Genomic DNA, 136420 nt, shown 5'->3' on the forward strand with positions numbered 1-136420 from the left:
GAATGTAACTAATGCCACTGAATTGTATACTTGAAAAGAGTTAAAATGATAAAGTTTATGTTATCTGTGTGTATGTATGTGCTTAGTCACACAGACATATCCAACTCTTTGTGACCCCATGGACTGTAGCCTACCAGGCTCCTCTGTCCATGGGGATTCTCCAGGCAAGAATACTGGAGTGGGTTGCCATTCCTTTCTCCAGGGGATCCTCCCAAGCTAGGAATCAAACTGGGATCTCCTGAATTGCAGGCATATTCTTTACCATCTGAGCCACTAGGGAAGCCCTTATGTTATCTATATTTCACCACAAGTTTTTAAAATGCTGGAGACCTTAAAATATCTATCACTCTGGCTGAGGTATGAAAAATAGATTGGAGGAGAACAATGGAAATGGAAAGACCAATTGGAAGACTGTAGTAGCAGCTGTTGGCATGAAAGAAAATGGTGGCTTGAAACAGCGAGGGCATGTGCTCCCTTCCAATTGGTAAGGCCATTTAATAACTGATTTTGTAATAGTAACATGGGCTTCCCACATGGCTCAGATGGTAAAGAATGTGCTTGCAATGCAGGAGATCCAGGTTCAATGCCTGGGTTGGAAAGATCTCCTGGAGAAGGAAATGGCAACCCACTCCAGTATTCTTGCCTAGAGAATTCCATGGAGAGAGGAGCCTGGTGGGCTACAGTCCGTGGGGTCAAAAAGAGTAAGACATGACTGAACAACTAACACTCACTCATTTGTAACAGTAATTTGAAACAAACATCTTCTATTTCCACTACCACCAGTAGATTGAGCAAGGGACTTAGGTCCCTGTACCAGCTGGTTCCACTTGGAGTAAATTGAACTTTTTTTAAAAGCGCTAATGCTCCTCAGTGTTGTGGATGTGGGATGGATAGGGGTACATGCATCTTTGCAGAGAAGAGGCAGGGGCATGAGTTCATGCATGCAAAGTCAGTTCAGTCATGTCAAGTCAATTCATTCTTTGTGACCCCATGGACCATAGCCGACCAGGCTCTTCTGTCCATGGAACCATACTCCAAACAGTAGGAAAATCCTCATGTAAGTCCATGTGACTATTTGCTCAGATTTCTACCTATATTTTGATACAAATAATACTTTAACATCACAAACATACTGGGTAAAAACAGAGGAACTATCAATTTTAAACTTTATATGACAGACATTAGAATATTCCTAAAGACCTGTGTTTTTTTTCTTTTACTTCAATAAATAATAATACTAACAGATCTGTGTGAATTTTATCCAATGAATGGATAGACCTGTTATTCAACCTGCATGTCATATACATACAGGAAAAAAAAATAAGTTGTGACCATCTTAAATATCATTTGTGCAAGATGTCCTTTCTCTGTGTTGAACATTTGGAAATATGCTAATCTCTTTCCAGATATATTTCTTGTTTAATGTCAGGTTAAGTTCCTTTGATTTCTGCAGTAGGAACTGTTCCTGGACATCTTATAAAGATGTGAAAGCAGCTTGCATACCAACCTTCAGGTCTATATTTCACAGTGACACATGACAAATAACCTAAAAAGATTATGCTTGGCAGACTGAGGCCAAAGTATGAAATGACTATTTTTTCTGATAGTAAGTGCATTATTTGAATATCCTTATGATCTGAATAGGAGTGATTTCTTTGTTCTGAAAGAATACTTGACTTAGAAATACTTTTTAGTCTTTACTCTGGCTTTTCTCTCTTCTCTTTACAACTTGTGAAAACTTGTAACTGCATTTTACATGGTGAAAAATTTCAGAATGTATTATTTAATTCTGTTCTGAAAGGAACATTATAAAACAATTCCCACTGGTGCAGAAACAAATAGCTTCCATTTGTGAAACAATGCCCTTCTGGTTTTTAGCTCTCTGACTTCCTGAAAATTATTCCCAAGGAAACATCATCGTAGCTGCGGCATTCTGTTTATTCGGATTGAATTGCTACTTCCTAATGAATGAATGTTCAGAAATTTTTACATCTTGCTCAGCAGCCAAAGTTCTGCAAATGGTCTATGGAACTGCAGCAGAAAATGAGAAGACAGAGGGAAAAGGCTCTACAAATCCCTGAAGGACCACTGTGTAACCTTGGACCAAGCATGGGGAAAATCTTGCTTGTAATTGGAAGCATACACACACTTAATGCTTTTGCCAGCTGGGAAACTGAAGCTTTTCAACTATGAATAGAAAAATGTGCTAGATAGCTTTTCATTGGAGGTGTTTTAAAAACCAAGATTTTCACATGGCTACTCCAGCACAGCAAGTAGCTTACTCATTCAATTAATGTTTTCTAAAAGCTCTAAAATGAAATAAATCATATGTTGTTGTGAAGTATGCTTATTTGTTTGCAAGGGAATAGCAGTATACTTCATTGTAATCTTCTGCAACATGAAAACCAAGAGTGATTTTTTTTTAACTTGGGTTTTCGAATTAGACCATTTCACAATTTTCAACTGCATTGACCTGACCCAATAAGTATATTCCACCCTTACTATGAGTTATGGTAGTCCCTCTTTAAAGAGTTCATACTCAAGTAACTATGTTCTCAATGAATCAAAGCAAAAGGTACTTAAGTCTAAAATATGAGTATTTTAAAACTGATTTAAAAACTGCCTGTATAGAATTTTACATTTGGAAGGTTAGAGATAATTTTCTATTAATTTAAAAACCACTAAGTTGCTGTTTTAATTTTCTGTAAAAATGTAATGTGAAAATCACAGACTCTACAATTCCCTTTAGAGAGTTAAAGGAAAGCTGTTGAAGACATTGCATTCTAAGAAACTGTTTTGAATTTTGGCAACAATGTCATATTTAATAAGTAAAGCTAGCTGTGTCAAAGCACAAATTAAACAGCCATCTGAATGTCCAGACTTGTCTTTTAGACAAGTTTTCCAGTTTTCCAAGTTTTCTTCATAGATTTTCAAATGAAGAAAAAAATAAGAATTGCTTTTTGCTCTTATTAAAGTCATATAAATATTGTTCTACAGTGTGTCTCCAACTTTTATGTGCCCGTGAATAGGCACATAATAGGGATCAAAATATAGTTATGAGTGGATTTGGTTTGGCATAGAGACTGAGAATATCCATTGGTAACAACCTCCCAGGGTTTATCTTCAACCATGGCTGCTTTACTCAATGCAAAAGATATTCACATCAATCATTAAGTACACAAGCAGGTTTCTAACCAGTATATAAATACTGTATGATCCCATATAGGGTGGGATAAGGGGCAGGGAGGCATTTCTGCATGCCAAGAAGGGGGCAAGGGGAATCCTTGCTAGTGAGAACTAGTTCTGCCTACCCATGGTCTCTCACCAGCCTAAAATACCCATTGTTTGGAAAAGATGTCTGAATAGGCTTGAGGGTAGAAGAATGAGACCTTTCATAAACGGGTCTGGAAAGAACCATCAAAACATACAGAGCACTGATTTGCTCCCTATAAGGAAAGCCCTGGATGTGGGGCAGCTGGAAGACTGTGTGCAGAGGGGCACGGGTTGAGAGAGAGACTGAACCGGTCGGCAGTGCGGCCTGCACTTACCCACTCAGGTAGGGGAGCACTTTCAGGCTGAAGTAGCAAAAGAATTTTTGAAAATGGAGATGTGTTAAGCATGTGCTCTTCTGTAAGGCTTTCTAGTTCTCCCCAGAGCCCCCCAGGAAGGAGAACCCTAGAATCAAGCATAAGAGGCTATGTTTCATATTTGAGTCTACACAAGAGACTAGACACCAGGGAGATGAAGACAACAGCAGAAGCTGGAAATCGAAACAAGATGTAAGCAGAAGGAACTTTTCCCAACCCATGAATCCCTGGAGAGATTGAGAAGGATAATAGGTTTTGCAAAGTGAAAGAGTAGTCCTAGTGTGAATTACATGTGAAATTCATGGGACAGAATGGCTTTCACCAATTACAGGACTTGGCACCATCTTGAGCTTTCCTGGTGGCTCAGACAGTAAAGAATCTGCCTGCAATGCAGGAGACCTGAGTGTGATCCTGGATCAGGAAGATCCCCTGGAGGAGGGCATGGCAACCCACTCCAGTATTCTTGCCTGGAGAATCCCCACAGACAGAGGAGCCTGGTGGGTGACAGTTCATGGGGTTGCAAAGAGTCGGACACAACTGAGCAACTAACCAAAGCACACACAAGTAACTTATATGCTATGTAGACAAAGGTCTGGAAAAATACACACCAAAATGTTAACTATATTTATCTTTGAGCAGTGGGATTGTCAGGTTTTTGTTTTTGTTTTGCTTACCTACATTTTATAAATTAAAAAATTAAAATATATCACTTCAGAATTTAAAAAAGTAATTTTTAAATTCCACCTACACACACAGGCATGCAAATTGATGCCACATTCCAGTAGAAGTGATACTTAGATGAGATCTACAGAACAAGTAAGTGTTGGGCAGTGGGATTGGGGTGGAGTAGGGGTGCTCTCCAGGTGCCAAGGATGTGGGACAGGGCAGAGCCTGCTGCAGTGGCTGAGCCCAGAAACAGTGTGGCCAGAGCAGATGATCTAGGCTGAGACCAGACCAATAGTCGTGAGACAGAGCACACTGAGTCTTGGAGGTGGGAGAAACCAGCGTTGCTTTATTCCAAGTACAGTGATAAGTCATAAAAGGTTTTAAGCAGGCAATGCCATGATCTGACTTATAGTTTTAAAATATCTGAGTTGGAGAATGGATGAGGTTGAGAGAGGTGAGAAGAGTGAAGCCAGAGCAAGTTCTGAGCCCTTTGCAGCTCTCTGGTAAAAGAAGTAGTGGCTTTGACTACAGAAATGAGGTGAGAATTGACAAGTCTCAGAGAGAGATGGGGTGAGGAATAAAGAACAACAACAAGGTCTCTAGAGTTTGGAGCTTGGGCAATTAAATGGCAGTGCCAATTTCTGAGACAGAGACTGGGGAGAAATGAGTTTTGAATGGAAAAGCAAGAGTCTAGTTTTAGAAATGTTAACTTTAAAGTGCCTATCAAATATCCCAGGAAAGATGGTAGCAGAAGATTCAATGAAGCATGGGTAAAATGGGAGTCACTGGAATTGAGGTAGGGAGAACATGTATTCTGTCATTCAAACTGGGATACTTTTGAGAGTTAAAGGGGATACTATTATAAATTTTGCTAGGCATAAATAGCCACCCCCCCTCCCCGCCCCCACCATGGGAGAGTACAGAGTGAGGAGAGGAAGAGACAGAGAACTAACCTCTGATGAATTATAATATTTATCCTGAGTAGTAAATGGAGAAGAAAGAACCAAATACCAAACGATAGCTAGAAAGAAGAAATCCAGGGAAATGTGACATGGAAGCTAAAAGAAGAAAGTATCTTAAGGACAGAATGTTCAACAGAATCAAATATGCTAACAGCTCTAATAAGACTCTGGGGAAATACTCATTGGATTTTGCAATGTGAAAGTCATTGATAACCTTTAGCAAAAGCAGTTTGGGTGGAGTAGTGGGTACAGAAGAGATTGTGCTGAAGAGTGAATAAACATTGAGGAAGTAGAAAGAATGTGTATACAACTTTTATAAGAGTCTTGACTGGAAAGGCAAACACAGAGATATAACAGCAATTGCAAGAAAATGTGGAAGAAGGGTAGGGACAGATGAATTTAGCATCAAAGACACTGAAGCCTGTTTGATTGATTATGAAAGCATTGCAGGAGAAATTCTTTTGGCAGAGTAAATCTACTAGAATGTTCATTATAATATTCCACACCAACAAAAATCTGGAAATAACCCAAATATCCATCAATAGGAGAAAGGGTGACTACAACATGGTATAGTCACACAATGGAATATTATACAGTGAAGTGAAGTGAAAGTCGCTCAGTCATGTCCAACTCTTTGTGACCCCATGGACTATACAATCCATGGAATTCTCCAGCCAGAATACTGGAGTGGGTAACCTATCCCTTTCTCCAGGGGCTTTTCTTGACCCAGGAATCGAACCAGGGTCTCCTGCATTGCAGGAGGATAGCAGTAGCAAAAACAAATGAACTTTGATAACTCACAAAGATATGGATCATCTCAGAAATAGAAGTGAAAAAAACAAATCCCCCAAAATTAACATGTACTATGATACTCTTTATAATGTTAAAAATATACATACTCTTTCAAATTCTAAATAGCTGTAATAAAACTATGTAAAACATGTGGAAAAAGGGAAAAATAATGAATGTGGTATTTTAGATGATGGTCCTCTCAGGTCAAGGAGGCAGAGTGATAAGAAGATGAAGTGGAACCTGGGGTTAAAATGGAGATTATTGCAATTTCCTGGCTTGTGTTTCAAGTGGTGGGTTTACAAATGTTTATTACCCTGTAAAAATATAAAATAACTAAATACTAAAAAAAGCTGTAATCGATCTATGTTGGGAATATGTTCTGAATCACATTTATGATTAATTCTAAATCTGTGTACCTGACATCCAAAGTCCAGGGTGAGAGTAGAGGGGAGAATTCACTTGATCAGTTCAACTATAGTCTTAAGATAGTCACAGAATTCTTCTCTTGGTTACATAGCTGTCTACAGCACAAGAGTTGAGTCAGAGGAAAGGAGATTGTGGCAGTGATAGAAGCCAAATCCAAACAGAAAAGTATTTCTATCTTTACAAATAAGGCAGTTCAGGCATTTTCTGTACATGGTAGAGATGCTGTGTCATTCATACTATTGCTATTTCCTCTTACTTCTTTGGACATCAGGGAATATTCAGTCCACAAACAGGAGTTGTGTGGGGCCTCTTTTATTTTCTAAATCTACTATTCTTGCTTCAGTGACAACAGCTACTTAATTGTCTCATGTATGGTGAAATCGTGTTTCTAAAGTAATTTTGTTATATTCCAGTTGATGTAAAACAATACATTTACTGTCATTTTAACACACTCACATGATTTATAATCATTTCATTAATAGACAAATTACCAAAAGCCTATTTGGCAGTATTACTGAGGCTAGATTTTGCCCAGTTGAATCCTCTATTTTCATTTCTCCCTATGTGAGTTACTTTATTAAATTTTCTTTTACAGATTTCAGTCCATGTCTTTCATTTATCAAGATAAAATTGCATTTTAAGAATACCTCCTAAACTATTTATAATTTCTCCCAAGTTTTTATCACCCGTAGACTCATCCCATTGGAGTGCTTTCCCCTTTCACTTCTGAATGCTTCAGAATCATACCGGGGAAAACTGAAACAGAGATTCCAGGGTAAATAAGTCAGAACTTCGTTAAAGACAAAGCAAGTGAGGCTGCTGCTGCTGCTGCTGCTAAGTCGCTTCAGTCGTGTCCAACTCTGTGCGACCCCAGAGACGGCAGCCCACCAGGCTCCCCCGTCCCTGGGATTCTCCAGGCAAGAACACTGGAGTGGGTTGCCATTTCCTTCTCCAATGCAGGAAAGTGAAAAGTGAAAGTGAAGTCGCTCAGTCATGTCCGACTCTTCCCAACCCCATGGACTGCAGCCCACCAGGCTCCTCCATCCATGGGATTTTCCAGGCAAGAGTGCTGGAGTGGGGTGCCATTACCTTCTCCGGCAAGTGAGGCTGGGCAGCCTCAAATCACACATCTCTCCCTGTTTGGTCGGCAGCTGTGATGCACACTTGTAAGAAAAGCCACAGTATCTTGGTTTTCAATATGTCTTCATAGCAATTCACAAAACACTCCTCAGGCTCAGAGGTGGGAGTGGCTGATTTCCTAGGGGTTATAGTAATCAATTCACATGAGTTTAAGCAAACTCAGGGAGATAGTGAAAGACGGGGAAGCCTGGCGTGCTGCAGTCCACAGGGTCACAAAGAGTCGGACAAATGGGGTGGCAAAGAGTGCCACTGAACAACTAACTGAACAACAACATAGTAACCAAACGATTTCCCTTGAAACAGATTTGGCCCTGTGTTCTGCCCTAGGAATGCCCTCCTAGACCCCCGGGCTGTGTAACCTGGTGCTCTAACCAAGGTCAGCAGCGCCATCACCACTCCCACCATTTCATCAGAGGACACTGGACAGCTGTTGGGCAGATTTTCAACTCTGCTTTTGGATTATGATTAACTCATTGGTTTGTTGAAGTATGAATCTCTTCATTTGTTTCAGTGATTATAGGATATAGAATGAAGTTAGTCTATTATGCTCTAGTTCTAGAAGTCCCAATTACTTGGCTAAACTGCAGATCTCATGGTGGTTCCTCACCTCCCATACTTCACTGTAGTCTTCCTTCCTTTGAACAGAGGGGCAATGTTCTTGCAGGCTAAAACTTGTGATTTATAAAGACCCCGTGTTTTAGAACTTAAGGCTGAGCCATAGAGGAAGTTAGGCCCAGAGTTCCTGCCATAACATTAGACTGGAAGGGGACAAGAGAAAAGGCAAGCCACCTGCAGAGAAGAGTCTGTTCACACACCCAGCAGGGCTTTCAGAGGGAAGAAAAGCTTAGATCCTATGTCCTGCCTCACTCCGGCTGAGTCCTCTACTGCTAACTATCTATCATCTTAGAGCATCTCTTTGCCCATGTCACTATTGCCATCTGTCAGAAAGGAGTGATGGTGATTAACACCAGTTGTAAAGTTCTATACAAAGTTAGTTACAAAACCAGCAGATAGCGAGACCCTTCAACTCTCTCTTTAGAAGCAACATAATCAGTCATTCAAACAATATTTATTCAAGCAGCTACTTTGCGCTACAGTTATGTACTGTCTCGGCACTAGGTCCTGGGAACAAAGACAGGAAAAATGAACAAAACTACTTTCCTCATTGCTGAGACCACTGTGTCTAAGACAATAAGTCTAAGAATGAAAAGTCTGATGGGCTGGAGCTGACAGAGGGAAAGAATGGAAAAAGCCCAGGCCATATGGCTACCACTGAGCAGATGAAACTTTTCCTCTGAGCTGCCTGCTTCCAGGCTTCTGGTTTAGTGAAATAATTAAATGTTTCCTTGCTGAAGCCACTCCTGGTGGATTTCTGGTTTTGTAGCAGAAGTCATCCTAAGTGCTATATACTTACTGTCAGCTGCCCCGGGATCTGTTCTTACTCTTGGCTTTTCAGGTATAAACTATTAATATAATCCAATGATATTCATAGAACTATTACTGGCCCTTCACAGTTTCTTAGGACTCCAGGAGCACTAACCCCTTTCCACTTAATTCTACCAAAAGTCTGCTGTCCATGGGCTCTGGAAACTAACTCAAAATTCTCCACTACAGGTGAAGTTTGTCCTTCCTTTTGCCATCCCCAAGCCACCTGATGAAATCTTCTTCTTTCAAGAACTCTTATTTAATCATCTGATTTCCTGAATGTATTGGAAATTTTTTCTTCACAGTGTTTTAAACCATCATATAGAATATGACATAGACAAAGTAAAAAGGTTTTCACACAAAAATATTTTGTGAGTCAATAAAATTATAGTCTAGGGAAGGCTCCAACACTGATATTATCAAAATAAGAACACAGAATCAAAAACATCAGTTGACATACAGCTATATCTTGTCTTTATCTCATCTTTAAAGCCAAGTGTATAGTAATAAAATTTTAAATGTCAATAGATTCCCAGAATGTGATTATTGCTTAGCATTTTTTATCTCATCTTGTCCTCCAGAACCCACACTTTAGTCAGAATTATCTTTCAAAAATGATCAAATCAGATCATTCGCTCAGTCGTGTCCGACTCTTTGTGACCCCATGAGTCGCAGCACGCCAGGCCTCCCTGTCCATCACCAACTCCCGGAGTTCACTCAGACTCACGTCCATCGAGTCAGTGATGCCATCCAGCCATCTCATCCTCTATCGTCCCCTTCTCCTCCTGCCCCCAATCCCTCCCAGCATCAGAGTCTTTTCCAATGAGTCAACTCTTCACATGAGGTGGCCAAAGTACTGGAGTTTCAGCTTTAGCATCATTCCTTCCAAAGAAATCCCAGGGCTGATCTCCTTCAGAATGCACTGGTTGGATCTCCTTGCAGTCCAAGGGACTCTCAAGAGTCTTCTCCAACACCACAGTTCAAAAGCATCAATTCTTTGGCGCTCAGCCTTCTTTGCAGTCCAACTCTCACATCCATACAAGACCACAGGAAAAACCATAGCCTTGACTAGATGAACTTTTGTTGGCAAAGTAATGTCTCTGCTTTTGAATATGCTATCTAGGTTGGTCATAACTTTCCTTCCAAGGAGTAGGCGTCTTTTCATTTCATGGCTGCAGTCACCATCTGTAGTGATTTTGGAGCCCAGAAAAATAAAGTCTGACACTGTTTCCGCATCTATTTCCCATGAAGTGATGGGACCAGATGCCATGATCTTCGTTTTCTGAATGTTGAGCTTTAAGCCAACTTTTTCACTCTCCTCTTTCACTTTCATCAAGAGGCTTTTTAGTTCCTCTTCCTTTCTGCCATAAAGGTGGTGTTATCTGCATATCTGAGGTTATTGATATTTCTCCCGGCAAACTTGATTCCAGCTTGTGTTTCTTCCAGGCCAGCGTTTCTCATGACGTACTCTGCATATAAGTTAAATAAACAGGGTGACAATATTCAGCCTTGACGTACTCCTTTTCCTATTTGGAACCAGTCTGTTGTTCCATGTCCAGTTCTAACTGTTGCTTCCTGACCTCCATACAAATTTCTCAAGAGGCAGATCAGGTGGTCTGGTATTCCCATCTCTTTCAGAATTGTCCACAGTTGATTATGATCCACACAGTCAAAGGCTTTGGCATAGTCAATAAAGCAGAAATAGATGCTTTTCTGGAACTCTCTTGCTTTTTCCATGATCCAGCGGATGTTGGCAATTTGATCTCTGGTTCCTCTGCTTTTTCTAAAACCAGCTTGAACATCAAGAAGTTCATGGTTCACATATTGCTGAAGCCTGGCTTGGAGAATTTTGAGCATTACTTTACTAGCGTGTGAGATGAGTGCAATTGTGTGGGAGTTTGAGCATTCTTTGGCATTGCCTTTCTTTGGGATTGAAATGAAAACTGATCTTTTCCAGTCCTGTGGCCACTGCTGAGTTTTCCAAATGTGCTGGCATATTGAGTGCAGCACTTTCACAGCATCATCTTTCAGGATTTGGAATAGCTCAACTGGAATTCCATCACCTCCACTAGCTTTGTTCGTAGTGATGCTTTCTAAGGCCCACTTGACTTCACATTCCAGGATGTCTGGCTCTAGGTCAGTGATCACACCATCGTGATTATCTGGGTCGTGAAGATCTTTTTTGTACAGTTCTTCTGTGTATTCTTGCCACCTCTTCTTAATATCTTCTGCTTCTGTTAGGTCCATACCATTTCTGTCCTTTATCGAGCTCATCTTTGTATGAAATGTTCCTTTGGTATCTCTGATTTTCTTGAAGAGATCCCTAGTCTTTCCCATTCTGTTGTTTTCCTCTATTTCTTTGCATTGATCGCTGAAGAAGGCTTTCTCATCTCTTCTTGCTATTCTTTGGAACTCTGCATTCAGATGCTTATATCTTTCCTTTTCTCCTTTGCTTTTCGCTTCTCTTCTTTTCACAGCTATTTGTAAGGCCTCCCCAGACATCCATTTTGCTTTTTTGCATTTCTTTTCTATGGGAATGGTCTTGATCCCTATCTCCTGTACAATGTCACGAACCTCATTCCATAGTTCATCAGGCAGTCTATGTATCAGATCTAGTCCCTTAAATCTATTTCTCACTTCCACTGTATAATCATAAGGGATTTGATTTAGGTCATACCTGAATGACCTAGTGGCTTTCCCTACTTTCTTCAATTTACGTCTGAATTTGGCAATAAGAAGTTTATGGTCTGAGCCATAGTCAGCTCCTGGTCTTGTTTTGTATAGAGCTTCTCCAGAACCTGGAATGTCAGGTCCATGAATCAAGGTAAATTGGAAGTGGTCAAACAAGAGATGGCAAGAGTGAATGTTGACATTCTAGGAATCAGCGAACTGAAATGGACTGGAATGGGTGAATTTAACTCAGATGACCATTATATCTACTACTGCAGGCAGGAATCCCTCAGAAGAAATGGAGTGGCCATCACGGTCAACACTAGAGTCCGAAATGCAGTACTTGGATGCAATCTCAAAAACGACAGAATGATCTCGGTTCGTTTCCAAGGCAAACCATTCAATATCACAGTAATCCAAGTCTATGCCCCAACCAGTAACGCTGAAGAAGCTGGAGTTGAACGGTTCTGTGAAGACCTACAAGACCTTTTAGAACTAACACCCAAAAAAGATGTCCTTTTCATTATAGGGGACTGGAATGCAAAAGTAGGAAGTCAAAAATGTGTATCTGACTGTTAATCATGTGATTTTATAATCATAATCTCAGATTTACTGGTAATATCATAGTTCTTTAAGTCACATGTTTACATATAATTCTAAGCCTGTAGTCAGATATTTTGAAGAAATCCTGTCAGACATGAATGTGGATCCTCCTTCCTTTAGTTCAGACAAATGTCCTGCAGGATGGAAGCTTCTCTGGTCTTCAGCCAACAAAGCTCGTTGCTGACATGGTGAGGGTCCAAGCTGTCTTGCCACTCAGAGTCTGACGAACTGCTGTTCCTGGGCCTTGGGACCAGACTGGGAACCCCTGTGCTTAGCCAGCCTCACTGGGCACCTCTCTCATCCACTCACCACCAAGGCAGGTCCACAAATCATCTCTCAGCAGGTTTAGGAACACAGGTAGAGTCCTGCTGCTTCCAGAACCATCTAACTGCAGGACCTTTTCAAACTTGATGAAATCAATTTCTCCCTAAAGACCCTTAAAGATTCCCTCTCCCTTCTCACCACTCAAAACAGGTATTGTTTCTTCTGTGAACTTAGCTCCTAAAAACCTAGAAAGGCATCTCCTAATTAAGCAGGTGCTCCTGTGTTCACCTTCCATCCCCTCAAAAATCCTAAACCAATAAAATAGAGAGGATCTGGAGACATCTCTAGTGATCCAGTGGCTAGGACTGCATGCTCCCAATGCAGGGGCCCTGGGTTCAATCCCTGCTTGGGGAACTGGATCACACATGCCAAATAAATAAATATTTTTTTAAAAATCTAAGACCCAGCATAGCCAAATAAATAAATAAATAAAATATTTTTAGAGAAGAGGACTTGGATATCAGAATTGAATAAAGAAAGGAAGAAATAAAGGGAGTGGGGGAAAAAAGTCTTAAAAGATTATCCTACCACAAGATTAAATCACTCCCCTCCCCTGTTTAAAATCCTTTAATGATTTTTTATTGTTCTTAAAAAGTTCCAACCCATTAATATGACTGCAGGGCCCACCCTCACTTTCACCCAACTTGGCTGAACTGGAGACCCAAAGGACTCTTGACTCCACACCATCTCTCTAGCCTATAATAAGGATTGTGTCAAATGCTCGGTGAGATTTTTATTTCCCCAATTTTCATGGAATTATAAGACCCCAAAGGACTAATTATCCTACATTCTATGTTTAGAGACTCAGAGAACTGCCAGCTGTTAACACCTTTCAGTTCCCCCTGGGGCTGCCAGAAATTGCCATTTCTACCCATAGCCCTAACACCACTATCACCACAGCCGCATATTAAGATTACTGAGGGAAAAAGAAATGTGGCAGACGGGGGAGCCTGGTGGGCTGCCGTCTATGGGGTTGCACAGAGTCGGACACAACTGTAGTGACTTAGCAGCAGCAATGTCTGTAAAAAGACTATTCTTTCCCTGAGCTCACTCTGAGGAGGGCAAGGGGAGTTATTACCCTCTGCAAAGTCAAGGGAGGCTCGAGAGAATAACTCTCAAAGAATGAGGGTTTCTTCACCCCGTAAGTCAAGTCCTAATGACAACCTCCTCTTTTCTTGTCTGAAAGCTGTCCAGTTTCTCAACCCTGGCACCACTGATGCAGCTGAAATGCCAGCGGGGCACATTTCCACATGTGGGGGGCAAGAGTCTACTTGTTTCTTAGTGGTAAGTGGACCAGAAGGAAGGTGGTTGGAGGTGGTTGGAGCAGTCTTGCTAGTATTTAACTAAGGTGTCTCACTGCTGGTTAAGGAAGACTTAATAGCAAGAGGTAATGGAGTGTACCACATAGTGGGGAGACTGGAGAGGATGGAAGAAGAGTCCAGAGCCCAAGTGACACCTCCCATTGGCCCAGGAACCACATGCAGACACATTTTTGGACACTGTTTGTCCCACAGACCATACAGTTTGTAGTCAGTATTAGAGGAGAGGCCAAAGAACCATCAGGACTTCCCTGATAGCTCAGTTGGTAGAGGATCCACCTGCAATGCAGGAGATCGTGGTTCAATTCCTGGGTCAGGGAAGATCCCCTGGAGAAGGGAAAGGCTACCTACTCCAGTATTCTTGGGCTTCCCTTGTGGCTCAGCTGGTAAAGAACCTGCCTGCAATACAGGAGACCTGGGTTTGATCCCTGAGTTGGGAAGATCCCCTGGAGAAGGGAAAGGCTACCCACTCCAGTATTCTGGCCTAGAGAATTCCATGGACTATATAATTCACGTGGTCGCAAAGAGTCAGACATGACTGAGCAACTTTCATAAGGCACCATCAAGAAAGGAAATCTCAACCTCTGCGCTTTACTTCTCTACCCCAACATAGGAGGGGAAGTGCAGGGAAGAGGAGAAGAAAGGGTAGCAGAGTTGACTGTCTGCCCTGCATTCCTTGTGACTAAAGTCACTGCTTGGCTTGCTTCTCAAGTCACATCTCCCTCTGACTCTGAATTCTCCTGTGTCCCTCTTCTACTTTTAAGGACCCTTGTGATTATATTGGACCCATCCTGATAATCCAAGTTAAGCTCTTCCAATTCTGACACCAGTTCCAAAGTGTGTGTTTTTTTTCCACACCACCAAGCAATTCTCCAATCCCAGCTGGCTGACCTACAATTCAGCTCAACTCTGACACTATCTACCTGGAATAGCATCAGTCCTGCTTTTCTCCTCTCTTCAGATGTCAATTGCATTCCAGGCTACTTCTGTGTTTCTGATTGACAGGCTATGGATTGGAGATGTCAATTAATTGGCTCAAGTGGCTCAGAGAACTCAGAGAAACATCTCACTTATAGAGCACCAGTTTGTTACAAAAGGATATACTTAGGAAAGTCAGATAGAAGCTATGTATGTGGGAAGGGGCTCAGAGCTTCCACATTCTCAGGGTGTCATTCCCCCTAAATTTTTCCATGCTCATCAACCTGGAATCTTTCCAAATCCCTTCCTTTTGAGCTTTTTTAGAGATTTTATTGTTTTTGTTGTGTTCAGTCACTGAGTCGGGTCCGACTCTTTTACGATCTCATGGACTATATAGCCCATCAGGCTTCTCTGTCCATTTTGAATTTTGTTAATTTTCCATTAACAAAATTCAAGCAAGAATACTGGAGTGGGTTGCCATTTTCTTCTCCAGGGATCTTCCAGACCCAGGGATCGAACTTGCATTTCCTGCATTGGCAGGTGGCTTCTTTACCACTGTGCCACCAGGGAAGCCCCAGAGACTTTATTACATTGGAATAGTTGATTAAATCATTGGCCACTGTCAATTGATTCAACTTCCAACCCCTCTCTCTTACTGAGAGGTGGGAATGGAAGAAGCTGGGAATGAAAGTAGCAACCTTCTAACCACATAATTGGTTTCCTTGGCATCCTTAGGTGTTTCCAAAAGTCACTTCATTAACAAACCCAGGTGTGGTTGAAATGGGTTTGTTATACATACCAAGACACTTTTATCACACTTTCATTTAGGAAATTCCAACAGTTTCAGGAGCTCTGTGCCAGAAGTGGGGATGAAGAGCAAATATATATTTCTTATTTAAAATTACAATATCACAGCTCCCTATCCTAAGGTCAACTGATTAGCAACCTTAATTCCATCCACAATCTCAAATTTTCTCTGCCATGTAATATAGCATGTTCCAGAGATTGGAATGTGGACAACTTGTGGGGAGCATCATTCTGCCAACCAAAGTGTCTTAAGAGTCTTCAGGAAAACAGAACCAAGAGGATGTGTGTATTTGTATATATGTGTGTGTTTGTGTGCATGTGTGTGTGTGTATAAAGGGATTTATTTTGAGGAATCAGATCATGTGATTGAGGAAGCTTGACAAATCCAATATCTAGTAAGGGAGTCTGACAGGCTGAATAATCGAGAAAGAGCTGCAGTTTGAGTCCAAAGGCTAGAACCACGAAGAGTTAGTTGCTGGTGAAGTTGAAGGCAGACTGCTAGAGAATTCTCTTTTGCTTGAAGGAAGTGAGCTTTTTTCTATGTAGGCCTTTAATTGACTGAATGAGGCCAACCCACATTATAGAAGGCAGTTGCTTTATTCAAAGTTCACTTAAATATCATCTACAACCACTATCATAGAAACATCTAGAATATTTGATCACATATCTAGACATCACAGTCAAGCCAAGCTGACCCATAAAATTAAGCATCACAGCATTACTCCACCAAAGAGTAGAAACGTCTCTCAGTGATCCATTTATACTTATGTCTAGCTATTCTCATCAAATTTACCCTTTCTAGAATAGCTAGAAAGCAGGTACTCCCCAGCTACCAGTATTCCATCCACAGTGTTTTTAACTTACCCTTTAAAGCTTTCTTAGTGAAAGTGAAGTGGCTCAGTCACGTCCGACTCTTTGCGATCCCGTGGACAGTAGTCTACCAAGCTTCTCTGTCCATGGGATTTTCCAGGCAAGAGTACTGGAATGGGTTGACATTTCCTTCTCCAGGAGATCTTCCTGACCCAGGGATCAAACCCAGGTCTCCTGCATTACAGGCAGACACTTTACCCTCTGAGCCATCAGGGAAGCCAGTCCTTTTTCTACGTGCTCCCATAATAAGAGATAATATTCATTAAGTGTGTTTTATGTACCAGGCATATTCTATTTCATAGGCATTCATTACATGCAGAACCCAATTAACTGCAAGGCCACTAAATCTATTATTTTTATCATTTTGAAGAGAAGAAAGCTGAGACACATGGAGATTAAGTAACTTGCCAAAAGTCATCAACTGAGTAGGTGATCATGGCTGGGCAAATGGAAGAGTTGGAATCTAAACAGAGTGGTTTCCAAAGCCTTGCTCTTAACCTCTAGGTTAAGCAGAGGACTTTCCTGTGAGTATGTCGACACTGCCTATATTTCACCACACTTAATCTGCAGCTGTAAAGTAGACTGCTAAGGAGTCTTTCTATAGCAGGGGTAACATGAGGACATCAAATATTTCAATTTTTTAAATCTAAGTACCTTTTGGTGACCTGAAGCCTCAAATTCAGCAGAAACCCCCATTTCTCCTTGATTGCTTCACTTTCCTCCTCTTCAGGCATTTGTGACCTGTGAAAGCAATGGAATCTGCAACCTCAGTTTCAACTTTTATGAAGGCCACAATTACCTTTATCTTGTTCACAGTCATCTCCCAAAGCTTAAGACAGTTTCTGGCACATAGTACCATCTGGCCAGCAAATTTGGAAAACTCAGCAGTGGCCACAGGACTGGAAAAGATCTGTTTTCACTCCAATCCCAAAGAAAAGCAATGCCAAAGAATGTTCAAACTACCACAGAATTGCACTCATCTCACACGCTAGCAAAGTAATGCTCAAAATTCTCCAAGCTAGGCTTCAACAATATGTAAACCAAACGCTTCCAGATGTTCAAGCTGGATTTAGAAAAGGCAGAAGAACCAGAGATCAAATTGCCAACATCCACTGGATCATAAAAACGTAAGAGAATTCCAGAAAAACATCTACTTCTGCTTCATTGACTATGCTAAAGCCTTTGACTGTGTGAATCACAACAAACTGTGGGAAATTCTTCAAGAGATGGGAATACCAAACCACCTTACCTGCCTCCTGAGAAATCTGTATGCACATCAGGAAGCAATGGTTAGAACCTATCATGGAACAAAGGACTGGTTCAAAATTGAGAAAGGCTGTATATTGTCACCCTGCTTATTTTATGTATATGCAAGTACATCATGTGAAATGCTAGGCTGGATGAAGCACAAGTTAGAATCAAGATTGCTGGGAGAAATATCAATAACCTCAGATATGCAGATGACACCACCCTTATGGCAGAAAGTGAAGAACTAAAGAGCCTTTTGATGAAAGTGAAAGAGGAGAGTGAAAAGCTGGCTTAAAACTCAACACTCAAAAAATGAAGATCATGGATCTGGTCACATCACTTCACAGCAAATAGATGGGGAAACAATGAAAACAGTGACAGACTTTATTTTCTTTGGCTCCAAAATCACTGCAGATGGTGACTGCAGCCATGAAATTAAAAGATGCTTGCTCCTTGGAAGAAAAGCTATGACCAATCTAGAAAATGTATTAAAAAACAGAGAGCTTACTTTGCTGACAAAGGTCTATCTAGTCAAAGCTACGGTTTTTCCAGTAGTCATGTGTGGATGTGAGAGTTGGACCACAAAGAAGGCTAAGCACCAAAGAATTGATGCTTTTGAACTATGATGTTGGAGAAGAGTCTTGAGAGTCCCTTGGACTGCAAGGAGATCTAACCAGTCCATCCTAAAAGAAATCAGTCCTGAATATTCATTGGAAGGACTGATTCTAAAGCTGAGACTTCAATACTTTGGCCACCTAATACAAAGAACTGACTCTTTGGAAAAGACTCTGATGCTAGGAAAGATTAAAGGCAGGAGGAGAAGGGGAAAACAGAGGATGAGATGGTTGGATGGCATCGCCGACTTGATGGACATGAGTTTGAGCAAGCTCCAAGAGTTGGGGATGGACAGAGAACCTGGCATGCTGCAGTCCATGGGGTTGCAAAGAGTAGGACATGACTGAATGACTGAACTGAACTGAATTGAACATCTGGCATTCAAAATAGGATAGAGTTAGGAGTAACAGGGAGAAAACTGAGACTCAGAGAAATAATAGTTGCCAAGAATCACAAGTCAGAGGAAGATAGACTTATTCTCTCTAGTCCTCACACTTCAAAGTCCACATTGTACTTATTACAGCATAGTGGGTAGATGGTGCTTCATTCCATGTGTTTATAAAGTCCACTGCGCACATGCTTAGTTGCTAAGTCATGTCTGACTCTTTGAAACCCCATGGACTTTAGCCCACCAGGCTCCTCTGTCCATAGAATTTTCCAGGCAAGAATACTGAAGTGGATCGCCATGTTTTTCTCCAGGGGATCTTCCTGACCCACGAATCAAACCCACATCTCCTGCTTGACAGGCAGATTCTTTACCACTGCACCACCTGGGAAACCCATAAAGTCTTTTAGTTCTTTCAAATAAAGCCATGACATACGAATACAAGAGAGGGACTGACATAGAAGAAAAACTTAGCTTTTGACAGAAACCAAACTTTACAAAGTGTATTGCCATGATATGGAGCTTTGGGGAGCAGGAAAGCTCTGCATAACTCTGTTCCCTAGGAATGTGTTCTCACAGAAACTCTATTGGATAATTTAAAATCCTGAGCTATCTCAATCATGAATGGAGGTTTGAAGAATACAGTAAGGGATGCCTGTATTTCTGAGATTTCAAAGACTGAAGTCTATATAGATTTCCTCTTGTGCATGCACTTTCTGCAGAGAATTGACCTATGACAGAAATCGATGCAAAATAAGTCAAGCTGCACACTGCGCCACTGCTAGGTTGCCAAGTCAATTATGATTGCTTAGATAAGAAAGTATGACAGAGCTTCTCAACTATGAAACAACCTCTGATCTGCAAATATCATTGTTCTAGCCATGGCAAATAGATGGGGAAACAATGGCAACAGTGACAGACTTTATTTTCTTTGGCTCCAAAAATCACTGCAGATGGTGACTGCAGCTATGAAATTAAACGACACTTGCTCCTTGGAAGAAAAGCTGTGACCAACCTAGATAGCATATTTAAAAGCAGAGTTATTACTTTGCCAACAAAGGTCTGTCTAGTCAAAGCTATGGTTTTTCCAGTAGTCATGTTTGGATGTGACAGTTATACCATTAAAAAAGCTGAGCACCAAAGAATCCATGCTTTTGAACTGTATTGTTGGAGGAGACTCTTGAGAATCCCTTGGACTGCAAAGAGATCAAACCAGTCAATCCTAAAAGAAATCAGTCCTGAATATTCAATGGAAGGAGTGATGTTGAAGCTGAAATTCCAATACTTTGGCCACCTGATGCAAACAACTGACTCATTGTAAAAGACCCCGATGCTGGGAAGGTTGAAGGCAGAAGGAGAAGGAGACGACAGAGGATGAGATGGTTGGATGCCATTACTGACCTGATGGACATGAATTTGAGCAAGCTCCAGTAGTTGGTGATGGACAGGAAAGCCTGGCATGCGGTAGTCCATGGGGTTGCAAAGAGACAGATTCAACTGAGGGACTGGACTGAACTGAACTGAACAGGACTTACATGGATGCACGATGTGAAAGAAAAAATGGTGAAGTTGTCAAGCAATGGGGACTTGATGCATTTTTCAGTAAATCACACAAAAGTATGTAGCAGAATCAGATCAGATCAGATCAGATCAGTCGCTCAGTCGTGTCCGACTCTTTGCAACCCCATGAATCGCAGCATGCCATGTCTCCCTGTCCATCACCAACTCCCGGAGTTCACTCAGACTCACGTCCATCGAGTCAGTGATGCCATTCAGCCATCTCATCCTCCGTCGTCCCCTTCTCCTCAGCCCCCAATCCCTCCCAGCATCAGAGTCTTTTCCAATGAGTCAACTCTTCCCATGAGGTGGCCAAAGTAGTGCAGTTTCAGCTTTAGCATCATTCCCTCCATAGAAATCCCAGGGCTGATCTCCTTCAGAATGGACTGGCTGGATCTCCTTGCAGTCCAAGGGACTCTCAAGAGTCTTCTCCAACACCACAGTTCAAAAGCATCAATTCTTCGGCACTCAGCCTGCTTCACAGTCCAACTCTCACATCCATACATGACCACAGGGAAAACCATAGCCTTGACTAGACGGACCTTTGTTGGCAAAGTAATGTCTCTGCTTTTGAATATGCTATCTAGGTTGGTCATAACTTTCCTTCCAAGGAGTAAGTGTCTTTTAATTTCATGGCTGCAGTCACCATCCACAGTGATTTTGGAGCCCAGAAAAATAAAGTCTGACACTGTTTCCACTGTTTCCCCATCTATTTGCCATGAAGTGATGGGACCGGATGCCATGATCTTCGTTTTCTGAATGTTGAGCTTTAAGCCAACTTTTTCACTCTCCACTTTCACTTTCATCAAGAGGCTTTTTAGTTCCTCTTCACTTTCTGCCATAAGGGTGGTGTCATCTGCATATCTGAGGTTATTGATATTTCTCCCAGCAATCTTGATTCCAGTTTGTGTTTCTTCCAGGCCAGCGTTTCTCATGATGTACTCTGCATATAGGTTAAACAAACAGGGTGACAATATTCAGCCTTGACGTACTCCTTTTCCTATTTGGAACCAGTCTGTTGTTCCATGTCCAGTTCTAACTGTTGCTTCCTGACCTCCATACAAACTTCTCAAGAGGCAGGTCAGGTGGTCTGGTATTCCCATCTCTTTCAGAATTGTCCACAGTTGATTGTGATCCACACAGTCAAAGGCTTTGGCATAGTCAATAAAGCAGAAATAGATGCTTTTCTGGAACTCTCTTGCTTTTTCCATGATCCAGCGGATGTTGGCAATTTGATCTCTGGTTCCTCTGCCTTTCCTAAAACCAGCTTGAACATCAGGAAGTTCACAGTTCACATATTGCTGAAGCCTGGCTTGGAGAATTTTGAGCATTACTTTACTAGCGTGTGAGATGAGTGCAATTGTGCAATAGTTTGAGCATTATCTGTCATTGCCTTTCTTTGGGATTGGAATGAAAACTGACCTTTTCCAGTCCTGTGGCCACTGCTGAGTTTTCCAAATAATGGACCATGAAGTCATCAAAAGGGATGTAACACATGTATAAAATTAGAGACACTAACCAGGGCCAATGGTCTTTCCCCAAAAGTGTTTAAAATAGTAGGTGTAACAGATTTACACTCTTTTAATCACATAATCTGGCCTACTGTTAAAAATAACACAGAATATGTTACAAAATTAGGTCTTCCATAGAATGTTCTACTTTATACCATTCTGTAGAAATGAAATCCTTTGAATGGTGATTTTAATTTTCTCTCAAGTCAGTTGTCCTCATTGACAGAGATGTCCCAATCCAGGTGGCCCTTTCTTCTTAGCATCAAAACTCTAGTTTTATTTAGTTCAGCAACACATTAAACTGAAAGACTGCAGTTCCAGCCCTCCTTGAATCTAGGTATGGCCATGTCAGTGCAACGTGAACAGAATTCCCACATGAAATTGCTAGGAAAGCTGATTTCAGGGAATTGACACAACCTGGAGGAGGAGCATTTTGTCCTTTCTCCCTCCTTTCCAGCTGGGCTGGATCATGCATGGAATAGATACACAGTTAGGATGATGAAGTGTTGGAGGAGATCATCACAAGCACATGACCACTGTTTGACCCATGAGCTGGACCTGGGCAATCAAGGCTCTGTATGTACCCCAACCCCTGTCCTTGGAATGTATGGTCTGCCCACCTTTCCACTCTAGGAGCCATTTCAAGGGCACAGCCCTAAGAGAGCAATGTATTGTTGAGCACACCTAGACTATGTATGTGGCTGAATTCTGTTAATAAGGTCTCTGAATGTTCTTTCAAAGATAAGGCCTTTGAAAGATTCTGACAGGCAGGAGCAGAGATTTACTCATCTTGCAGCTGTCCAAGACAAGCCTCATATGGAAATCCACTTGCTTATTAAACCTATCACCTGCCAAGCCAGATTGTTCTGTCTCTCCTTGTCTTCTTTCTATAGGACCAGTTTCAAATTTCACCCGGGTAACCCACAAGGTCGCAAACTAACACAGGACACACAGGAAAAAGACCAGGACAGTGATGAGTAGGGAGCTGCTATAACAGACCTGAGTTGCCTAACTCCAGATTCCTTATTTCTGAAAGAAATAGACCTTACTTTGTCTAAGCTACCTGGCTGTCCCTGGTGGCTCAGATGGTAAAGAATCCGCTTGCAATGCAGAAGACCCAGGTTTGATCCCTGGATCGAGAAGATCCCCTGGAGAGGACAATGGTTACCCACTCCAGTATTCTTGCCTGGAGAATTCCATGGAGAGAGGAGCCTGGTGGGCCACAGTCCCTGGGGTCACAAAGAGTTGGACACAACTGAGTGACTAACACTGTCTAAGCTACTGTTACTTCTCCATCACTGTAGCTGAAACATATCCTAATTGATGAACCCCATTCAATCATTGCTCTAGTATCAAGATCAACTGCTAAGTTTGAATACTTGTTTAATCTTATTTTGGAGGGTGAAGGGGGTGTCACTTTTAATAGTTCATCTCTTTATTTTACTTGCTGAAATTTCTCCAGAAATATTAGTTTAGAAAATTAACAGGAAGCTAACCTGCCCAACTGGATAGGATAACCAATTCATTCTTCAAGATATGCATCACGTTTCTCCCCTGTCCCTACAATGATTTATGACCAGAAACCAGGAATCTAAAAAGTCAGTTTATGGGCAGAATCTCTGAGGGGTCCTCCATCAGTTGATGAATCTGCCTACAAATCTCCTAGACTCTGTAATTTACTGCATTTTACTTTGTAAAATTTGTAATTTACCACAATGTGTCACCACAACTGACAGATTTTCTAAAGTCAAGTTATTCAAAATGTTTCTTACTTTGGGAAAAGTCTATTTGAACTCAAAATTGTATCAGTTATTACAGAAAATATATCATATCTTTGATGACCTTCATCAGATGTTCCTAAATTGGTCCCATCCCTGGGGTTTTCTATGAGTTGAAAGTGAGATGCCTAATTCAGTAATCTAATTACTGTTAGCCTCAGGTTTGACTTTTGACACACATACCTCATAAGCGGTGCCATGTTTTACATCTTGCATCATATCAGGGGCACCCCTGGATGGCTTTCTCGCTTTTAGTGAGGCTAGATTGATCAGAGAGTTCAGTTCCCCATCAACACTTTGTTTTGTTTTACTATCTGCTGGTGACCATTGTCTGAATCAGTTTTTTCATTGGAACTTGAAAAATGAATTGGAAAAGCTGTTTCCAATCCTATCATTCCTTCTGCATTTATTTGCTGAAATTCTTCTGAGCAGAAAACAGTTTCCTCATCCACTTGATTACCCTGAAAAATAGTTTAAGACAGTAATCCAAGATATATACTTCTTTCCTTTAATGATCAATTTTTAGAATAATGAGCTATGCCCTGGCTCCACTTTTTCTTAGTCAACCTAAAAGACCCCAAGTACAGCATATTCATCATTGCACTGGCCATGCATAGTGATGAGTGTTCAGCCGCTGCACTCACTGCTTTCTATATAAAACCTGTTACCAGGTTTTAAGCTTTTCTTGATGCTTGAGGAGCAAGTGGGAAGAAAATAGAACAGAAGGACCAAGCCAGGGCCAATCTTAATTAATGCTATGAAACAGATAGATACCTCCCTACTTCTGTTCAACATCCTGCCCTAAATTTAACTCTCTTAAAACATTATTTGATGAACAATGTCAAGGAAAAAACCCTAATATAAATGAGGACTTTGAGTAATCATGGTGTTAGGCTCATCAATTGTAACAAGTATACCACTCTGGTGAGAGATATTACGAATGCGGGAAGCTGTACATGTAGGGAGTCAGGGAGTATATGAGAAATCTCTGTACCTTCTGCTCAATATCACTGTGAACCTAAAACTGCTCTAAAAAATAAATCATATTAAAATAAAAACACTCCATGGTTGCCCAGAGCTGTCTACATTATGACCCCTTCTAAACTCACTCCATTATATAATACCTGATGCCCTCAAATTAGTCCTCTTCCAAACTGGGTACAAACTCCTATAATGACCTCTTTCTTCTTCCATTTATTAACTTGTACAAATTAAATCACAATGGGGTTGTAGAATGGAATAGTGAAGAAACTAGAGCTGAGCACCAAAGAATTGATGCTTTCGAATTATGGTGCTAGAGAAGACTCTTGAGAGTCCCTTGGACAGCAAGATCAAACCAGTCAATTCTAAAGGAAATCAACCTGACTATTCACTGGAAGGACTGATGCTGAAGCTCTCGTACTTTGGCCACTTGATGTGAAGAGCCAACTCATTTAAAAAAAAAAAAAAAGCCTGATGCCAGGAAAGATTGAGAGCAGGAGGTGAGGGGGCAAGGGCAGGATGAGATGGTTGGATGGCATCACTGACTCAATGAGCATAAGTTGGAGCAAATTCCAGGAGATAGAGAAGGACAGGGAGGTCTGGTGTGCTGCAGTCCATGGGGTTGCAGAGTTGGACACGACTTAATGATTGAACAAAAACAACAACAAAGTGAAGAAACCTGATGCTATCACCTTAAAGCATGCCAGTAAGAATAGCAGTTGGTGCTGACTGGTATGATATGTTTCCAAAGTCCTTTGCTGTTACACTTTTCACAAACCATTGTAATTATGACACATCTATGTTTTACCTTCAACTAGGCAGTAGCTTCTCAAGTGTAGGATTTCTTCATCTTCTTCCTCTTTGTATCCTCCAGCACCTAGCATGGTTCCTGACCCATAGTAGATACTCCACAAATATTCTGAATGAGAAGAATAAATGAAAATTCTTCATTTAATAAAAGCAAGTGTGGTATATTATATATACACCAATCTATACCAGAGCTTAAGATGGAAAATTAAAAAGGGGCATCTACCCTGTGATGGGGCTTCCCTAGTAGCTCAGCTGGTAAAGAATCTGCCTGCAATGCAGGAGATCCCAGTTTGATTCCTGGGTCCAGAAGATCCCCTGGAGAATGGATAGGCTACCAGTCCAGTATTCTTGGGCTTCTCTGGTGGCTCAGATGGTAAAGAATCCACCTGCAAGGCGGGAGACCTGAGTTCGATCCCTGGGTTGGGATGATCCCTTGGAGGAGGGCATGGCAACCTACTCCAGTATTCTTGCTTGGAGAATCCCCACAGACAGAGGAGCCTGGTGGGCCACAGGCCATGGGGTCACAAAGAGTCAGACACAGCTGAGCAACTTAGCACGCGCGCGCGCGCACACACACACACACACACACACACACACACACACCCTGTGATCACTAAATCCTCAAGCATTGCAAATCTAGGTCTTGAGAAGAAAGGGGCAGAAATGGAAGGATGCCTCGGAATGTCTATACCTGTTTATGAACCAAGCAGTTGAAACATCACTATAAAAATGTTGTTCTAGTACCATATGGGTATTTATTTAAAGAAAAATGCCATTCACATCAGCTAGTACTCTAATCATTGAATAGTGGGAAAACACAAAGTCATGGTGTACAATTTTTTACCTTTGTTATTTCTTACAGATTTATAATTCCTCTAAATCTCCCAGAATATGTAACCGTATAAGACAACAACAAAAATAAGTGTAAAAAAATTAATCATGTCTAGGCTCAGTATTTATTTTTCTTTCATCCCATAACACCTTTAATAAGTACCTTGAAACTTGTCCACTTGCACATTCTCCCTGAACAGGCAGATAGCTTTGGGAGGGTTTTGGTTAATTTAGGAAGCGCCTAATACTTTTTTTGCCAAGACTCCTTTCAGGAATGTAGAAGTACATTGTTCATGTTCACATTCAATGACACTTGGAAATACAGTCACCACTGCTAAGTCTACTGCAATTTCTAGATGTTTAAATCCATATCTAGCTCAATATTTCAGTTTTATTTCAGGTTGGCTATAGAATTCATGCAAATCTTTGTTGAGAACTCTAATTTGTACCAACCAGACATTCAAAGCCACCAAAACAAGCAAGACAAGGATAGTATTATCACAGCAGAGAGCTTGTTATTTTTCCTCTTAACTGTGTAGGGAGGCTGCTTCTCCTTGTGTGTATAGATTTAAATCCTTAAAAATAATCTTCAATGATACTTAAGAGTTGAAAACAACTATTTTTATCTGACCATGCTCTGATAATACAACTACATAATATTCTAAATATTATCTAACTTCCTACAGCTCAGACAGACTTATAAGATAAAGTTTTCTAGATCTTAACTTTCAAATCTGTGTACTTTATTTCTCCCCCTTACACTTTCAATTCCTCAGTGAATTATCCTACAGTGGCCCCGATTGCATGTTATGGGAACAACGTATGGTCTGTTCTCATTTACAGTTTTGCTCTATGCTCCATGGCGAGGTACCTGGGCTCCTTTCTCCAGACCAGACCTTTCCTGATTAATTTTCATTTATTTAATCAAAGTGAAGCAAAAATGGCAAGTTATCAAAAGTTATCAGTCAAAATATTGCACTTTCCCTTTAATCCCTATCAAATCCAATGCCAGGTAACATTTGCTTATTCTTTTAATGTGGTTATTAGAAAACTTAAAATCACCTACTTGGCTGAATCACTATTTGTGGCTTGCATCGCATCCCCATTGGATAGTGCTGATCTAGACACCGCTCCTCCTGCCTCTGCCCTTTTCCCCAAAGGAGGGATCTTTAGACCATCCAAAGAGCCCTAAGCTTTAGAACTTGTCTTATCACTCAGTTATTGGGATCATAGAGCAGAGGAGTTTCCCATGACTTCTAGCTGAATTTATATGAACACAAACCTACCTAGACATGTTTCAGGTGAGAAGGTGGGAGTTGCTGTGACCTCTTTTATTACTTCCCATGAGACAGAAACTATGGTCCTGTGATACCATCCCATCACTCTGTTACCTCAGCTGGGTCATGGAGAGGAAGGGTAAGCTTCTTTTAGAAACATAAAAAGCAAAGGAGCATGATTCCTAAACAAAGAGGGAGGTTTAGGTAGGAAGTTTGCCAAACCCTCATGTGTTCCTCCTTGCCATGGGTCTAATCTGAGTCTTGGAACAGGACACAGATGTGGCTAGAGAGGAGAGGCCAGCTGTACAGTCAGTTAATGGTTTTCATTCCCATTGGAAGCAGATATAGTCACATGGTGATGCTAGAAAATGCAAGCAAAGAGAATTTTCCTAAGTGTTTTCCATAGAAAGCTCATTGACTTCCCATGAAGAGGAGCCCAGCACTACATCATTTGTGCACAGGGCTGTAAATACATTGGTGAGGAGAACAGAGACCATCCTTTTTCAGAGGTTTCCAAAAACAGCTAATTATCAAGATTACCTTTTCAAAAACCACAAATCCACTCAGTAAGGGTCTCTGAGGATTAATTAACGTTAACCAATGGCCAGAGACTACATGATATTTACCCTTCCTTCCAGGCAGAGAAATTCTTAAGAGTGAATGAACTGAAATGAGAGGCCAGTTCCTGTTTCTTGATTCTCTGATGATTTCTTTGTTTATATGCTGCAGGGGGAAAAAGGATGGGGTGGAACATTGTGCTAAGAACTAAAATTTGGACGTATGTTAAGGACTACGTGTACCATAAGATGATTCACGAACTATGCTCAGTAAGCTTGTAGTATACAATATATCCAAACAGTGGTAATTGTTAGAAATGTTTAGACATAAATTCCATGCATTGCTCACATAATGTTTTAAAAATACACAGGGACAGGGGAGCCTGGTGGGCTGCCGTCTATGGGGTCACACAGAGTCGGACACGACTGCAGCGACTTAGCAGCAGCAGCAGCAGTACATATTATAATTCTGCCCTTAATATCAATGCCTGGGGATGTGGTATCACCTCTGGGAGAGGTCAGCTCCCTGTTGAAGAGCAGAAAACATGAAAATAAGGTAGAGTGAACATTGGTTATTTTTACTCATGGCCTACCCTCCTTCCATTGTGCAAATGATCTCCCTGATTCATGTGATATGGAAGGAAGTGTTAACTACGGGACCTTTCCTGACATTTGGCTACATAAGTGAGCATGTGATCCAAACCTTGCCAGTAGTGGTTTTCTCAACTGTGGTTGGTCCAAAGCCAAATAAGGTTAGACAATAACAAATCACCAAGTAGAGTCAAGGAATATGGATGCTAGAGGACTGTTTCTCTTCTCTCTGGGTGGTGACGTGGGAGAACCTGGAGGCTCAGAGCTCCACTGCCTCTTTTCACTCTTTCCCGATTATGCAGCAACCGTAGTTTGGTGTGACTGGTCCAGGCTGCAGTTCCAGAGATGGGCCACAAGTGTGATGAGCATAATCAGGTCCTCCTGGCCACAGTGACCAGTCTCACAAGTGATTGTACAGGACTCCTTTGTGATGGCTGAGGTAAAAGTCTTCCTTGACCTGGATAGTACAGTATACCAATGTGATCCCTGAAACAGCTCCAGCCATTTGAGTACCTCAGAGAAGTCCACACAAGAAAGCAGTCAACACGTGAAGGACAGAGTCAAACAAAACATAGAGCCCTGATCAAACCCTGCCTGAGCACTTTCAACCTCTGCAATGCAATATATAGTTTTCAAACCATGTAACTACTTTCTCATTTAAGCCAGTTTAACTTTGTTTTCTGTTACTTGCAACTCAAACTGATACATTATTTGGTACTGAGGAAATAAACCGCTAAACAGGAGGGCCAGCAGAGGGCAGTGTGGAGCCCAGTATTCCAGAGTGGAGGCCAGTCATCCCTGCTGCTGCTGCAAGGTCACTTCAGTCGCGTCCAACTCTGTGTGACCCCATAGACGGCAGCCCACCAGGCTCCCCCGTCCCTGGGATTCTCCAGGCAAGAACACTGGAGTGGGTTGCCATTTCCTTCTCCAATGCATGAAAGTGAAAAGTGAAAGGGAAGTCTCTCAGTCGTGTCCGACTCTTAGCGACCTCATGGACTGCAGCCTACCAGGCTCCTCTGTCCATGGGATTTTCCAGGCAAGAGTACTGGAGTGGGGTGCCGTTGCCTTCTCCGAGTCATCCCTATCTGAGCAAAATGTCTATTGCCATTTATCACCTTCATCACACTGAGATTTTCTTCACATTGTCCTGTACCCATGTCTCTATCAAAGGTAGAAAAACAAAACATAGAATTGAGTTCTACTGGTTCAGAGGAGAATGGGATCTCAGGCCTGCTTTACTCATTTATGTCATACTCATTATATCATGGTCTGATGTCTACAGACATTTACGTTCACGAACGCTGGAGTAATTGTCACCTGATTGTCAGGGTAGGGTGGGGAAATGGAACAGTGATCAGGGAGAGGGAAGGAGCTAAAATACATTATCCCCGAGGTTCTAGAAATCTATAACATAAAAGTAGAGTGTATCTTAATAGCTACTATTAATTTCTTTAGACTATAGTTAGTCATTTTAGGCAACTAAGACATGCATAAAATTAGGAGACTATCATGATCAAGAGGGTATCATCATATAACCAATAGCTTTGGAATTTTTACTATTATTCATATAGTAACAAAATAATTATTCTAAATATTACCATATCAAACTCATATGGGTTCTATCAAAATAGTTCATCTCAGTAGTTTAAACTTTTTTTCACTTTATTGCAAAAATTCTGAACATTACTGTGTCCAAGCCACCAAGAGTTTTCAGGATCTCTATGAAAATATTTTCAGATGAAACACCAGAAAGAATATTGTGTAAAACTCAGTTCAGACATATTTGTTACTATAGAACTTTTATCAGATGAGTGAACTATGCAAGTGAAACAAAAAAAAATGCAGACTTATTTGTGTTTTTATTTTGCAGCATAAATTCTAGGAATAGAGCCCTAGGAAAAAATAACTTCATTGTGTTATTCCCCCCAAAAGTTATTTTAAAGAGTGATATAGTTAACTATATCAGGAAGGTGACTTCCCTGGTGGCTCAGACGATAAAGCGTCTGTCTACAATGCAGGAGACCTGGGTTCAATCCCTGGGTTGGGAAGAGCCCCTGGAGAAGGAAATGGCAATCCACTCTAGGACTATTGCCTGGAAGATCCCGTGGACAGAGGAGCCTTACAGTCCATGGGGTCGCAAAGAGTTGGACACGACTGAGTGACTTCACTATATATAGTTAACTCTAAGACAACACCCAAGAGGTGGAAAAGTTGGAGTTCTGGGTTAGAGCTGTGAGCCCCATAGACATCCTGAGAGTCAGAATTTCCAACAGCCTGCGTTTCCAGTACTTCTCACCTCCTGAACTAGGACCAGCCTGCACCACAGTGTCTGCTTGTTTGTAATGATCACCAACAAAATCAGGTGTTAATAAAAACAGGCAAAATACATGTGATTTTACATGAAAGTCAGTGAAACATGAATCTGATGAAATCAATGTTTTCTCTTTAGCTGGAAAAAATAAAGGATGAATAAAGGTATGACTATAAGAGAAGAGAGGGCCTTTCCAAAGCTGAGCATGGATCTGGATAACTGTGAAGAGCATGGCCTTGGAATGAGACTCCTTGGTTTGAATCCATCTCTGTCACTTATTACCTATTAAACAATGGACAAATTACTCACCCTCATTGTATCTCCATGATTTCCGATGTAAAATAGAGCTGATAATAATGTGTCACAAAGGTGTGAGGATTACGTGGGCAACTCATGTTAAAATAGAGCAGCATCTGTGCAAAATAGGTTATCAGTGAAAATAACTATGTCCCCAGAAACTAATGTTGACATTTCTCAAGCAGTCTAGTAATGGTGAGATATATTCTGGGTTTCCACAACCTGTTATTTCTAGAATATTACTGATCACTTTCTTAGAATTGGTTAACTTCTCCAGCTGACCTGGACCTTTGTTGGAAGATGTGTATCATTAATTCTCTAGGCTATTTCTTTGCAACATTTCCTAAAGATCAGTTTCTGAGAATGCTCAAACAATGCCTGAATTTAACAGTTCCATGAATTCAGTTAATTACTGCTGTTAAATGATTTCATTATTGGATATTTAATGGCACATGACGTGATGCAATGGCTGATGGCTACTTTGCCCTTTTGCTTTATAACAAAACTCTCTTTAAGATATTATCAGAAGATGCTTCTTCAGGATTAAGGATTTTTCTTGTACAAACAGGATGTATGTCCAGGCTAAAAATTGGGTTACTGTGCAAATAGGGGAAAAGCAATGAGCACATTACTTTAATCCTATTTTTAGTTCCACTGCCTTCCACACTGCTGCCAGAGTTATATCAGAAACACAGATGGGATTGTGTTATTCTACTGCTTAATAGTTTTCAAATGGCTCCTTACTGCCTAAAAAATGTCCAAACTCCTTAACAAGCCCAAGGTTTTAAACAATCTGGTTCCAATCTGCCCCTGTAAGCTCATCTCTACTCATTCCCTCCTCTACATCAGTGTTCTGACTTCTGAATACATCACATACTTAATTACTTCTATTCCCTTTCTTTTGTGGTTCCCACAATTGGAATACCTTGCTTATCTGACATACTATATTTCTCCAGACTAAGCTGATATGTTATCTAAATTATCCTTCATGCCTATTTAATCTTTTGTTGGCTTCCAGGCAGAATTAACCATTTCCTTTTCTGAGTGTAGAGAACTCCGTTCAAGTATCATACTGAGGATACAATGTGAGGTCAAAACAGATATCATTCTTGCCCTTGTGGAGCAAACAGTCTGGTGGAAAGTCAGACATTAATCAATTAATATCACAAATATAAATTAAACTATGATAAGGAGCAGAGCATGGTACTATAAGGTCATTTAGGCATTTAAAAAGGCTTTCCTAAAAGGTGTGAAGAGTAGCAGTAAACTAAGTAAAGGGAGCAGAGAGAGTATTCTGATAAAATCATGTGCAAAGTCCCTGTGGCAGGAAAGAGCATCACAGCGTTAAGAGCTGAAGACCAGGGTGACTGTAATGGAAAAGTCAGAGACACTTACAGCTGGTTGACCCTGGAAAATAGCACAACAGCTGTTCTTCTCAAACCTTTGCATCACTTACTCTAACCCTTCTGCTTCTGGAGGATGATAATATGAGATTCCAAGAGAAGCCAATATGAAATTTGTCAGATTATCAATACTCTAGTACTGATAGTTCTTTTCTTTTGGCTGCACTGGATCTTCATTGTTGCATGACAGCTTTTTCTAGTTGCAGAGGGTGAGGGCTACTGTCTAGTTGCAGTATTTATTCTGGCTTCTCAATGAGGTAGCTTCTGTTGTTGCGGAGCATGGGCCCTAGAACAGAGGCTCAATAGTTGTGGTGCGCGGGCTTTGTTGCTCTGTGGTACCTGGGATCTTCCTGGGCCAGGGATCTAACCCATGTGTCCTGCATTGGCAGGTGGATTCTTAACCACTGTGCCACCAGGGAATCCCATTCTGTATTCTTAATGATAACAAAGTGAACTATTACCTAAAGACTACTTTTGACATTCATAAATAAAATTTATCTATTTTATTCTCTTCGGTTCTTTGTATACTATTCCTGACAAACTGTTCGAGTTACAATAGCTGTGCCCAACACCAGGACTTGTTATTGCTCAGAAAATGAGATAATAGCTTGTTTCCACTGTCAGGAGTAAGTCAACACCCCTCTGCCAACAACTACCATCAGTAAGTCCCACTCATGACCCCCCCTCCACACCCTACATGTCCCGTAGAGGTTAAATAAACCAATTGTAGGGGAAATTAGCCCCAAGTTTATCCCATGCTGCAGTCATCACAAAATTTCTAGTGTTACTGATCTTAGAAAATTGACTATATTGCTCTGAAAGTAAACTCAAATTTCTCAAGAGATTCATTTCTCCACAGACTATTCATAGTAGAAACAAGGGAGACAGTTGCTCTCTCAGAGTTCATTACAAAAACAAGCGTTTTTCTTGGTGATGTATTCAGGGTTAATTTGTGATTTTTTTTTTAAGAAAGACAATTTTATATCTGAGTTCTAAGTGCATTTCAATTACAGTTAGACAATGCAATAATTTGACATTTATTTCACCTACTCATTCAAGAGATATTTATTAAGCATTTACCATGGCCTCGTCACTATGACAACTATGATCAGAAATGTAACAGTTTGTGATTTACATATTTTATTTTCTTAAGCCAGACAAGTGAAGTGTAACAGAAAACAAAGCAACCCTTAATGAGACTCGCATGTCTGTTTTATTCACTTGCTCTTCAAATGCATACATATAAGATATTAATTTCCACTTTGTGGTGGAAGACATTAGTAAGCCATAACTAATTATAGTGCTGGTTACAGAAATGATAGATGAGGAAGCAGGAATTGTGAAGATGAGTCCAGAATCAAAGTGCTTCATCACTTTTGATAGAACAAGAACAAAACTTTCCATTCCGTTCATGTGAAATAGATTACAGAGTAAGGCAAAAATGTAACCGGTCTCTCTCAATTCTAAAATTAGGTTTTTTGTGTTTTTACTAAACGCCTCTGTTGGAGCTTCTCTCTAATCATTCCGGACAAGATGTCCCAAAGCTTAAGCCATCAGGGCAGAAAGAAGATCTCCGGAGTTATGACAAACTCCAGAGAGGGCTGTACTCAATTTTTGCTGTTAACTCTGTTTTTTAGTATAAAAGGAACCATTACCTGTTTGCTCATAAACTAACGGTCCTCAGCTAAATATCTAAGTGTGCTGTTACCATACCCCCTGCTAAGTTCAACTTCAAGTGCTCTCTGTTTTTTGTAAAGGGAACTTTATATGACTGTTGCCTAGATACCAAAGACTCCAACATGTATTACAGTAGTTCATACTTCTGTCGCCATCTGTCAGGTCTTTAAGATCTTATAAAATCAAGCACTCAACCTAGAATTTGCAATTGTAGGGAAATTGAATTCACTCCAAATAGGAATAGGAGGGATGGTACTGTCTTTTCCCCCCAGTTAAGTCACTGTTTCACAAACAGTTGTCTTTGCGATTTTGGAGAACAAAGACTCCTCCGTATTTCATTTTCAACCAAGGGTCACCCTATTTCTTGTGTCTGTGTGTGTTTAAATGTTTTTAAACAGTGTCTTTGTAACAGGATGACCTCTTTAAAAGCAGATCCTTAAGAATTTTTAAATTCTTATGAGCAGAAGCTTTAAAAATAACTGAAAATTGACATCTGAAATCTGCAAAAATATTCCATCTTGCAAGATAGAGTAACTTGAATTCTCTTCTGAGACTTGCTACTTCATTGTTCTTATGACTGAATGGGCACCCTTAGAGATAAAAATTAAAAACAAAGAATCCGCCTGCAATGAAGGAGACCCCAGTTTGATTCCTGGGTTGGGAAGATCCACTGGAGAAGGGATAGGCTACCCACTCCAGTATTCTTGGGCTTCACTTGTGGCTCAGCTGATAAAGAATCCGCCTGCAATGCAGGAGACCTGGGTTCAATCCTTGGGTTGGGAAGATCACATGGAGAAGGGAAAGGCTATCTACTACAGTATTCTGGTCTGGAGAATTCCATGGACTTCATATTCCATGGGGTCGCAAAGAGTTGGACATAACTGAGTGACTTTCACTTTATGACTCCATTCTCTTGGGGATAAATCTGAAGCCCCATAAACCCTTCTGTTGGCATTATGAATGAGCAACTAGCAGTTTCATCGCTAATGTAAAATAAACGGAGTCTCTGCAGACATTGTATTGTTGAGCAGAGAAAAAGTGCTTATTTTTCCTTTGGAATTCATTGTGCACTCTGCCTAAAACTTTCCCCTGGTTTGTGTGAAAAAAAGTTGAATTCCTGTTTGAGCATCAAACCTTAGACAAGATGAGGAGTTGGAATCAAGAAACCTGGGGAAAGGATTTATATAGGCTTCTTCGAGTTAAATTGGGAAAAGGAGCCAAAAGAAATTAGACAGAATCTAATGACTTTTGAGCAGGAACAGTCTGTTAATGTTCTCCTTGTGCTATTTCACATAAGAGAACCTAGACTTTGAGGAATGTGCTGCTTTGTACCATTACATTTTCAGGTGATTAACTTACTAAGGCTAGTGTGCAAGGTCATTATTACACTCTGTGTGGAGGATTATGCGATTCTCCTTGAAGGCAGTGAATTTACTACTGCCAATCACCTTAGAAGAGGAAGTCCCAGCAACAGGAGAGGAATCCATTGGACTTTGGTGAGAGTAAAAACTTATTACCTATTGCTTGCTTCATGGTAATGTCTAATAAGCCCACAGTAAGAGATAAATCCTATTGCTTTCCTGGTAATTAGGATCAAGTCATTGCCAGATACATGAAAATAGTCTTGGGAGTGCCCTATCTTTATTGTAACTGAGCATGAACGATCTGGTAAGACTTCCCAGTACAAGTCTGGGTCTCTGGATTATGAAAGTCATCCCATCCAGTGGCAGTTGATGTTTTTCTTTGCTAAACTTCCCTTTGTTTATGTCCAAACTTACCATGAAATCTAGTTTAGAGGTTGCAGCCTGATGGATGACTTCTAGAATGGTAGGTAAGGACCTCTGAAAATCTGCTAATCCTTAAAAGTAACGATAACACTGGGAAAAACTATCAAAATCAACCCATTCAGAACTCTAGAGATTAAAGATTTACATCAGTACAAGTTTTATTCATGAAAAATAGGTGAATGTCATTAAGAACAGTGAGTTTGTAGCATTTTAACTTGTCCTAATCTTATTCTCCTCTCCCCAGCCCCATGATATCCTTGGAAAACAACAGACTTGTAACTATGGCAGCTGTAAATGCCAGCAGCCTAGCAGCCACTGGAGGAAACAAAATGGGCTTGGAATGCCTCAAAAGCCCCATTTCCAGAGAACTGTCACTATTTGACTTGCCTGATAGCTTACTGAAAAGCTCCAATCTCAGGGCTGGTGTTTATGTGATCCAACTCAGAGATCACTCTCTGTGAGAACTCTATCTCTAAGGTATTTGATGAAAATAATCAGCAGTAATTGTATAACATCACAGCTTCTTCTGAGGGTAACAAGAGGCTGACTATAGAAACTGAAAGGACAAACTGGGGAATGAGAAGTCCACAGAGCTTTGAAAAACTTTTAGATGTTCCTGGGATTCTAGGTCATGTCCATATTCAGACCTTACGTGTATGCCCAGGAAAAACTTGAGAAGATTTCTCAAATTTTTCACATCTGACAGACCTTCAGGCTACACACAAGCAGGAAATGAAGGCTAATGCAGAGCTGTAAACTGACTACTAAAGATTGAAGTCATGACCCAACACACGGGCCAAGCTCCTCAGCAAAGACTGAGACTTACTGGTTCAGAGCACTTAAGGAAATCTCTGCTCAGTCCTTAGCTTACCCCTGAGAAAACAACCAGGGACTTCAGTGGCTGCGCCTAACAAAGAAGAGAGACTTTACAAAATTAGCCTAAGAAAGTCACTAAACAAGCAAACAGCAGGAACCTTGGGTGAGGTAACAATCTGATTTCCAGAGTTGTGACATTATATTATATATAATGCTCCACTTTTGACAAAAAAAAATTTAAAAGGCACACACACAGAAAACAAACCAACAAAAGAAATCCAGAAAATTATAGCCCTTACATAGGGGAAATAAAGAAGTCAATAGAAACTTACCTTGATGAAACCTAGACATCAGACTTTCATTTAAACAGCTGGACAATGGCAACCCACTCCAGTGTTCTTGCCTGGAGAATCCCAGAGACGGAGGAGCCTGGTGGGCTGCTGTCTATGGGGTTGCACAGAGTCGGACACGACTGAAGCGATTTAGCAGCAGCAGCAACTTAATTAGCATACATTATATACTTTCGTGTAGTGCAATTTAGCAAATACAGCAAATACAAATTTGCTTTATTAATTATATGTGATATTGTTTCATAAGTTAATTACCTTTCCTGAATGTCATTGGTATTTTACAAAATCATTATTATTACCTGATACATATTTGTGGAGTTATTTCTATCTTTCTACAAAAAATAAAACCTTTTTTTTTTTTGTAATACTGAAACAAAATCTTATCAGTCAACTTTGTTATATAACAAAGAACCACTAAGTCTTCATGGTATACAGCAATAAATGTTGCTTTCTCAGAAAAAATAAATAAATAAATAAACAGCTGGACAAACATTTTAAATCAGCTATTATAGATATGTTCAAAAAACTAAAGGGAACAAGGTTAAAAGTATTAAAAAACAGGAGACAAACATCTCACCAAAAAGAGAATAAAGAAAAAAATAAAATATAAATGGTGGATTTTAAAGGTACAATAACTGAAATGAAAAAATCATTAAAAGAGCTCCACAGTACATTTGAACTGGCAAAAGAAAGAATCAGCAAACTTTAAGATAGGTTAATTAAGACTATCCAGTCCGAGGAACAAACCAGAAAAAGGTTAAAGAAGAATGAATAGAGCTTCAGATATCTATGGAGCACCTTGAAACATATTAACATTTGCATAACGAAAGGCCCAGAATGAGAGAAAGAAAGAGGCAGAAAGAATATTTAGAGAAATAATCATCAAAAACTTCCCAAATTTGATGAAAACTATTAATCTGCACATCCAAGATGCTCAATAAAAACCAAGTAGAATAGAGTGAATGAGATCCACACCTATACATATAGCACTCAAACTGTCAAAAGACAAAAAGAAAATCTTGAAGGTGAAAAGTGTCTTATTATACACAAGGGATTCTCAGTGAAATTAACATCTAGGTTCTGATCAAAAACTTCTGAGACCAGAAGATAGTAGAATGACATATGCAAAGTACTGAAAGGTAAAATCCTGTCCACTAAAAATTTATATGGCACAAAACTCTTCTCCAAAATGGAGAAGGAAATGGCAACCCATTCCAATATTCTTGTCTGGAGAATACCATGGACAGAGGAGCCTGGCTGGCTACAGCCCATGGGGTCGCAAAGAGTTGTACACTACTGAGGAACTGACACACACACATTCTCCAAAATTGAAGGAAAAATTATTACAGTCTTAGATAAATAAAACTGGAAAGAATAATTGGCAGTTCACTCACAGTCAGCACCAAGCCCTCTTAGATTCAGTTCAGTTCAGTTCAGTCACTCAGTCATGTCGGACTCTTTGCGACCCCATGAATCGCAGCACGCCAGGCCTCCCTGTCCATTACCAACTCCTGGAGTTCACTCAGACTCACATCCATCAAGTCAGTGATGCCATCCAGCCATCTCATCCTCTGTCGTCCCCTTCTCCTCCTGCCCCCAATCCCTCCCAGCATCAGGGTCTTTTCCAATGAGTCAACTCTTCGCATGAGGTGGCCAAAGTACTGGAGTTTCAGCTTCAGCATCATTCCCTCCAAAGAAATCCCAGGGCTGATCTCCTTTAGAATGGACTGGTTGGAACTCCTTGCAGTCCAAGGGGCTCTCAAGAGTCTTCTCCAACACCACAGTTCAAAAGCATCAATTCTTCGGCGCTCAGCTTTCTTCACAGTCCAACTCTCACATCCATACATGACCACTGGAAAAACCATAGCCTTGACTAGATTACTTATACCTCAGTGGCCTAATAATTGTCTTTACATTCCCAGTGTTGCTGTTCTTACATTAGACTTGAAACACTTGGCCCTAATTTTTTATTCCAAACTAAAACTGGGTCTGTATCTCTGAATTTATTTAGAATATACTTACACATCAATGGTAATTAATGAACTCTTATGAAGCTTTAATGCAACCAAGCAGCAGATTTAAAAGTGCACCTTCTATTTTCAATGGAAATGTGAATGTAATTCTGCCTCTCTAAGGTTAGGAGCATATCCATAATATAATTCATGTTCTTTCTAAATATGTATTTATGTATTCAGAAGCTGAGAATCAAGGGTTCTCACTAGAAAGGTAGAAGGGGGAGTTAATTATGATCATTTCCCAAAATTCACATCAAACTTTTAACTCCAAATAGTTAATTAGGCTCATGCACTTCCAAAAGATCGTTATTTGAAGATACTGAATATAGACTTTGTCCAACTTTAACAAAGATGCTAAAAAAAATAATCAAGTATTATATTCTACCTGCCTGCCTGGAAAGGCTCAGCCTCAGTTCCATTATCTTTGACAAAGTGTTTTCAGGCCATCCTCACCTCTACCTGAGTCCCATGCCACAGGATTCTGGATATGTCGTTTTCTTCCTAACTCAGTGATTCCATTAACCTAGTCAGATTACTCTGCTTTTTAAGACCAGAATACCCTCTCCTCTGTAAATCTTTTTCTGATATCCTGGATAATTGGTCATTTTTCCCTCTGCAGTTCCACTTCTGCTTTTATTTCTTGGAAGTACTTATCACATTATACAGTAATTATCTGCCCACATGACTGCTGCTACTACTAGACTCTGATCTTTTCCAGAAATGGCAACGTTCATGTATCTCTGTATTCCTGATCCCCAACCACAGCAACCAAAAGGAGCTCAGTGAGATATGATCCAATGAAATATGTGTCATAGATAACTAAATTTCACTAATGAATTATAGTATAAAAGCCTTTAAAGGAAGATGGGGGTCCTTAACAGTTTCTAAAACTAACTATCTGCTAATAACATACTCTCTGATAATCCACTAATGTAAAGAACAGTTGCAGCTTCTTCAAGACTCCTGTTGATATAGAAGGAATGTGAGCAGTCAATGGTCACATCTAGGGTACTTTATGTATGTTTCATTTATTTGAATAAATGATGTAGCAGTACTCATAAGCAATCAAAACTAGCATCAGTAATTTGATCACTCGTGCAAATGTATGTCTGATCAGGTCTCCTCACAAGTATTGCAAATATACCTAGATATGTCTGACTTAAGGATGAACTCAAGTTCTGCCAGGGAATGCAATACACATACTCAAATGACTGAGCACCTTAATTACTCATCTAATAATTCCAAGAACAGATCTCCTAGTACCTAACACAGTGCTTGGCATATGATAGATGATCAATGTTTGTTGTCAATTAATAAATTATCATGGTCTTTATTTAAATAGTATAATTATCTCCTGAATCTTTCCCTATCTTTACCCTTATTTCTATCCTTAGTCAAAGGCAGTCTTCTCTTTTAGCACACCTTTGCAGAAGAAAGGAATACTTTTTCAGAATGATTTTCTGTAGTTATTCTTTTTGAGACTGGTTCAGCTTCCACAGCTAGCACTTGATGTCTCTAATATAAATGCAAATATAAATATAAATGCTAAATATAAAAATGAGAAGAATCCCATTTCAGAATTTTCACTGAAATAGCAATAAGTTTAATTTGATCACACAGAAATGGTCTCTTTTCATTGGGCTCATAGCTTTTGTGAGCTTTCTTAAATTCAATCTCAAGACTTTTCTAAATGATTTTTGCAAGATAATCACAAAATTTCTTGTCTCCTTATTTTTCTCCAACTTTCTTTTCTAAAACCTTTAGTATTTGTTTTTCTGCATCCAACTCTCACTTACTTTTCTTTCACTAGGATCAACTCCTTGGTTTAAAGATCAGTCTTAGTAATACTATATTCTTTTGGTCCACTTCTAAATACTATGAAATCATCTTTTTGTTTGTAGCCAAATAGACTTTAGTGTAGTCAAGAAACTGGAAAGTGATGTGTTTCTTCACTTATCTTAATAACGGAATTATAAAGTTGGTTTATGCTGGTCATTATGGTAAAGAGTTCAAGTCTTTGGTATATCCATTATTTTAGTAATGTCTTTGTTTAGAAACAAATACTGTTATACAAAGCCACCAGTTGTAGTAAGTGTGTCACAATAATTTTATAAGAATAAGACCTAATTCTTAAAAATTAAAGCAAGAAACACACACACACACATACTAAGAAGCTGTCACTTATATACTACAGATGTATCATAACACAAGCAGATACTCAGCTAACATTCAAAAGTAGGATGTTGATTTTCCTTTTCAGATTCTTTTTTCATACAGGTTATTACAAGATACTGAATACAGTTCCCTGTACTATGTGGTAGGGGCTTGTTGTTTATCTATTTTATATGTAGTAGTATGTATCTGTTAACTCCAAATTCCTAATTTATCCCTCCTTCCCTCCTCCCTTTGGTAACTGTCAGTTTGTGTTCCATATCTGTTCTCATTTCAAGATTCTTAATCACAAAAGCAAAGTCTCATTTTCCGTCTCCAAGGTTTGGAATATGTGCATCTTTGACAGGAAGCACTATATTTTTTCCCACATACTATGACTCTGAAGTGGGAACAGTCAAAAAAGTTGTACTCTTCTACGGCTTCTAGGGGAAAAAAGGCATGGCAGAGGTAGAGAGCTTGACTTTACCAAGACTGTAACCCTGGAGAGAGAATGGGAGAAAAGGTAATTCTGGTGATGATCTGGGACTCTCAGTTGGACAAGAAAGTAAAAGAAGACACAGTAGGGTGGAAGGGAAGATTGATAATTAGACTGTGGTAAGGTGGGTGGGCTAAAGGTCTCAATGAGGTCAAAGAATCGCCGAGTGGATACCTAAAATAGACTAGTGGATGCAAGGAATCAGGAGTTTATGCTGTGGTTGAGGTCAGAGGTGTGACCACAGTAAAGGACAGCTCTGGTGGGATGAAACAATTATTGGATGCAAGGGAGTCACAATTGTTATGTTTAAGAAATTGGAAAAAGGAAATCCCTGAATAAAGGGAATGAGGTGGAAGCTTGTCAACAGATGCAACCATGGATCCAGAGTAAAAACAATGTATAGATATGTATGTGTATATATATATATAAACTTTTCTAATCTGCAGCATTTGCTTATTAACAAAATAAAAAAAAATACTGGATAGAAAATTAAAATCATCCTTGTGCTCCATCTCTTCAAGGAATGCTAGTAATCTGGGTTACTTAGTGTTACGGGCTGAATTATGTCCCAAAATTCATACAGTGAAGTCCCAACCCCCATACCTCAAAAGGTGATTAGATTTGGAGATTGGACCTTTAAGGGAGTAATTAAGTTAAAGAGGCAAAATAGGCTACAATTTAATCTGTCATCCTTATAAGAAGAGGAAATTGGACACCCCTAAAGAAAGATGTGTGTACACAGAGGAAAGATCATGTGAGGACACAAACAGATGGCCGTATATCTGCAAGCCAAGGAGAGAAGCCTTAGAGAAACCAAACCTGACCCCTTGAGCTTGGACTTCTCACCCTCCAGACCTGTGAGAAAATTCCTGTTGTTTAAGCCATCCAGTCTGTGGTATTCTGTTATGGCAACACTAGCAAACTAATGTACCTAGTTTGTTTTACAGATTATTATTTAGAAATTATTCCTAATTTTAACAGTCCTTTAGAAAGCTCTTTCTATCTGGAAAGTTCTTTTCAGTAAGGATCTTATAATTTACTCTACCTTCCTTCATCTTGAATTCTCTGAATCTTAGTGGAGAGGGCAATGAGAAGTATTCATGTGAGTAGGTGAGAGGTGATGGCCTGTTTCCCACTGGTGCCCAGACTTTGCTTTGGTGTGCATAAATTCAGCCTTGATGCAAGGGGATTATGTTGTGAAATCTCAGCAAGGACACACACCGAGTCTTTTCCACAGCCTGTGCCTGGAAAAGTCTGAGTGCAAGCTGGCAGTAATGTAAGAGCAACCCAGGAGTCCAAGTCCTGTCTGGCCTGCCTCTAACACGTGTCTTCCTTGTGGCAAATGATTTTCCACTGGCAGGCAGGCAAAGAGGTTTTTGTCATTTTTAAATTAAGGTGTTTGGGTGAAAACACCCAGGAAACCAGCAAAAGCAGAAGGAGAGATTGTACAGCCTTACGCAAATAAGAAGTGAAACATGAAAATGAAGTACTCCATGAAGGATGGCTTGGCAGGATGACCCACATTCTATTACAAAAGTCATTACAGAAAAAATTTCATCTATTTGGAAATATTACAACAGGAATAGAATGTCGTGTCCTTGTGCAGTCCAATTCTTGCTTCTGAGTTACCACATTAATTTGTGGGTACCTTTCTACTCTGATCTTAAAATGTTTATAGAAACTAACAAACATTTGGCCTCCAAGCAATTTTTGAAGTTCTTATAAGGAAATAAAAAAGAATAAAAATGGATCTCTAAATGCAAGCTGAGGGAGAGTCTTGGTGGTATGTATGCCCCATGTCGCCAACAGGACTCATCATTGGCAGCAGAAGCCAGTGGTCAGATTCTAGACCTGGTGCACTCAGTTGAAGCAAGCCACCTGCCTGGTCCACAGTGACTGCCTTGAGAGCAACCGCTGCAGCACCCATCAAGTAATTCACTCCATCCTTGACTTGCCCTGTGAAGCCTCCCCACTAGTGCAGCAGGTGCAGTGTGGCTGCACTCATCTAGAGCATGTCTGGATTTAATGATGCTCCATTTGATGCCAAAGAGGCTGTGTATAAACAGTAGTCCTGCCATGAATGCCTGCCATTGCCAAAAACACATGGCAAGAGAAGAGCATGTTTTAGAATGCTTACGGTGCAAAGGGATGCTTACATATATTTTTAAACAAACAACAGAATTAAAGGCAGAATGATTGCTCTTGCTTCCTTCACACTGGAGCCTCCTGTACTGTGAGAAAACAACCAATCTTAATGTGTTACATAAAATTATAGCACTCAAGCCCCTCCTTTTACAAACAAGGCCTAAAGACTTGGTTCAGTGTCAACTGATTTCTTAATATTTGATCAAACATACTTGCTGGAAGTTCACAAGCCCTATGCTCACAATTTCTGATCCAGTGAGCCTGGCTCAGGCTGAGAAATCTGCATTTTAACAAGTCACCCCCGGTGACTCATGCAGGAGAGACATACTGAGATACTTAAGGGCAAGTCTCAAGCATTCTTTCATTTTAGCTGAAAAGACTCATTTCTGCATTTTTTGTACAGCAGGGTATGTGGTAAGGAACTCCCTTAGCTTTTGTTTGTTGGAAAATTTTTCTCTCCTTCATTTCTGAAAGACAAAAATTGCCAGATAGAGTATTCTTGTTGCTTTCAAGATTCTGTGTCTTGATTTTTGATAGCTTATTTTATTTTTTAAATTATTGTGATAGTTTTGTTTCTTCATGGAGAAGACTTCTTTGAGTTTTGGGGGGCACCTATGAGTTTCCTCAACTTGGATATCCAAACCTATCCCCAGATTTGGGAAGTTCTTGGCCATTATTTCTTTAAATAAGCTTTCTTTCCCTTTACTCTGACTTCTGGAATTCCTGATTGTTTCTTTTGATCCACAGATTTAAACTTGTAGGATGTTTCTTTTGATGATTTCCCATAGTTCACATGCTTCCTTCTTCATTCTTTTTCTTCCTCTTTCCTTTGTTCCCTTCTGATTGGATAATTTCAAAGATCCTGTCTTGTAATTCACAGACTCTATTTTTCCTGACCTGTTCTATTGATGGCCTCTACTTCATTTTTCATTTTCTTTTTTCTATACTTTAACTCCAGATTTTCTGCTTTCTATTTTATGATCATCTCTTTGCTAAACTTATCGTTTTATTTGTGTATTGTTTTCCTAATTTTGTTGAAGTGTCTCTCTGTGTTTTCTTGTGGCTCAGTGTTCTTCCTTAAAACAGGTGTGAATTTTTATCAGGTAAATCGCAGATCTCCATGTCTTTGAAATCCGTTGTCGTTGTTTACTCACTAAGTTATGTCTACCTCTTTTGTCTCCCCAGGGACTGCAGCCCACTAGCTCCTCTGTCCATAGGATTTCCCAGGCAAGAATCCTGGACTGGGTTGCCCTTTTCTCCTTCAGGCAATCTTCCTGATGCAGAGACTGAACCCACATATCCTACATTAGCAGGTGTATTCTTTTTTTTTCACTTTACAATATTGTATTGGCTTTGCCATACATTGACTTGAATCTGCCATGAGTGTACATGTGTTCCCCATCCTGAAGCCCCCTCCCACCTCCCTCCCCATCCCATCCCTCTGGGTCATCCCAGTGTACCAGCCCGGAGCACCCTGTATCATGCATTGAATCTGGACTGGCGATTCGTTTCACATGCGATAATTTACATGTTTCAATGCCATTCTCCCATATCATCCCACCCTCGCCCTCTCTCACAGAGTCCAAAAGACTATTCTATACATTTGTGTCTCTTTTGCTGTCTCGCATACAGGGTTATTGTTACTATCTTTCTAAATTCCATATATATGCATTAGTATACTGTATCGGTGTTTTTCTTTCTGGCTTACTTTACTCTGTATAATAGGCTCCAGTTTCATCCACCTCATTAAAACTGATTCAAATGCATTCTTTTTAATGGCTGAGTAATTAATATTCCATTGTACCACGGCTTTCTTATCCATTCATCTGCTGATGGACATCTAGGTTGCTTCCGTGTCCTGGCTATTATAAACAGTGCTGCGAGCAGATATATTCTTTACCACTGAGCCACTTGGCAAGAAAGCTCTTGGAATCAGTTCAGTTCAGTCACTCAGTCATGTCTGACTCTTTGCCATCCCATGGACTGCAGTACACCAGGCTTCCCTGTCCATCGCCAACCCCCAAAGCTGGCTCAAACTCATGTCCATTGAATTGGTGATGCCATCCAACCATCTCATCCTCTGTCATCTCCTTCTCTTTCTGCCTTCAATCTTTCCCAGCATCAGGGTTTTTTCCAGTGAGTCGGTTCTTCACATCAGGTGGCCAGGAATCAGTTACTGAAATATTATTGTGACCCTTTGGTGGTGTCTTATGCTCTTAATTTTTCATTTCCTTGAAGTCTTGTCTTGCTGTCTTTGCATTTGAAGTAGCAGTCCCTACTCCAGTCTTTACTAACTGCCTTCGGAAGAGAAATACCTACTGCCAAGTCCTGCGAGGGTTTCTGAGGCCTTCTCAGACCTAGAGATATTCCTGCTCCACACTTCTCCTTCTCATGGCAGAATGTTTAAAATTGTATGCCTTCTCTTGACCCTGAAGTGTGCCAGGGTGGGTACTGAAAGCCTCGTTTTTTCTTTCCCAAGGATGGAGTTAAACCTCAAGTTTGTGGTCTTCCCTGGCCCACAGATTCAGGCTGACTTTCTGTGTTTATTCACTATCTGTCTGCCAGAGTTCATTCTTGCTACAACCAGGATCCAGCCACAAGTTCAATAAGTGTATGGATGAAGCTGCAGAATGCTCAGGTAGTTGGGCATTCAGGAAGATCTGCAGGCAAGGCATTTCTGGCAGCTAGTGGGTGGGCTTTTTGACAGAGTCCCTAACACCACTAGTAGCATTCACATCCTTTCAGTGTCCTCTGATAGTCCTCTCTGCCCCTCTTGCAGTTTCTTCTCAATTTCCCTCTAAGTCATGCAACTCACAACCCAGTACTCTGGATGGAATGAGAGAGAATTGGGCTTCAGCAGCACCACACACAGCTGGGAAAGCCAGACATGCACTCAAGTTCTCTGACTTTCGCCTGCAGGAAAAACAACAAATCAAGGTCTCTTTTGGCATTGAGCTGTGCCACTTTGGAGAAGATACGATTTAGGTAAAGTCAAACTATTCTTACCCTCTCCATTGTGTCCAATGGAATCTTTTCTTTCCTCCCACGGTATGCTGGAAACCTAGACTTCCACAAAGGTTTCCTTGTCCGTGGATTGATTGTCTACAACAGTGTTCTCTAGGGGCTCCTGAACTGCAACTAAGAGGGACTGGAGTGGGTTCATGGGTCACTGCAGGGTCCACAGCCAGAACCGAGGTCTATATGTCTATTGTCCAAGGCACAAGTGAGTGAGTCTTTTCCCAGGCCCCTAGGTAAATGGTGCTGCATCCCACAGTTCCCACAATGGCATTTTTCATGGATGGATGCCAAGTTGTTACTGTTAAGGGGGAGATACAACTGAGGGATGCTTTATTAGGCCATGTTGCTGATGTTACTTCCTCATTATGTTGATTCGTAAAGCATGATCCCAGTAGAGGTTCTTTTGAACACAGTTCAAGATGTAAAAAAATCTGTTGGGATTTTCCGCCCTCAATTCCCTTCCAAATTTACTTAACTTGTTTCTAATCAAGAATGAATCTGAAATGAATTCAGTCATTTTCCTCAATTTTTTGGAGGAAAATTAAATTCAGTTGTTACAATTTTCATTAATGAGAAAGCATCTGATACCTAGGCTTACAAATGATAATGGTCATAGTAACACACATAACAAATTAGAAGATAAGGGTCAGTTTACAGAACCCCTGAGACATACAGACAAGTATTCTAAGTACCAGAATTACCAGAGCTGTTCTGTAAATACTCATTCAGTAAGTACCATCTACAAGTCTCTGTGCTACAGATGCCACAGGAGGGTCAACCTCCTACAATCTTCGATCTCTGACTGGGGAGAAATGGATGCAAATAAGCGACCAGTAGCATCCAGTAAATTCACCCAAGTTGCTGACGACACTTTAGGACTAATTTAATACTACATATATAGCTTAAACAGTTGGGTGCTGGAGATGAGTCATATTGGCTTGCAAGATCCAATTAAATTTTCAGGAATTTTGCAACCTGGGTGTTAAATACAACCATAATTAAAAATTGCATAAACTTATATTTAAGTTATATTACAAATAATGGATATATATGATCAAAGCTCATCACTCCGTAATGATTCTACTACATTTTACTATAGTCTTGAGGTTGGGCTTCCCTGGTGGCTCAATAGTAAAGAATCTACCTGCAATGCAGGAGCTGCAGGAGATGCAGGTTCAATCCCTGGGTTGGGAAGATCCCCTGGAGAAGGGATTGGCTACCCACTCCAGTATTCTTGCCTGGAGAATTCCATGGATAGAGGAACCTGGCGGGCTACAGTCCATGGGGTCTCAAAGAGTCAGACACAACCGAAGTGACTTTGCACACATGCACACACACATATTCTTCATATTCCTGAGGTTATGTCTAGGATATCTGTATGGTGAAAATACCACAAAATAGTGCACATCTCTTTCCAACTTCTCATTCAGTAACATCACATTGGTAACTTGAAATCAGCCATGATGGAAATATTTACACCACTGCTGCTGCTAAGTCACTTCAGTCATGTCCGACTCTGTGTGACCCCATAGACGGCAGCCCACCAGGCTCCCGCGTCCCTGAGATTCTCCAGGCAAGAACACTGGAGTGGGTTGCCATTTCCTTCTCAAGTGCATGAAAGTGAAAAGTGAAAGTGAAGTTCGCTCAGTCGTGTCCAACCCTCAGCGACCCCATGGACTGCAGCCTTCCAGGCTCCTCCGTCCGTGGGACTTTTCAGGCAGGACTACTGGAGTGGGGTGCTATTGCCTTCTCTGATTTACACCACAGGAACCAGAAAAATGATACAAAATAGAGCTTGATTTACTGTTCTGTTGATCATTCAGACTGAGATTCACCAAACACTTTCTATAAAAGGTCAGACAGTTCTTTTAGGCTTTGCAGGCCATACCCTCTCTGTCACAACTACTCAATGCTATTGTGGTAGAGACAAAGTACCCATAGACAAAATGTGAGTGAATAATACACCTATGTTTCAATACGCATGAAGCTCAGTTGCTAAGTCATGTCTGACTCTTTGCAACCCCATAGACTGTAGCCCACCAGGCTCCTCTGTCTATGGGATTTTCCCGGCAAGAATACTAGAGTGGGCTGCCATTTCCTCCTCCAGATGTTTCAATATAACTATTTACAAAACAGGGGCAGCCAGATTGTGCCCACAGGCTGTAGCTTGTCAACCCATGGTCTAGACTTAACAAAATGATAGATAAAATAACATATATCAAATTTAAAAGAATGTCATAACATAATGTCATTAAATTGTACAGAACACAAAAAAAATTGATGAACTATTCTTCTAGTATTCTTAAACTATTAAGTATCATTCAATTCAACAAAAAGTTTCTCATCTCTTTGATGAGCCAATGAACTTCTAACATACATTACAGCGATTTCACTTTTGTCTTACTTGCCAACATAAATAAAATTATCAACAGATATTTACGTTGAAGTCACATTTTTTAAAAAATATATGTATTTATTCTGAAATAATATAGGTGTCTCAATTTTTTGGTCAGATGTAGAAATGACATTTTTGTATTGGTTGACACATAGTCCCTTAGATTTTTTATCTTCTTCTTTACCTCTTCTTCTTTTCTCACTTTTAAATATTAGGGCTTGGAACAGTTACTTCTAGTAATTATTTTACTAATTTGTTGTACAAACTAGGATGCTTTGAGCCAGAGGTAACAGAAACCTTAATTCAACCTGTCTTCAAATATAAGAAAGTTTCTTGGCTTACATAAGACATACATCTAGAAAATTGAGCAGATTTCAGGGTTGATATCATCTCTGGCTCTGGCTGCTTGCTGTTCTGCCCTCTGGTGTTTGTGGCTTCCTACTTAGGCTGGCTGTGAAATGACTGCAGGATTTCTGGGCCGCATGACAACATGCAAACGAACAGGAGAAAAGTCCCAGAAGAGGGAGGAGATACTTTTCCCATAATCCATAGCAAGCTGCTCCTTCATGCTTATTGGCACAGTCAGGGTCATATGACAGTTTCTGAAACGATCCTAGGCAAGGAAGATAGGCTTAACCATAGGCACACACTGGAACGTGGGCAGGATAAGGTTCTCCTGAGACACAGGACTGAACTGTGCAGGGATGGACACCTGAACAGAAGGGAGGTAGGGGAAAATGAATAAGAAAAAGATCTCTGGAGATATCCCACTTATTGTTTATTTTTTATTTAATTCTTCTGTCAGCTCTTTCTCTGCAGCTTGCATCTCAACTGAAACCTTTAGTGAAGAGTTTCTCAAAAAGTTTGCAATTTGAAGAAAATAATTAAAAACAGATTCAGATATTTAACTATTAGGGTGTTAATCAAAGCAAGCAAAAAACTTAGAAACAAATTAAATGTTTAACATTTATTGTGGAAATTATGTTACTGAAATGTTATAAATACATTTGACACAGTAAGATTTTCATGAAATAGTATATAGAGGGAAAAGCATGTTGTAAAATAGTATTTTAAACTCTAATAATAAAACAAACACCCCCAGAAGAAAGTCCAAGTGTGTCCACTCTCTTGGCAGGCAGGGGAACCCAAGTCAGTGAAGAAGTCACTGAGTAGTTTGCTCAGGAGGGATTGGAGGTATTAGTGGTAATTATACATATCAAGGGAGAAGGCAATGGCACCCCACTCCAGTACTCTTGCCTGGAAAATCCCATGGGCGGAGGAGCCTGGTAGGCTACAGTCCATGGGGTCGAGAAGAGTCGAGCAGGACTGAGTGACTTCACTTTCACTTTCATGCATTGGAGAAGGAAATGGCAACCCACTCCAGTGTTCTTGCCTGGAGAATCCCAGGGATAGCGGAGCCTGGTGGGCTGCCATCTGTGGGGTCGCACAGAGTTGGACACGACTGAAGCGACTTAGCAGCAGCATACATATCAAGCATTGAAAATTAACCTCTGGGAAATGATGGAACAACTTCATCATTCTGTAAACAGTTGGTAACAACAAGCCCCACCGCTTATTGATAGGTGTCTACAATGAGTTCCAGTAAGGGTAAAAGTTCATAGCCTTTAATCAATTTAATTATTTAAAACAAGTTGTGATAAAATTCAGCATTTAATTTTGGTATCTCCCAGATAAGAGCAAAAAATATTTTTATATCACTATCCACCTGTATCAATCAGCATCCAGCCAGGTACACAAGAACCACACTACTATTTAAAATAGAGGAGATTTATAGAAATTCCCTGGCTGTCCAGTGGTTAGGTCTCCACACTTTCACTGCTGGGGTCCCCAGGTTCAATCCATCCCTGGTCAGGGAACTAAGATCCTGTATGCTGCATGCTGCAGCCAATAAATAAATAAGTAAAACAGAAGTAAGTGAAATCAGAGAGTTGGATACACAGGAGATCAAAGAGTTGAGAAATCAGAAGATGAGATGACAGATGAGTAAGAACAGGAAGCCACTACCTAGTTCCTAGACTGGCGGGACAAAGGGAAAGGTGGTGGAAGTAGAGCCCCAAAGCTATGCTAACTGACGGCAACTAGAACCTCGCTCACCCTGTCTCACAGAAGCTCGAGGAGATGTTCCTTAAGGCAGAGAGAGGGAAATGAAAATACCCTGGCTTCTCCCTTCCTCCTGCCCTCTAATCTCTCATCAGGGCCTTCCATTGGCCAAACCTTAAGGAATCCCAGTTGATGAGGTAAAGATAGAAAACAGGAAATGCTGTCTGCCATAGTCATCCCACCCTTTATAGAGGGAGTATAGGAAGGGATATATCTGATTACAAATAGTATAAAGCCTGGTACAGAGAACCTGTCAGTGAATGTGTTAATATATATAAAGGTACATTTACAAGGATGATTCTGAAAATCCATCTATATGGAAGAATGTAAGTTTTTTCTAGGTTATAATAGCTTTTTTTTTTTTCTATTGCTCATATTTTCTGATTTTTATTCAATGACTATATATTCCTAAAGTTATTTTTTTAATTACAAATTGCCTTCAGAAATTAAGTACTAAAACAGCAAGCTGCTATTGCAAACATTTAGTCAACAAATCACTGGTGCTTTAAAAAAATCTATATTATTATTCATGCCCACATTGTCTACAGGGCCTGCAGGTATAATCCATCATGAGGAATAGTCACAATCCTCAGAGTGGAGTATTTACAAAAACAAATAAGTCTTCTTTTTGCTGCTATTAGCTACCTCTCATAATAAAACATGAATATATTACTGTCCTAACAGATGGACTCCTTACTCTTAGCAAAGTTCCTGTCTCCTCCAGATATAAGGAGTGGAAGTAAAGAAATAGTTAAAGGGAATATAATCTCATTCTGCCACAGTTTTAATGGTTCAAATATTTTCTTTTCCTGTAAGAGAATAGTATTAATTTCAGGATTATCACAGGGCTGGCAGTAAGCAATCGTAAGATGCCAATGGACGAAGTTTTAAGTTTAATGTGCTTAAAGGTGACAGCTCAGTACACAGGAAGACAGAGAGAGTTACATAGCAGCATGCCTGAGCTTTCAAATCCCAGTAACACCCCAGATACTGAGGGCACGAGGGGACATGAGGTGGAAGCCAGTGTGTTTTCCTGTGTCATTCTCACGGAGTTTTTATAATCCTCTGACCCTGCCTACTGTTTGCAGAGTCTAGCCACCTGTTCACGTGTCCAGTATACATAAGTAACTAAGAACAAGCCTAATACATTCCCAAATGCCCCCAGGTAGGTTAAGAAACTGAGTGAACTAAATATTGATATTTGCCTGGCGTATTATACCCTCCTTGCTGCCCCCAGTATAACACACATCAATCTTGGCTGCCCGTTAAAATCACCAGGGAAGCTTTTTTAAATGCCAACACCATGTCTAGAAATTGTGAGTGAATGAGTCTTGTATGGACCTGGAGCATCCACAGTTCTAAATACTTGTCAGGTACAGCCAGGGTTGAGGGTCATGACTCAGAATCAAGTGTGGATCTACCAAGAGTTACTTCAGAAAGTGCTTCTTAATAAGAAACATGAATCTCCCACTGGAACAACATTGCAGGGTCTCTGTCCCTCTTCCTCGAGGAAAAGGCTAAATGGAATTTTCCAGTCGTTAACTTTAGACACTTTAAAAATGCCATTTGCCCACTGTCAGCCTCACTCAAAAGAACTGAAGAAACCAGGTCCACTTAGCCTGCTGCCTGGGACCAAAGATCCCAGAGTAGAGTGAAGTTTCAAGAAGGGTAAACCATTTACCCCGCTCTCCACAGGTGGTTTGGCATGTCATAGATTTATTCATTTCTAGTTCTCAGATAAGACATGTCCATATGAAAATTTATATGCATGCACACCCACACCCACGGATAGACCCTCTGGGCTTAGCTCATGTCCTGCTTTGAATAATGGACCCTTAACTGTATCACTTCCCTTGCTTTACTAATGGGGGAATTGGGAAAGATGTCCCTTTGGTTTTCAACTTAAATGTCTCTTCTCGCAAGAAAGAGTCCCAGTTTCCCCCTAAGTTACAAGAAAGCCCTTGTTCTGTAGTCCCGTCACCCCCTCTGCTTCCCTATTAGAACACACTGCAAACATCTTAAATGGTCTGGATCACCCCTCACATTCAAGTCCCTGAAAAAAGCGACTGCCGTCTTGTTCATCAGTGTCCTGATGTACAAGGGATAGTACCCTAGCGCCAGGTACATCATCACATTTCAGGGGAGACAAGAGCTCTTCTTTCATTTTCATCAAGTGAATGCCATTTGGGGTATGCATGGAGTCAAATATCTTAATTTCTCTTTTACAAGAACATATTCCATCTTAAGGAAGATGACAGGAACATGCATTCCTTCAAAGCCATGTCACCGTCATTATACACAACACCACCTTCAGAACTGAGTTGGAGCTTTGGGCCAGGTCAAATAATTTTTAAAAAATTCTGACAGATAACAGAGTAAAATTTAAGAATGTAGCTTAAATTGTGTCAGGAAGAATTATGAAGGTTTTTATTTCTAGAAAGAAAATATGGCATGTGAGAAGTGAGTTGAGAAGTGAACACAGGCATCAGAGATGAAGGGGCGCCCGCTGGCCAGGACACAGGAGAATTTTTAGATGATGACATGCAGTTTTGGCTGGGATTTGCACACTTACTGGTTTGAGAGTGCTTGGAAGGAAATCAAGAGCTTGATCTTCTAAAAAAGTAAAGCTACAAAATGTAAGCCAACAGGACAAGGCACCAATCTCAAATATCTAGAAATCTGCCTAATTTTTTGGTTGAGAGAATATAGTGGCAGAAGATGTCTAATAAAATATATATTTTCAGAATCTCAAACTTTTTAAAATGCTGTCACTTTTCCTTCCACTTCAGAAAAAAAAAGCATTTCCTTATTAAAATAATATATTCTTTCCCAGCTTCCACATCAACTCTCTATACCCTTGAATGCTTGAATATTTGGCTTTTATTTTCTCATCTTCCTTTTAGAAAGACTGCTATACTGATTTGCTTTAAACACAGGGTCTCTGCTAGGTGATCAGATCAGATCAGTCGCTCAGTCATGTCCAACTCTTTGCAACTCCATGAATCTCAGCACGCCAGGCCTCCCTGTCCATCACCACCTCCCAGAATTCACTCAGACTCACGTCCATCAAGTCAGTGATGCCATCCAGCCATCTCATCCTCTGTCGTCCCCTTCTCCTCCTGCCCCCAATCCCTCCCAGCATCAGAGTCTTTTCCAATGAGTCAACTCTTCGCATGAGGTGGCCAAAGTACTGGAGTTTCAACTTCAGCATCATTCCCTCCAAAGAAATCCCAGGGCTGATCTCCTTCAGAATGGACTGGTTGGATCTCCTTGCAGTCCAAGGGACTCTCAAGAGTCTTCTCCAACACCACAGTTCAAAAGCATCAATTCTTTGGCGCTCAGCCTTCTTCACAGTCCAACTCTCACATCCATACATGACCATAGGAAAAACCCAAAAACTTCTTTTCGTACACGAAAATATAAAAGAAAAAGACCCTACCAAGTGTATCTTTTCAAACAATTCTGTAGAATATTTTTTCCTTCCTTGCTTTCCTCATCTTGTCAAACTTTTTTGGGAAGATCCCCTGGAGGAGGGCATGGCAACCCACTCCAGTATTCTTGCCTGGAGAATCCCATGGACAGAGGAGCCTGGTGAGCTACAGTGCTTACGGTCACAAGGAGTCGGACACAACTGAAGCCACTGAGCACAAGCATGCTTTCCTCATCTTGTAAACCTATGTGTTACTACCAGTGCCTCCATCTGCCTTGCAAAAATGAAGATCAGGTACATTCACTCTTCTCCTAAGCATCTGGCCAAACTCAGAGAGGCGGCTGTGATTGTCTTTTTCACAAGGCATCTTGCATGCTCTCTGCATTCTCCCACAGGCAGGATGGAAGAGTATTTTGTATTTCCCACTGCCCTGCTCTGCATCTCACCAGCTCATCTTCCTGTTTGGCCTTTCTGGTGATGGGAGAGGGTAAGAAGACTAGTTTCTAGAAGTAAAATGTGTGGTTAGGGGGAAAAAAGGCAGTTTTCACAGAGTAGCATCGTCTTGGTGATAGGAAAGGAAAAAGAAAGTCACTCAGCTGTGTTTGACTGTTTGCAAGGTTATGATCAGCTCTGACACCAGAGGTGAAAGTCACTCAGTAGTGTCTGACTTTTTGTGATCCCATGGACTATGAAGTCCATGGAATTCTCCAGGCAAGAATACTGGAGTGGATAGCCTTTCCCTTCTGCAAGGACACCAGAAGTCCTTGTTTAAAGTGAAAGACCAAGATTTTCTGCCTGACCTGGAAACAGTGTTCTCATGAGTCCTAGATCTGTTCTTAGCTGCCTGATTCTCAGCATAGCAGGATAATATTTTTAGGAAGTAACTGAAATCTATCCCTCAATTTAAAATAACAAAAAATTTTAAACTCATTAGTGAGAAGAATATATAAAAATTTTACTAAGTCTTGTTTCAAGGGAAAAAGCCTATAGCAGATCGATTCAAAGATTCAACAGAGAATTTACAGAAGAGAGAATAGCTAGATCAGTGTTTCTCATGCTCAGTACTATGGACACTTTGTACCTGATAATTCTTTATTTGGGGGGTTGGGGGTTGTCCTGTGCATTATACGATGTTTAGCAGCATTGCTGGCCTCTACACACTCGACACCAGTAGAAACTCCCACTCTTTTCACCAGGGTAAGACAAACAAAAACATCCCCAGACATTGCCAAATGTTCCCTAGGGAAAAAATTACCTGTGGTAGAGATGCAAGAGGTTGCTCTGCTATGCTAAGTTGCTCAGCTGTATCTGACTCTTTGTGACGCCACAGACTATAGCCCACCAGGCTCCTCTCACCATGGGGATTCTCTAGGCAAGAACACTGGAGTGGGATGCCATGCCCTCCTCCAGGGGATCTTCCTGGCCCGGGATCAAACCCAGGTCTCCTGCATTGCAGGCAGATTATTTATCATCTGAATCACCAGGGAAACCCAAGAATATTGGAGTGGGTAGCCTATCCCTTCTTCAGGGGATCTTCCCAACCCAGGAATCAAACCAGGGTCTCCTGTGTTGCAGGTGGACTCTTTACCAGCTGAGCTACCAGGAAAGCCCCGTGGAAGGGGTTGGATTACCACTAAACTTAAATCTACAAGAATGGTTTTTTAAAAGTTACTAAATTTACCAAACCCTTGACAGCTATCATTTGGGTACATAGGTGACTGGCCTCTTAGATTTTTAATCCCATTAAAGTTCCTCGGGAAATAAATGGCTTCAACATTTTTATCAGTGATGTTTTCCCCCCCCTGGAGATTGTGAATTACATCACAAAAACATTCTGTCCCAGATCAGATCCGATTTGGGACGATTTTCTGTTACAACCTCTAGGACACACTTAACATTCATCACCCTCTTCCCAAGCATTTAAGCAAAAGCGACAGATTTTTATACATGCTGCTCTTGAGAGAAGTGAGATACAGCAAGAAAAAATCAGGTAGACACATTTCTAAATATTACTATTAAATGCCTAGTAAGAGCAATCACAGGAAACTTAAGGAACAAAAGCCAGATTTTCCATTGCAAAAACGAGGATTTTTGAAAGATCAAACATGTGTTGAGCTCAAGGTTTGAGAATTTGGAGCATTCAGAATAGGAAAAAAAAAAAAAAGAAGGATAAACGCACACACAAAAAATAGTATTCACACACAGAGAAAATAAATGTCAGAAAAGAGAGGACAGGGAATCGTCTTACAGGGCTCTATTGCTGACCCCAATCAGAGTGAAAACACAGATGTTGAAGAATGAGTGGTGCATCAAGAGAAACACTTATAGCCTGAGAGTGATGAGGACAGGTATAAACAAATACCAAAGGTCTAAGGAAATTGCCTTGCACCACTTCCACCCCAATCTGCCTCCCTCAGCTCCCCAGTAGCATAGGGCAGGTAGGCACTAAAGAAAGCTGAGAATGCCAGTGGCCAAATTGTAGAGAGGGGAGGTGTCACTGGACAGAGACAAAATGACCTAACAGAGAACTAGAGAACTGACCACCAAAAATGAAGTTTCAGTGAATTGTTGTTCAGTTGTCCTGTTGTGTCTGACTCTGTGTGACCCATGGATTACAGCATGCCAGGCCTCCCTGTCCCTCACCATCTCCTGAAGTTTGCCCAAGTTCATGTCAATTGCATCAGTGATGTCATCCAGCCATCTCATCCTCTGACACCCTCTTCTCCTTCTGCCCTCAATCTTTCCCAGAACCAGGGATTTTTCTATGAGTCAGTTGTTTGCATCAGATGACCAAAATCCTGGAGTTTCAACTTCAGCATCCGTCCTTCCAGTGAGTATTCAGGGTTGATTTCCCTTAAGATTGACTGGTTTGAAATCCTTGCAGTCCAAGGGACTCTCAGGAGTCTTCTCCAGCACCATACTTCAAAGGCATCAATTTTTCAGTGCTCCACCTTCTTTACAAGCTCTCACAAACATACGTGACCACTGGGAAGACCATAGCCTTGATTGTACAGACCTTTGTTGGCAGAGTAATGTCTCTGCTTTTCAACATTCCTGCCAAGAAGCAAACATCTGATTTCATGGCTGCAGTCACCAACCGCAGTGATTTTAGAGCACAAGAAGAGGAAATCTTTCACTATTTCCACATTTTCTCCCTCTATTTGCTGTGAAGTAATGGGGCTGGATGCCATGATCTTAATTTTAGTTTTAAGCTAGCTCTTTCACTCTCTTCCTTCACCCTCATCAAGAGGCTCTTTAGTTCCTCTTCACTTTCTGCCATTAGAGTGGTATCATCTGCATATCTGAGGTTGTTGATGTTTCTCCCACTTATCTTGATTCCAGTTTGTAGCTCATATAAACTGACATTTCTCATGTGCTCAGCGTATAGACTGAACAAACAGCGTGACAGCAAACAGCCCTGTCATACTCCTTTCTCAATTTGAACCAATCAGTTGTTCCATACGGAGTTCTAACTGTTGCTCCTTGACCCTCATACAGGTTTCTCAGAAGACAGGTAAGATGGTCTGGTATTCCCAACTCTTTAACTGCTTTCCACAGTTTATTATGATCCACACAGTCAAAGGCTTTGGTGTAACTGATGAAACAGAGGTAGATTTTTTTTTTTTGGAATTCCCTCACTTTCTCTGTGATCCATCAAATGTTGTCAATCTGATCTCAGTTCCTCTTCCTTTTCTAAATCCAGCTTGGTCATCTGAAAGTTCTTGATTTGCATAATGCTGAGTCCTAGTATGCAAAAATTTAAGCATGACCTTACTAGTATGCGAGATGAATGCAATTGTTTGATGGTTAGCACATTCTTTAGTACTACCCTTCCTGTGAATTGGGATGAGGACTGACCTTTTCTAGTCCTATGGCCACTGCTGGGTCTTCCAGATTTGCTGACATATTAAATGCAACACCTTGATGGTATTGTCCTTTAGGGTTTTGAATAGTTCTACTGGAATGAGACCTAGTAGATGTTGAAGAGATCAAGAAGAGATGGAAAGAATACATGGAAGAACTGGATAAAAAATATCCAGATGACTACAATGGTGTGGTCAGCCATCCAGAACCAGACATTCTGGAGAACAAAGTCAAGTGTGCTTTAGGAAGCACTGCTATTAATAAAGATAGTAGATGCAATGTAATTTCAGAGGTTTCAGTGAGAGTCACACCTAAATCTTGGAGAAAGCTGCAGCTCCACCTTAGTCTGGGATGTAAGAGTCAGCAGGGTGAGACCTCAGCTATGGGCTATGCTAAAAGAAGAAGTGAATTAGGGGACTTCCCTGGTGGCCATATGGTTAAGAATCTACCTTGCAGTGCAGGAGATGTGGGTTTGATCCCTAGTTGGGAAACTAAGATCCCATATGCTGCCCAGGAACTACTGAGCCTATATGTCACAGTGAAAGATCTCGAGTGACAAAAAATATCCTGTGTGCAAAACTAAAACCTGATGCAGGCAAATAAACATTAAAAAAAAAAAAAGAATGAGTTACATCAGTGGTGGACACTCCAACAGTGGACACAGCAAGAGCAGAGTGGTGGGAGGTAGGGAAAGGGGCAGTAGGCAGATCTCTGGGAGTACAAAAAGGTGTCATATTTTAAACACCTCATGATAAGGACAAAAGAGAGACCCAGAGTGACAAGGTTAGTCAAACTATACAGACTCTTCATCCTTCTCTCCTGAGAAACTCAGGAAACCACATCTCACTTACACACTAGCAACAAAAGACAATCACAAGTGAATTTCCTGTAGTTATGATAAGCAGAAAGTGAATAAAGATCAGAATAATATTGGTGCAAATAGGAAAGACATTTGGAAATTTGTGGATGGATACAAATGTATTACATTTTAAAGAAAGCTAAAAGAAGATAAGAAAAGTATAGAAGCAATAAAAGAATAGCATAAATCAAAATTTTAAAAATCTCATAAATGAGATGATTGGGCAAAAAAGAGCCAACAGAAGAGAAAGATTAGAACTCATAAGAAGCATGTCAGGACTTAAGACCAACTAGAAGGAACACAGGACCTTCCCTGGTAGCTCAGCTGGTAAAAAAATCTACCTGCAATGCAGGAAACCCCAGTTTGATTCCTGGGTCAGGAAGATCCCCTGAAGAAGGAATAGGCTACCCATTCCAGTATTCATGGGTTTCCCTGGTGGCTCAGACGGTAAAGAATCCATCTGCAGTGCGGGGAAACCTGGGTTTGACCTCTAGGTTAAGAAGATTCCCGGGAGAAGGGCATGGGCAACATACTCCAGTAATTCTTGCCTGGAGAATCCCCATAGACAGAGAAGGCTGGCGAACTACAGTCCATAGGGTTGCAAAGAGTCAGACATGACTGAGCAACTAAGCACAGCACAGAAGGAACATAAGAGCAAATAATTATGCCATAAAAGAAATAAGAGATTAATTGGAAGAAAAAAATTAAAAGGAAACAGAAAAGAAGAAAAAAAATTGTAAAAATTTGAGAGAAACAATAGATGTAGTAGATAAGCAAAGAAGTTTCATCATACATGCAGTGGGAGTGACCAAACAATCTATAATTCAATGAAACTTTCCTAAAATAGAAGAATACTTGACTCTTCATATTTAAAGGGCATTTTGTATACTTGGGGGGAAAAAAATCAAATCATGCAGTCAACATCAAAAGTTTGCCTAGTAAAACTATTGGGCATTTTAAAAAGAAAAAGGAGGGCAAACAGATCAAGTCACTTACAAAGTGGGAAAAAAAAACAATGATATCACACTTTTCAACAGCAGTGATTATACCAGAAGACAACTGAGTAATGTATTGAGATTGCTTAAGAAAAGAAAATGTGAGCCAAGGATTTTATATCCACGCAAACTGACCTTTAAGTATAAATACAACAAAGGAAAAACTGTTTTGAACATGTAAGAATATTATGAATACTGTTCCCATCAGCACTTTCTGAGAGCTCTTCTAGAAAATGAGCTTTTCTAGAAACTGGAGAGGCACTGGCAAAAAGAATGTTGTTGAGCATTAAATAGTGTATATCCATGGTGGATTCATGTTGATGTATGGCAAAACCAATACAATATTGTAAAGTAATTAACCTCCAATTAAAATAAATAAATTTATATCAAAAAAACTAGATATCTACCTATGGAATTGATTTTTGTTTAATTTTTGCATGATGATTTCATTAACTGCTAGTTTACTAAATTCTTTTTGTTTAGTTTTTCCATTGATTCTTTTGGGAATCAAGCTGTATAATAACAACATCTGCAAATAGATATAGTTCTATTTCTTCATTTTAATTCTTATAGTTCTAATTACTTTATCTTATCTAAATTCATTGCCTAGTGCTTCCAAAATGGTGTGGAAATATTTGCCTTCCCTGTCATGTTAGCAAGAAATTCTCTAATGTATATATGTATATAATATTGTTTAGAAAGTATTTATCATTTTCTGTTTTAATAAACAAGTGTTAAATCTTGTCAAATTATTTTTCTGCATATATAGAGATGATCGTATGATTTTTATCCTTATTTCTATTAAAATAATAGATTACATTAGCTGGTTTTCTAATGTTGAGACTTTACATTGCAAGAAAACTTTATATGGTCATAATGTATTATTTTCTTAATGGGCTGTTATGCTCTTTTCCCTAACATTTTATTTAGAACATTTTAACTGATGCTCATAATGAGACTGACTGGTAGTTTTATTTTTTGGCACAAATTTGGTCAGATTTTGGAATCAGTTTACTTTACATAAAGAATTTAGAATTTTTTTCCCTTAGACCGTGCTCTGTAATAGTTTACATACAATTACGATTAACTGATCTTTAAAGTTTAATATTAATAAATTCCTATGTGAAGCCATCTGGCCTTTAGATTGGAGTGCTGTTTGATTTTTCTATTTCTTCTAAGAAAATTGATCTATTTATAGATTCCATATCTACTGGTGAATTTATTATACCAGGAAATTATTTAATTTAAATTTATTTGCAGAGTTGTACAAAGTAGTCTTTTATAATTTTTAAAGGTTTCTCTCTTCTAAACTTCTATCTTGTGATTTTTAATTTTGTAAATCTAGGTTTCCTCTTTTATTTGTTAGTTTGACCAGTGGGTTTTCTATTTTGTTGATTTTTTTTCTCCAAAGATTTTTTTTTACATATTCATTGGTTCACTCTTTCTGTCTTATTTTGTGTTTTAATTCATTATTTTATATTTTTATCTTTATTAATTCATTCCTTCTGCTTTTCTATTTCCTTTGTAACTGTAGATTTTTGTATAAGGTATACAATTTGTTTGCATTTATTTTATTGCCATTGCTATTTAATACCCTTTGTACTCCTGATATAGTAAAAGCTATTGAACCATATTCTGAAGATCTAAACTGATATGCTGCTACTACAGCTAAGTTGCTTCAGTCGTGTCCTACTCTGTGAGACCTCATAGACAGCAGCCCACCAGGCCCCCCATCCCTGGGATTCAGGCAAGAACACTGGAGTGGGTTGTCATTTCCTTCTCCAATGCATGAAAGTGAAAAGTGAAAGTGAAGTCGCTCAGTCGTGTCCGACTCTTAGCGACCCCATGGACCGCAGCCTACCAGGCTCCTCCATCCATGGGATTTTCCAGGCAAGAGTACTGGAGCTGGGTGCCACTGCCTTCTCCGAACCTGATATAGCTAATATGAATATTACAAACATTTATGGGGGCTGGCTGAACTGAGTTATATTCATACCACTACACAGCCATGAAAATTAATGAGTTAAATTTATGTAGACTACCTGGCAGAAATTTCTATAAGTATTTGCCTAATGAAAAAAGAAAGATATAAACAAGACCGTAATTTTTTTCTAAAACAGACACTGACAAGCCTTTAAATGCATATTAGAATATGATATTACATATCTATGAAAAAGAAATGGAAGGATACATCAGTTATTTGAGATCATATGAGGAAGAGGGAGATCATATGAGGAAGAGGGAGATCATATGAGAAAAAGGAAGATCATATGAAGATAAGAAATAAGAATATGTACAGAAAAATGTTTTTAAAACATGACCAATAAAATAACATGATCACATTCAAGATAATTATAAATATGTGAAAATAAAGAGAAACAAAATGGTGGTCACTAAAATGTTAAATCCTGATACCTCAAAATGGTATGAATTTAGGTATTTTAACTTTCTTCTTTATTCATATTTTTATTATATTTATTTATTTATTTGCCCCAGGTCTCAGTTGGGACATGTGGGATCTAGTTGTCTAACCAGGGATTGAACCCACTCTTCCTGCATTGGGAGCACAGAGTCTTAGCCACCGGACCACCAGGGAAGTCCCTATAACATACTTCCTAAGGAAATAAGAGAAGGACAAAATATTTTTGAGATACGAGCGAAGTCTCTTACAGTTATTTTCATCTGAACTGATCTTCACTTCCACCAATATATATTTATATATTTTCCATTGTCTCTGTCTTACTTTTTATGTAGATTAAAAATCTCTCAAGGAGAAGCTAAATTTTCTGCCCGAGTTTACAAGGGCTTGCAGCTTTGCAGAAGATGGTGAGAGTGACATTTTTTCCTTGTTTGTCAGAAAAACCATGAAGATTTAGGAGGTGATTTAATAATGATATTTATTTGTAAATGAATATTGTATAGGAATGAGTAATCCTTCCATTTATCTAAAAAATGTTTAGAAATGTATTAGAATTCCATTAAAAACTGGAATCCCACAATTTTAGAGCAGTATGGTAAAAGTTCAAAGGGTTTGGAGAAGTATCAAAAGGGTCACTGAAGGATATGAAAAATGAAATAAATGGGGCAAATTTAGAGGAAAGCATTGTTTAGTGAAGTAGTTGGAGAGAAACTGAATAATCATTTTCACATCTATAAAACCTCTTATACAGAAGAAAGAGGCCAGCTGGTTCCAATCTCCATTAATGATGTAACCAGAAGGGGGAAAGGGGGGAGGAAATTGCAGCAGATGAGACATGGGCTAACTACAAAGATCCTGGTGGCAAGATTTGTCAAACACGAAGATGAGTTACTAAGGGAGGTTGTAGGATTACTTCTCCCTTCTCCTCAGGGGCACTTCCCTCATCTGCCTGGAATGGCTTAAATGCAATCTGGCCTTGAGAGAGGTGAACGCCTTCATGACTTACAGGTTCGTCTTGTGCTGTATGTCTAAGACAGATTTGGACAAGGGTAAATTTAAAGCTAAAACAATTACATTCCCTTCCATCACTCTCCACCCCAGTGTCTAATAATGGAATATTTACTGTACAAGTTTATGAGGTAGCATAGCTAAGATTGGCTCCAGCAGGCAATTTAATGGAGAGTGGACCATGGAACAGCAGAAACCTGGCTCCACTACACACGACTTCAACAAAGAAATTTCACTGTGTCTTGTAAAGCCAATTAAAATGTTTTTGATGGTTTCCTAATCAATTTGTTTTACTTTGGACCATTCTATTGATATTAGATCTTAAAAGCTGTTGTGAAGCAGAGCCTTTTTGCAAGATGACTGTGTCTTATTGTGTAACTGTATTTCATAAATAGTTGCTTTTACCATTTGTGTCTATGATTGTTAGTAAAGTAGCTACTGCTGCTAAGTTGCTTCAGTCGTGTCCGACCCTGTGCAACCCCACAGACTGCAGCCCACAAGGCTCCCCCGTCCCTGGGATTCTCCAGGCAAGAACACTGGAGTGGGTTGCCATTTCTTTCTCCAATGCATGAAAGTGAAAAGTGAAAGTGAAGTCGCTCAGTCTTGTTCGACTCTTAGCAACCCCATGGACTGCAGCCTACCAGGCTCCTCCATCCATGGGATTTTCCAGGCAAGAGTACTGGAGTAGGTTGCCATTGCCTTCTCCGAGTAAAGAAGCAATGGAGATCAATCCCATAGCATTATGGGAAGAGGATCAAGAATTCTCCAGAGAGCAATGCAGAAATCAGGCCTAGCAATGAATAAAGAGACCTAAAATGGCTTACAAATAACCAGTACTTATGAGTCCTAATGTCTTTATATCTGAATTTTTTATTTGTGGTTAAAAAAAAATAACAGAAACTGTGTCATCTAAACCATTTTTAAGTGTTTGGTAGTGTTAAGGGTGGGCTTCCCCGGTGGCACTAAAGAACCCACCAGCCGAAGCAGGAGCTGGAGGGGATGCAGGGTTGATCCCTGGGTTGGGAAGATCACCTGTAAGAGAGCATGACAACCCACTCCAGTATTCTTGCTTGGAGAATTCTATGGACAGAGGAGCCCAGCAGACTACAGTCCATAGTGTTGCACAGTTGGACACAACTGAAGCGACTTAGCATGTACACAATGTTAAGGGTATTCCCATTACTGATCTCCAGAACCTTTCATCTTTATAAAACTGAAACTCTATATCCATTAAACAGCAGCTCCCAAGTCCCCTCCCCACCCCAACCCAATTCCCAGCAACCATCATTCTTTCTGTTTCTATGCTTGACTACTTCAGATACTTCATATAAGTGGAATCACACAGTGTTTGTCCTCTTGTGACCAACTCCTTTCATTTAACATCATCCAAGTTGTAACATCCAGGTTGGGCGTCCCTAGTGGCTCAGCAGTAAAGAGACTGCCTGCAATGCAGGAGACACAGTTCAATCCCTGGGTCGGGAAGATCCCCAGGAGAAGGAAATGGCAACCTACTCCAATACCCTTGCCTGAAAAATTCCATGAACAGAAGAGCCTGGTGGGCTACAGCCCTTAGAGCTGCAAAAGAGTCAAATGTGACTTACAAATAAAACAACAACAACATGTTGTAGCATGTGGCAGGATTTCCCTTTTTCAATAAAGGGCTGAATAATGTTCTCGTGAATATATATACCACATTTTGTTTATTCTTTCCTCTGTGAATGGACACTGGATATGTGCCCTAATTTTTTAAATGTAACACAAAGCATTTTAAGAAATGTGTCAGTTACTATGCTATTGTCTCTCGGCTTCAAATTCACCCTTTTATATTCTGTTTGAGGCCAATGGGGACTGAGACTCTGTAAATCCAATTTCTTCTTTTCCTGCTGGCTCTGTTAGACTTAAGGGCCTCCCAGAATCTCATGGACAGAATCCAGAGGAGCTTGATGGGGTCCTGGGGTCACAAAGAGTCAGTTACAACTAAGTGACTCACACACACACACACACACCATTAGACCCTGTCAGTAGGAGGCATTAGATGAAGCACCCAGCCGGAGGAGGAGGTAGTGCTTGCTCCTCCTGGCTCTCCATAGCTTTCGGTATACTTGGAGTTCCACTGTAACACCAGCAGCACTCCTCGCCTGGCCTGGCAGTTCCTCCCAGCACTACCCCAGCAGCTGAACATGGTTTGCAGTTTTTCTGATGCCGGCAGAGCCAGCCTCACTGCACCTGGCTTTAGTACCACCTGTGCAGCCCCTTCCAGGGCCTGAATGACACCTCTGTACCTCTGCCTTTTAGTAATTTCTAGCCTGGCCTTTTACCCTCAGCTTTAGTTAAGGATGAGAGCTGTTGCTCCCCAGATTTGCTACCTCTGAGCTATATCATTAGTCTCTTTCTGCCTTTTCAGTTACCTAGTTAGCAACTATCGGAGAAGGCAATGGCACCCCACTCCAGTACTTTTGCCTGGAAAATCCCATGGACGGAGGAGCCTGGTAGGCTGCAGTCCATGGGGTCGCTAGAGTCGGACACGACTGAGCGACTTCACTTTCACTTTTCACTTTCTTGCATTGGAGAAGGAAATGGCAACCCACTCCAGTGTTCTTGCCTGGAGAATCCCAGGGAAGGGGAAGCCTGGTGGGCTGCCGTCTATGGGGTCACACAGAATCGGACACGACTGAAGCGACTTAGCAGCAGCAGCAGTTAGCAACTATACACTATAACTGGTTCATGATTCTCTATATTAAATTTACTCTTTTCAAATAACTGACCTATGTCTACCTGCTGACTGCCCTTGGACTGACACAGACATCATTCAAATAAAATGTCATCTGAAGTTCTAGAACCTTCCAGAAAGGAAGAACAAACACGGGCATGGCCAAATAACTGAATAAATCTATTCAGTCTCTCATAAGTGAAAGAGTAGAGTACAATATGATAAGCTATGTTTCAAAGGAAAAGAAATGTAGGTTGTTATGGAGGATAGAGATCAGCCCCTAACCTAGACAGTAGTTACCTTATCTGGCTCAGATCTGTGAGTGGAACAGTGTGATGGGAAGGCTGCCACTACTTGCAACCCAGAACCTCCCACTCAGAGAGCGGAAGCCTGCACTCCAGGGTTGCTGTCACCCTTTGCTCTCCTTTTCAAGTGTTTCTGCACTGTCACCCATCATCCATAAAGGCATGGAGGTATTTGTGTTCCATCTCCTTTACATTCTGAGTCCCTCAAAAGAGCAACAAGGAAGACCGTATCTTTATTTCTGTAACTCTTCCAGCCCTGAGAAGGGCCCAGCCAGAAGAAACAGCTATTGCAGTCAACAGTCTAGGTCTCTGTTTGCTCTGAAATTCGTTCATGGGGAAAATGTAAATGAGCTACTGTAGGGATAAGCCTGTGGGTGATCATCAGAGTAAGAATAACTGACATTTCTTGCACAAGGCCTACGTGCCAGGCATTGTCTTGACTGCTTCTTATCCATGAACTTCAATCCTTCAACAACATCCTTAGTATCATTACCACCATTTTACTGATATTCAAAGAAGTTAGGCTTAAAGAAAGTTAATGAGCTTACCTAATGTCTCACAAGCAGGCTTTGAGCTGAGGTTCTAAGATTCTTCAGACACAAGAGCCTCTGGTGCTCTCTCTACTGCTCATTTTTATGAAAGAAAATAAAATTTCAAGAAACTATTGTTAGCCTACTGATTTAATATCTTCTATTTATACTGTTTCAGACCTAATACTTAAAAATCTGCTTTCTGCTTTTAAATGTAAATAGGCTCTCCTTGAAAGTAGAAACTATTCACATCTTATGATGATAATACATATAAATGTAGTTATTTGTATGTTAAACTTGAAAGTTAGACTAGTAGAACCATTCTAGAGTGACATTCTGGTAGTACTTAGCCAAAAATACTAAAGTGTGCATATACACTTTAACCATGCAATCCTGCTCCTGGGTATATCCCAGAAAGAATATCACACAGTCCACAAGAACCTTCACTGCAGTTTTGTGGTTGCAGAAAGCAAACAATCTCATATGCTCATACTAAGCAAGCAGAGAGGGAAAGTGTGGTGGATAATACTGAGTTCAATGCTAGAAAGCTTAAAGGCAAAAATCACATTTCCCTAGACTCCTTTGCATCTTGGGCTCTGGATCTGATTGAGGCAACTCTGTCAGATGGAATTTCATGACACTTGGAAGGCAGTAAGATAAGCTGGCTTGAAACTCAACATTCAAAAAACTAAGATCATGGCACCCAGTCCCCTCACTTCATGGCAAATAGATAGGAAAAAATGGAAACAGTGGCATATTTTATTTTCTTGGGCTCCAAAATCACTGCGGACAGTGACTGAAGCCACAAAAGACAAAGGTCCATATAGTCAGAGCTATGGTTTTTCCAGTAGTCATGTGAAAGTTGGACCATAAAGAAGGCTGGGTGCTGAAGAATTGATGCTTTTGAATTGTGGTGCTACAGAAGACTCTTGAGAGTCCCTTGGACAGCAAGGAGGTCAAACCTGTCTACCCTAAAGGAAATCAACCCTGAATATTCATTGGAAGGACTGATGCTAAAGATGAAGCTCTAATACTTTAGGCACCTGATATAAGAGCTGACTCATTAGAAAAGACCCAGATGCTAGGAAAGATGGAGGGCAAAAGAAGAAGAAGGCAGCAGAGGATGAGATGATTGGATAGCATCACTGACTCAATAGACATGAGTTTGAACAAACTCTGGGCAAGAGTGGAGGACAGAGGAGCCTTGAAGGCTGCAGTCCATGGGGTCACAAAGAGTCAGACATGACTTAACCACTGAACATCAACAACAACAAGAGGTAGAGGCTGACATTCTGCTGTTTCAGCTGGTTCTGCTGGCAAGCAGTTCCTGAACATGTCTGTTTTTCTTCTGGGGCTTCCTGATCACAGGGACCTTCTGCTTGTGACAGGGACACTTGGTTTTGGCACTAGGTGCCTATCAATTCTGTAATTTCTCATCAGCCTTTGGGCTTTTCAGGCAATTCTTTGGGGCTCACTTTTAAATCTTCCTAACAATTCTGTAAACTGTATATAGCCCTGTAACAGCCCATTTTTGCTTAAACTAAGCAGAGAAATTTATGTTCCTGGCCCTGACCAAAAACACCAGAGCACTGTCTGCCTTGAAAGGAGTGCCTTGCATAGAGCTGTTCGGGATATGTGAAGAGTGATCTGTACTTCTGTGCCAGAGTAAACAGTTAGGGGATTTATTTTTATTTATTTATTGCTAAAAACAAGACTTTAATGTCTAGCATGCTTCATGATCAGTAAATATGATGTTAAAAATAAAGCTTCTTAAAAGTAAGCATGTAGTATCTCCTACTAGCTGTATACACAAAATGTTTAGAAATATAACCTAGCTACATCACCAGGCACAAATATGACTTTATTTATACCAATTTACTTTGTGCAAGACTTGTAGGCACCTTAAGGGAAAGCTTGAATCATGTTCTGTTTATTTTTGTTTTATTTTATAGTCTGAGCTAAAATTGAATACACTTTCTCTGTTTGTCTAACTTTACTTTAGCTTATATAAAACCAACTATGGAATTTGAGGAATCTTAAGGAAACTTCTCAGATTCCCCTGCAGCAAAACCAACAGCTGTACCACAGATAGGATGTATACTGTGCCCCTCTTTTTATAAGGCATTTTATGCAGTCCCTTTCCAGCTAGAAACAGAAAATTTTCAGCATATACAGAAGGAGGAGAAGCCTTTAAAGCTAGTTTTACAAAAGGACACATTGTTTTATAGAAATTACACCTTCTTGGTAGGTTGCCCTGGCCAGGGTAGGAGCAGCTGAGACTAGAAAAGAAGGCAGATAGGACAGTGAGAGAAACCTCCATTGAATAGTTACAGTTCCCTAGCCATTGCACCAAACACCAGGGACCCCAAAGCCTGGAATGTACCTGAACTTTGGGAATCAAGGTACCACTTTTCCACCTCTGTCCTTAATTCTGCAGCCAGCTGTATCTTGAGAAAGGAATTGATTAAAAATAATCTGTTCTCATTTGCCAGATGAAAAAGGGAAATGCTTGCCTTAGTATTCTAGAAAGGGAAGATGAACGCTAACAGCATTGACTTGTTATGTGCTTTAAATTAATTGCTGAACTTGAGAATGAAAAACCTACATATATGTGCCCACCCCACTACTTATTAGCCCTGAGACCTTGGTCAAGTCACTTAGCACAGGTTTCTGTTTCTTCCCTGGGGGGCGGGGGGTGGGGGGAATCATTGCTTTCTGGTCTAATCCCAGGCTTGGGGATAGGATAATATAAATATTATATAAGAAATCTCCTTCAGAATTTGAGAAAAACCATACAATTGACAGGTGTTAGCCCAGAAATGTGTTATACTCTTGTCATCTGTGTGATGACTACCAAGTTCCGAAAACAGCATCTGCTCCAAAAACTGTTGCTAACAGACATTGATCATTTTTCTTCAGTAAATATTTATCAGGCATGAGTGTTTGTTGAATGACCATATGTGTGAATGAGTACAGCATGCTCTGAGGGAACGGAGCTGATGGATGTCACAAGGCAAATGCCCGGCACAGCACTGCACTGAGCCAGAGGAAAGAACCAATGCTTCTTTGTGTCATCATCTGCAACTAAACTGTATCACTTTTGAAATCCCTTACAGGTGTTTCACTTGGCTCCTTTGCTCCAGCTTCAATGACTTTCCACATTCTGGAATCTATGATAATGGCTGATAATAATGTGCAGTGACAGTAAGTTATGAAAGGGAGGGAAATGTCTATCATCAGTTCAGTTCAGTCACTCAGTCATGTCTGACTCTTTGTGACCCCATGCACTGCAGCACACCAGGCCTCCCTGTCCATCACAAACTCCTGGAGTTTACTCAAACTCAGGTCGCTTGAGTCAGTGATGCCACCCAACCATCTCATCCTCTGTCATCCCCTTCTCCTCCCGCCTTCAATCTTTCCCAGCATCAGGGTCTTTTCAAATGAGTCAGTACTTCGCATCAGGTGCCCAAAGTATTGGAGTTTTAGCTTCAACATCAGTCCTTCCAATGAATATTCAGGACGGATCTCCTTTAGGATGGACTGGTTGGATCTCCTTGCAGCCCAAGGGACTCTCAAGAGTCTTCTCCATCATCACAATTTAAAAGCATCAATTCTTCGGTGCTCAGCTTTCTTTATAGTCCAACTCTCACATTCATAAATGACTACAAGAAAAACTATAGCTTTGACTAGACTGACCTTTGTCAGAAAAGTAATGTCTTTGCTTTTTAATATGCTGTCTAGGTTGGTCATAACTTTCCTTCCAAGGAACAAGCATCTCTGAATTTTGTGGCTGCAGTCACCATCTACAGTGATTTTGGAGCCCATGAAATAAAGTCTCTCACTGTTTCCCCATCTATTTCCCAGTGATGGGACGAGATACCATTATCTTAGTTTTCTGAATGTTGAGCTTTAAGCCAACTGTTTCACTCTCCTCTTTCACTTTCATCAAGAGGCTCTTTAGTTCTTCTTTACTTTCTTCCCTAAGTGTGTTGTCATCTGCATATTTGAGGTTATTGATATTTCTCCCAGCAAACTTGATTCCAGCTTGTGCTTCTTCAAGTCCAGCATTTCTCATGATGTACTCTGCATATAAGTTAAATAAGCAGGATGACAATATACAGCCTTGACGTACTCCTTTCCCAATTTGGAACCAGTCTATCATGGTTGCTCTCATAGACAACAAAACACAACTCTTGTATCTACTATGATATTAGTGGTGGTGGTGGTTTAGTTGCTAAGTCATGTCCAACTCTTACAAACCCATTGACAGCAGCCTGCCAGGCTCCTCTGTCCATGGGAGTCTCCAGGCAAGTACTAGAGTGGGTTGCCATTTCCTTGTCCAGGGGATCTTCCCAACGCAGGATTCGAACCCAATTCTGTTGTATTGCAGACAGATTCTTTACCAACTGAGCTACAAGGGAAGCCTACCTAATGGATGGGGTGGTGATACCCAGTTTCCTAACAGATTAACTGTTTTTCCAAAGTCATTTCACTGGCTTGGTACATCTGTGCTGGTAACCACACAGTCCTCTAATGCATACAGATAGCCATTGCTGGGCCTAGGAACAGTATTATACTATCAAAGAATGAGAAAAAAAATTTGTAAGAAGTGTGTGGACCATTCTTTAACTTCCTCTTTTTCTAGGATACTGGCAGAAGATTCTCAAATGACACTGAAATATGAACTTGGTTGCTTATTTTATACTCATTAGAAACCACTTTTCAAATTCAGTTAATAGTGACTATTTACATAAGTGATACACAGGGTCTTATTTGATTTTTCTGCTAAATTTGAAACAAACTCTGTGAGCTCTTGAAGTTTTTCTGTGTTAATGTTTTATAAAAGATTTCTGAAGACTTCACAGTCCCAAAGCAAATAACATTAGAAATGGGAAACCTTGCCAAATTTAGAACTTTGTATTTTGATGTAGACAATCCAACTGTCTGGAAATTGTCCTCTTAGGGATTATATGAAACATATGCTGTTTCACTAGTCCAAAAAAACTTTTCCTAATACATTTACCAATCTTGGGGTGGAAACTATTTTTAAAGAAAACTTTCTCTCCAATAATAGCACATTCCCAAGCCTCACTCCAGACCTGCTAAATCAGGTCTGGAGTAGAGAGGGTGAATGGGGGATGGGGAGAAGCTGTGTTTTAACAGTCCATCAGGTGATTCTGATGCAGCATTTCTCAAACGTTTGCCAGTCTGAGAATCTGGTTATCTAAGTTCCCAGGTGATGCTGATGCTAACTGATCCAGGGGACCAAAAGATAAAGACCATCACTATTTACACTTACGTAAAGAAGACGGTATGTGAGCACAGAGCTGGATGGCGGCTGCCTGAAAGCAAAGAGAAGAGGCCTTAGAATGAAATCTACCTTGCTGATGCCTTCATCTTGGACTTTCAGCTTCCAGAACTGTGGGAAATAGATTCCTGTTATATGGAAGAAGAAGTTAACTACACAATGACCAGATTGTAGCCATGACATAAGCTGCCACAAATCCAAGAATTGGCCTCAAGGAAATGGAAACAAACCAACTCTGTGACTGAAGATTAACTGTACCTAAAACAATCAAGATGATGCTGGTCAGACCACCCCATGACAAATTTCAAGATGACTGTCTGAGCTGACTGTGCTGTTCCTGCCTGTAGCCCCCTCCCAGGGTCTATAAAAGGTCTTACCCTCTGCTTGTCTGACAAGCTAAAACAGACCTCCCCAAGTGTTAATAATTTTACTAAAATTATCAGTCATTGAAAAATCTTTGTGAATTTTCTTCCTTTCACAGAGACACTATGTAGTGAGCAGACAGGCATTTTATCATGCCATAGGAAAGCTAAGAAATGATATTTTAAATGTATTGTGCTTTCTCCAAATGACTAGGTCTTGAACCCTTTTGTCTATGTTCTATTGATTTTTGGTGTCTCTTAAAGACATTCTCCCTGTTAAGTTACCTAAGGCTCTGTTTGTGGCTTCATCACATTTATGGGTGGTAGACGTGGGAAAGGGCTTCCCAGCTGGCACTAGTAGTAAGGAACCTGCCTGCCAATACAGGAGACTTAAGAGATGTAGGTTTTAACCCTGGATCGGGAAGGTCCCCTGGAGGAGGGCATGGCAGCCCTCTCCAGTATTCTTGCCTGGAGAATCCCATGGACAGAGGAGCCTGGCAGGTTACGGTCCATACGGTTGCAGAGTTGACACAACTGCAGCAATTTAGCACACATGCACAGACATGGGAAAAGGTAAAACCTGGTTCACGATCCTTCTAGCCTTGTGGTAGAAAATTTATAAATACCACACAAGTGATTTCATGGTAGAATAAGTCTTTATGCCAAGTGGAGGATAAGGTTACCACTTTTCAAAATTCCAGAGGTGCACCATCCACATTGTTGCAGATGCTGGTGCCTGGAGTTGCACTGTACACAGCCTGCCTGCCCTTAATGATAACTCTGGTTGTGTAAACACGGTATTTCTACCATTTCTGTACACATTTTGTATTTTTGTTCCTGACCCTTAGTTACAGTGACTAAAATTAACTACTTTATCCTCTGTCCTGAGGACAGATCTCTGCTAGTACGCTAATGACTTCATGCAATGTAGGATAACTACTCCTACATCCGAGTAGCTGATACCATTTGGGGTGCCTTCCCATTTATGGTCCTCTCTCTAAAAGGCCTTCTTACCCAACAGAGTGAACCACTACAGCCATCTCTATACTACACGATATAAGCCCCTAGGCACTGCTAATTGCATCATTGGTGGCACCTGAGAATGACAAAAGGGGCTAGACTGGCTAACTGATGGCCAATAAAAATCTGAATTTGAACTAAGAGATATAAAGATTAAATATTGAAATTTGAATCATCTCAATGCAAAATATTAACAATGAAGTTCAATAAACTGTTATGTCTCCACAAACTGGCCAGGTTCCCACCCTTTCTGAAGTCTAGTAGCTTTCACTGATTCTACAAGTTAGTCTATTCTTTTTCAGTACTGGTTATACTTTCTGTGCCCCCATTTTCCCCAGATCTTCGCTCCCTACTCTTCCTTGCTCTTCTCTGGGCTCCAGCAGCTCAGCAAAGCACACTGCATCACCCTGGTTCCCCTGCTGCCTGGCTTCCACTGGAGGTGGTCAGTGGAAACACCTGCAGGTCATCAGAGGATGGACAAGAGAGAAGCCAGAGTATTTCTTCTCCACCCCCTTCCTCCAGACTTCAGGGACTTCTCTGTTAGTAACTGCAATACCCCCACACCCACCATGACTATAACTTCTACCAGTCTATCCCTCCCTTAAAGTTTCAACTATCACCAGGCTCTAGAAACACTATCATCTCCCTTCTATCTTTAGCACTAGAAGTGGTATCTGTTTTCTACTGTTTCTGATTTCTAGGTACCTCATCACCCCTTGTTTATTTCTTTAACCATGCCTACAGCATGACTACCATGCTGTAGTCATCTCTTTCATTAATGTTCATTTGAACCATTTGGGTGAATTCTACTTCCTGTTGAAAACTTAACTGACACCTTTCAATAAACGTTCCTATTACTAGTGAAATAGTAGTATTTGTTTAAGTGGGTGGTGATTGAACTGCAGCACATGCACACAAACATGTTTTAACCAAAATATGCTAACTTTTAGAGGTGCAATCAAAGTTTGAAAAGCTGACATCACTTTCAGGTAAACATGGTAGATTTATCTCTGTTCCTTCAAAAATTCCACTGAATAGCAGAATGAAAATATTCAAAAGGCACAGGTTTTATTTTCTTGGGCTCCAAAATCACTGCAGACAGTGACTGCAGACATGAAATTAAAAGATGCTTGCTCCTTGAAAGAAAAGCTAGACAGCATATTAAAAAGCAGAGATATTACTTTGCTAACAAAGGTCCATGTAGTCAAAGCTATGGTTTTTCCAGTAATCATGTGTAGATGTGAGAGTTAGACCATAAAGAAGGCTGAGCGCCGAAGTGCTGATGCTTTCAAATTGTGGTGCTGGAGAAGACTCTTGAGAGTCCCTTGGACTGCAAGGAGATCAAACCAGTCAATACTAAAGGAAATCAACCCTAAATATGCACTGAAAGGACTGATGCTAAAGATGAAGCTCAAATATTTCGGCCACCTGATGCAAAGAGCCGACTCATTGAAAAAAACTGTGATACTGGGAAAGATGTAGGGCAAGAGGAGAAGGGGGTGACAGAGGATGAGATGGTTGGATGGCATCATCAGCTCAATGGGCATGTGTTTGAGCAAACTCCAGGAAGTAGTGAAAGACAGAGGAGCCTGCCATACTGCAAAGACATGACTTAGTGACTGAACAGAAGCAACTAGTGCAAAAAAGGAAGAGAATGAGAGAGAAAGCAATAGTGAACTAGAGATGAGAGTGAAATGTAGGAGATGCTATGTGGGTGGAGGTGTAATGACCAAATGATGACACAGCACAGGAAAGCAGCCCAGCAGAGGGGCAAGGCTGTCAAGAGGCTGTACTCTCACTGTCAAGAGGCACTAAGCTAATTTCCCCCATCCACAGCCTCAACAGCAAAGACTAAGAAGGACCAGGGAAAGGGTGGGGGTGGAGAATTGTCCTAACCTGGAGGATTTGTTGAGAACCTGTATATGAAGTTACTGAAACTCCAGGGCTCCTCGCCAACTTCCCAGATATTGCTCCCAAGAAATGTAACCAGAAATAGTGAAGGATGGGTATGTAAAGTATGGAACTCAAGGGGATTATGTGGCAATCTGATTAAGAGGCCCTAATCTTTCCCCACCCACACCCCACCATTCCCACCCTTTTATCCACTCTATCTGCAGATTCCAGTAGCCAGAGGGGACTGGAGAATTATCCTCTGGAGAAAATGGTACACCCAGAGAGAAAATGTCCAAGTACTGATGATTGGGAATACAACAAAAAGCCAGATTTATGTATGTTCATTAAAGAGAAGAAGGTACAGGTCCGACTACTACCACAGGAAAATGTCCTTTTGGTGCCCTGCTCATGTATGAATGGAAAACCAGAGCAGAACCTCTCTTTGGCCTCTTGCCCAACTGTCCATTTAAGATCCCCACATGTCATAAGCACAAAAACACACTGCATTAGAGAATACATGATACATCTCACTCCATACTTAGCACAGAGCTGCTGCAGTGACTTAAGAGCACATTCTAAATATCTTGAATAAAAACAAATTTTTGACAATACTCACAGAAATAAGATGTTTACATTTTAAATGCTTACATTTCAACTTACATTTTCTTATAAAATATGCTCAAGTTGTATACACCGTGAATATAATTATGGCTATTTTTAATTCTTATCATTACTATCAATAATGTCAACCATGTAAAAATCTTGCTTATTACATAATTAGTATGTTTGCTGAAATAAAGGCAAGGAAAATAATTTAGAGAATGTACAACAATTCATAAATTATATTTTTTCTTTTATTGCTTGTCCGGACATCCATAGCTCTATAGAAGACTTAGACATGAGCTATAATAATTCAATTAAATTGCCTTTGATGCTTTAATGATTTCCATTCATAAGAAAACCAGCTTTATACAATTTTTAAAAATTATTAGAGACATTGTTTTGAAAGTATACCTGTAGGAGTAGGAAAATTGAACAGTTTGTTAGCTTGAAGTATAATTTCTAGATATTTAGATATATGGTATACAGGCTTCCATTTGTAGTCTTGTGCTAGGCCCCACAACATTAGCGGCGGGCCTGATCACTCACTGCTTGAGGAAAGCCTCAATAGGGAAATAAAGAAAGAGTATAGCAAGTGAAACAAAGAAATCTCTGTGGATAAAAGCTGAAAGAAACAAAACAATGCAGATGCCAAAACTTTCTTTAAAAAACTAAAATGATTAATAATCATTGAAAGATAAAAGAAGCCACATATTCCTTAAAAATGGATCAGGATCTTTCTTATTATTGGAATTCAATAGGAAGGATCTCTTTGCCGGGAGCCAGCGTGAGGAACTCCGCCCATGGCAAAGGTCATGAGGAAGGAGGCTTGGCGTACGCAAAGGCAGGATCGAGCCTCAGGAGTCCCCCTGGAAATTCTCGAGCATCTACCCCCAAAACCAGAGTCTACCTACTTTACTGCTTTGTGCTCTCACCTACACCTCTGACTTTACGGGGGACTGTCCCCCACCACCATCTCTCTCTCTGAAAAAGAGTTAACTTACAGCTCCAGTTAATAAAGTTCCTGGGTCTGACAAGAGTGTTTTAGTCACAAACTCCTTTGGAAGTTCTCTAGCCTGCCTGAACAGGTTCTTCCGGCCACATGTGATTGTTCACAGCCTCCCAACAGTGAGAGGCATGAGATGTTCTAAACTTTCTAAATACAGATTCCTTTGAGCAGTTAGAAGATTATTAGCCAATACAGTATACTAACGTATATATATGGAATTTAGAAAGATGGTAACAATAACCCTGTGTACAAGACAGCAAAAGAGACACCGATGTATAGATCAGTCTTATGGACTCTGTGGGAGAGGGAGAGGGTGGGGAGATTTGGGAGAATAGCATTGAAACATGTATAATATCATGTATGAAACGAATCGCCAGTCCAGGTTCGATGCACGGTACTGGATGCTTGGGGCTGGTGCACTGGGACGACCCAGAGGGAGGGTAGGGGAGGGAGGAGGGAGGAGGGTTCAGGATGGGGAACACGGGTATACCTGTGGCAGATTCATTTCGATATTTGGCAAAACTAATACAATATTTTAAAGTTTAAAAAAAAAAAAAAGATTATTAGTATAGTATAGTGGGTTGATTAGAAATTATATTGGTGAAGGGTTTTCATTTATTGGGCCAATGTTTGCTGCTAAGTTTCCATATCCCTTACCTACTGTGTCCCTGGGAGTGTATTGATTAATATAGTTGGTGTATAGGAATGTAAGTACTAGCTTTAATGTTTGTAACCTTGGACCCTTGAGTTAATTCTTTTCTTGTTATAGCCCACCACACCTTTGCCCTATAGGAATGCAACTTTATCTAATGCTTTCGGAGGGTGGCGCCTGACTTTAGATTAATCACCTTTAGAGAAAAATAAGTTTTCTGAAGAAAGGGTCATAAGATGTTAATAGGCCTCCTGGCCAGAAGATGATGTAAATCACCTAAACTTTTGCATATGGTAAGTTTGCAGGAAGAAAGCCTGGCTTCAATAAGGATCAAGGACTGCTGACCTTGCATGACTCTACCCCTTTCCCCATTATCCTCTATGCACAACTTAAGGTATAAAAACTACTTTGAAAAATAAAGTGCGGGCCTTGCTCACTGAAGCTTGGTCTCCCCATGTCATTTTTTCTCTCACCTTCTGGCTGAATTCCCATCTGGAGCATGGAGGCTCGCCAAGCCTACTAATTTTGCCTGGGCTTTTAAGATCTGACCGGGGAGGCCTTAGTGTCTCCTCTCCTTCGGGAGAACGGAAGGACACCTGTGGCCTACGTAGGTGATGCAAATTCCTTGTCTTGGAATTTTATTGATTTTCCACGTAAACCAAGTTATTCAGCCTCTTTTCTTCACTGAATTTCTTTGCTGAGCTATCCCTACTTAACCACCCTTTATATTTCTAATTAATACTTAATCAAGCTATTGTCTCCTGATTGCCGATGCTGTCCCCGCTTCGAATTCCCTGGATCCACCAGGGCTGGACCCCAGCATCTCTTGGAAGTAGAGAAAGCAAAAATAAAAAGTATAAATATACATTGGTTAAAAACTTAACATTAAAAAAATTCAATTAGGGCATGGGAAAAAATATGAATGAACATTTCACCAAAGAAGATATATAGATGACAAAAAAGCACATGAGAAGATACTTGACATCATTTGATAGCTCATCATTCAACATCAGGTAAATACAAATTAAAGCCACAAAGAGATATCACTGTATACCTATAAGAATGCGTTAAATAAAAGATAGTCACAATATCAAATGCTAATGAGGATATAGAAAAACTAGGTCACTCACAGGAAAGTAAAATGACACATCATTATGGAAAACAGTTTAATAATTTCTTATAAAATTAAATGTACAACAACCATACATGTAATCTAGCAACTGCATTCTTGTGCATTTATCCCAGAAATATGAAAAAGTTATGTTCAAAAAAAAATCTGTACATGGATTTTCAAAGGTGCTCAGTTTTAATAGCCAAAAACTAGAAACAAAACCCAGATGTCCTTCAACAGCTGAATGATAAACAAATATGTTATGGAATACTACTCAGCTATAAAATAGAGCAGGCAGTTGATAAACAAATTACATGAATCTGGAGGGAATTATACTAAGTGAAAAAATCCAGTTCCAAAAGGTTATATAATGTATGATTCCGTATAGCAGTCTTAAAGTGGCAAAATTATACAAATAGAGAACAGAGTAGTGGTTGTAAGGAACTAGGAATGGGAATGGGAAGGACCATGGGTGTAGCTATATGTATCTAAAAGGCTCAGATGAGGGATGCTTGTAGTGATGGAAATAGTCTCTGCTTGACTGTTTCAGTATCCTGGTCATGACACTGTAATACAGGTTTGCAAACTATTATCATTGAGGGACACTAGAAAAAGGGTATTCAGGATCTTCCTGTATTATTTTTTTACAACTGCATATGAGTCTACAATTGTCTCAAAATAAAAAGTTTAATTTAGAAAATAAAGAAGCACTGGAAGATCATTTCAAGGATATCTAGAAAATAGGACATAAAGACATTTGAAAAGGATACAATAGATTTAAAAAAAAAAAATTGGAGAACCAGTAAGGTCCAAACAGGCCCTGAAGGTACAAGTATTAATAATTTACATAAAGAAATGGACCAAATGCCTCTGATCAAATAGACCAAATGGTCCACATTCCTGCTCCAATGACTTTTCTCTCCCAGCCTGCACTTATGGCTTCATGGGCAGTTCCTTATGATCACTCGACAGAAGAAGAGAAGACTGGAACCTGGTTTAAAGGTAGGCAGGTATGCACAATAGACAGGCACCATTCAAAATCAAGAGATTCCCAGGTGACTCAGTAGGTAAAGAATCTGCCTGCAATGCAGGAGATACAGGAGACATGGGTTTGATCTCTGGGTGTGGGAAGATCTCCTGGAGGAAGACATGGCAACCCACTCCAGTATTCTTGCCTGGACAATTCCATGTACAGAGGAGCCTGGCTGGCTATAGTCCATGTGGTCGCAAAGAGTCAGACATGACTAAAGCGACTGAGCACGCATGCACTTAAAAGCAAATAGCTGCAGCACTAAAGCCCCTTTCTGGAACATCCCTGGAGAAGAATGAGAAGGAGAAATCCTCTCAGTGGGCAGAACTTGGGACAATGCACCTCACTGTTCACTTTGCTTGGAAGGAGAAAAGGTCAAATATGGAATTACATACCGTTTGTGGGCTTTGGCCAATGGTTTGGCTTGATGGTCAGGGATTTGAAAACAAAATGATTGGGGAAAAAATGTGTCTCTGTTAGTTGCTCAGTCATGTCTGACTCTTTGCAACCCCATGGAATGTAGCCCACCAGGTTTCTCTGTCCATGGGATTTCTCAGGCAAGAACACCAGAGTGGGTTGCCATTCCCTTCTCCAAGGGATCTTCCTGACCCAGGGATCAAATCCAGGTCTCCTGCATTGCAAGCAGATTCTTTGCCATCTGAGTCACTAGAGGCTTCCTGAGGGAAAAAAAAATGGTGACAATGAAATTTTGGGAAGAGGTATGTGGATGGACCTCTAAAAGTGGGCAGAAGACTTGAAAATGTGGGTATCCCATAAAGCATTTGGTATATGCTCACCAAAGCATGCCATCAGCAGAGGATGATTTTAACAATCAAGATGGTAGGATCACCATACTTTGGACACCAGTCAGACTCTCTTTCCCCGGCCACCTTGTCATCACCCAGTGGGCTCACAACAAAGTGGCCATGGTAGCAAGGCTGAAGGTTATGCACGGGCTCACCAACATGGACTTCTATTCACCAAGGCAGACCTGGCTATGGCCAACACTAAGTGCCCAATCTTCCAGCAGCAGAGACCAACACCGAGTCTTCAATATGACACTATTCCTTGGACTGATCAATCAGCTACATGGTAGCAGGTTGGTCATATAGGACCACTTCCATCTTGGAAGAGGTAATATTTTATTCTTGCTGAAATATACATTGACTGTGAATATGAATTTGCCTTCCCTGCAAGTAACACATAACTATCTTCCATGGACTTACGGAATGTCTATTTACTGTCATGGTATTCCACACAGCATTTCATCTGGCTGAGGAACTCACTTCACAGCAAAGAAGTGTAGCAATGAGCCCACACTCATGGAATTCCCTGGTCTTACCATGTTTCTCACCATCTTGAAGTAGCTGGCCTGATAGAACTATCGGAGTAGCCTCTCAAAGACTTGCTTTCAGCACCGGCTAGGTGGCAATATCTTGCAGGGTTGGTGCAAGGTTCTCTAGAAGGCTGGATGCTCTAAATCAGTATCCAAACATAATTCTATTTCTCTTCTAGTCAGGAATCAAGGGGTGGAAATGAAGTGGTACCACTCAGTGTTGCCCCTAGTTATAGGGGTACTACTACTTATAAAACTTTTGCTTCCTGTTATCATGACTTATCCTCTGCTGACTTAGAGGGCTTAGTTCCAAAAGGAAGGATGCCTTCAGGAGACATAAGAATTATCCCATTGAACTGGGAGCTAAGACTGCCACTTGCCCACTTTGGGCTCCTCATGTCTCCAAATCAAGAGGCAGAGAAGGGAGTTACAGGGCTAGCTGGTGTGATTAATCTGGACTACAACAGGGGAAATGAACTACTATTTCCTAATAGAGTAATGGAGGTAATGTCCATTATGTATGGAGTTCAGGAGGCCCATTAAGACCTCTCTTGGTATCACCATGCCCTGTGATTAATGTTAATGGAAAACTATAATAACTCAATCTAGGCAGGACTACTAATGACCCAGATCCTTCAGGAATGAAGATTCATGTCACCCCACAAGAAAAAGAACCACGAGTAACTGAGGTGCTTGCTAAAGGACTGTAGAATGGATAGTAGAAGAAGGCTGGCTAGTCTACTACCAGCTACAACCACATGACCAGGTATAGAAATGGGCACTGCTAACTGTCATGGGAATTTTCTCCTTATTTTGTTATGGATATGCATGTGTATGTTAAGCAAATAACTTTGTTTTCCTCCTTCTCTTATTCCCTTAACATGTAATATAAAATGTACTTCCTTTACATCATAGTATTCAATTTACAGAACATCAAAAAATGAACATTATTCATGGACTTGCCCTCTCTTCTGAAGAAGGGGTTAGATGGAATTATGAACATATGATTATCTTTATTTGGGAATTAATATGATTTAAGAAGACACATTGGGTGCCAAGTTGACAAGGGTTGGATTTGTGGCAGTTAATTTTGTGTTAACTTGATTGTGTTACAGGGTGCTCAGACTTTTGGCTAAATATTATTCTGGGTGTGTCTATGAAGATGTTTCTGGATGAAATTAACATTTCAATCAGTAGACCAAGTACAGCAGATGATTCTCCTTAATGTGAATGGACCTCATCCAATCAATTGGAGACTTGAATAGAACAAAAAGGCTGCGATTGTCAAAAAAGACCCTAATCTAAAGGGTCATAGGTCTTTAGCCCAATGCCTTTGGACTGGAATATACATGATCAGCCCTCTTGGTTCTCAGACCTTCGAAAGTAGACGAGAACTATACATCAGCTCTACTGGGTCTCCAGCTTGCTGACTACAGATCTTGGGACTTTGTAGCCTCTATAATAGCATGAGCCAATTCATTATATCACACTCACACATGTATATGCATATGTTTATCTTATTGGCTCTGTATTTCTGGAGAACACTAACACAGAAGACCTCACTGAGGGCCCCTAAAATAAATGAAAAAGTTTCATAACCAATCACTGCCATCAATAACTAGAAGGGTCTGAAATTTTATCCAATTTTTAAGCAAACAAGCCTGCCAGAGTTTCATATGTCTGGCAGAAGATTAAATATTTCTCAATTAGAGACAAAGGACTTTATTACCAAACAAGAAGCAGGATGAATTTCATATTCATATGGTTCTCTGTGCTCCCTAAGTCCCATGGAGGCAACACAGAGCAATCCAGGTGGATGCTGCACATGTTGTGGGTTTGTGTCACAGCTGAGAAACCCTGAGCTTGGGAAAGTTGATTCTTTCATAATGGGCTTCAAGCAAACCTGCCCAAACTTTGCACAGGAGCAAAACCCTGCCTTAATATCCTGGATGACAACCAAATATGCCCTCCATTGAAGAAACATATCTTCCAAGGCTATTTTCTATACAAATGTCTTTAAAAAGATTGTTCAGGCTATCAGTGCCTCAGCTCATAAAATTTGTAGAAATGCCAGAGACCCAGGGAAAACCAGCTCCCCAAAATGAGAAATAAGTAAAAATAAAGAAAGGATTTTAAATGTTTACACAGGGGAGAACTAACCTATTCAGACTTTTAATTAGCAGTTAAAAGATGATAAAGTAATACCAGAAGACTGAGGGAAATAATTTTAAACTTAAAATTCTATACTCAGCCAAGTTATCAACCGAGTAACAGACAGAATAAAAACATTCCCAAACATGCACAGATTTTAATTTCTGTGAGCATCCTACATAAAACTACTAAGAAGCTATACAGCAAATCAAATGAATTTAGAAAGGAAATGATATGAGATCCTCTATATAGGAGATTCAACACACAGGCTATCAGTAGAGAGAAACTCTAAAAGGATGGTGAAAGATGTCCCCAGAAAACAATGCAATGGGCCATAATAGTATCCACTATAGACAGAAAAAAGAAGAGATGGCTCTGCAGGTGAAACACAAGAAGAAATGGAAGATTTTCTTTAGTTGACCATTTGGAAAATTATACTGACAGGAGTTAACAGAGCTATTTGAATTTGGGATCTAATTAATAATAGGCTCATTTATTTTGAAAACTAAGTTAATGGAAAAATTGAAGCAGTTATTAAGTCCAGGAAATGCAAGGAGTTATGAAACATATAAAAACAGTAGAGCATCTGACTAGCACAGAGTAATATTAAATAACCAAAATAATTCAAACAAATACTAGCTATTAAATTACTCTGTTGTGACTATACTGGGAAGATGGATGAAAAAGGATTGGAAACAATGGTTATATAGAAGCTAACTAGTCCACTAGCAAAACTCAACAGATGATGTCTAGAGTTAAGAACTAAAGGAAGTGGCAATTCAAGCATTTCATTTAAAATGTGGAATTAATATCCGTAGCAATAGCTAAAAATAATGAAAGTGGTTTCCTCACTGAGGAGTGGGACCGGGAGTGTGCATGAGAGGCTTAAGGAATGTCTTCTGGGGAAGATAGCAAAAATAAGTCATTTTCTCACTGACTTTTAATTTACTTTTATTATGTTTCTTTAAATTCCATAAGACTTTTAAAAACATATGCTTATTTGACAAGAAAGAAAAACAAACAGACCTAAAAGACTTCTGCACCTTAGTAGCAGTAGTGTTAGTCATTCAGTCGTGTCTGACTCTCTACAACCCCATGGACTGTAGCCTGCCAGGCTCCTCTGTCCATGGGATTCTCCAGGCAAGAATACTGGAGTGGGTAGCCATTCCATTCTCCAGGGGATCTTTGCAATCTAGGGATCAAACCCAGGTTTCCAAACTATATATTATGGGTTCCAGGTCTAAATTGAGGTGTTTTAGGTTCCCAGCCACCAAAATATCTCTGTTCCCATTTTTCAGTATGTACACTGGGACTCCATGCAGGTTAATTTCAAGATACTTCTGTTAAAACATTTTGTGTTGCTGTTCAGTCACTCAGTCATGTCCAACTCTTTGCAGCCCCATAGACTGCGACCCAATGTTAAAACATAAATAGTGAATAAGATGGAAACCACAAGCAATAATACAGCCTAACAAAATAAAATCATGAAATGAAATAAAATATAAGGGAATAAAATATACTAGGAAAGGAATATCTTAAAATAATAGCTTCCTAATCACAGGATGTCATATACACAAAACAGGCTGGTATAGAGATAATTTGAAAAGGAATGGCAACTCTCATTGCTCTTTTAAATCAACCTACACTAGTGATACACAGAGCAAGCTGTCTGACAATCAAGTTGTAATTCTCTTTCAGAAGCAGGATATTCCTTTCCACCTATGTCCTCTATTTATATCAGCCAAATCTTACTGATGCATTTGGAAATGAAGATCTTTTTATTGCAAAAAGCATAAGTTCAACTCAAATTAGTTTAAGGGGAAATAACATGGAACATACTGACTTCAGTACTGAACAGGTCAAGAATACATTTTTAAACTGGATGAACCCAGGAGCTCAAATATCAGGTCCCTGCCCATCTCTCAGCTTCCTCTATATTGACTTTATCCCAAGGCTGGTCTTCTATTCACAGTGTGAAGCTCCAAGCATATATCCAACAGTCTCTGTTATGCCCCAAGTAAGAGCCAATCTTTTCCAAAAACTCCATGAAATTTCCAGTTTGCTTCTGATTAAACTAACTTAATTTGTATCAGTCAGTTCAGTTCAGTTCAGTCTCTCAGTTGTGTCTGACTCTTTGTGACCCCATGAATCACAGCACACCAGGCCTCCCTGTCCATCACCAACTCCCAGAGTTCACTTAGACTCACATCCATCGAGTCAGTGATGCCATCTAGCCATCTCATTCTCTGTCGTCCCCTTCTCCTCCTGCCCCCAATCCCTACCAGCATCAGGGTCTTTTCCAATGAGTCAACTCTTTGCATGAGGTGGCCAAAGTATTGGATTTTCAGCTTTAGCATCAGTCCTTCCAAAGAAATCCCAGGACTGATCTCCTTTAGGATGGACTGATTGGATCTCCTTGCAGTCCAAGAGATTCTCAGGAGTCTTGTCCAACACCACAGCTCAAAAGCATCAATTCTTTGGCTCTCAGCCTTCTTCACAGTCAAACTCTCACATCCATACATGATCACTGGAAAAACCATAGCCTTGACTAGACACACCTTTGTTGGTAAAGTAATATCTCTGATTTTTAATATGCTATCTAGATTGGTCATAACTTTCCTTCCAAGGAGTAAGCATCTTTTAATTTCATGGCTGCAGTCACCATCTGTAGTGATTTTGGAGCCCAGAAAGTAAAGTCTGACACTGTTTTCACTGTTTCCCCATCTATTTGCCATGAAGTGATGGGACCAGGTGCCATGATCTTCATTTTCTGAATGCTGAGCTTTAAGCCAACTTTTTCACTCTCCTCTTTCACTTTCATCAAGAGGCTTTTTAGTTCCTCTTCACTTTCTGCCATAAGGGTGGTGTCATCTGCATATCTGAGGTTATTGATGTTTTTCCTGGCAATCTTGATTCCAGCTTGTGCTTCTTCCAGCCCAGCGTTTCTCATGATGTACTCTGCATAGAAGTGAAATAAGCAGGGTGACAATATTCAGCCTTGACGTACTCCTTTTCCTATTTGGAACCAGTCTGTTGTTCCATGTCCAGTTCTAACTGTTGCTTCCTGACCTGCATATAGGTTTCTCAAGAGGCAGGTCAGGTGGTCTGGTATTCCCATCTCTTTCAGAATTTTCCACAGTATGCCCTTCTATAAATCAAAAGCCTCTAGACCTATATGGGATACTGCAAATGAAGAATAAAAAGAGAGGGCTGAGCAGTCTTTGCTATATTTGTTACTAAATGTTTGATGCTACTATAAATGGCATTACAATCTAAGCACCAATTGCAACATGTGGGTTTTTTCCTCACACCAAGCAATTCTCCATATTCTCCAGGCCAGAATACTGGAGTGAGTAGCCTTTCCCTTCTCCAGGGGATCTTCCCAATCTAGGGATTGAACCCAGGTCTCCCGCATTGCAGGCAGATTCTTTACCAGCTGAGCCAAATGGGAAGCCCAAGAATACTAGAGTGGTGTAGACTATCCCTTCTCTAGAAGATCTTATGACCCAGGAATTGAACTGGGGTCTCCTGCATTGCAGGCAGATTCTTTACCAACTGAGCTATCAGGGAAGCCCAATTCTCCAACAATTCAACTCAATTCTGACACTATCTGGAGATAGCATCAGCCCATAGGTTAAAGCTGCTCCCCACCCTCAACACTTCAGATGTCAATCAAAGGCCAGGTTGCTACCTGTACTTCTTACCAAGCACCTATAGATTGGAAATTCCAATGACTCCCCTCCTTGAGTTCAATTTATTCACCAGAACTGTTCGTAGAACTCAGAAGCACATTTTGCTTACTAGATTGCCAGTGTATTATAGAAGGATAAATAAAACTCAGGAACAGTAAATGGAAGATGTGCATAGAGCAAGGTGTGGGGAAAGGATAGGGAGCATCCATGCCCTCTTTGGACATGCCGCTGTCCCCAATTTTCCATGTGCTCTCCAAGCCGGAAGCTCTCCAAACACTCTCCTTTGGGGTTTTCTGATGGCTTCATCATACAGGCATGATTTGAACCTCTAACTCCTCTCTTCCCTACAGGTCAGGGGGCTGGGACCAAAAGTTACATTCCTCTAATCACATGGTTGGTTCTCACATGGCAACAAGCTCCTATCCTTAGTTGGGGGTCCCAAAGTCACCTCATTGGTATTACAATGCCTCATTGGCATTACATCTTTTGGCTCCACTCAGGAAATTCCAGAGGTTTTAGGAGCTCTGTGCCAGGAACTAAGACCAAATACATATTTCTTATTATAAATCACAATATCATAGATATCTTTTTAAAAAATTATTTTCTATGAGTTTGCTATTTCTATTTTCTAGAAAGAGTTGACAGATCAACTACCTTCACTGCTTCTGCCTTATAATCTCCCAAGTGTTCTGCTACTTTGTAAAATATTGTTTCCACTCTGATACCTGTGGCAAGGGCAGGAATGTCCTCCCCTAACCCATACCCTACACTTTAGATAATCCTTTAACATTGATGACCATTTGCTCCTAGAAATACCCTCTTCTTGGAGATTCTGTGACACTGTACTCTGACGTCTCTGGCTCTGCTTTTCAATTTTCTTTTTAAGTTCTTTCTTTGTTCATTCCTTAAGTTAATATTCTTCAATATTTGTATCCTAAGCCCACTCTTGTAGAGTTTACACTGATAATTTTTTCTGCATTCATTACTTCAAATACTATTTATAAACCAAATAACTAGATGCAAACCTAGACCCACAGCAATTAGCTATATATTTCTGCCTCATTCTTTCTCAGGTTCAGAAACCTTGTCAGAGACTATTGATGTTTACCAATATCTGAATTCACCTGTTCTTTATGGGCACGGGCCTAAAATGTATTTTTCAGCCACCTTTGCAGTTCAGAGTGATTATGTCATGGGCTGCAAACAGTAATAAGAAGAATTGATATTCTCCACTTCTAGGGTTAGCCCATAAAACCCTCATGTGCAATACTTACTCTGTCAGGTAAATGAAATAATGTCAGTTATCTAGACAGAAGACCTAGATAGAAAGAGTCTGAATTATTTTATGGAGCAGATTACATCTCACCCCTCCAACCTGCATTGTACTTTTGAGTGAGAAACAAAATTTCATTGTGTTAAACTAGTAAGAGGTTGTCTGTTTCAGCAGCTATATTACCTACCTAAACTCATATCGACCCATTTACCTAACTGCTTCCACAGCTTTGTCAAACCCAACCAGACACAAAGCACTATCTTCTCTCCCTCCCCCTCACCACCTAACCTCCTTCTTCAGCTCTGATCTCTTACTGATTACCTCACTGGCTTAATTACCTCAAAGGGAAATTTGCCAATCCTGGGTCCTTCCTCCTAATTCCAGGCAGGGCCAATCATCAGTGATCTCTAGAATCAAATCGCTTTTCTCTATGCCCACTGCTACTACTTGAATGCCAGGTGTCATCATCTGGCTGGATTACTGCCATGGCCTCCTAATTGCTTCCCTTCCTTATACCCTTGCTTTTCTCTAGCCCATTCTCCACAGTGCAACCAGACTGATCTTGGAAAAATACAAATAACTCCTTACTATTCTGAAGATAGAGCCCAACTACCCTCCCATGGCTTAAAAGGCCCTATAGTATCTGTTCTTTGCATATCTCTCTAGGCCTATCATGTATGGGACTCAGTCCTCTACCAAGATGTACATCTTCCCGTTCCTTGAACAAGTTATGCGCTCTATCTGCTACTGCTTATGACTAGTGAGCTCAGTGATGGCAGTGATACCATCTAACTTGTATGCTGTATTTCCAGACTGTTTCCAGACTCATCAGCACCCAAGTGCTGATGAGTGTCTGACACTGATTTGACCACAGACAAAACCTATGTAAATATCCTATATAAAGACCAATATTAGAGTCTCAGCCATGTTAATATCCGTATACAGAACACCAAAAGCAACAGTACTTTTGAAATGGTAATCATATTAGTTGAGGGAAAAGGTAGGTAGCTATAACAAAGAGACTCATAAGGAGAGTAGCTTAAGGAACAAAAACATTTATTTCCCACTCATATAATAGTTCTGATGTCAGTGGTCCAGGTTGCCTGGGCAGTCTTCCTCCGTATGGGTATTTGGGGACCCAAGTACCTCCCCTCGTAGTGTTCCTTCACTCTTGGGGATAGCTTCACTATCTACAGGGATCACCATGGGTTCAAGCCAGTGGGAAATGAGAAGAGAATATGGGAGAGAAGGTACATAGAGAAGAAAAGAACCTATAGGATGTATCAGGAAGGATTCCACCATAAAACCAGAACCAGTAAAATATATATCAAGAGATTTATTGCAAGGAACCTGTCTATGAGATTATGTGGGCTGGCTAGGCAAGTCTAAAATCCATAGCACAGTCTCCCCACAAGGGAGGGCTGGAAATTCGCAGGCAGAAACTGAAGTTTCAGTTCCCAGGTAGAATTTCTTCTTCCTCAAGGAAATCTCAATTCTTCTTACAGCCTTCCAACTGTTTGGATCGGTCCCATCCTGAGGATACTCTCTTTTAAAGTTAACTCAGATATCAATCATATCTACAAAATAGCTTTAGAGCAACACCTAGATTAGTATTGCTAACTGAGGGCTATAGCCTAGCCAGGTCGACACACAGACCTGACACCATTTCAGAAGAAAGGACAACAGAGAAGAGAAGAGAAGAGCACGTAAAGGAGTACCATCCATTGCCTTGGGTCCCAGGTGAAGTGGGCAAATTCACTTCAAGTCACATTCCATGATGAGATCTTTGGCATGGGGCTGCACTTAACTGAAAGGAAGTCTGGGAAATATAGTCCAGCCATGTGCTCAGTATAACAGCAAAAAGCAGTTTTAGTGGATAATTAGTCATCTCCACCACAGCAATGATCAATTTTGAGAAAGTATGTGTCAATACTTAGGCGCATCAGAACTGGGAATGCATTTTACTCCTTCCAAATAAAGTCTTACTAATACCTAGGGATCTGAAAGCACTGCTGATATAGATCAGCTTATGTACACAGCAGATCACACCAGCTTATCTCCTTGGCATTGCTTGCCCAGCTGCTCTTTTTACAGTAAGGATATAGGTTTGTGATCAAACTTTGGTAATTGCTGCAGCAAACTTCCATCATTTATAACCTTGCTAAATCAGAGTCAGTATAATATCACTGATATTCTACCACTAACATTAGATTAAAACTATTAAGAACTTGCGATTCTAGCAATTAGCTAACTAAGAGAGTATAATATACTAAAATATTTTGGTTATTTTAACCAAAGAGATTTGACCATGTAAGAGCAAGCTTCCTACTTTTGGTGTGCATCCAAGTATGGGATACAGTGCCAGAACTAGTAATGGGAGAAAGACACGTTTCTGTCCTCTTAGCAGCTATATTTAATTTTATTCATTTGCTCTTTTTGAATCTGTAGAAATGCCCAGAATAAGAAATTTTCTGCTGGCATCTCTCAGTTTGTTTCCTTCTTATTCTCACTCTTCATAAAATCTGTTGGTAAGCAAGGAAGGAAGAAGCAGGAAACAGCCTTCAATGGTATTGCTTTGCCCTCCCTCCAGTCCTGATTTCTCCACATTCCCAACATTGCTAAGATTAAGAGGCTTAAGGGATTCCCATGCTAGTGAGATACCCTATTGGTGCACTCTTATCATGACAGGGTCCCTAAAACATTGTGTGTATGTGCACACTGTAGTTACTATTCTAATGCATGTCCCGGAGCAAAAATGAGGTGAAGTTAATGAGGAATCCAAATAGGATTTGGTGACTGTTCTCCAAAAATTTACAATAAGCGACATCATGGATGAGGGCAGAACAAGATTAGGGCTTGTCCCTTATGCAAAGAACCTTGGGCTTTCATGAACATGCTCTCCTCCTCCGTTCCAGGTCTGTCTCTAGATTTGTCTGACAATATTACTGAAGCCAGCTGGCAAGAGGAAGGTTGGAAAGAGGCTAGATAAGAAAGTTAATAAAACAGTCATCTATTCTAGGGAGAATAAACAATTGATACCACAATTTTGAGCTGTAAAATTAAGTTTCCCACTGTCACTGAGGATTCAAGCTTTCCTAAACTGCTTGCATTTCAAGTCAGGAACTGTGTAAAGCACTTTGTTTATCAGTAGATTTACCTCTGCAAAAAGCTAATTCTGTGAGGTAAATATGATTAGCCCCAATTTTCAAATAAGGAAATCAGTGTTTAGAGAAGTTGATGAATTTGTCCAAGAGCAAGTTGCTAGTATGTAACAGACACACTACCATGTCTGTGTTTTTTCTAACATACACACACACACACAAGATCCTGAGCTAAATGGAAAAGTGTACAGTAGATTTAAATATTCCCACTCATTAAAGGTGTGAGAAATAAAGACTGAACTGTTAAAGATTTTAATAACAAGGAGACTGATTGCAGAACACAATTTCTAAAGGTCCTGAAACTACTTGGATAGATTAAGTTGAAAGCTAGTATGGGGAGTAAGAATGGGTGTAGGCCAAAGAAGAGGAAGAAGAAAGAGAACCAGATGTTCCATTTTATCTATTAGCTACTGAAATGTTGCCTGAAAGTAGCCTTAACTAGAATCAAAACTAAATTCCAACACATGCTCAGAATCAGGTCTTAAATTATAATCATGTGAGATTTCTTTAGAGACCGAAGACACTAAAAATGAAATTTTATTTGTGTATAGTGCTTTTATCCCCTCATATTAAATATGTCCTTTAAACTATTATTACAAAATAATAACTTTCACTTTCTAAATAACTTCAGTCTCTATTCTAGTTGTCTTTCAAATTTTATCTCATGTAGTATCTCATTCATAATGATGGTTTCTAATTTCCAAGGACAATACTTTGTTTCTGCCTCTATTAACATATTTTTGCCTACAATGGAACTCTTTTTAATAAATATGCAAGTAGCATCTTACTTGTTACCCTGTATACCAGGGGGACATACTCAGTCATAGTTTGTGTTAGAAAAGAGAGATGGGAAGGAAAAGGGAGAGAGAAAAAAATAAAATAGAAAGAGTATTGATTGGTTTCCTTGAGGACAGAAATTTTGGTAGACCCAAGAAAGAAACTAATGTCTTTGCCCAAGATGCACTCATAGTCATAGAACAGAATAACAGCATCATTATCACTAAACATTAATTGAGCACTTACTATTAGCCAGGCTTTCCTCTCCATATCATTACCATTCTTTCTCTCATCCGAATAGATGAGCACACTGAGAAACAGATGACATAATAAGCCCAAAGTCACAAGAAATGGTATAGCCATCATTTAGATCTTAGTAATACAAGTGTAGATTCCACATATAACCAATGCTCTCTGCTGTCTTCCAAACAGCAAGATAACCACAGTGTTCCCTGGGAAAGGAAAACTCTGTTCCAAATGCCAAAGGACCAGAATGGAAGGAATATTCTGCCCAGGTGGGAGAAGTGAAGGTGTGTGGGTGGGACTAAGGAGTAGGTGGCAAGTGGTGTTTAGAGAAGAGGTGACATTGGGTTTCTCCTTGAGTGGTGGGAAGGGATTTTCCATATAAGTGTTCGGTTGGGGATTGGGGATGTTGAGGAAGCAAAGACAAGTCCAGGCAAAGATAAACATTTGTCCCAAATTATAGCTATCTGGATGTACATGGTATATTCTGTATGTGCAGAAGGTAGTAAGGGGGGTAGGGGCAGTCTATAGCAGGGTTAGAGACTCTCAAGGTGAGTGGTAAACTGACGGAAAAATATTTTTAATTTTCATTCAACCACTGGGTATTGAACATCCAGTACATGCAGCACACAGCCGTGACTAAAAGAGGCAAAAGCTCTTTATGGAGCTTACATCCTAGAGAAGGGCGACAGGCAAGAAATGCATATAAAATGTAGCATATGATGGTAAGTGCTAAGAGGGAAAATAAACCAATATAAGGAGACAGAGTCAGGAGGTGAGTGCTATTTGAAACAGGCTAGTAAGGGAAGACCTTTCTGATCAGGCATTTATTTACACAGAAACTTAGAGGAGGGAAGACTTGCTCTCACAAGCAGGAAAAGTTCCTGACAGATTATCAGTAGGGATGCAACTTGATCAGATTTCCTTTTCTGAGAGTTAGTTTTAGCTGATGATTTAGTGCTGGGAGTGGCAGTTATGACTCATGAGAAGTAGACCACTTAGAAAAATATTGCAATAATCCAAATGATAAAATATGATAAACTCAACTACAGCAGCAGCAGTGGGTATATAATTTTAAAATAAGAATGAGCTCAGAGGGGAACCTAGAATGCTGAGAAAAATCTCTTTTTAGTAACTTGGACCAGAGGTAATTGTAGACATGCTAAAAGCCAGAGGGTATTGGGAAGCTGACAAAGAGAAAACCAGAGAGTTATTTATTGCTCATCCTACAGCATCCATGGAAATGGGTGTGAATGGCTGAAAAGAGAATGTGGACCATTTTTTCACTTTCAAAAACAAGTACTACAAGAGAGGAGGAAGAAAACCTTGAAGTAGTCTTAGCTTGGAACCGTGGTAATGCCCAACGTCTCTACCACCATGGAAGAAAATAGGAGATAATAGATTCCGACTGTTCCTAATTCCTTCCAACTCCCACAGACATTAGCCCACCCATGTTTGTTCGATTCCCCACCAGCATGCATGTGTTCCGCCCATGAGGGTCACTGGTCCTGCGAGACAGGAAAGGGTGGGCACCCTGCAGTGAGGAAGAGACAGAAGTGGAGGTGTAGGCAGGCAGGAGAAAGGGACTTGGGTGTTTCTAAGCTGATTGCATTGGCCCCACTGTTAGAGGATTAAAAGAACAAAAAGTAAACAACTTACTTATAATGAAAACAAACACCAAAGACCATCATTGAGATGGGCAACAAGGGGCTTCGGGACAAGGCCCAGCCTGAAAGCTGAGTTAGCATGAATCCTCTTTCTCCCTCCTTCCCTAAACTTCACAAGACTGGTCTTCGCAAGGATGTAAGGAGAGCAGTCCACAGAAAGCTACCATACAGCCCTGCAGGGGTGTGATACAAATGTGTTTCTTGCTACATGTGCCTTCAAGTACAAGACTGCTGGCATACAGGGAGCTGGGCCAAGATGGTGCAGCAGAAAGACCCTGGGCTCAACAGCTCTCACCATTACACCAAAGTCACAACTGTCTGCAGAGCAACCATCAATGAAGAAGATGGGAACCTAGCAGGAAAGATCTTCTACAACTAAAGACAAAGAAGGAACCACCTTGAAGGAACTCCCTCAGGTCAGGAGAGTAGAAGAGGGAGACTCGCGATATAATCAAATCCTATGCCCCTCAGGGTGGACAATCCACAAACTGGAGAATAATTATAGTTCAGAAATTCTCCCACACAAATGGGAGCTCTGAGTGCATAACAGGCTTCTCAGCCCAGGGGTCCTGTGCCAGGAAGATGAGCCTCCAGAGTATTGTCTTTGAAGGCCAGTGAGTCCTAATTTCAGGAGCCTGGGAGATAGAGACTTCACTTTTAAAGGGCACAAACAAAACTTGATGCAAATCTAGATGCAGGACAAAAGCAGTCATCTGATAGAAACCTGGGCCAGACCCACCTGTTGGTCATGGAGGATCTCCAGTGGAGGTGAGGGTGGCCTCAGCTCACCCTGAGGATAGAGAAACTGGCGGCAGCCACATGTGGGAGCTTTGCAGTACCAGCAACGCCATCGCAGGTTCACCAAGACTTGGCCTGTGGGGCCAGTGCTGGGACATCTCAGGCCAAATAACTAACTGGACAGGAACACAGGCCCACCCTCCAGCAAAGAGGCTGCACACCTCTAGTGCAGCCCCATACACCAGTGGCCCAGGATCCACCTCAGCCCACTTATAGGTAGGCATGGGCCCTTCTGCCAGGAAACCTGCCCTGCACAAGTCCCTAGACACAACCTCATCTACCAAGGGGCAGACAACAGATACAAGGAAACCACAATCACATAGCAGGCCAGACCCTACCTGGGACCAGTTGGTCCCTGACCCTTCTCACTAGAAGCCAATGCAAGCTTCAGGACACCCCAGATTGCATACCCAACTGTGTCGTTCCCCTCAGTAAAGAACCTGCCTGCAATGCTGGAGACCCAGGTTCAATTCCTGGGTTGAGAAGATCCACTGGAGGAAGAAATGGCAGCCCACCCCAGTATTGTTGCCTGGAGAATTCCATGGACAGAGGCGCCTGGCAAGCTACAGTCCATGGTGTCATAAAGAGTTTGACACACCTGAGCAACTAAACATGTACGGGATCCCTGCACCCTGAAACAGGGCTTGGCTCTGCCTGCCGGTAGTCCAGCTCCAGCCCTAGGACCTGGCTTCACCCACAATAGCCCCAGAGTCTTCTGGACCCTGACCCTGCTCACCAGTGAGCTGGCCCAAGCCCAAGAGAACCCTAGGGTTCTGCAGCCAGCCACCTTATGACAGGTCCTGCTAACTGGCAGCCAGCAGTAGCCACACAAGTTTGGTTGCAGAGCCTGGCAACCAACTGAACTAGGGGCCAACTATACCTCCAGACCACCTGCATGGTCAGCCTGTCACGACAGAAGGACCCATGCAGCCCTTTTAGAGGGAATCCTTAGAGTGTATAGCTTGGGTGAACTCAATAGGGTGCACTGCTGGGGTGTGTAGAACATCCCCTACAGAGGGCCACTTCTCCAGGGTCGAGAAACATAACTACTCTACCATATACATACGAATAGCAACTACAGATAAAATGAGGCAGCAGAGGAACATGCCCCAGATGGAGCAGCACGATAAAACCCTAAAGAAAATCTAAGAGGAGATAGGCAATCTAACCAATAAAAAGTTCAGACTAAAGATGGTAAAGATGATTTAAAAACTCAGGAGAGGATTACCCTTGTGGTACAGTGGATAGGAATCCACCTGCCAGTGCAGGGGACACCAGTTCAATCCCTGGTCTAGGAAGATTCCACATGCCACAGAGCAGCTAAGCCCATGTGCCATGACTATGGAGCCTGCCTCTGCAACCACTGAAGCCTGTGTGCCTAGAGATCATGCTCCACAACAACAGAAGCCACTGCAATGAGAAGCCTGCGCCCTGCAACAAAGAAGAGCGGCCCCCACTTGCCACTAGAGAAACTCCATGCAAAAGCAAAGAAGACCCAGCGCAGCCAAAAGACAAAAAAGAAAAAGAAAAAAACTCCAGGAGAAGAAATTCAGAGGAAGAATACAATAACTGAAAGAAAAAGAAAAAGCCACCCCTAGAAACAAGAAAATCACGAAATGAAAAACTCACTGGTAAAGGCAACATAAAGGAAAGGTGGGAAATTATACACACACAAAACTGGTAGGGGGTTAAAAGACAAAAGTAGTCATACCATCTATACCCGCAACACGCAGTTAAGGGATACACAGAACAATCCGATATAAAATATGATATCAAGGCTGATAGCATGAAGTCAGACTTACTTTTTAGACACCATGGTCTGTGACTAAGTCTTGTTTCCCACAGTGTCCTTGCCACATTATTAGAGCTTGGCACCATGTAGAGTTCAATAGATGCTTGTCAGGTGGGGAAGCTGATTTAAGAGCCCTGCAAAGCTGTTTTGGCACCGCTAGTGCCCATTTTGGCAGCTGGAGGTGCATTTAGGGGCTGGAGACACCTTCAGTGTGTGAGTTGTTTTTGGTTCTGGATGGCTAAGAGGAAGTGGAGCAGGGCAGAGAGGGAGAAGCTGGCTGCTTGTCAGACTGACAAGTAGAGAGAAAAAGAAGCTTCCAAAATTTTCCTTGAGCATATTCAGCTCAGGCTTTCCAGAGAAGAAAGATGTCTGGCAGGAGCCTACAATCATGAGACAAACATCATACACATGCTCAACTTCTACACATTCACACGTTTCTACCGCACAACAGAGAGTGAGAGGGAGCAGGAATTGAGAGGTAGGGAGGAGCAGCGGCTGCACAGCACTGGAGCGGTGAGAGGCCTAGAGGAGATACCCTATGTCCAAGGTTAGAAACAGTGGCTGAGCTTTGCTAGAGAGCCAGGAAGAGATACCTCAAGTCCAAGGTAAGAGAAACCCCAGTAAAATGGTAGGTGCTGAGAGAGGGCTTCAGAGGGCAGACAGACTGAAACCACAATCACAGAAAACTAACCAATCTAATCACATGGACCACAGCCTTGTCTAACTCAATGAAACTAAGCCATGCTGTGTAGAGCCACCCAAGACGGACGGGTCATGGTAGAGAGTTCTGATAAAATGCGGTCCACTAGAGAAGGGAATGGCAAACTACTTCAGTATTCTTGCCTTGAGAACCCCATGAACAGTATGAAAAGGAAAAAAGGACACTGAAAGATGAACTCCCCAGGTCATTAGTTACCCAATATGCTACTGGGGAAGAAGGAAAAATAACTCCAGAAAGAATGAAGAGATGGAGCCAAAGCAAAAACAACACCCAGCTGTGGATGTGACTGGTGATGGAAGCAAGGTCTGATGCTGTAAACAGCAATATTGCATAGGAACCTGGAATGTCAGGTCCATGAATCAACAAGGTAAATTAGAAGTGATCAAACAGGAGATGGCAAGAGTGAACATCGACATTCTAGGAATCAATGAAATAAGATGGACTGGAATGGGCGAATTTAACTCAGATGACCATTATATCTACTACTGTGGACAAGAATCCCTTAGAAGAAATGGAGCAGCCATCATAGTTAACAAGAATCTGAAATCCAGTACTTGGATGCAATCTCAAAAACAATAGAATGATCTCTGTTTGTTTCCAAGGCAAACCATTCAATATCATGGTAATCCAGGTCTATGCCCCAAACAGTAACACTGAAGAAGCTGAAGTTGAACGGTTCTATGAAGACCTACAAGACCTTCTAGAACTAACACCTCAAAAATGTGTCCTTTTCATTATAGGGGACTGGAATGCAAAAGTAGGAATTCAAGAAACACCTGGAGTAACAGGCAAATTTGGCCTTAGAGTACAGACTGAAGCAGGGCAAAGGCTAATAGAGTTCTGCCAAGGGAATGCACTGGTCATAGCAAACACCCTCTTCCAACAACACAAGAGAAAACTCTACACATGGACGTCACTAGATGGTCGACACTGAAGTCAGATTGATTATATTCTTTGCAGCCAAAGATGGAGAAGCTCTATACAGTCAGCAAAAAGAAGACTGGGAGCTTACTGTGGCTAGGATCATGAACTCCTTATTGCCAAATTCAGACTGAAATTGAAGAAAGTGGAGAAAACCACTAGATCATTCAGATATGACCAAAATCAAATCCCTTATGACAATACAGTGGAAGTGAGAAATAGATTTAAGGGACTAGATCTGATAGGCAGAGTGCCTGTTGAACTATGGACGGAGGTTCATGACATTGTACAGGAGACAGGGATCAAGACCATCCCCATGGAAAAGAAATGCAAACAAGCAAAATGGCTGTCTAGGGAGGCCTTACAAATAGCTGTGAAAAGAAGGAAAGTGAAAAGCAAAGGAGAAAAGGAAAGATATACCCATTTGAATGCAGAGTTCCAAATAATAACAAGGAGAGATAAGAAAGCCTTCCTCAGCAATCAATGCAAAGAAATAGAGGAAAACAATAGAATGGGAAAGACTAGAGATCTCTTCAAGAAAATTAGAGATACAAAGGGAATATGTCATACAAAGATGGGCTCAATAAAGGACAGAAATGGTAGGGACCTAACAGAAGCAGAAAATATTAAGAAGAGGTGGCAAGAATACACAGAAAAACTGTACAAAAAAGATATTCACGACCCAGATAATCACAATGGTGGGATCACTCACCTACAGCCAGACATCCTGGAATGTGAAGTCAAGTGGGCCTTAGGAAGCATCACTATGAACAAAGCTAGTGGAGGTGATGGAATTCCAGTTGAGCTTTTTCAAATCCTGAAAGATGATGCTGTGAAAGTACTGCACTCAATATGTCAGCAAATTTGGAAAACTCAGCAGTGGCTGCAGGACTGGAAAAGGTCAGTTTTCATTCCAATCCCAAAGAAAGGCAATGCCAAAGAATGCTCAAATATGCACAATTGCACTCATCTCACACACTAGTAAAGTAATGCTCAAAATTCTCCAAGCCAGGCTTCCAGATGTTCAAGCTGGTTTTAGAAAAGGCAGAGGAACCAGAGATCAAATTGCCAACATCTGCTGGATCATCAAAAAAGGAAGAAATGTTCCAGAAAAACATCTATTTCTGCTTTATTGACTATGCCAAAGCCTTTTCGAGTGGATCACAATAAACTATGGAAAATTCTGAAAGAGATGGGAATACCAGACCACCTAACCTGCCTCTTGAGAAATCTGTATGCATGTCAGAAAGCAACATTAGAACTGGACATGGAATAACAGACTGGTTCCAAATAGGAAAAGGAGTACATCAAGGCTGTATATTCTCACCCTGCTTATTTAACATATGCAGAGTACATCATGAGAAACCCTGGACTGGATGAAGCACAAGCTGGAATCAAGTTTGCCGGGAGAAATATCAATAACCTTAGATATGCAGATGATACCACCCTTATGGCAAAAAGTAAAGAGGAACTAAAGAGCCTCTTGATGAAAGTGAAAGAGGAGAGTGAAAAAGTTGGCTTAAAGCTCAACATTCAGAAAATTTAGATCATGGCATCCAGTCCCATCACTTCATGGGAAATAGATGGGGAAACAGTGGAAACAGTGGCAGACTTTATATTTTTGGGCTCCAAAATCACTGCAGATGGTGATTGCAGCCATGAAATTAAAAGACACTTACTCCTTGGAAGGAAAGTTATGACCAACCTAGATAGCATATTCAAAAGCAGAGACATTACTTTGCCAACAAAGGTCCATCTCGTCAAGGCTATGGTTTTTCCAGTAGTCATGTACTCCAATGGCACCCCACTCCAGTACTCTTGCCTGGAAAATCCCATGGATGGAGGAGCCTGGTAGGCTGCAGTCCATGGGGTCACAAGGAGTCGGATATGACTGAGCGACTTCACTTTCACTTTTCACTTTCATGTGTTGGAGAAGGAAATGGCAACCCACTCCTGTGTTCTTGCCTGGAGAATCCCAGGGATGGGGGAGCCTGGTGGGCTGCCGTCTATGGGCTCGCACAGAGTTGGACATGACTGAAGTGACTTAGCATCAGCAGTAGCATGTATGGATGTGAGAGTTGGACTACAAAGAAAGCTGAGCACTGAAGAATTGATGCTTTTGAACTATAGTGTTGGAGAAGACTCTTGAGAGTCCCTTGGACTGCAAGGAGATCCAACTAGTCCATCCTAAAGGAGATCAGTTCTAAGTGTTCATTGGAAGAACGGATGCTGAAACTGAAACTCCAATACTTTGGCCACCTGATGTGAAGAAATGACTCATCTGAAAAGACCCTGATGCTGGGAAAGATTGAGGGCAAGAGGAGAAGGGGATGACAGAGGATGAGATGGTTGCATAGCATCACCCATTCAATGGAGAGGAGTTTGAGTAAACTCCAGGAGTTGGTGATGGACAGGGAGGCCTGGCATGCTTCAGTCCATGGGGTTGCAAAGTGTCGTACATAACTGAGCGACTGAACTGAACTGAGCAGTGGCTAGAAGAGATGAAAGACGGAGAGGGGGAGGGGAGGGGAGGGGGGAGGAGCTTAGGGGAGAGGTAGAGCATATGAATGAATAAATAAGAAATAACCACATAGATTTCCTTGAAGTAAGTGTCTCCAAGTGGGAGGTATGAGTCCCTTGTTCCCTTAGCCACTTGGTACCCACATTCAAATATTTAACTTTTTGTATGCAAGGCATATATACCCAAGTTCTTTATCTGATACTCAATTATAGAAACAGAAATCTGTTGCAAAGCTCCATGGGACCTGTTAGAAACAGTATGTTGATCTCCACCGCGACAATTTCCTAAGGGATTTGCAAAGGTTGTTTCATGCTTCATAATTTTTACCTCCTGTGCTGGGCTTAGTATGTACCCCACATCACTAGTAATGTGTGACATTGTTATAGAGACCTGTTCCTGATGAACTGACACAAAGGAACCTTTCTAGTCAGAGTATAGGTGCTGCCATTTTGAATAAGAAGTAAATTTGCCAACTTATTAATGTGATAAAAGTCATGTGTATGAAGACATACATGGTTTGCAGTCAGATCTGTATCTCTGAACATATCAGATTTAGCCAGGACTTTCTAATTGTGAAGAAATTTCTCCAATTTATTTCTCTTTCCACTTAGTAAGTCTGAAAATTTCACTTCAGCTTCATAAACTATCTCCTTCATCCAGTCTATCTTCCTCATCCCTTTCTCTAGCTCCTAGACCATTTTCCCCTTACTGGGTACTTGAATGTTCTAAAATCTCTGTCTATGCTGTTCCTCCAGTGTAGAGAGTCCTATCTCCCACTTTTTACATTCATAAAAATCATATTCTTCCTTTAAGACTGTGCTCTAATAGCCCCTCCTGTAAATGTCTTTCTTAAACTAGCCACCTTCTAGATTTGCCTACTTGTCTAATTATACCTCATATTATAGTTAACTTATTGCTGTATGAGACAACAGAAGTGGAAAGGACTTTGAACTACATGTAAATTATACTCATCTCCCAACAACCATATGAAATATCCTAAGAGCCACCCAGGTGAGCTCTGTCAACTAAGAAAACCATAAGAGCTAATGACACGTTGTCTTAGAACAGTTTTCTGGGTTTTTGTTAAGCAGCAATGTAAAACCAGAACACAGCCAAAAGCATTCCAGATGATACAAAGATCTAGAAGCCGTGAACAAATGTCTTTTACACATGTGTCTTCTGAAGAAATGTGTTGAGGTGGCATAGTGGAGAGAGGGCCAGGGCGGCTCCAAGGGTGTGTACTGATGTAACAGGAGAGATGCTGTTGCTAAGGCTTGAGACACACACAGAAACCTCACGGTGGCAATACATGGGAACTAAACATGCCTGAGGGTTCTCCCTAGTATCATCTAAGGATCTGGGGGCTTTAATGGCTCCCAAAAAACTCATTGAATCACTTCTTATACATTCAATAAATACTTAAGGAGAAGTTTATCAGGAGAGAGAAGAAGACAATGAATGATGGAATGAACATGATGTAAACAGACAGGGACTCAGCCATCCGTGTGGGTTGTCCTTATTGGTCTCATTCTCTCTGGTCCCAGCACTACTGTGTTGTGTCTGGCCTGTCGTTGTCCCTCAAGCTCTGCTCTGCCTCATATAGGAGCCACTTCCCACGGTCATAGAGTCAGTCCCTCATCACTGCTCTGATGGCCTCAGCATTCAGCACCCAGTGCCATAGCCCATGCCTAGCTGTCACTCAAGTTGGATGTGGGGCTGCAATTCATGGAACCCCCTAGGCCCAGTATTCCCCCATTTTCTGATGGCAACTTTCTATCCCTTGCTGCTGCTACTGCTGCTAAGTCACTTCAGTCATGTCTGACTCTGTGCGACCCCAGAGATGGCAGCCCACCAGGCTCCCCCGTCCCTGGGATTCTCCAGGCAAGAAGAGTGGGTTGCCATTTCCTTCTCCAATGCATGAAAGTGAAAAGTGAAAATGAAGCCGCTCAGTCGTGTCCGACTCTTAGCGACCCCATGGACTGCAGCCTACCAGGCTCCTCCATCTATGGGATCTTCTAGGCAAGAGTACTGGAGTGGGGTGCCACTGTCCTCTATCCCTTAAGCCTGTCCATTTCTATCTTATCTAACCCATAAGTCCATTTGCCTCTGGGAAAGCCAGGCTAATCATCTTGATGACCTAAAAACCTTTCAGCTGTTTACTCCACCCAGCAGACTGAGGGCAGGGTGGGGATAGGGAACAGGAGAAAGGGACAGAGCTTAGCCTCCAGGGACCAAGGTTGGTGTCTCCTTCCTGAGATGGGGAGTGAGAGGAGAGAATAAGTCCACAGAAAGGAGGAAAACAGTTTTCATCTTCCTTTTTCTAATAGTTCACTCTATAGCACATGGTTGTTTGAGATAGAAGAATTGGTATTTTAGTCCATGGGGGGAAAACTCTGAATTCTCGCAATACATATAAAATTGTTTCTTGAAGTAAAATGATGAAAGGATATATCAGAGCAAAGATGTGAAGGTGAAAAGTTCATGAAAGAGATTTTCCTTATTTATAGCCCAGACTTCCCTTGAAATGAACAGTAATTCAGTTCATATCAGGATAATTAATAGACCTGAGAAAGCAATATTCCTAAGAAAAGTGATACTTAAAAGTGCCTATTGCATTAAAAAGCAAAATATACAACATAGCATAAAACTGTCCTCCGTGTCCATTTCATAAATTCAATCTTTCCAGAAAGATAAAAACATCTTAAAGCTCAGCACTTCAGAAATTAAACATGATCAGCTAAACATGAAAGTAAGTTTGGGTACTGATGGATTAAAGTGCCAGTTTGAAGCAGTAACATTTGAGAAAAACTGGCAGCAATTGAAAAAGGGTCATTTCCAGAGGTATCATTATTCAACCAGTTTCTTGCAACACAGAGAGAACAAAATACTGTGGGAGCTATAGCTCCTTGTTTCATCACAAAGGAAATATATCCACAGGGAAGTCGCTGAGGCTGGAATCAGACTTGACCTGGTACTACAAACTCCACCCTGCATGATCTGGTGAGTCAGGGGCCCAAAGGTCCTCTCCTCACTCCCACCTTGGGACAGTATCACTCCTACTGCCTGCCTCCTGGAGACTCAGGAAATGTATGAAAAAATATGCACTATCCTTTTTCAAAAGCCTGTCAATTCCCACTGCTATTTATTACTGTCAAAGTTATGTTGCAGTGGCTGAGATGCAGTTCTAGACAGGACAGGTTGTGTCCTAAGAATTTACAGTGCCTAAGGTTACAAAGGGGGTGTGTGTGTATGTTCACACATGTGTCAATTTCACAAGAGGACAATAAATAGAAAACAATGCCTTCAAGGAGTACTATACAAAGAAGTATTTGTTGGGCAGCATTTTTTCCCCAGGTTAGCTCAAGTATCTTTACCTTCAGTAGTAATTTTTTAAACATTGTTTTGAGAAAATTCTCAATATAACACAAAAGTGGAGAGAAATATATAATGAAATCCCAAACCAAGTCCAAGCTTGCTCTGCTCACCACAAAACAGGTCAATGAATCTGAGGGACAAGGGATTAAGGGAAGAAAGAGACTTGAATCGGGGAGTCGGCGGACTGAGATGACAGGCTAGCACCTCAAAATAACTGTCTCACTGGGGTCTGGATACCACGTTCTTTTATAGATCAGAGATCGGGGGGGAGATGAAGAAGAAAAGTAAAAGGGCCATTTATCTTATAAACATCTCCTAGAAGCCTCAGGCAAGGGATGTGTTCATTTCTTCCTTCCTGCTATCTGTAGGTGGACAGGGTTCTGAGCAAAGGTACTCTGAGTCTGGCAGAGTGGCAGGATTCTCTGAGGCAGGCCTTTCTGTATGATTATAATAACAAAAGCAACAAAAACAAACAAAAAAGTCAAAGAAGCAGTTCCAACATGGAGTCAGAATCGGCTTCTTCTCTGCAACACATGTACCCACCATACAGAATGACAGTGAGCAATATTCTGCTTGTAAGGGACTGAATTGCTTCTCCAAAATTCATATGTTGAAGCCCTAAGCTCTAGTACCTCAATATGAATATATTTGGAGTCAGGTCCTTTAAAGGGGTGATTAAGGTAAAATAGCGGGGTGTGTACCAATCTAATCTGGCTTGGGTCTTTATAAAAAGAGTTTAGGACACAGGGAAAGACTCCAGGGATTCCCTCACACAGAGGAAGAACATGTGAAAGCACAGACAGAGACAGCCACTTGCAAATCAAGGAGAGGGGCCTCAGGGGAAACCAACCCTGCCAGCACCTTGATCTTGGACTTCCAGCCTCCAGAAGTGTGAGAAAATATGTTGCCATGGTTCAAGTCACTTAGCCTGTGGTACTCTACTATGACGACCCTAGCACAATAATACGCTGCTATCTAGGTTTCTTCTATTTCTATTACTCTACTTTTACTTTGTTAGAGTTCTTTAGTCAATTTGGCACTGGTTAAAATATCACTGTTTAGCTCATGGGCACCATGTGCTCTCCTGAAGCAATGGTTAAAGACATGCTCCAGGAGAACAGTTGTCATCCTGGGCTCCAGAGCCAGGAACAGCCAGTGTTTATTATAGGAGACCTTGAGGTTGGTACCAAGAGAAGGAAGGAAATGTGGTCACTTATGTTCCTATTAAGGGCAGGGTTTGGGGTCCCTTAGACCAAGGGCAGCACCACCATATTTTCTACTTCAAATTCTCTTTATACCATAGGCCAATTTTTGAAAAATTTATTCTTGCAAATTTAGAGACATACTACAGTAAAGTCATCCTTGGACTACTCTGATTAGGAATTATTATTAAATATTTATGCAAAAATTAAAAATAGAGCCTTATATTTCAATAAAAAATAAAATTTGCTTGATGATCGAGATAGCTCATGTACAGGGCTGTCAGCGACAGAAACAGGCTTATGTTAGCCCTCTTGGATGGGAATATTACCTGGTAGCCATTCCACAGATCTAAAGCTCCATGTTAGAACCCAGAGTGTCAGGCCTAACTAGACAGGTATCAAAAGCAGGAGGTTTGGCCCCTGGTAAACTCAGCCAAACACACATTCTCAGGAGGTTATGGACCAAAGGCTGTTTCCACAAAGTCCTTTCAATTCCACATCTAGGGATATGGAAGGATTCAAGACTTGTAAGCTGAAAAAAGATAAAGAAATAGGAGAGGAATGGAGTCCAGATCTTCAACTTGTATCTTAGACTAATATAAAAGAGCAGAGACCATATTTATCCTCCAACACACAATGACAACAAGAACAAACAAAATATATGAAACAAAACCTCCCATAACATTGTGTATTAGAAAAAAAGAACAGTGACCTCTGGAATATGGGAAATAAATGAGATAAACCCTATGCATACCTGAGTTTACTGCCTAGAGAAAGTTTCTAGGCCATGCTGCAGGGATGAGGAACCCAAGCAAAGCTCAGTAGTCCTCCGGAGTTGAGGATATAAAGTTGGGAATCTAAGACACAAAAGGTAGTTTGAGTTCACAAAACAGAGTACTGAAAAGGTGATAGCTACACTGAGAAAAAAAAAAAGTCATCATAGTCAACAAAAGAGTCCAAAATACAGTTACTTGGATGCAATCTCAAAAATGACAGAATGACAGAATGGTCTCTGTTCGTTTCTAAGGCAAACCATTCAATATTATGGTAATCCAAGTCTATGCCCCAACCAGTAATGAAGAAGTTGAAGTTGAATGGTTCTATGAAGACCTACAAGATTTCTAGAACTAACACCCCAAAAAGATGTACTTTTCATTATAGGGCACTGGAATGCAAAAGTAGGAAGTCAAGAGATACCTGGAGTAACAGGCAAATTTGGCCTTGGAGTACAAAATGAAGCAGGTCAAAGGCTAACAGAGTTTTGCCAAGAGAATGCACTGGTCATGGCAAACACCTTCTTCCAACAACACAAGAGAAGACTCTACACATGTACATCACCAGATGGTCAATAACAAAATCAGATTGATTATATTCTTTGCAGTCAAAGATGGAGAAACTATACAGTCAGCAAAAAACAAGACCGGGAGTTGACTATAGCTCAGATCATGAACTCCTTATTGCCAAATTCAGACTTAAACTGAAGAAAGTAGGGAAACTACGAGACTATTCAGGTATGAACTAAACCAAAACCCTACAATTATAGAGTAAATGAGAAATAGATTTAAGGGACTAGATCTGATAGAGTGCCTGATGGACTATGGACAGAGGTTCATGATATTGTACAGGAAAAAGGGATCAAGACCATCCCCAAGAAAAAGAAATGCAAAAAGGCAAAATGGTTGTCTGAGAAAGTCTTACAAATAGCTGAGAAAAGAAGAGAAGTGGAAGGCAAAGGAGAAAGGAAAGATATACCTATCTGAATGCAGAGTTCCAAATAATAGCAGGAGAGATAAGAAAGCCTTCCTCAGCGATCAATGCAAAGAAATAGAGGAAAACAATAGAATGTGAAAGACTAAAGATCTCTTCAAGAAAATTAGAGATACCAAGGGAACACTTCATGCAAAGACGGGCTCAGTAAAGGACAGAAATGGTATGGACCTAACAAAAGCATAAGATATTAAGAAGTGGCAAGAATACACAGAAAAACTATGTAAAAAAGATCTTCATGACCCAGACAACCACTATGATATGATTACTCACCTAGAGCCAGACATCCTGGAATGTGAAGTCAAAGGACCTTAGGAAGCATCTCTATGAACAAAGCTAGTGGAGGTGATGGAATCCCAGTTGAGCTATTTCAAATCCTAAAAGAAATGAAGCTGTTAAGGTGCTGCACTCAATATGTCAGCAAATTTGGAAAACTCAACAGTGGCCACAGGACTGGAAAAGATCAGTTTTCATTCCAATCCCAAAGAAAGGCAATGCCAAAGAATGCTCAAACTACCACACAAGTGCACTCATCTCTCACCCTAGCAAAGTAATGCTCAAAATTCTCCAAGCTAGGCTTAAACAGTATGTGAACCATGAATTTCCAGATGTTCAAGCTGGGTTTAGAAAAGGCAGAGGAACCAGAGATCAAATTGCCAACATCTGCTGGATCATCAAAAAAGCAAGAGAGTTCCAGAAAAACATCTACTTCTGCATTATTGGCTACGCCAAAACTTTTGACTGTGTGGATCACAACAAACTCTGGAAAATTCTGAAAGAGATGGGAATACCAGACCACCTGATCTGCCTCTTAAGAAATCTGTATGCAGGTCAAGAAGCAACAGTTAGAACTTGACATGGAACAACAGACTGGTTCCAAATAGGAAAAGGAGTACGTCAAGGCTGTGTATTGTCACCCTGCTTATTTAAGTTTTATGCAGAGTATATCATGTGAAATGCCAGACCAGATAAAGCACAAGCTGAAATCAAGATTGCTGGGAGAAATTTCAATAACCTCAGATATGCAGATGACACCACCCTTATGGCAGAAAGTAAAGAGGAACTCAAAAGCCTCTTGATGAAAGTGCAAGTGGAGAGTGAAAAAGTTGGCTTAAAGCTCAACATTCAGAAAACGAAGATCATGGCATCTGGTCCCATCATTTCATGGGAAATCGATGGGGAAACAGTGGAAACAGTGTCAGACTTTATTTTTCTGAGCTCCAAAATCACTGCAGATGGTGACTGCAGCCATGAAATTAAAAGACACTTACTCCTTGGAAGGAAAGTTATGACCAACCTAGATAGCATATTCAAAGGCAGAGACATTATTTTGCCCACAAAGGTCCGTCTAGTCAAGGCTATGGTTTTTCCTGTGGTCATGTATGGATGGGAGAGTTGGACTGTGAAGAAAGCTGAGTGCTGAAGAATTGATACTTTTGAACTGTCGTGTTGGAGAAGACTCTTGAGAGTCCCTTGGACTGCAAGGAGATCCAACCAGTCTATTCTGAAGGAGATCAGCCCTGGGATTTCTTTGGAAGGAATGATGCTAAAGCTGAAACTCCAGTACTTTGGCCACCTCATGCGAAGAATTGACTCGTTGGAAAAGACTTTGATGCTGGGAGGGATTGGGGGCAGGAGGAGAAGGGGGAAATAGAGGATGAGATGGCTGGGTTGGCATCACTGACTCGATGGACGTGAGTCTGAGTGTACTCCGGGAGTTGGTGATGGACAGGGAGACCTGGCGTGCTGCGATTCATGGGGTCGCAAGGAGTCGGACACGACTGAACGACTGAACTGAACTGAACTGAAGAAGAACTAAAGAGTCTCTTGATGAAAATAAAAGAGGAGAGTGAAAAAGTTGGCTTAAAACTCAACATTCGAAAATTAAGATCATGGCATCCAGTCCCATCACTTCATGGCAAATAGATGGAGAAACAGTGGAAATAGTGGCAGACTTTATATTTTGGGGCTCCAAAATCACTGTAGATGGTGATTGCAGCCATGAAATTAAAAGATGCTTGCTCCTTGGAAGAAAAGCTATACAAACCTAGACAGCATATTCAAAAGCAGAGACATTACTTTGCCAACAAAGGTCCATCTAGTCAAAGCTATGGTTTTTCCAGTAGTCATGTATGGATGTGAGAGTTGGACTATAAAGAAAGCTAAGCACCAAAAAATCGATGCTTTTCTATACTGTGGTGTTGGAGAAGACTCTTGAGAGTCCCTTGGACTGCAAAGAGATCAAACCAGTCCATCCTAAAGGAGGTCAGTCCTGAATATTCACTGGGAGGACTGATGTTGAAGCTGAAACTCCAATTTTTTTGGCCACCTGATGTGAAGAGCTGAGTCATTTGAAAAGACCATGATGCTGGGAAAGATCGAAGGCAGGAGGAGAAGGGGGAAATAGAGGATGAGATGGTTGGATGGCATCACCGACTCAATGGACATGAGTTTGAGCAAGCTTCATGAGTTGGTGATGAACAGGGAATTTTGGGTTGCAAAGAGTTGGACAGGACTGAGCTTCTGAAATGAACTGAACTGAAATATCTAATGAACTTTAAAGGCAAGGCACAAAAAAGTCAAACAATTTTAAATAACTTACCTGCACTGTATAATATTGTAGAATAAATATTGCAGAATATTTAAAAGGATACAAAATATCCAGAATCCACAAAGGTATAAGGTAAAATGCCTGGCATCCCATCAGAAGTTGCCAGGCAGGCAAGGAAGCAAGGGGGAAAAAATTACAACCCATAAGAATAAGAAAAATCAATCAACCAAATTTGACCCAGAAATTATATGGATGATAAAAGCAGACAAGGATAGTAAAACAGTTATTATTATATTGTTCTATCATTGTAACTGTTATTATAACTATAGTCCATACATTCAGTTAATTAGAGAAAAGGTTAAACATGTTACGTAGAGACATGGGAATTGGCCAAGATGCGAAGACAATTCAGTGGAGAAAGGAAAGTCTTTTCAACAAATGGTGCTGGATCCTTGGCCCATACCTCATAATGTATACAAAAATTAACTCAGTTGATCATAAATCTAAGTACAAAATGTAAATCTATAAAAAATTTTAAATCTTCATGAACTTTGAGGAAAAACATTCTTGGACACTACAAAAGCATAGTCTGTCATAGAAAAATTGAGTATACTTCATGAAAATTTAGAATTTTAGCACAACAAAGAAATGGTAAGAAATTAAAAGTCAAGCTAGTGAGTGCAAGAAAGTATTTGTAAATTATATCTCTGAAAAAGGACTTGTATTCAGAGTGAAGAACTCTCAAGCTTCAAATAGAAAATAGTCCATTTCGTAAAAACTGACCAAAACTTTGAACATTTGACCAAAGAAGATATACTGATGGTAAATAACATATAAAACATTAGCCAATAGAAAATGTAAGTTAAAAGCTACAGTGGAAGACTAGTGAACGTAAGAGTGACTGAAACTGTTTAATATAAGAAATTTCCCTCTGAAGGGCCAAAAGGACTAAGAGCAACTGATCTTTCATATGTTCCTAGTGATATTACAAGCTAGTGCAACCGCTCTTGAAAACAGCTTTGGCAGTTTCTTATAAACATGCACTTTTCATGTGACCCGTCAATCCCACTTTTAATATTTATCTAAGATCAAGTGTCACACTTTTTCATAAATGGAGTTTTGTTGGAATACAGCCATCCTTATTTATGTAATAAGCATGGCTTTTTCATACTTTAGTGATAGAATTGAGGAGCTATACCAGGTTACATGGCCAGCAAAACCTAAAACATTTTTTAGTTGTCCTTTTACAAAAAAAGTTTGCTGAACTCTCCCCAGAAAAAAATGAGTACCAAGGCTCACACAAAAACTTGCTCACAAATGTCTATGGCAACTATATTTACCCTGGCCAAAAAACAAACACATACACACAAAAACTGGAAACAACTCTAATATCCTTTGATGTGACTAGATAAACTCTGGTAAATCCATACAATGGGATTTTACTCAACAATGCAAAGAAATGAATAATTGACATACAGACACGATGACATAAATGACTCAAACTAATTATGCTGAGTGAAAGAAGCCAGAGGAAAAAAAAGAATACATATTGAATGATTCCAATTGAATAAAGCTATAGAAAATAGGAAACTATCACAACAAAGTAGAAAACAGTTGTTGCCTGGAAACGGGGGGATGGGGCCAGGAAGAGTGAGAGGAAGGAATCACAAATGGACAAGCAGAAACTTTAGGGATGATGGATATTGAAATTGTGGTGACAGTTTCACTAGTGTGCATCTAGTTAAACAATTTAAGTGGCAACTTATTGTATGTAAATATGTCTCAATAAAGCTATTGAAAACACAGACCTGCTCGAGTTCAATGTCCATACATTTAACCACAATGCTCTATCTTCTTTTCTCATGAAAAGTCCCATGCTCCAACACCAGGCTATCATAACACCCTGTGGTCCTTTAATCTCCAAGGCTCTGATCCTGGGCATGGGGCTGGTTAGGAAGACAGGAGCTGCCTCTTAACAGAACATTTCTGCGGTCATCAGAGCCAGGGCCACAAGCCTCCCCACGAACCAGCCTAAAGCCCTTACCGCCACATTGGGCTTCAACCTGCCCCATCGGGCTTTTACAGCCTCACCTGGCTCAGGTGGAGTCCCTCAGACATCTGGAGAGAAGCCTCAGCATCTCTATTTTTGAGGCTCTGAGAAGCCAGAGGTGTGTCGATTAATTTAAAATAAACAGTGTCTGTCACAGGTTGGGGTTTCTGGAGGCAGATATGTAGACTATGCATGAATGCAAGATGTTTATCCGGGATCAATACCTATGAAAACAAAGGGAAACCAGCAGGATTGGGCAGAGGGATAATCAAACAGACAGGTCTGGCAAAGCCTGGGCCAGCTTGGAGGCGAGCTCTGGAGTACCTCCCACACCCAACAGGGATGTCCTGAGTAAGGTCCAAATGCTTGGGAATTTACATCCTCATTCAGGACTGCCTCATTCAGTCATGCAATGTAGGCTGACCAGAAAAGTATGTGACATTGGCTGAGCCTTTCTCTGCAGCTGAGGCTGAGCCTGAGGGAGCTAATGGCTGGATGCCTTGTAGAGTCAGGGTGACAAAATTGTGACATATGCTCACTTCTTTAAAAAAAATAAAACTATTATGAAGAAGATCTTTATACAAGTAATAAATATGGTCTCTTTCACCAGTTTGCTAGGCAGTAAACACAAGGCATGGGAAAAGAAATTGAGTCCCCTAATTAATAACAAAGTGATCAGCTTCATTAATTTATCTTTTGTGTCTTTCACGTGTTGCCCAAATTTCCCAAGATTTGTCACACTGAGATGATTCTGGGTGGCAAATTTAAGAGCTAGCTAAGAATTAAAAAGCAAAACCACATACCTGCCATACCAGGAAGAAACTTCATGGTATATACAGAGATAGAAACTATACATTAATTATGGGTATGCTTGACTGATTGCAAGAAGGCAGATATGTGTGATGCCATAAGAAATGGGAAAGGAAAGCAATAATGATACAGCCAGCAGGATCCTATTTCTGGTGCTCTGAGCTTAAAATGAGTGTCGGCAGAAGTAGCAGGAGGAGCGTGGGATGCCAGCTCTGGGATTAACAACGGGAGAATTTCAGGGAACAGTTGCTGCAGTAGTAAGATTCTGCCAAATACCAATACAAAAAGTTAGTAGGCTAGGACATCAAGAATAGAAATAAGTGAATGTGAGTTGGTATTTCTCAAAAATGAACTGTCAGGAGCAAGCTTTTATTAATCAAGTAATACTGTTTTGTTGTTGGGTGATACGGTTTGCAGACTATGGAAAAATAATGAATCAGAATTCACTGAACCTTTGAAATGCTGGTCTATGAAAATAAAATGTGTCACTTTTAATGATGACAAAACTTCTATAATTTCCATGAAAATTAAATCAGGGGACAAGTGTCAGTAGTGCTGGCAGTGGAATAAGTGGTAAAACAGGCAAGAATGGGTCTCTCATATCTCCTCTCCTCCATTTGTCTCTCCCACAGTCTAGAGAGGGGCCTCAGGGCCCTGGCAGCTTGAGGCTCATCTTCCAGATATCTAAGACTGCTGTATGCTCTCATTTGTATGGCAGCCTTGTCGAGACCAACCAGATCTCACCATCTCCATGGAAAGAATGCCCAGATATTGAGTACAAAGGGAAAAGGGCACTTGTTTTCACCACACAAGGCCACCTAGGGGAGACTGCCAGATACAAAGCCAGGAGACCTGGCTACAAAGCTTGACTTTGCCACATGCAAATTGCATGATCTTGGACACCCAGTTGCCTTTCTGAGCCTCAGGGTCTTCAAGTGTAAAAGGAAGTAACACCCACACCCCTTGTTCTCTCCATTCCAGAGAAACATAATAAGGATCAAATATAAATAAACTCAATATGCCAGCAAATTTGGAAAACTCAGCAGTGGCCACAGGACTGGAAAAGATCAGTTTTCATTCCAATCCCAAAGAAAGGCAATACCAAAGAAGGCTCAAACTACCGCACAATTGCACTCATCTCACATGCTAGTAAAGTAATGCTCAAAATTCTCCAAGCCAAGCTTCAGCAATACATGAACTGTGAACTTCCAGATGTTCAAGCTGGTCTTAGAAAAGGCAGAGGAACCAGAGATCAAATTGCCAACATCCGCTGGATCATGGAAAAAGCAACAGAGTTCCAGAAAAATACCTATTTCTGCTTTATTGACTATGCAAAAGCCTTTGACTGTGTGGATCACAATAAACTGTGGAAAATTCTGAAAGAGATGGGAATACCAGACCACCTGACCTGCCTCTTGAGAAACCTATATGCAGGTCAGGAAGCACCAGTTAGAACTGGACATGGAGCAACAGATTGGTTCCACATACATCAAGGCTGTATATTGTCACCCTGTTTATTTAACGTCTATGCAGAGCACATCATGAGAAAAGCTGGGCTGAAAGAAGCACAGGTGGAATCAAGATTGCCGGGAGAAATATCAATCACCTTAGATATGCAGATGATACCACTCTTATGGAAGAAAGTGAAGAGGAACTAAAGAGCCACTTGATGAAAGTGAAAGTGGAGAGTGAAAAAGTTGGCTTAAAGCTCAACATTCAGAAAACGAAGATCATGGCATCTGGTCCCATCACTTCATGGCAAATAGACGGGGAAACAGTGTCAGACTTTATTTTTTGGGCTCCAAAATCACTGCAGATGGTGACTGCAGCCATGAAATTAAAAGACACTTACTCCTTGGAAGGACAATTATGACCAACCTAGATAGCATATTGAAAAGCAGAGACATTACTTTGCCAACAAAGGTCCGTCTAGTCAAGGCTATGGTTTTTCCAGTAGTCATGTATGGATGTGAGAGTTGGACTGTGAAGAAAGCTGAGCGCCAAAGAATTGATGCTTTTGAACTGTGGTGTTGGAGAAGACTCTTGAGAGTCCCTTGGACTGCAAGGAGATATAACAGTCCATTCTAAAAGAGATCAGACCTGGGTGTTCATTGGAAGGGCTGATGCTAAAGCTGAAACTCCAGTACTTTGGCCACCTCATGCGAAGAGTTGACTCATTGGAAAAGACTCTGATGCTGGGAGGGATTGGGGGCAGGCAGAGAAGGAGATGACAGAGGATGAGATGGCTGGAAGGCATCACCGACTCGAAGGACATGAGTTTGAGTGAACTCCAGGAGTTGGTGATGGACAAGGAGGCCTCGCATGCTGCAATTCATGAGGTCACAAAAAGTCAGACACGACTGAGCAACTGAACTGAACTGAACTGATAAGTAAAATGCTTCATAACAATAAATTATATAGTCACATCACAGTCCTAGAAATCCCTTGAGGAGAATAAAGGAAAATATTATTAACTGAACTTCAGGAGGAAAGCCAAGAAATATAGGGACATGAATTAACAGTATGATGTTCCTGCTGATACAAAACTCAAACTGGCTTCAGATACTATCAACATTAAAAGATCAAGCTTATTCTTTGCATTTTAAATTTAAGGAAGACAAATAAGTCTTTAATATTTTAAAGGTAAAAGTATCAAATATTGAATCAATTACTGAGGTCTAGAAATTCATACATGCACCTAGCACCTTAAAACATACATCACTTATCTCTTCAATTAGCCAAAATACTTTTGGATGAGGAAATCTGAGCTTATACTATAGCTTGTATCACTCAAACTAAGTTTTGGTTTCCAGATGGAAACTCACAACATGGATACAACCCCTGCTGTATGTACTATTGTGACAGTGCTGTTGTTTGTTCCAATAACCATGTCACATGGTGCTCCCAAAGAACAAATTCTTGGACAGGGGTCAGAATGGGAGACTGTATGAGATAGATGTTTCTGAGCAATGTGTAAAATTCCCTGTGGACTCTCAGAAATAACTGGTGAGGATTTCATCAGAGTAGGACTGCAGATCCTATGTCAGCTGAGAGGGAAAGAGAAAGTATTCTTTTGCTCACTGCGACACGCATTTGTATCCACAAGTTGAGGAAGCTTGGAGAAACATCCCAACAGCTATAGGCATTCCACTGAATTAGAATGCAAAGAAACAAAATACTGATCAAAGTACTCCTGCCTTTCATAGTCAACATTTAGAACATCTTCAGATAGCCAGCTCCTTCAATCAGGGAGCTGCAAAGAACAAATGACCAATAAATTCCTATTGAAGCAGCTTGCACCAGAAGGAAGACAAGTGTTCTTATACTACTATACACAATTGCCAATTACTCTGAGAGCAAAAGACATCTGTAACGTGTCTTTCTGACTTGGAATTCTACAGAAGTTTCCTAGAAACTCTACCCAGGACCTGCCTGTGTTCTTCCAGGGCTGCCAGAAAAGCTTCCTCTCAGTCACCTAATTTCGTCTATTCCTTTCATTCTGGGCAAATCTTCTCACAAGAAACAGGAGTACTAGTTTTCTCACTGAGAAATGACTGGCAATTCCAAATGTCACTTGTAGAGTGTAGTGGGTTGAATAGGGCCCATCCAAAATTCTTACTCACCTAGGACCTCAGAATGTGACCCTTCTTGAAAATAGGGTCTTTACATATGTAATTAGGTAGAGATCTCAAAATGATATCATCCCAGATTTATAATGGATCCTAAAACCCATGACTCGTGTCTTTGTCAGAGAAAAAAGGAAATTTGGAATAGAGACACAGGACAAGCACAAAGATGCAGCCGCATAAAAACAGAGGCAAAGATTAGAGTGATGTGGCACCAAGCCAAGAAATGCCAGAGACGACTAGAAGCCTAAGGCAATGGCACCCCACTCCAGTACTCTTGCCTGGAAAATCCCATGGACAGAGGAGCCATGGGGTTGCTGAGGGTCGGACACAACTGAGCGACTTCACTTCCACTTTTCCCTTTCATGCACTGGAGAAGGCAATGGCACCCCACTCCAATACTCTTGCCTGGAAAATCGCATGGACGGAGGAGCCTGGTGGGCTGCAGTCCATGGGGCTGCTAAGAGTTGGACACGACTGAGCGACTTCACTTTCACTTTTCACTTTCGTGCACTGGAGAAGGAAATGGCAACCCACTCCAGTGTTCTTGCCTGGAGAATCCCAGGGACGGGGGAGCCTGGTGGACTGCCGTCTATGGGGTCGCACAGAGTCGGACACGACTGAGGTGACTTAGCATAGCATAGCATAGACTTTAAACTTCTAGCTCTATAACTGCCAGAGAATAACTTTCTGTTTTAAACCACCCAGTTTGTGGCACTTTGTTACAACATTCTTGGCAAATGAATACACAGAGATACAATCAGACTTAACATGCCCAAACCTGCCTTTACATTTCATGACCTCCCTTTACCTTTTGATACCAGGTTCCTAGACTATAATCTCCCTGACTAATGATGAAGATGATATGAAACAGTGAAAAAAGAACATCAGCTTTAGAATCAGTTTGTTAGTTATTCAGTTGCATGAAGCTTCAGTCTCCTTTTCTGTTAAGGGGGACTAGTATCTTCCCTATTAATAAGATGATTCTAGCATTTAATTCAATTATATATTTATATAGCTTGAAATACTTAAAAACAGGTGGTGTAGCTTGATGAAAACTGGAAGGCAGGTCTATCCTATACGTCAGAGTGATATGACACAAAATGAAATGTTTCTTTAACAAAATGTTAATAATTTCCAAAGTAATTAAGCTAATAAGTCTTGGTCAAACATTGATATCACCTGGAGATTTTTTTTTTTTAATTTGAACCCCACCCTAAACTAGCCTCTGAGGCTGGGAGAGGCATTGGGTTTATTGTTGATGGTGGTGGTTGGTTAGTTTTGGTTTAACAGGGCCCTCATTTGTGCAGACTTTCACATTTGTTTCCATTTCATAAAACATGAAATAGAACCTTAATAGATTTTATCTAGTAATGTCTCCAATAATTTGCTTTCCTCATGTCACAGCATAGAAAATGTGACAAAATAATGAGGGTCCAGACTTGAAAAATCCACCATAGCCCAAATAGCAACCCCCTGCAAACATCCCTAATAGTCCAGATACTCAGGGAAAAAGACAGAGACATAACAGGGCCTGGGAGGCTTTGCTGGAGGGCTTAAACCAGGACAAACGTGGCCTCTAGCAACGAATGCAATGAAATTATTATTAGGGACTGAAAGTAACTGCATGCACTGTTGGAGCAATAAGACACAAAAAGGGCAGAAACCATTGCTTCTGAGGTGACAGAAACTAAAGCAGGGTAACTCTTCCATGTCATCCCTGTACAAAGCACCACCAAGGGGGCGGGCAGACTAGCTAAGACCCAACTCGCAAATCCACCCCTACCCTCACCCCATTTAAGGAACCGGCTCACCAAGAGGGAGCAAGGGCACCTGTTTCTTGTTCTCTCTCCCTTCTGCTGCAGTGTGAGTCCCAGTAAAGCCTTGGCTGAATTTCTCATCTGGCCTCTTACAAATTTCTATTGATTCTAAGAGCCCAAGGGCCCAGGTTGGTAACATCACCACTGACTACTACTTTAATCTCTATTACAAATTCCAGTCCAGATGGCTGAAAATAAACCTTTCCACTCAGTTCGTGGAGTAGCAGTTTGTTATACCACAATCTCCACTCTATTTTTTGTTCATGTGTGTATGTGAGCACATATGTTAGGATTGTGTACATGTGTGTAATTTCAGTTAGCAGTGCATAGTTTATTATTTTCTATCTCCATTCTTTTGCTTCTCCGTGGCCTAATCATACAAAAACTTCCAATCACACAGCATTGCAAAGCCCTTTAACATAGTCTGTATTTTGCTTCATTAGATAAGAGGCATTGATTGCCTTCCCATCTCAACTGTATGTAACAAGGCACAGTGCCTCACAATGCATCCAAAAATAATATTAATAAAGATAGCTTTGAATCTCAAATATAGAGCAAATTTTCTCAAAGAGAAAAGCTATAAGTGTTCTTGGTAATAGAGCTGCCTGTTGCCATGGGAATGAATCTAAAGATTCTATGACATTTCCTGGGACCACATGAGCTAAGAGGAAAGGATGCTTTTTAGACATCAGCCCCATGTTTATACACTTACCTGGGAAACTATGGGGAAGAAAAAGCTCAAGATAAAAGTATTTATGTGGTTCAGGCATTACAAGCTTGCTATCTGAAATTGGTTGTCTTTTGCAGGTACACAAAATAAGAGAAAACAACAGATCACCCAATACCATTAAATCCTAAAGTATAATGTGTGGGATAACAATAAAGTTCTCATTTTCGTGTCTCCAACTCTACCCCAAAACAAGTAACACTAAGCTTTACTGTTCACACAATCACAGGATCTGCAGGTATGAGTGTAGCAACCAACACCATTGTCTCATGCACCTTTTGTCATCATCTGGCTTTCAAATAAGGCTCCCAAGGACTTAGCTGACTGGTTCTGTTGCAACAGAAACAGGACCAGGAAGCCATTCTGACTTTCTTGCTTTGACTCTGTTCTTTATCATGGAACCCACTTTCAGAAGTCAAGGTAAAAGTGGCCTTGATTAGCAACCCATGGACACTGCGTGAAAGACCATCACCAAGCTACAGCTTTGTTCCTCAAAGAGTGGGGCATCACCGGCCAATTCCCCCCCAACCCCCCGTTAGCCTGCATCTAACAAAGGTTCATCCTGTGAAATAGAATATCTCCTACCATGTCAATAAACAAGGATGTAACAAACATCAATGATTTCAGGCCTCCAAATGTAAATGAGGGGTCCCAAAAGGGAAAACAAAGCCTGCACCCCAGTAGATGCCATTCTCCTTTGTTATAAACTTATATACACCCTGACTCCTGCCTTCTCAGCGGTCTCTCAGGGCTACCTGAGATGCTCCCTCCTGGGCTTGAAGTCCCCAAATTTTTCCCACCAAATGAAATAACTCTCTATTTTTAGGCTGTAAATACTTTCAGTCAATAATCCCTTTCTAAAAATTTTTTTCCAGATATCATATAGAAACAAATAAAATTACTAATCTCCAATCATGCTTAAACATATAAAAATGGCAAGTTCTTCTGGCCAACCTAATGTCATCACTCTTCAAGGCTCTACTTAGAATGCACATATTAAATATTCTAATATGAAAAATCCTACATGGTTTTAAATTTTATTTAAAGAACTAAGAGGACTAAGAGAAAGGAGGGGATGTCCTGAGACTTCTGACCCCACAGGCATTTCCTACTTTTTTTAAAATTATTGATGTGTCCAAGCTGCAAGGTTCCATCGAGCAGCATATTATACCAGTTCTAAGTCTTTACCCTCTCCAGGGAACCTGGGTTACAAAAAAATGCTCCCATGCGAGTGCATGCCATCCTGTCAGACCTGATGTTCTCACCCAATATTTTCAAGATCCAACCCACATGGGTTCTTTTGGCTTCACCCCGTATATGTCAGCCAATTTGTTTCAGCAAGTAAACTATGTTATTCTGGAGAACTCACCTTCCCTCTTATTTTACCCACTGGTCTGGGGGTATGAGACAAGGTGAGGGTGGATCTTGAGGAGAAAAAGCATCATCTTTCAAGGCTTCTTCCTCAGGCTAGGTCTTTGAAAGGGCTCCAAGGAAAGAAAATCTGCTTTCCTTTCCCCTCCGACCCAGAGAAGAAGCAGCTGCTGCTGGCCCAGAACTCAGAAGACTCTAGAATTTCAAGTTTTTATCCATCCAAATTTTCCCATCCCAGGTCTTTTTTTTTTTAATCAGGGTCCTTGTTTTTCAGTAGAAACTTATCACACCTGTGCACTCAGTCCCATTTTATTTAGCTCTATCATATAAGACTGACTTTCAACATACTTGAAAATCTTCCCTGTGACCTTACAAGAGAAGAATCTCTTTAAATGCTGCCATGAAGGACCTTTGGCTTTTATGCCTCACTCCAAGCAGACAGATAGCTGAACTGAGCTAGTTGTTTTTGTTCTTGGGAATTTCCACAGCCAGTGCTGCAATCACTTAAGTCATCAATACCCTCACAGTCTTCAGGTGCTTGAGCAACTACTTTACCTTGCACATGTACCACTTCCCAACCTACCTCAGATGAGCCTTTTTTATTGTGATGTTTCACTATGCTACAGATTATCATCAGGAATTACTCATTTACTACCAGCAATTGGTCCTTGTTGCTATTTGATAAGAGATTGCTCCAGAATATTACCCCACATGTCTTCTTTCTAAAGCTACTCCTTATGCCAGATCACTATTTAGAGTTCCCCCCAAATCAGTGCCTAAAATAACTACTTCTCTATAGTAGTTTATTTAGTTGCCAATTCCAGTGAAGAGAAGTGAATCACCAGGAAGAATGAGGAAGGGGAAATAAATACATATATATGCTATTGATATTGTCATTGTGAACAACAAAGTCTCAGTTTCACAGGACCTACCTCCTGAGCAACAAAGAAAGTACCTCCCCAAATTGTCCCTTGGAAGGACTAGAGGCAGAAGCAGTGATTCACGAGTTACCAACATCGTGCAGACTGGTCCAGAACATCACTCAGCACTTCCTTGGACTCTGGTCACTAGATTTGCTAGAATTCCATATTTGGAGCTCTTCTCAGGCTCCGCATTCTTCCATATCTCCTATTCCCAACATTTCAACTTCATAATTGCATATTTAATTGTGGTTTTGATTTGCATTTCCTTGATAGCTAGTTACATCGAGCATCTTTCCATGTGTTTGTTCAGTTCAGTTCAGTCGCTCAGTCATGTCCTATTGCAAGCCCACTGCAGCACACCAGGCTTCCACGTCCCTCACCAATTCCCAGAACTTGGTCAAACTTATGTCCACTGAGTCGGTGATGCCATCCAACTATCTTATCCTCTGTCATCCCCTTCTCCTCCTGCCCTCAATCTTTCCCAGCATGAGGGTCTTTTCCAGTGAGCAGTTCTTAACATCAGGTGGCCAAAGTATTGGAGCTTCAGCTTTAGCATCAGTGTTTGCAATGAATATTCAGGACTGATTTCCTTTAGGATTGGTTGGTTTGATCTTCCTGCTGTCCAACGGACTCTCAAGAGTCTTCTCCAGCACTACAGTTTGAAGGCATAAATTCTTCAGTGCTCAGCCTTCTTTATGGTCCAACTCTCACATCCATACATGATGCTGGAAAAACAGTAGCTTGGACTATATAAACCTTTGTTGGCAATGTGACATATCTGCTTTTTAATATGCTGTCTAGGATTGTCATAGTTTTTCTTCCAAGGAGCAAGCGTCTTTTAATATCATGGCTGCAGTCACCATCCACAGTGATTTTGGAGCCCAAGAAAATAAAATCTGTCACTGCTTCCACTTTTACCCCTTCTATTTGCCATGAAGTGAGGGGATCAGATGCCATAATCTTAGATTTTTTAATTTTGAGTTTCAAGCCAGCTTTTTCACTCTCATCTTTCAACCTCATTAAGAGTCTTTTTAATTCCTCCTCACTTTCTGCCATCAGAGTGGTATTATCTGCATATCTGAGGTTGTTGATATATCTGGTAGTCTTGATTCCAGCTTATGATTCATCCAGTCCATCACTGGCCACAGGACTGGAAAAGGTCAGTTTTCATTCCAATCCCAAAGAAAGGCAATGCCAAAGAATGCTCAAACTACTGCACAATTGCACTCATCTCACATGCTGGTAAAGTAATGCTTAAAATTCTCCAAGCCAGGCTTTAGCAATACATGAACCATGAACTTCCAGATATTCAAGTTGGTTTTAGAAAAGGCTGAGGAACCAGAGATCAAATTGCAAACATCCGCTGGATCATCAAAAAAGCAAGAGAGTCCCAGAAAAACATCTATTTCTGCTTTATTGACTATGCCAAAGCCTTTGACTGTGTGGATCACAATAAACTGAGGAAAATTCTGAAGGAGATGGGAATACCAGACCGTCTGACCTGCTTCTTGAGAAACCTATATGCAGGTCAGTAAGCAATAGTTAGAACTGGACATAGAATAACAGACTGGTTCTAAATAGGAAAAGGAGTACATCAAGGCCGTATATTGTCACCCTGCTTATTTAACTTATATGCAGAGTATATCATCCAGCACAAACTTGGAATCAAGTTTGCCGGGAGAAATATCAATAACCTCAGATATGAAGATGACACCACCCTTATGGCAGAAAGTGAAGAGGAACTAAAGAGCCTCTTGATGAAAGTGAAAGTGGAGAGTGAAAAAGTTGGCTTAAAGCTCAACATTCAGAAAACGAAGATCATGGCATCCGGTCCCATTACTTCATGGCAAATAGATGGGGAAACAGTGGAAACAGTGGCTGACTTTATTTTGGGAGGCTCCAAAATCACTGCAGATGGTGATTGTAGCCATGAAATTAAAAGACGCTTACTCCTTGGAAGGAAAGTTATGACCAACCTAGATAGCATATTTAAAAGCAGAGGCATTACTTTGCCAACAAAGGTCCATCTATTCAAGGATATGGTTTTTCCAGTGGTCATGTATGGATGTGACAGTTGGACTATAAAGAAAGCTGATTACTGAAGAATTGATGCTTTTGAACTGTGGTGTTGGAAAAGCCTCTTGAGAGTCCCTTGGACTGCAAGGAGATCCAAGCAGTCCATCCTAAAGGAGATCAGTCCTGGGTGTTCATTGGAAGGACTGATGTTGAAGCTGAAACTCCAATACTTTGGCCACCTGATGTGAAGAGCTGACTCGTTTGAAAAGACCCTGATGCTGGGAAAGATTGAGGGCAGGAGGAGAAGGGGATGACAGAGGATGAGATGGTGGGATGGCATCACTGACTCAATGGACATGGGTTTGGGTAGACTCTGGCAGTTGATGATGGAAAGGAAGGCCTGGTGTGCTGCAGTTCATAGGGTCACAAAGAATTGGACACAACTGAGTGACTGAACTGAACTGAACTCTACATAGACTTTAAATAAGCAGGATAACAATATATAGCCTGGTATTTGTTTCACAACTTCAAATAAAATAATGGTACATCTTATAATTCATGATGCTGTAGATCAATGAAGTCCAGTACCTGGTAGTAGAGTATAGCTGGTCAATAATATATTTTCAATAATTGTGCCTAGTACATAATAAGTATTCAACTAATATTTTTTGAATACAGGATTGAATTAAGACTTTTTTTGGAACAAAGATGAGAAAATTTTCTCTACCAATGAACTATTATTTTTCCTTTCTTTATGTGGGAATTGTATTATTTCCCCCTCACACTTTTTGCCCAAGTTATCTGGAAGCCCAGAGCTAATTCTTACAGCCAAGTATAGGAAATGAACTTGATAATGTTAGCCATTATTCCAAGGTATCAAGATTGGAGAAAAGGAAAAGGAGATCATATTATTTTTATTAAATAAACATAAAAAATACCAGCTACCCTAGCTATAGAAGGAGTAACCTACCTTATTGAACTTAGATCATAAGAGATCAGTGCTCTGTTGATGGAAATAGGATATACAGTAACAGCAGATATGTTTGGGAGGAAGTTGCATTTTAAAATGGTGAATTTGGGGACCTGAAAAGATATCCCAAGGAAGATGAAAGAATTCCAAAATAAATTCTTTAGTAAAAGTCAAAGATTTTCCTGAAGTAAATTATGCATAATCTTCCTTATGCAATTTTGTTAGCTAATTTATTGTTGTGCCAGTTGCTTTACACTATTCATGAACAGATATGTAGAGGGTACATCTGATGTTCTGGGCACTGTGATAGAAGTCATGGTATCATGGTGAATAAGATGGAGGAGGATGAGTTCCTCCTTTTATAGTGTTTATATTTTACTTGGAGAAGGCTGATAATCAAAAGCAACAACAACAACAAAAATCGACAAACAAATACAATGCTCCAAAGGAAATAGGGAGGGGATAGAGAATATTTGGAAACACTACTTCATATTAGAGGAGATCTTTCTGAAAAGCTGACATGTGAAATCAGAATCACACACACACACACCCCACAGTCACTGGAAGAGAAGATGGAGAACAAGGGGAGACCGAGCTTGATGGATTTGCGGCTGGAACACCATGAGAGAGAGCTGGCAGTAGATAAGGGCAGGACCTTAGTCAGCTCCATCTGCAATAACAGATACAAGGGACTAGGTGGCTTAAACAATAGCTTATTTCTTTCAGTTCTGGGTGCTTGGAAGTCCAAGACCAAGGTGCCTACTTATTCTGTCCCTGGTGAAGGCCCTCTTATTAGTTTGCAGACATCTCTTTATGTCCTTACATGGTGGAAAAGAGCGAGCTCTAGTCTCTTTCTCTTCATATAAAGGCACCAATGCCATCGTGAGGGCTTCAGCACAAGAACTTCATCTAAACCTAATTACCTCCCAAAGATCCACCTCCTACATCCTATTGGAGGTTAGGGTTTCAATGCGTATGAATTTTGAGAACAGTAACAGATAGGGGCCAGTGCTCACAAATCATGAGGATCATATCTGGGAATTTGAGGTTTAAGTGTAATCAGAACATGGGAAATAGATGGGGAAACAGTGGAAACAGTGTCAGACTTTATTTTGGGGGGCTCCAAATAACTGCAGATGGTGATTGCAGCCATGAAATTAAAAGACACTTACTCCTTGGAAGGAAAGTTATGACCAACCTAGATAGCATATTCAAAAGCAGAGACATTACTTTGCCAACAAAGGTCCATCTAATCAAGGCTATGGTTTTTCCTGTGGTCATGTATGGATGTGAGAGTTGGACTGTGAAGAAGGCTGAGCGCTGAAGAATTGATGCTTTTGAACTGTGGTGCTGGAGAAGACTCTTGAGAGTCCCTTGGACTACAAGGAGATCCAATCAGTCTATTATGAAGGAGATCAGCCCTGGAATTTCTTTGAAAGGAATGATGCTAAAGCTGAAACTCCAGTACTTTGGCCACCTCATGCGAAGAGTTGACTCATTGGAAAAGACTCTGATGCTGGGAGGGATTGGGGGCAGGAGGAGAAGGGGGCGACAGAGGATGAGATGGCTGGATGGCATCACCAACTCAATGGACCTGAGTTTGAATGAACTCTGGGAGATGGTGATGGACAGGGAGGCCTGGCGTGCTGCAATTCATGGGGTCGCAAAAAGTCAGACACGACTGAGCGACTGAACTGAACTGGCTGTACTCAGAAGCTATCTGAGGGTATAAGTAGAAGCATTGACACAACGACACAGTTATGCACACATACACGTACACATTTTTTTTCATTCATTCTTACTACTATAGGGCAAAGACAGACTAAAGTGTCTAGTTAGAAACCACTTCAACAATCCTGGCAAAGCAATGGTGGACAGTCAGCGACAGACATAGGCGGTAGAATTATAGATAGAAGGAAGAAAGAAGATTCCAGATCTGTTTGGGTGAAGATGCTAACAGGAGTTGATTATAGGAGTGTGAGAAAAAGAGTGGAACAGACATGGCCCTCCGGGATTTGAGCCTAAGCTCTTGGGAAGATGGTGTTACTGTTCAGTAGGAGAGAAAAAGACTAGGGAAGAACAGGTGGTAAGGGGGATGGGAGGCTGAGAAATCAAGATGTAAAAACATGATAATTTGACTTTAAGCCTCTTGTAGTGATAATGGCAAGGAATAATGTGGGCATGTTTATGAGTATAAAAGGATATAAAGCATTATTTTATAAGTTGCAACAAAGAGTAATTGCCATATTATGATTCCTTGCACATACCAAATGAAAGAATACAATCTATTCATCACTGACTGGAAAATGAGCTCATAATCCATACAGCTTTATTCCATCTGTGGCATATATTTTTCATGATTATTTAGCAACTCTTCAAGAAGAAAAGAATTAGTGAACAATACTTTTTACTCAGAGATTTATTTTAAAACTCAGAGATGCCAAAATGTTCTCTACCAAAAAATGACAGTATTTTTAATGACATTATTTTTTAATAATGTAAAATCTGACACTATTAACAAATGAACATAGAAACCAATTTTAAAAGCATGTTCTCTTACAACTTGATATTTTAAATAGAAAAATTACAAACCTTTGAATTGTGTTAAATTCCTCCTCACAACTAAATTGAACTGATGGCATGAGAAATTGATAGCAAAGAAGTCCACTTTTTAAAAGAAGCAGAAAAAGAAAACTTCCTAATTTGATGACTCCTAAAATACACTTTCAATGCCAAAGCCCTTTCTTTGTTTTCACAATGGAGGGTAGTCTGTGAGGGACATTTGGCCCATGAGAATAGGCTCAGAAACACCCCTTCCCTGAGTAAATAGAAGAATTAACCAGTTAGAAAGGAAATAGTATATAGGAGTCAAAATCGAAAGAAGATGGCACAAGGGTAAAAGTGGATTTGATTTGGTGGAGAAGCAGACTCAGAGTATTCATTGATTTCTCTTTGCATGATGGCCTCTGAGTGATTTTTAAAATTTTTTTCTAGAAGTCTCAGCATTTTTCTCATTTAAAAGGCTAAGTGAAATTTTACGCACAGGAGGGAATCAATGAACAGATTATGGAAACAGAAAACACGCAGAGTGTGGTGGGAAAGCCTCAGGAAAACTGCCATGAAAGGAGATAGAAGAAATTCGGAAAGTGCAGCGATAATGATAAACCTTGACAATTTTTCACCTGTCCCTCTGCTGCTCTGTCAAAAGGAACAAAGGCCTTTATAGGTCCTATGCACTGAAACCTGATCTAAATATGATGGCAAGGAAGTTAGAATATTGCAAGTCCAGTATATTAATATGTAGGCCTTCTACATCAAAATGCTTACCAAAGGGATTTCAGCACTCTCCTAGCCCCACATGCCTGGCAGGATTGTATTTTATGAATAAAAATCAGAATACATAGTGACCCAGATATGACTACACGATGAAGGACACTGCGGAAAATCTAAAATCTGGACTCTCTGGCTTGCAAAGTCAAATTGCTTATGCTACATGTGCTAGTAGTAGCTACATCTTTGAAGCAAAGCAGATAAAGAGAAATTTAAGAATACAGTACATTAATATTAGCTACTGAGCAAAATTTTAATCACTGAAGAGTTACAATGCCCTCGAGATTTTATTTGAATAGCATTCTTTTCCATTCTGCTGTGTCTCATTGCTTTCTTCAGAGATAAGAAGTGCTATAAAGGGTTCTTATAAAAGCTATTGTTATCCTTTCCTATGTCAATGGTTTATTTTACCCATCAAGCAATTGTGAATTCCTTGTTGAGAAATGCTGAAATCTGTGGTTACATAAATAACAGACAGATAAAAAGTATTATTAAGCAGTGTTCCAGGAGCTGTCATGTATTTGTTTTAGCAATCCTAAAATCTAAACATTTATGCATTATATTTCTGGGAAGATTTTACAGAAGAGAGGATGATATTTATATGGCATATTTAGAAATGGGAAAATGCAGACTCAGGAGTAGTTTAGCAGCAGCAATCTACCACTTTACAAATAAACAAATATATATATATATATATATTCACGTATATTCTAATGTATTCTAATATACATTCCAAATAAGGCCCAGATAAATTTAAACAATTTAGAAAGACTTTGGAGCCTAGAAGTACATTTATGCTAATGCCACCAGGATGTCAGCAACATGTTCACCATGATGAAAAACATGAAGAAAGAAATTTTCAGTATTGTACCCTTGGAATTTTGGGGAGTTTAAGCTTAAATAAACTATAACCTAAACATACTTTGGATGATCTACTATTCTGGTTTCCTCTACCTTGTTGACAAAATCGTACTAAAAATAGCTATGAAATGAAAAGTCACCAAATCGGAAGCCAGTAAGTGTGACTTCTAGGGACCGCTGGGTAAAGAAAGATTCCTTGGTGTCTTCATCAGATGAATGAGAATTATAAAACCTGTCTTAAAATGTGAGAATGTTACAAAACAAAATACTACATCATTTGGGAATAGAATTAATAAAGCATGTAAAATCATTCCCTTTCATTACAAGGTTGTCTTTTTATTAGGAATTGGAACACTTGAGTCTTTGCTCAGTCACAAGTCCCTAACCCTGAGATAACTAGATCACTAAATAAGTAACATCAGATTCTGTGGCTTATAATCAAAGATTCAGTTCTTCATTTAAATTTTAAGGGTTTTTAAAACATCCTAGCTAAACAGAGGAAATAAAGCAAAAACAAACTCATGTAATTTCTCAAGAAAGAAAATTTTCTTAAAATATTACAAAGCATGAATTTATAAAAAAAAAAATATTTTGTAACATAAAAGATGCTAATAAAAGCTCCTACACCATAAAGGAACATGACCATAGCACAAGAGTTATGGAAAGTCATACTTAAAAATTTTTAAGAAAATTTGAGATAGCATCTCTTTTATACTCAGTATAACTGTAAGAAGAAATGATTTTTATGAAAAAAGAAAACTTGCTTCATTATTATCAAGTGACTTTGGGAAAATTACATAATTTTGCTGTGGAAGATTAAAGTTTCCAAAACTGACAAGAGTAACATTTCTGGTTTCACATGGTCTTTTAGAGCCTTACCACATTTCAATATGGGCTTCCCCAATGGCTCAGCAGTAAAGAATCACCTGCAATGGCAGGAGACAAGCGTTCAATGCCTGGGTCGGGACAATTCCCTGAAGGAGGAAATGTGCGCCCACTTCAGTATTCTTGCCTGGAAAAACCCATGAACACAAGAGCTTGGCGTGCTACAGTACATAGGGTCACAAAGAGTCAGACGTGAATGAAGCTACTTTCTTCACATTGTTTTCATCATGGTGAACATGCATGCACTCAGCAAGAGTAGAAATCCACCCACCCCTCCTTGATACTGGGTGTGCCTTTGTGCTGCTTCAGTGGATGTAACTTAATAGAAGTGGCATTATGTGCCTTCCAACACTAAGTCATATGAGGTGACACAGCTTTACCCTGCCTCGCTCTCTTGAGGAACACTTACTCTTCAGACCCAGCCACCATTCTGTGAGGAAGACCAGGCCCAATGCAGAGACTACCTGTATATATCCAGTTAAAGTCTCAGTCAATAGCCAGCATCCATGACCAGCCACGGGCAGGAAAAAGTCTTCAAATGATTTTGGCCCCAAGCCTTCAAATCATCCCAACTGACACTGAATGGAACAGAGCTGGGTACCTCTGTTAAACCCTACCTAAACTGCAAATCTGTCAACAAAATAAACAGGCTTGATTTTTTAATCCAATAGATTTTGGGTGATCTGTTTGTAGCAATACACATTCTCTAAGCCTCAGTTTCCCTTTCCCTATCTCCAAAGTGATAACACTGATCTCTAAGAATGTTTTGAGAACTAAATGGGATTATGCATATAAGCATATAGCATGGTATTTGACACACAGAAGACACAGTAACTATTAACTTTAATGATAGGATCAGAAAATAGATCATAAGGAGAAAAGCCATCTGAGAAGCAGGCGGGAACTTAAACGAATAGCCCGATAAAATGAAGAAATATTTACAATGAAAAATGTGGTGAAATACTGAAACAACAAAACTGACAACATATAAAATGGAATGTTTGTTGTAAAGTCACACACACACAAAAAAATCTCCCAGAATACAAAGGAAAATGCAGAAAAATAACATGATTACAGAGAAGATAAAGGAAAGGATAAAATGACGGTATAGCCAACTACTGATCCTGAAAAGACTAAAGCAGATACATGAAAGCAAATATGTCCCTAAACACACACACACAGGAAAAATACAAAACAAAAGCTTTTTAAGCTAAAAAACTCCAACTCTATAAACTCACAATTCCCCAAATAAAAGTAAAACTTAACTATTTGAAAATATACAGAGGTGATATCATGTACATCAGAGAAAAAGAAAAACCAGAAACTTTCAGGGAGAGAAAATGTTTACTTATAAGTGAAAAAATAAACCTGCTTCAAAAATATTATTAATACAGGGAAACTACTGAGTATTTTAAAAGCTTTACTGAGGTATGTGTGTATGTTCAGTCACTCAGTCACGTCCAACTCTTTGCCACTCATGCACTGTAACCTGCCAGGCTCCTCTGTCCATGGAATTCTCCAGGCAAGAATACTGGAGTGGGTTGTTACTTCCTACTCCACGGAATCTTCCTGACCCAGGGATCAAACCCATGTCTCCTGCATCTCCTCCACTGTGCCACCTGGGAAGTCCTTCAGTTCAGTTCAGTTCAGTTCAGTGGCTCAGTCGTGTCCAACTCTTTGCGACCCCATGAATCGCAGCACGCCAGGCCTCCCTGTCCGTCACCAACTCCCAGAGTCTACCCAAACTCATGTCCATCGAGTCGGTGATGCCTTCCAGCCATCTCATCCTCTATCATCCCCTTCTCCTCCTGCCCCCAATTCCTCCCAGCATCAGGGTCTTTTCCAATGGGTCAACTCTTCACATAGGGTGGCTAAAGGATTGGAGTTTCAGCTTCAACATCAGTCCTTCCAATGAACACCCAGGACTAATCTCCTTTAGAATGGACTGGTTGGATCTCCTTGCAGTCCAAGGGACTCTCAAGAGTCTTCTCCAACACCACAGTTCAAAAGCATCAATTCTTCAGTGCTCAGCTTTCTTCACAGTCCAACTCTCACATCCATACATGACCACTGGAAAAACCATAGCCTTGACTAGATGAACCTTTGTTGGCAAAGTAATGTCTCTGCTTTTGAATATGCTATCTAGGCTGGTCATAACTTTCCTTCCAAGGAGTAAATGTCTTTTAATTTCATGGCCGCAATCACCATCTGCAATGATTTTGGAGCCCAGAAAAATAAAGTCTGACACTGTTTCCACTGTTTTCCCATCTATTTCCCATGAAGTGATGGGACCAGATGCCATGATCTTCGTTTTCTGAATGTTGAGCTTTAAGCCAACTTTTCCACTCTCCTCTTTCACTTTCAACAAGAGGCTTTTTAGTTCCTCTTAACTTTCTGCCATAAGGGTGGTGTCATCTGCATATCTGAGGTTATTGATATTTCTCCCAGCAATCTTGATTCCAGCTTGTGTTTCTTCCAGCCCAGTGTTTCTCATGATATACTCTGCATATAAGTTAAATAAGCAGGGTGACAATATACAGCCTTGACGTACCCCTTTTCCTATTTGGAACCAGTCTGTTGTTCCATGTCCAGTTCTAACTGTTGCTTCCTGACCTGCATATAGGTTTCTCAAGAGGCAGGTCAGGTGGTCTGGTATTCCCATCTCTTTCAGAATTTTCCACAGTTTATGCAGAAGTATAATTCCATGAAATAAACTGCACACACTTAAGGCATACAATTTGATTAAGTTTTGACATATGTATGACATTAGTTGATCACCACTATCAAGATAAAACATTCCTCATAAGTATGACTGGTATGTTTTAAGACCCCTAGTGGATGCCTGAAATCACAGACAGTACCAAACTCTATATATGCCAGGTTTTTTCTTATATACACATACATATGATAAAGTTTAATTTATAAATTAGACACACTAAGAGATTAACAACAATGTGTGCACACTTGCTAAGTCACTAAAGTCATGTCCGACTCTTCGCAACCCTTTGGACTATTGCCCGCCAGGCTCCTCTCCATGGACTTCTCCAGGCAAGAATACTGGAGTGAGTTGTCCTTTCCTACTCAAGGGGATCTTCCCGACCCAGAGATCAAACCTGCACCTCTTACGTCTCCTGCGCATTGGCAGGCAGGTACTTTTAGCACGAGCATCACCTGGGAAGCCCAACAAACCAACACCGTTGATTGAAAGACAAGGAGATGCCAGGAATCGAACTCAGGGCCTTACGCATGCAAAGCATATGCTCTATCACTGAGCTACATGCCCAGCCCTGCTTTCCCCTATACATACATACCTATGATAAAGTTTAATTCATAAATTAGACACAGTAAGAGATTAACAATAATAACTAATAATAAAATAGAGCAATTATAGTTTAAGTTATGTGAATATGAGCTCTGTCTCAAAATACTTCATTGTACTGTACTCACCCTTCTTCTTGTGATGACATGCAACGACAGAAGGCCTACATAGTAAGATGAAGTGAATGAATGACACAGGCACTGTGACATAGCAGTAGGCAACTACTAACCTTCTGACAGTACAATGTCAATGGTTGGGGAATCCGGGCAGGATGAAGCAGGACCATGTGAGATTCCATCACACTACTCAGAAACATACAATAAAGAACTCATGAATTTTTATTTCTGAAATTTTCCATATTTTGGGACCACACTTGACCCCAAGTAAGAGTAGACAAACATACATACATGCCTTATTTTATTGTCTACTTTCAAACTTTTCTCCTTATCAATACTTTTGACCAATTTGATGACCATAATGAGCCTTTTTTGTTTTTTTGTCTCTGGTCCTTGGGGTGTTTTTAAGATTCTTGGATCTGGGGCATTATAGTTTTCAACAAAAATGAGGGTTTTTTGAGTCATTACTTTCTCACTTTTCTTTGTCCCCCTGCTTCTCACCAATTTCAGATATATTAGACTTCTTAGAGTTATTGCACTAGCTTGGTTCAGTATATAAGTTCTTTTATGTTTCTTTTTTTATAATCATTTTACTCATAATTTACATACCATAAAATTCGTTCTTTTAAACTGCACGATAGTTTTCAGTACATTCACAAAGCTGTGCAAACATCACCACTATCTAATTTCAGACAGTTTTATCACCCCAAAAAGAAACCATATCCTTTAGTAATCATTCTCCACTCCACCCTGTCCCCGCCCATGCCAAACACTAGTGTACTTTCTGTTTCCATCAGATCAGATCAGATCAGGTCAGCTCAGTCGCTAAGTTGTGTCCGACTCTTTGCGACCCCATGAATCGCAGCACGCCAGGCCTCCCTGTCCATCACCAACTCCCGGAGTTCACTGAGACTCACGTCCATCGAGTCAGTGATGCCATCCAGCCATCTCATCCTCTGTCGTCCCCTTTTCCTCCCACCCCCAATCCCTCCCAGCATCAGAGTCTTTTCCAATGAGTCAACTCTTCTCATGAGGTGGCCAAAGTACTGGAGTTTCAGCTTTAGCATCATTCCTTCCCAAGAAATCCCAGGGCTGATCTCCTTCAGAATGGACTGGTTGGATCTCCTTGCAGTCCAAGGGACTCTCAAGAGTCTTCTCCAACACCACAGTTCAAAAGCATCAATTCTTTGGCCCTCAGCCTTCTTCACAGTCCAACTCTCACATCCATACATGACCACTGGAAAAACCATAGCCTTGACTAGATGAACCTTTGTTGGCAAAGTAATGTCTCTGCTTTTGAATATGCTATCTAGGTTGGTCATAACTTTCCTTCTAAGGAGTAAGCATCTTTTAATTTCATGGCTGCAATAACCATCTGTAGTGATTTTGGAGCCCAGAAAAATAAAGTCTGACACTGTTTCCCCATCTATTTCCCATGAAGTGGTGGGACTGGATGCCATGATGTTCATTTTCTGAATGTTGAGCATTAAGCCAACTTTTTCACTCTCCTCTTTCACTTTCATCAAGAGGCTTTTTAGTTCTTCTTCACTTTCGGCCATAAGGGTGGTGTCATCTGCATATCTGAGGTTATTGATATTTCTCCCAGCAATCTTGATTCCAGCTTGTGTTTCTTCCAGCCCAGTGTTTCTCATGATGCACTCTGCATATAAGTTAAATAAACAGGGTGACAATATACAGCCTTGACGAACTCCTTTTCCTATTTGGAACCAGTCTGTTGTTCCATGTCCAGTTCTAACTGTTGCTTCCTGACCTGCATACAGGTTTCTCAAGAGGCAGATCAGGTGGTCTGGTATTCCCATCTCTTTCAGAATTTTCCACAGTTTATTGTGATCCACACAGTCAAAGGCTTTGGCATAGTCAATAAAGCAGAAATAGATGTTTTTCTGGAACTCTCTTGCTTTTTCTATGATCCAGCGGATGTTGGCAATTTGATCTCTGGTTCCTCTGCCTTTTCTAAAACCAGCTTGAACATCAGAAATTTCACGGTTCACATATTGCTGAAGCCTGGCTTGGAGAATTTTGAGCATTACTTTACTAGTGTGTGAGATGAGTGCAATTGTGCGGTAGTTTGAGCATTCTTTGGCATTGCCTTTCTTTGGGATTGGAATGAAAACTGACCTTTTCCAGTCCTGTGGCCACTGCTGAGTTTTCCAGATTTGCTGGCATATTGAGTGCAGTACTTTCACAGCATCATCTTTCAGGATTTGGAATAGTTCAACTGGAATTCCATCACCTCCACTAGTTTTGTTCGTAGTGATGCTTTCTAAGGCCCACTTGACTTCACATTCCAGGATGTCTGGCTCGAGGTCAGTGATCACTCCATTGTGATTATCTGGGTCGTGAACATCTTTTTTTGTACAGTTTTTCTGTGTATTCTTGCCATCTCTTCTTAATATCTTCTGCTTCTGTTAGGTCCATACCATTTCTGTCCTTTATCGAGCTCATCTTTGCATGAAATGTTCCTTTGGTATCTCTGATTTTCTTGAAGAGATCTCTAGTCTTTCCCATTCTGCTGTTTTCCTCTATTTCTTTGCATTGATCTTTGAAGAAGGCTTTCTTATCTCTTCTTGCTATTGTTTGGAACTCTGCATTCAGATGTTTATATCTTTCCTTTTCTCCTTTGCTTTTTGCTTCTCTTCTTTTCACAGCTATTTGTAAGGCCTCCCCAGACAGCCATTTTGCTTTTTTGCATTTCTTTTCTGTGGGAATGGTCTTGATCCCTGTCTCCTCTGTTTCCATGGATTTGCCTAATACAGACATTTTACATAAATGGAAACATACATTAAGTGGCCTTTATATCTGGCCTTCTTTGCTTAGAATGTTTCTAAGACTCATTCATGTTGTAGCCTTTATTGGTACTTATTATTACTAAGTGATCCATTGTATTTAA

At 40.6% G+C, this 136420-nt stretch overlaps 1 long non-coding RNA gene across 1 annotated transcript; it reads right to left on the reverse strand.

Moving 5' to 3' along the window:
• Positions 1-16509: 16509 nt before the first annotated feature.
• On the reverse strand, positions 16510-121342 carry LOC147378075 (uncharacterized). Its single transcript, XR_015144432.1, has 4 exons — positions 121088-121342; positions 25393-25503; positions 17164-17250; positions 16510-16683 (listed from the first exon to the last, which is right to left on the reverse strand). It is a non-coding gene; the product is annotated as an uncharacterized LOC147378075 (long non-coding RNA).
• Positions 121343-136420: the final 15078 nt, after the last annotated feature.

The sequence above is a fragment of the Bos grunniens genome, chromosome 2 (genome assembly GCF_055505025.1).
Source record: "Bos grunniens cultivar Pamir isolate PY7600 chromosome 2, Bosgru_T2T1.0, whole genome shotgun sequence".
Classification (NCBI taxonomy): domain Eukaryota; kingdom Metazoa; phylum Chordata; class Mammalia; order Artiodactyla; family Bovidae; genus Bos; species Bos grunniens.